Source organism: Sabethes cyaneus, chromosome 2 (genome assembly GCF_943734655.1).
Source record: "Sabethes cyaneus chromosome 2, idSabCyanKW18_F2, whole genome shotgun sequence".
Classification (NCBI taxonomy): domain Eukaryota; kingdom Metazoa; phylum Arthropoda; class Insecta; order Diptera; family Culicidae; genus Sabethes; species Sabethes cyaneus.
This window is the reverse complement of record NC_071354.1, coordinates 92,602,935-92,718,427: the sequence shown is the minus strand read 5'-3', so window position 1 is coordinate 92,718,427 and position 115,493 is coordinate 92,602,935. Positions and strand designations below refer to the sequence as shown.

The following is a 115,493-nucleotide window of genomic DNA, read 5'->3' as shown; positions in this document are numbered from 1 at the left end:
ATTTTCTGTATCAGACGCAGGTTTATAGTTTGAAATATACGTCGAAAGAACCCATTAAAACAAGTTTTAAACAGAAATAATTTGTACAATACTTTTGTACAAAGCTATGCAAAATTGATTTAATTTATAGCATTTTCTCCCTGCTAGAATCTTTAAGGTTAGGGCGTTTAAAACTTTACAGTAAATAATTTATAAGCCAGTGAATAACAGGAAGAAACAATGTTCGATTATAAGATTCAGAATCCACCTTGCGTTACTTATAGAGACACGAGAAAAGTTTTACCAAGTGTTGCAGGTTTTTTGCCTAGTTCTATCCTCTGTAAATACTGCTATGTATCTACAAATGACTAATTATTAGCCTTAGAATACATCAATCAGAGAAATAATTGAAAATCAAGAACAGTAGTACTTGTTGAATGTATTTTTTATCGCAGCGTTTATATTATATAATAAGCAAGCAACAAAATCAATAAGCAAACAGCTCTTTATGATGTTGAAAACAAGGCAAAATGATGAATAAAAGAAAATTTAACATAATGAGAAAGATACTTGTACATAATTAAACGTTCACTAGTGGTATCCACACATACATACAAATTTCAAATGCGGCCATAAGATTTTCAGTTATCTGTTTTAATATATTGCTTAAATCGAAAACAGTTTCTATACAGCAGACAGCAGAGAGGTTCTTACGTTTAAGTTGCTTCGGAACAAATCTATATCCTGGTCTTATATTGAACCATTTCCCTTCTGTTCTAAATCGTAGTTAGACAAAACCTATTTTTCAAGTTATTTCACTATCTTGTAAGAACGCGAATTGCTAGCAAAAGCGATTCAAGAAGGTTAGTAGTTTTACTATTTAAGTTTTTCTAGGCGTAGACTTGAACCACAACGGCTTGTAAAGCTTGCGGTATAAGAAAAAAAACATCTATTTTATTATCATTGAAAGCATCGAATATTGATGTTTGGAACAGTGTGTAAATTCATAGAAGAGCACCGCCGCCAGTCTGAATACTGGGGTAGAAGAAATGTGTACATTTTAATAAAAATGTTTATTGATTTATGTAAAAGTGCAAAAAGTAGATTTGTGGATAATACATATTTTAATATTGAAATTTGCGTAATTTATCTACTAAGTATGTATATACTGTTCAATTGGCGGCCATCAGTTCAAGCATTATACATGCAACTAGCTGAGTCCTGATAGTTTTTTTTACAAACGACGGAGGGAGTGAAACTGTACTAATATCGTCGAGCCTGCGATGCTAGCGCTGTCTCAAGCTGCTATGCATTGTGTACTTGAGCTTCAGCGCTGAACTTTGGAGTTCTTGCAACTAGCATAGCACAGCCAGAGTCTACAATTGACAATTGACGGGCCAGTTGCAACGATCCTATTGACTCTAACACCCTCTTGCAACTAGCAACGTCGATAATAACCATCCCATGCGAATATATTACCAAAACTTGCGAGGAGTTCGAATAAAGCCAGTCGGCATCTACCCGAACGACGCCATACCGATATCATATCATAGAATAATATCATGGAATATCTTCCACCCTTCCTGCCACAGTCGAGCCATTCCTGCCAGCGCTCAACAGCTGTCGCGGCCCTGCGTGTGGTATACCAAGGGAACCTTCTAGAACTACTACCGTTAATTTAGATTCCATCGTTGATTCTTCTCCTATTTCTAGCATATCGCCATCCAACCGGCTACTGAACAACATGAGTGATGTCCAGTATGACAACATCCTCGTGTATTACCAGAATGTAGGTGGAACGAACGCGAGCGTCCAAGACTACCTGCCTGTGTACGATTTACGGTCTTCGACAGCTTCTGCTTCTGACGACGCTTGCTTATTTTGAGCGACTTCAACCTTCCCGGTATTAGCTGGTGCGAGCGCAATAACGGCTATCTGTTCGTCGACTTCAGTTCTCCAACACTTCCCCCGATTAGGACCGACCTGTCCGATTGCTATAGTACTGGTGTTTGATTTTACCAACCGAGAGCCGGGGTGGCTTTTGCCGTATCAAGAATTCCTCTCCACTGTACTCGGTCGTGGACTACTCATCGCCCATTCGTTGCGCATCTCGACACACACAAGTTGGTTTCAACCTGCTCGAGCCATGTAGCACATTTGGCCCCTCTATTCATGGTGCCGGTAGGATTCTCAAAAAGAACGGATTTCACTGCACAGTCGTCCGGCATTCTTGAGACGTGGCCTGCCCACCGTATTCTCCCAACTTTGCCAGATGCACGATGGGAATCTCTCCAAGTAGTGCCTACAACTCATGGTTCACACGCCTACGCCACTCTCCGTTAGTACTCCGCCTTTCGTTCACATAAGGCAAGTTCACGTATGTCTTCCGTAAGCAAAGGTACTATCTTAAATCCGCAGAGGACTACCGGTCTGATCAGCGTTTTGCAAATCGTCGGCTTTGTGTGGTGGCGTATGCTTTTTGATCGAAGCGTCTTGTGGAGGGAGTGGGCTTGACTTCCAAGTTGAATGCGTCGTTGAATCTCATTACTCGTATTATTGTCGGTGGTGACAAGAGATTCCAAATATACGAACTCATCAACCACTTCCAGTTCATCACCATCAATAGTCACTGTCCGTTGGAGGCAAACGTTGCTTTTTCTGGAGCCTCTTCCTTCCATACATTTGGTTTTCGACGCATTGCTTTGTAACCTCCTAGCCTCCGTTTTTAGTCTGGCATAGGAAACCTTCGCCGTCCTAAGGTTTCTAGTAATGATGTCGAGTTCGTCTGCGAAGGCTAGGAGTTGGCTACTCTTACTCGTTGCTCTCGTTTCGATGCCCGCTCGCCGGATCATACCTTGAATAGCGATATTGAATAACATACAGGACAGTCCACCTTGCCGCAGCCCTCTGCGCGATTCGAAAGGACACGAAAGTGCCACAGGTTAGCTTTGATTAGCCGCGTCAGTTTGTCCGGAAACCGTACACGTGCATTCTCTGCGGTAGCTGTTGGCGTTCACCTGTATCGTGTGCTGCACTGAAATCCATGTAAATATGATACGTGGGCACGTAGCATAGGCCCGTATAAAACCCGCCTGATACTGCCCTATGAATTCGCTTGCTATTGGGGATAGACGACGCAACACAATCTGTGAGACCACCTTGGAGGCGGCATTGACCAGCGTAATGCCGCGGTAATTACAGCAATCTAGCTAATAGTCCTCTTTGTAAATAGGACAGACTACACCTTCCATCCACTCCTCCTCCTCCTAAATTCTTGAAATTATCCACTGAAGTGCCGTTTCTAGCGGTATCTAGCGGTAAAAGTATCTACTGCACTAAGCAGCGTCCTCAATCTCGGTGATTCTCTCACTAACCTGACCGTTGCCGATTCTATGGTTAAATTGGCAGCTTTGAAGTTACCGAAGCTATTGCACGTGTTGATTGGCGGTGCCTTGACCGGTTTGCGGATGTTAATGATGCGGTTAGTCATTTCACTGAAATTATGACACGTCTCATCTCTAACTGTGTGCCCACTCGCAATTCACCTCGAAAACCAGCGTGGGGTGACGCTCATCTGCGGTTTTTGAAGCGTCCTCGGTCTTCTGCCCTACGAAAATACACTAGGCTCCGCTGTCCTTTTTCAAAGCAACAATTTAATATAGCGAGCAGTAACTACAGAGCTTACAATCGATCGCTATACAAACGATTTACCTCACGAATTCAAGCCAAGTTGCGTAAAAATCCAAAATTGTTCTGGTCGTTCGTGAATTCTAAGAAAAGCGAGATAGGACTGCCTGTGAACATGTTTTTGGGTACCTGTAGCGCGAACACAGCAGGTGAAAAATGTGAACTCTTTGCTGCCCACTTCAAAAATTCCTTCAACACTTTTGTTGCATCGGAAGCACAAGTAGCCTCTGCTGTCGAAGACACACCACCTGATATAATCAATTTGAACACTTTCCATATAACTGATCAACTCGTTGAAACTGCAATCAAAAAGCTTAATTATTCCCTCGCTGCTGGATCAGACGGAATCCCTTCATGTGTTCTGAAAAAATGTACCACAGCTATTGTTCGTTCGCTAGCAATGTTATTTGACTTTTCGCTGGTGCAGAATGTATTTCCCACATTGTGGAAAAAATCTATTATGTTTCCCGTGCATAGAAAGGGAGATAAGAGAAACATGGAAAATTACCGCGGTATCACGTCACTTTGTGCCTGCTCGAAAGTCTTGGAAATAATTGTACATAACGCACTTCTCAGCAGTAGCTTACATTACATATCTCTCGATCAGCACGGTTTTATCCCCAAAAGATCTGTGGCCACGAATCTTACGCAATTTGTTTCGTTCTGTTTAAATAGCCTAGAGAAAGGCGCGCAAGTAGACGCGATATACACAGATTTAAAAGCTGCATTCGACCGTGTCGACCACGAAATATTACTGAATCGGATGGAGAAACTTGGAATATCTGCTGCATTTACAAAATGGATGAGGTCTTACCTTACCGGCCGTAGTTTATGCGTCAAAATCGGTCAAGAAGAGTCGGAATTGTTTTGCAATCTATCAGGAGTTCCTCAAGGAAGCAATTTAGGCCCATTGCTTTTTACTTTATTCATCAACGAGCTCTATAGTCTTACCAACTGAATGCCGCTTGTTTTATGCTGACGACGTCAAGATATACCTGACAATAAAAACCGTACTTGATTGCTCGAGACTACAACAGATGATCGAGTCATTTGAAGGCTGGTGCACGAAAAATTTGCTGACAATTAGTGGCCTAAAATGCAATGTCATCACGTTCCACCGCAACCACAGCCCGATTATTTTCAATTACTGCATTCTGGGTCATGCACTGCAACGAGTTGACCATGTTCGTGACTTAGGCGTAAAACTCGATTGTGCGCTTACCTTTCGCCTGCATCTTGAGGAGATTGTCTCGAGGGCTAATAGGCAGCTTGGCTTTATATTTAAAATTGCTGATGAGTTCAAGGATCCTTACTGTCTCCGTTCGCTTTACTGCGCCTTAGTACGCTCAATACTCGAGTCCTGCTCAGTTGTCTGGTGCCCGTTTCAAGCTAACTGGATTGCAAGGATTGAGTCGGTACAAAAAAAGTTTATACGTTACGCTCTTCGCATGCTGCCATGGAGTAACCCGTCGGATCTACCCCCATATGATGCACGGTGCCAACTGTTGGGACTCGAAACGCTCGAAAAGACGTGCAATATCGCCCAAGTCGTGTTCGTTGCTAAGCTCTTGAACGGACAAATTGATTGCCCTACTTTATTGGAACAGCTCAATCTCTACGCCCCAGAACGAGCTCTTCGAACGAGGAACTTTCTCCATCTCGAAGCAAGGAGAGTCAACTACGGTCTATTTGGCCCAACAAGGTATATGGCAGCCCAGTTCAACGCAGTCTACGAATTATTTGACTTCGACATCTCCATCGATACTTTTAGAAGACGACTCGCCCAAAGACAATAGTCATGTGTTTCTTCGTGTGTAGAGTAATTGTATTTAAGTTTTGTTCTACTATTGTTATTATTATCATTATTTTTAATATTATTATTAGTATTCATTAAGACCGCATTGTGTCCAATGAATTTTTAAATAAATGACAAATGACAAATTAAACAGCTCAAACTCTTGTGGACCAGACGGCATACCTTCAATCTTTCTGAAGAAATGTATCGTCGCCCTGGTTTCTCCAATCCGACGTCTATTTAGCTCATCGGTTAGCTCCGGTATATTTTCCTCTGCTAGAATCTGCTTACATGTTTCCAGTACATAAAAAGGGAAACAAATGAAACTTAGACAAGGCATTTCTGCATTATCGAAACTCTTTGATCTTTGACCGTAATGATTGTGCCAATGTCCTCGTTCGTCGAACAGTACATCGCCGATGAGCAACACGGATTGATGTTCAAACGCTCTACGTCTACCAATCTACCTTGCCTGGAACTCATTTTCCTTCATGTAGGCAGTTCACACTTTGACTGGTTTAAGCACAATATTTACTTTTGACCCGGCGAATTGAACGGTTCACGATCACCCGGCGAGTCAACTACTTCCGATCTATTAGGCAGGCGGGAGTCGCCACGCGTGCTCCGCCAAACCTAACTGTAGTGTCCGTCTCGGTTGCCTCCGCCCGAACCCTAACACGGAACAACCACGTCCGCTAACGTCTACGTTCGTCCAAAAACTGACGCGCTCGTTTCGGGTACGATAAATATTAATAGACCAAATCAAGGTGACGTCATCTGGCAGATACTGGCGCCCTTGTTTACAAACAGACCGCAGAGTCCAAAAAAGTTTCAGCTGTTTAGTCGGCAAGTTTGTTGTTTAAACCGAGTTTAAACAGCATTAGGACTAAATTTAAAAAGCCATTATGCCTGTAAAATGGTAAAACACACGCTACATTCGCTATAAACGAAAAGGAAAATTTTCCAAAATGTAAACAAGGGCGCCAGTATCTGTCAGTTGACGGTATGATGATTTGGTCTATACTCTCATATCCGAGCGTCTCTTTTCGAGCGATCTTAGATCTCCCTCTTTGTCGTACTATTCATTTCACGAAACTTGTGAGAGTCTCGAGTCACACAATGTATGTTTGTTCTCTCGTTCTTTCGAACTTTCGGTATGCCGTATGTATGTATGAATTTTAGTTGCACTGAAACAAATGATTCAATCGATCTAGACTCATTAACTCGCTAATTTATTTAGCCGGGCATGTTCCCTACACTAACCTCAAATTTCTCTCAATTCTCACCGAATCACTGATTAGACACACTCGTTAACAATTTAGGCGTTGCGAAACTTAAGGACGCTTTTCCTTTTCCTTAATACCGCTCTAATTGACCCAATTTAAATCTTGAAAGTTTCTCCCAAAACCCAATTTTTTCCTGTATCACGCAAAAAAAATGACCCGACTCCGACGACGTCTTTTGCGAATGTAAATAAAATTTCGACAAATTGACCACAGCCACATCTCATTCCGCCAGTCTTGCTCGTATAAAGCTGGTATACAGAGATGGATTTAGCAATTAAGTGCGCTCAGTCTGCATTCCACCTACCAACTGTCACTAATGTCATTCATATGGTGAAAAATTTTCCTTGAAAGCGGTAGCTTTTTGTGCGTTGCTGTAAAAAGTACAGAAACCTGGTAAAAGTGTTAAAAACAGACAAATTTCGAATTTAGATTATGAACGGCGCAGTTGTGATGGTAAGTAGCTATTTTTTGACATATTTAAATATGAGTTAGCAGTGAAAATGCTGCATTGAACAGATTGGTTGAATGTACAGCACCCTTCTGAAATTCATCATGGCGGATGGACTGAGCGCACTGAGCACATCAGTTGCATGTGTGAGTGAATTGATACATGCATTGAAGCATGCTGCTAGTAAACAAAACTTTTTTGAAAAACGTAAAACTTTAAATGAGAATTAATGAAAAATGCCGTCTTATATATTTTTAATTGAATCATTTACCTACTTGTACTTTTCTACTTTGATTTTATTAGAAAGCATTTTTTTATAAAAGAAAATTACTACTTTAACAGGGCGGCAACAACGATTATGCTAGTGGTGGTAGCAATAACAGCAACATGAATGATTCTTCACCCGTGCGTGACGATTACCGAAAGGATGGTTCTGAAGAACCCTCGCCCGTAAAATCTTCATCATCCAAACGAGATAAAGACCGTGACCGTGAGAGTCGGGAAAGCCGTGGAAGAGATCGAGAGAGCCGCGATCGCAGTCGTGACAGAGAGCGTGGTCGTGAGCGTCGTGATCGGGAACGTGACCGTGACCGTGAACGTGGTAAGTACCAATCAATCCTTGCTTTTGAAACATAACGTTGAAATTGGAACAGTCGTGTGCGGGACACTTGCTAGTAGTTTTAATTTTCCGAAATACTTTAACGGATACAGTGTCTCTGCACAATGTTCTACTGGAGATATTTTCTATTGACAGAAAGGCGAGACTGCAATGGAAGTGTAAAATACTGTTTGCTCTCGTTTGTTTTTTAGGTCTCAATCAACCAAATGGGTAATCATGTTAAACTATAAAAACGCTTATTACTATCATCCACAGCGTAGTTGATATAATGCATTTTTGTTATTAATTTTGGACATTCTTATATTTATTTGTTTTTCGACTTTTTCCCACTAATGTTTGGCGGTTTTCTGCTCTTCTGCTTAGATCTTGCAGACTCCGACATAGAACAGATTATTTCCCTGCTACTGCTACCGCAACCACTGCATCCACACTGAGTATAAGTGCAAAGTAATAACAATTGAAAATATGTAGCGATGGCCGAGCGAAACCGTACCATGTGAACGTTTACAACTTTGAAACACTCGAAGACAGAGGTGACTTTCTCTCATCTTCTCTATTTTTCTGTTTCTTTTTACATATTTCTTCGGAAAAAACAGGACTTGTGCAGATAGTGTCGAAAAACGAGTTACCCTGTATTTTGATTTGGTTGAACATTTGGATAACAGTAGTTTCTTACACTCAGTTTCATTGATTTTGTATCCTAAGATCTTGGGCTTTCCTCAAAATTATAACTAATGTGCACCACGCGAAGTTTTCTGCAAAATTATTGTAAATAAACCTGCTGGAATCTGTACGTAAATAAACAACGAAGTAATCTTCGCTGAACAGGCAGAGATAGTTGAAGTAGCCGGGATTGTAGTTACCCGGAAGCTTCCTCCAAAAAACCGCTTAATACGACTTTTCAAGCTATATTGTTAATGAATTGTTTGTTATAGACTAATCTCAAGTTTTTAGTCTTGACCTTGAAATGCGGTCATACGGTCATTTTTGTTGTAAGTTATTAAAAATTGTTCAGTGAGGCGTTATGAACACTCTGCATTTGAAATTTGTGATTCTATTTTATTTTCCCAATATTAGTCACATGTCAACTAAAAGGAAAACATCGTTCGGTTTAAGTTTTTGGTAGCGAACTCGCCAATGTGGAAATAAATTTAATTATTTAAATATTGCATTTAGTATAACCTGTTATTTTAACTGTACCGTCAGATAGAGTAATTTGCAACACTTCAACTTTTTATTTGGTTTAAGTTTAAAAAAAAACAGTTCAAATCCAATTACAATTAGCCAAAATTTATACACTGGTTGGCACTTTTATTTTTAGTGTATCACAACAGGCACAGATCTTCCACATGAATGTAAAGAACGTGCTACTCGAGCCAGACATGCTGATACCTGATCTCAACAACTCACAAATAGCAAGTTGGAGCTTATGTTTTGAGTTTTTAACTTTTACATGTAATAAATAACTTTTCTAGTAGATAGCATGCACAAAACATGATATTGCATCGTTATGGTGTTGCTTTCATATTTGGTATTACTTGAAAATTTGGAAATTGTACAAAATTCTACGTGTCTTCAGAAGGCAATCAAAAAGCAGCTCAGGCTGGTTAACACGTTGCATTTTCACTGACAGTTAAAGTTGGAAGCAAAAACCTTTATCCTTTATCCATTCAACGTTTATCTAAAAGCTTAATCCTTAAAACATCCTTTTACTGTCTGCCCATACGCCCAAGTTATCAAGAAAAACCATTTGAGGTTTGAAATTAAAACTGATGAAAAATAAACACACCCCTATTTTGCGTGCTTTCTACAGTTTCCCTCCACTCTACAATCAAAAAACAACAGTCTGAGCGAAGACTCCAGAACTCAAGACTGGGCATAAAAGGAGGTTCGCATATATACAGCCAAGGATGATACTACTAACGCCATCTCTTATCCCAAAGGTGTTACTGCTGCTTATTAGTGTTAGTGATCGCAACCATCTGAAAGAATGTATGCGTGAGCTGTTGATGTACGATGTCATACAATGATGTCAGTATAGTTGTGATGCTAGAGTGATGGCACATATACAGCCTAAAAGTTACCACCGTCATCCGTAGAGGGCGTACTGACCCTTTTTTTTAACAAGTAGGGAAATCTGCTCAGCTCCTTAGAAGATACGGTGCTATCAGACACCTGGGAAGACAACTCAGGTAGTGTGGGGTTGGCTATCCCGATCCCCCTTAATGGGGCATGAGGATGTCGACCCACTAAAGCCCTACGCGAGTACTGACCCTGTCCGTCGAGATATGACAGAGTGTCAGAGGGAGTCTGAGGTTAAACAACGTCGTCTTAGCCAGAAAAAAGGACATTAACATCTGTAGCACCTATTTTGCATGATAGAACATTCGGAAGCACACCTGGAAACATCCTAATGAAGTGTCTACTCTCAGATCAACTACGTTCTGGTTAACGGAAGGCACTTTTTGAATTTCACGGATGTGCGGTTCTGCCGGGATACAAACAACGGCACGAATCACTGTCTCATAGTAAGCAAGATCCGCCTCAGATTTCGCGTATTTAAATTGAAATCAACGAGGATATGGCTAAACATTCGGCAGTCAGGGTTGATTTGCTCTTTTTACTTCATTTTTGCTCTTTTGACTACAGCGCCTCAACAAAACCGAATTCGAAAAAGTGATTTATACGACAAGTGTAGAGTTAGGTACTTATTATCTACAATATTATTGAAGAAAGTATAGTTTGATCTTTTGTATTTATAGCGTTGCAGAGCTGCAATGCCAATGGTAGGAAAAAGAGTGCTGTTTTGGCTACTAGCGGGGTATCAGCCTCATAGCGCCATAAATATAAAAGATAAAACTATACTTTCTTCAACAATATTGTAGATAATCAACTCTACAATTGGTCTATGCATCACTGTTTCGAATTTTGTTTGACTGGGACGCTGTAGTCAAAAGAGCAAAAATAAAGTAAAATGAGCAAAGCAAGCCTGTCGGCAGTCATCATTGGAAAGAAATTGCCTGCAGAACACTCTCGAAAAGCTGATAAGCGGATCGGCGAGACTTACTTAGAGAGAAACGAACAGTGTAGCATATCCATGATGCAATCAGTACTACAGAGCGTAAAGATTTGAGTACTACTGTAGTAACCACTTCCAGTGAACGACTGACGATAAGGACCAATCCAAAGCTGAAATTTTGGCTGCACAGACCACACATGGAGAGCGATATCGGCATATTATAGCTGCCTAAAAGAATTTAATCGTCGTAAGAAACGCTAACACTGGGATTGCGTTTTTCCGAGGTGGAGAATTGCACAATATAAAAAGCTTCTTTAAACAATTAACGAAATCGGAAACCGGACCGGGTCCTCTCCTGTTATGTGCAACGACAAAGAAGGTAACTGATTACCGAAAGATCGGATATCGCCAGGCTTTGGAAAAACGTTTTGATTCGCTGTTCAATGGTGAGCAAGGTGAAGCCGTCGACAGAAGCAGGATAATGATAGAAGATGATGGACGACCTGCGGAATTTTAGAGAGCTGAGGACCGCCAGAGTGGCTGAAAAGGACTTCCTACGAACTTGTTGGAAGGCATGCCTCATCTACAAAAAGGGTCATCGCCTCGAATGCAGCAATTATCTGGGAATAAATCACCTCTACTGTTCATACAAAAGTCTCTCCCGCATCCTGTTTTATAGATTGATGCTGAAACAATTGCTGATTTTTGTTTTTGATAGGGACGCTCCACGGCGGACCGACATTTTACCACAGATCTTCGATAAATTCTGATGGAAATTTTTAATTTTTTAAAAGTCTTTAAAAATGGAGAATTGCACAGTGGAGATGTGTTCGAGAAAAAAAGGTGAGATAGGTTTGATTTTTAGATGTCAAAAAATTTTTTTTTGAGGATTCCAATGATATCGTGTTTGTTCGTGGCACGTATCTGTTTCTAGCAATTTTAGCCAAAAGAAGGGCATTTTACCCTAGTTTTCGCGATATTGATGAATATAAAAGTCCCTATCTCCGAATTCCGTTGGGATAAATTGATGGTATTTCGTCATAAACCTACTGCTAGCGTACAGGAAAATTGCGAGGTTAGTGCTGCGATCCTATTGACTTTGACCATCTGTCCCAATCGAGATTTAAACATGACGGCTGATTTGTTAAATCAGTGTCATTCCTGGGAATTAACTGGAAAGCCTATGCCGGTTCCCAGTGTTTTTTGTTAATTGAAAACAAAGGGATGAAAGAGCTCTGATAGAGAACAACTCCCAACAGAACAGTGAGTACTTCATACGAAATATATCGCTGTGTTGGACCATTGCAATTATAACTTTATACCAGGTGGTGACGGAAATATCTAACACAAAAAAAACGCCGCCAGAACTGAGGCTGATTATACTCATCAAACTACAACGAGGTGCAGAATGGAAATTCGTAATCCTCGTACGTTTTGATAATATTAGCACATGGGAGAATACATAATATTTGTTTTGTACCACTTGGTTCCGTAGAGTAGAGCTTTAGTCTATCTTCGAACATGATAATTTAATCAAAACACTCCCGATTAAATAATCTGTTGTAGCAAACTATAACAATATTAGCTGTAGGGTAACCAACCTATTTTGGACCCCATAAGAAGCTGTACATAATTTGGACACTTCCATTTAATTTTGCAGTAAGTGTCCAAATTATGTACAGCCGCTGATGGGGTCCAAAATTCGTCGGTTATCCTAATGAGGTTAATTTTTATTTATAAAACGCGCTAGTGACTTCTTTACACTTTACGATCACAACAATGTCTTAAAAAATTTTCAAATATTCAACCAAACCATTAAGCGTTATGTAACTCGTCCGTTTTCGAAACTATGCTGCGTTTTCAATTTTTACAAACAATTTGCCGGTTGGCTCACATCGATGATCTGTATTTCTCTTTTTTCTTTTTCTCTCTTATGTTTGTACTTTCAGATTTTGAACGATAAAAAGGTATGTTCACGACAGAGTCTCAGAGGGGCGTCTTGGTACATTTACTCTGAAACGCTGTTCGATGACTGAATGCCTATGTGGGTTCCCATTCCTTTTCTCACCCGCGAGGAGTCTTCGTATCCTCCTCCCGAATCGCACTGCTGTGTTGGGCAAAGTGCAAGTGCAACGTATTATGCAAATTTTAAAGATTTTTTATTTGTTGAAAACAATTTTGTCTCCTTTTACCAACTTCAACAATCTTGAGTAACTGCATTTATACCTTTCTTTATTGTATTTATTTTTTTCAAAAGGCCCGTTCGAAAATAACATGAAGAAAAGCAATACTTTCAAGCATATCAGCATGTCTACCTGTCGGCAATCTCATAGTTCACAAGTCTGAGCAAACAGAAATCATGGCCGCATCGTATTTAGGCTGCTCGGAGGGCACGGCTCTGTTTCAGGTTAACACGGACCAGGAAAACAACAGTATCGCATTTCCGGAAGCAAATAATTTTCTTTTTTTTTCTCTCTATCTCAAAATACTGAAGACAAACTATGCTAACACAAAGTTAGTGAAGTCTGTGCCCTCCAACGTAGTTGATCGAAATGATCAACTAGCATGCAACGAAAAGCAGTTTTATTAAATTACCCCAGCACACACGAAAGGAAAACCTGTTGATTATTTTACATGGTGTCTATTTTCTTTTGTGTTTTCCATACTTTCAGCCATCTATGTGTTCCCCACTGTTCCAATTTGTCAAGTGTGCACGTGAAGAACAGAGTATTACCGGGAGTACGTACTTCTAACCAAATCAATGTCAATGAATGAAGACTTACTAAAATACCAACTAACAAACGAATATACGTAACTAGAAACATGGATCTCGTGAAATCTGGAAGGGAAAACCAAATCAGCAGCCGGTTTTCAATCAATCGTCGGACTTTTTCTGTATATTTCTATTTCTCTTTCCATCTCTGTGTCTCCTTTTGTTTTTTGTTTCTCTCTTTATAATCGTCATTGCCGCATGCCCATTTCCATCATCAACACTGAAAGCATTTGTCGATGCCTGTTTGTAATCATACCCGTAATCAACAACACCCATGCTAATAGCGGAAATGTCAATCAGTCAACGTAAGAGCGCATCTTTCTGAGTAAATCTTGTATCAGCGAGGCAACCATTTACCACAACAGAAACAACTAAAAATTCAAATGCTAAAACACAATCTCTCGATTAATCCATATAATTTTTCTATTTGTTTTATTTATTTTCAGGATCTCTATTTCTCTCGTATATTTTTTTTCTGTTTTTGTTTTCGTTCTTTTTTATCTCTCGAACATTCTACCCTCGATAAAAAGACACGAAACATTGAATGTGTTCCCCTTCTGCCCCACTACTACTACTACTACTTCGAGATCATTTTCGACTGATAATTAACCTCTACTACACAGCAACCACCACGCTTCCCACGCAGAGGTGTGTGAAGTGCGGCATAAAAAACTCATAATCTGAAAAAAGGGGGATGCACCCGCAGAAAAGGTTAGCTTTGCATTTCTACTAAATCGGTTTTAGTTATTTGTTGGAACAGTCACATCCTACTGATCTGTAGACCCTCGTATTCTATCCGGCGATGTTAGATGAGATATAAGAAGGAGGAAGTTTAGCGATACATGTATGTTATTATACAGTATACTATACAGTATAATTATGTTCTTGTCAGTTTTCTGATTCTGATTCCGGCAAAACGTACAGGGTTTGTCCGAAAAGTCATATCAGTGGTCGTATTGTGGAGCGACAAGCAAAGTGCTCGAACGAGTCAGGTTCCCGAACATCCGGAAAGTAAGAAGAGGATTTGCTGTAAAACTCGTAATTTTCACTGCGGACTTGACCAGTTTTTTCAATAGGAATATTTTGCATCAATGAGCATTACTGCTGTATTACTGCTTGTACGAAAGTAGAAAAGTAATGTTATGTCTGTCCTTATTTTCTGCGAATCACTCGTTCGAAAATTCCCGGATACTTTTTCATTTCGACGTATCTGACAATGAGTGATTCTTTTCGTGTCTCCTCTCTTCCGCTTTTTACGGCGATACAAATGGATTTTAGCGCATCAGCTTTGCACGAATCGGTTGCCGCAGACCTAGTGTGACCTAGTGACCTAGCTAAATGTTTTGAAAATTTTGTTTTCAATGCTTTAGTTTCGCCGTAAAAAGCGGAAGAGAGGAGACACGAAGAGAATCTCTCATTGTCAGATACGTCGAAATGAAAAAGTACCCGAGAATTGACTTTCACCTCTACTGAATCCAACAGCACGCTGCAACATATAGTCGCTTCACAATAAAATCACTAATATTAGTTTTCGACACAATCTTGAATATCCATCAGTGGTACTTTTATCTCAAACACCTCCAATGATTAAATAACGTATCATGATCTATTCATTCAATTTTGTTGTTTAGTTAAAGGTACTTGAACTCAAGGACTTTTCAATGAGAGATTCTCTTGGTCTCTTCGCTCTTCTGGCTATTACGGTGATGTAAATTGAATGCGATACGTGAATCGGTGGCTATCTTCAGTGAGGTCAGCAATCGATTCTTGCAAAGCAGATGCGTTCAAATGCATTTGCTGTGATAAGTGGAAGAGAGCAGAGATGAGAATCCTCTCATCTTCGTAAATACAAAAGATAGTGTAATATTTTATAGATCATAACTAGTTTGAATAGTGTTCCACACAAACCGTTTTTCAAATTTTGGTTGAGGTTTTATACAAGTAAACGAAAAGCAAGGATTTCTCAGCATTTTGTAGAAATGTCCCCGCCCGAGATTGTTAAGGATCTACAGGATCTCCCGACAACTAAAACGTTAGGGATATACGGGTCAAACCGTTTAAGCACAATGATTAAAAATGGCGTACCATGCAATGGTATTTGCGGTAGCGTAAAACACCCGCAACTTTAATGTGCCACTCGATCGTATACAACGAATTGAAACTACAGACTTCAAAAGAATAAGCAAGAATTTATCGATTATCGCTGTATAAAGTTGTCGAAAGTACCCTGAACTCGTCTGCACGGAGTCAATTTGGTGGAAAAAGGTTAACGTTTCAACACGGCATCGTCCAGTCGAACGATTCGTCTCGACTCAGTCAGTGTGTAGATATTGATTGAATCGGGGTTAACAAATTCTCGAAAATATTGAAAAATATCGGCAGAACATTAAGAACCACAGTATTTCAATGCACGTTGAAACAAATAAACCACGGTCCAGCGGTCGACTCATTCGAGTTATTTAATAGAATCCTGTCGTACTCAAGTTTTATGGGCGTTGTTATGGCTCTATCCTGTAAGTCACGTCGAGTGTCACTTTGCTCGACTGATCTACTTTTGGTATTATAAAACTTGCGCTCGCCACGATTCTATCGCGTAACTGAGACGACCGCTCAATGAATGAAAATTACTCGACTTGAATACTGCGATCACTTCATTCGACTCGACAGTAACTGAGTCGAGTTGCATTACTCGACTCGACTTTGATAGAAGGAACTTAATACGACGATTAATTGATATATTAATCGAACAAAGTGACGTTCGATTTGACTTACATAGTAGGCTCCTTAAGGTGTGTTTAGATTGGCAACATGTGGCACGCAACTTTTTTCAAACTGTTGCCCGATGTTTGCAAGCAACATGGCAACGTACATAAATGTTCAGGTGGCAACATCAGAAGCAACATTGAGTAACAACTAGCAGTTTAAATGTACGTTTAGAATGAAGCTGCTGAATCGCTCTTTTAGTAAATTTCTTTCTATTGCTTTGATCAAATCCAAATTCGTAACACTTGCACTAAATCAAGTTGATGTAATTCATTCAGAATCTTCAATCAAATCGAAGAATAGAAACGGAAAATTGGAAAAGGGTATTTTTTTAAATTTATACAGATTGCGCCGATTACGGGTTCCAGAATTTTAATTTGATTATGGAGTCAACGTTCAAGTACTTTTGTGTATGGACATTTTTACGCCGATCAATATTTTGACCTATCGCAATACCGTCTGATTATCACTTATTACCCGTGCTGAAATGTTGTTTTCATTAATATTTCCCTTTATGCTTTTACTACTACTTTTCAAAAAATCTCGCTCACTAGAACCAGGATATACGGAGACTAGTTATAATCTGGTTCAGCTTCATTGCGCACCTCGAGCCAGTACCATACTTGCAACTAGACCCGGCTAGAGGCTTCATATCGTCGGTAAAGCAGATTTCAACACAAAGTGATGGCTTTTTTTCCTTACTACTTTGTATCACCAATCTCGTTCCTATGGCTGGGTGGAACAAGTTATTAACCAGCAGGACATGAGAAGTTGTATAATTTGCCCTGGCAAGCGGTTTCATTGTTGGTAAATGTGAAGAATATTGAGGGGTATGATCAAAACCCATGCTAAAGTCACTTCGAATTGTACTGTGTTTCGAATCCACAACCAACTGCTTGTTAAGGCGGATTCGGCAACCTTGCGGCTACAACTGGGTCCCACCGGTGATGTACTCACGAACTAAAACTATTTTTCAAAAATGTTCCGATGTTCTCGAACATCGCTTATTTAAAAAATACATAAGTTTTTGAGCAAAATAATGAATGACGTTTGGAGAATTAATGGTATCGCTTTGCTGATAACAGGAAAGGACGCTATTATTCCTATTATTCAACCTCATAAGACGTCAGCAGTAGTAAAGTTGGTTTCATCAAAATTTTCTTATTTCATATTACAACTTTAATCAATTGGCAAACAATTTTCAACTTTTTCTCGAGTTTAATATACGCGTATTGTTGAAATGTTTGCGTTTTATGAAAAAAAAAACCGCGACGGCTCAGTAACACGACCAAAATGTTGAAATCTTTTCAGACCTAAACGTTCAGCACACTGACGCGGTTCATGTCGGTGTGATAAAACCGGCTGATAGCCCGAGGCTAGCCGGGATCGATTCCATGATGCTGAGCCGGCCAAGGGCAACATCAACAGCCTTGAAATTAAGTACTGCTGTTAACTCATAGTTTACATTTTACATTAGAAACATTAGCAATGCATTTTTTTCAATAAATGATCGGTATCCGAGGTAAGAACGACAACTGTGGACACCGATCTTTTTTGTTCCTCACAGTGTATATCGTAATTTTTATTACAATCGCTAAAATTAGATAATTTTTTAGTTGTCAAGGCTTATGTAGTACCTGTTGGTTTTTACAATATAATATTGGAATAATGAATAATCGTAAAATTATACGAAAGTATCTTAACCATAGCGTGCAACAGTGTTGATTGTCTGAACATCTTATTACTAATACCAGCTCCGTTCAGTTATCCTAAAGTGATCAACGTAATTACCATCTTGAGTAGCCCTAGGAGGGGACGTGTCAACCGATTTCTTATTATAATCCTAAAGGGAAACGCGAAATCCCTTTTAAAACTCTTACTTGTGATGCTATGCTGTGAAACTTTGTCAAAGTATTTTACTTACAGTTATACCTAGTTTATTTTGTAACTTTGTAATCAAAAGTGCGTTACATTCCGATGCAAGAGACCAAGCAACAACATACTGTAAATGTTGTAATTTTACGAAAAAACGGTTCGAATCGTATCAGGACAGAAAGAAAGCGAACGGAAAACTAAAGATGGGATGAATAAATCAGTAGCCCGGATATCATTTGCTAAAATGCGACACTGCAAGCCTTTGGACCTGCTCTCTTCGTTGTCCTTATGAAATTCAGTTCAGAGGTTCTCTGTAGATCTCTTTTTTTTGTAATAATAATTCTGCAGTTTTTGCGTGTTCCCTGGCGAAAGTCCCACTTTTCACAGGCGTAGAGATATTCGAGCGTCATATGTTCCGAAGACAGCCAAGATTCCCTTGGTCATCTTGTTGCGTACGACTATAGTTAGTCTTTGTACCACCATATGGTATTTTCCGATTACCAAGATATGGATAGGCTTCCTCTTGCTCAACTTGTTACCTCGCTATGGTAAAGTTAGTTGGATTGCCAGTGTTCAGGACTGTACACATAGTCTATGCTGCATTGACTATGACACTAGCTTCCTGGGCACTTTCGGTGAGTTTATTCTACTTCTTTTCTTCTCGGGCAGCTGTCAATGCGGACTTTCGCCTCTCTCCGTTCGTCGATAATCTTCCAAGTTTCATCGGAAATTCACTCACTTCGGTCATTGCATTATTCATTATTCTTCAGTCGGCAAACGTCATTACGACAGTCAATTATTAATGGAGTGCAAACAAGATGTGGATCGAATAGAACATCGGCGCTACGTTTGTTGCGTACACCAAGAAGGCTGGTTTTCTGTTCGGCCATCACGAAAAACCCACGTGATCCTACGTGCTGCGCGATGGAAGAAGAGCGAATCATCAATCAGATACTTGCAAACGGTAAAGTGAGACTTTCCCACGAAAACACTATTGCACACGAAAGCATATGACAGCGAAAGGGAGCGAGCGTTCTTCTCATATTGAAGGTAAAAACCTTCAAAAGAATGACAAAAACGAAGAAGACCCCGTTACCTCTTTTTGATCGTCGCGTTGTTCGCATTTTCACTTCTTTTTTGTGGCAGAACTCTAAACAGCGTTCCGTTTTCGCTCATCTCTCTTAAGGCCCAAACAGAATGCAGCGTTAACGCATCCGTCAGCGTCAATTTGACAGTAAACCCATGGGAAAACTGTCAGAATAACGCTGACGGACGCGTTGACGCAGAATTCTGTTTGGGCCTTTAGGCCGTGGCGTCCGATGACGCATTCATGGCCCGCGTTGATTGAGCCAATATTCTTATGGAGTCGCATAAATCGATTTGGCGGCCGCATGTGTCATTGGTCTTAATAAGTATCCAACTCCTGTATCCCGCGTAGATGCCCCTAACATTCGCTGTTCTAGGATCCTCGTCAACGGCGCTCATCCAACGGGAGCGGAGTCTACCTCGAAGTCGTCGGCCTCCGTCAGGTTCTCTCTGAATATTGTTTTCGCATATCTGTCATCCGGTATCCTTGCTTCGTGACCTGCCCACTGCAGTCTGGTTAATGCCTGAATATCATACTAAGTGATTGATAATATTGTTACTCATAGGTAGCATTAATAAATTGATCAATCATTATGTGATATCAAAACGGAAATTAGCAGCTAAAGCTAAAATGCCCTACAATTGTGTGTGACCCATGATTGTAGACTGTACTACTTGGTATATTTCGCGATTCAGGCGCCTGCACCACACTCCTTCTGATATGCCCCAGAAATGCCAAGAACCCGTCTTTCAACGTCATCGTTTCGTGGCCCTAGAGTACCATCGGAAGAATTAGCATCTTACAGAGCGCGAGTCTCGTACGGAGTTGTAGGCTACACACATTTGAAAAAAAGCACCGAATTCGGTAAAATTTGCCGAAATCTCAACAGCTGAACGTTCGGTTAAATTTTTTATGATACCAAACGTTACTAAAGTTCCGTAAACGTCGACAAGTACCACCGACATTTTTACCGACCGTTCGGCTGTTAAAATTTCGGTGCATTTTACCAAATATTTTAAGTGTGTACGGATCTCAGCAGGCCACGCAATCTGTAGTAGGCCCTGTTGGCAGCCGTTATTGGATTTTTTACTTCACGGGTTACATTGTTGTCACATGTCACTGACATATCAAGGTAAATAGTTTGGTCGACCACTTCAAAAATATCTAAAATCACCACAGTTCCAACATCCGAAGAGCTACCACGCTCTCTGATAGCCGCCATATACTTCGTTTTGGTAAGCCCTCGCAACTTACTCCTTAAGATGCGTGTACGCGTCTTCCACAGTTGTGCGGTTAAAACCGATGACATCGATTGCGCCCGCGAACCCTGCGAGCACGTGACATTTCGTGATGATGGTACCGCTTCTTTGCAACCATGTTCTTCGTATAGCAACTTCCAATGCAATGTTGAACAGAATAGCAATCTCGATTGTCCGTCAATTTGCTTCAAACTATCTAACGTCACAAACGAGTCTCACGCTTGATTTCGAACCATCAGGGGTTGCCCGTATCAGCCTAATCAGCTTTGTTAGAAAACCATGTTCAAGCATAATCCGACACAGCTAATTTTGATTAATTGAATCGTACGCCGCCTTGAAGTCTATAAACAAATTCCAACTTCTACGGAGGTTAACATAAGTTAATGAGTCCCAAATGTGCTTCATATTTAGCAAAAAAGAGATGTTGATATTTGACTACTTTTGCGCATTTATTCACAATGTATTTTTTTTATCCGATAATTCATATAATCAACCAATATTCGTTGCCTTACTTACCGTGCCAACACCATATTTAAGACAGTGTCTAATTCTGGACCGCTGCAGATATTTCTCAAATATTGACAGAATTCTATAATATAAAATCATGAAATGTAATAATTAAATCGTTTAAATAACTAGAATTTTGGTAATATTTTAGAACACGGTCCTGACATGGATTGAAAAATGATTGAATGTTTTTCGGTGCTGCTGAAATGAAGGCGGTTGGTTTATTCACTTGCCAAATAGCATCTGATCAGAAGCTTAATTTACCGTTGCTGTGCCAGTCGGCTCTTCCGTTCTAGCCGTTAAAAGGAAACTTTGGGAAGCGATCAGCTCGACCAAAGCCATTCTGATTTCTATTGTGATTTTCGATCTGCATGGGTTAATCGTGCTATATTCTGATCAGATTTTGTGTTATGAATTCTTATCAAACTGTATGTTTTCACTGGTATTGACTGGAATTCAGAAAGAAATTTGTCATCGTATAAAATATGAAGCGGCAATAGACGGAAAATTTACCACAGAAATTTTCACCGGGGAGGGAAGGGTGTGATTGGGTATTATTAGATAACAACAATTTTCAGAGCGCCTTTTATCAACACGTGCCCAAGAGGTGTTCAGACAGTCAACTTTTTGCGAGGAACTAGGCTTCACAACAGTCGTCGAGAGCTGAGAAATAAATTTTAACTCGCTCGGCCGCTTGCAGATGTACTAATACTAAGTTGTCTCTTCCTAGATTCAAAAATTCCGGCTTATATTGCACAGCCGGTGTACGATTTACGTCAATCGGGAGATGTTGCGTTCGGTCCAGGAACACGCTCGGCTCTTCTTGGTATATTAGGTGGAGCATTGCCACGTTTGACTACCGAACAGCATGAACTGGTTACTCGGGCCAAAAAGTATGCCATGGAGCAAAGCATCAAGATGGTGCTGATGAAGCAAACTCTTGCCCATCAACAGCAGCAGCTGGCCAGCCAACGTACTCAAGTGCAGCGACAGCAAGCACTAGCACTGATGTGCAGGTAAGTTTCACTGCATTTTTATGCGTTCCAGCAGATAATGATGTTAGCTATTGTTTTCTGGGACAAAACCGTTGAGTCCTAGTTGCAAACACTAGATGAATTCCGCTTTTGTATGACCATTGTGCTGATAAGATCTGATATTTCAATCAGAAACAAAAAGAAAAAAATAGTGGTAACAATTTATTGATAATCTTTAATTTACGTCTTGTAGAGTTTACGTTGGTAGTATTTCGTTCGAACTTAAGGAAGATACTATCCGGGCTGCCTTTCTTCCGTTTGGCCCCATCAAATCCATCAACATGTCTTGGGATCCAATCACGCAGAAACATAAGGGATTCGCATTTGTGGAGTACGAAATTCCAGAAGGAGCACAATTGGCCCTGGAACAAATGAATGGAGCTATGCTGGGAGGACGCAACATCAAGGTTGGCCGTCCGAGCAATATGCCTCAAGCGCAACAAGTGATCGATGAAATTCAAGAGGAAGCAAAGAACTATAATCGCATCTACATCGCTTCCATTCATCCGGATTTAACCGAGGAGGACATTAAGAGTGTATTCGAAGCCTTCGGGCCAATTGTAATTTGCAAGATGTCTCAAGGTAGTGCCGCGCATACGCACAAAGGATATGCGTTTATCGAGTATCAGACGAATCAGTCGGCAATAGAAGCTATTGCAAGCATGAATCTCTTTGATCTTGGTGGACAGTTGTTAAGGTGAGTTATTTTTGTTATTATTACGATGATTTCGAATCTCTAGTGGTAGAGGTTGTTAGAGGTAACAGGATCGTAGCACTGGTCCTGTAATTGACTGCGCAGTCTGTCGAACAGAATAACAGAATTCCATTGGAATGTAGTGCCAGGACTTTGCTTCGATTTACGATTAATGGTTATTCAATGAGTTTATACCGTTTTTAGGGTTGGTCGTTCGATTACACCGCCAAACGCACTGATGGGTCCAGCTGCTAACTCGGCGATGCCAACGGCAGCTGCCGTCGCTGCAGCTGCAGCCACAGCTAAAATCCAAGCTATGGACGCCGTTGCAACCAACGCCGTGTTGGGTCTGTCGGCTGCAACGCCGACCCTAAAGGTTGGGCTTGGTGCCCTTCCGATTGCGCAGACGATCACCACGGCTGGCAATGCAAACCTAGTTGCGCAAGCGCAGTTAGCGGCTGCAGGTCAGACGGCTGTAATTGCCCAGCCCGGATTACTTGTTCCACCAGTAACCAATGTGACTACTTTGCAATCATCGCTGCTGGTTAATCCCGTATTGGCTAGTGCAGCTAAACCATTGCAGTCAGTATTGAGTGGAGCTAATCCGGCTGCGGTTGCTGCAGCAACTGCCGCTGCTGCAGTTGCAGCAGCTGCGGCAGCGGCCAATCCAAACGCAACGGCCGAGGAAGTGCTAAAGAAGGCTCAAGAGAAACAGCAGGAAGAATTGCAGAAAAAATTGCTGGAAGAAGGGGAACCGCAAACATTACAACAGCAAGAAACTATGTCGATCAAAGGGCAGAGTGCTCGTCATTTAGTGATGCAGCGTCTGATGCGTCCACGTGAAAGTAAAGTTGTCATTTTGCGAAACATGGTTGGCCCCGAGGACGTAGACGAATCGCTGCAGGAAGAGATTCAGGATGAGTGTGGTAAATATGGAATTGTGGAGCGGGTCATTATCTACAAGGAGCGCCAGTCCGAAGGCGATTATGCCGAGGACGACAACACTGATGTAATTGTCAAGATTTTTGTCGAATTCTCACAGGCCACCGAGGCAGATAAAGCCCGCGAAGCACTTCATGGTCGCTACTTCGCCGGCCGACTGGTCAAGGCGGAATCCTACGACCAAGCGCTCTTTGACCACGGCGATCTTTCTGGTTAAAGACGCAGCATATGACGAAGAGCGTGACCACACTCTGATCCACGATGAATCCCCGAATGTGAAGCGTTTCGTGCTCCCTGTAAGCAGCAACTGAAAGTGTATTTCCACCCCAGCGTCAGTCAGGATTAAGAAAAAAAAGTGTATGACCTATTTTACTATTCAATATTACTCGTAGAGCATGAAAAGAGAAAAAAATGCACACGCAAAATATATATCTACAAAGTACACACACGCGTTGAGTCACATTCAAACAAAGCTAAACGATTGATTTTCGAATCATAATTTAATTCTAGCTTACTAATTTAATTGTACATATAATACATTTACGCTTCTTGCATAAAACACGCAAATAAATAACATTATTATTGAGAAGCTCAAACGTGCTTTTACTATTAATTTATTTCTCCCTTTTGCCTTTCCCGGGCATGACCTCATATTCTTCGTACTCAGGAAATGACCCCATTCCGGTTCTTCCCTTTTCCAACTCTTGCACGTCCTTCGGCTTGCCATATTTCTGGTCCAGTTCTGCTGCGTTACGTTCCTTCATCTTCATAATTGCCAGATTTTGTGCCAACTCTTCCGGTGTCGGTGGTAGCTTTCTGTTTTTAAAAATCAAATTAAGATAAATTTTAGATTTGACCGATCAGTCGCCTTCGCTATTTACCTTCGACCACGTAGCCAAGCTTCCCATTCAGCGGTAATTTCTTGGTCATAAGTTTCCTTTGTGGTCGGCTCGAACCACCGTTGGTTTCTGCGCTGGCCAAGCGAGGCGTTCGCCGGTATTTCGTAGTACTTGTTTCCGAAATAATCCTCGCCCACAAAGTTCCCTTTATATTGACGAGGCTTTAGCGAGTTTATAAAATTGGTAAATATCATTTTAATTACACCTCGCGATGGTGGATTAGACATTGCGTTTCTACAAAATAGCAACTGTTCGGCTTTTCTTTTTTTTTTTTTTGAAGGAAAATCGAACGTGTAATAACAAAAGTTACATAAAATTTTAATAATAAAACTGAATATTTTGATAAACAAACTGTATTGACAGTGACAGTTGGTACTGATGCAGTGAGGTCTGAGTTGTTGTGTGGGTGTGGAATGAAGCGAGAAAGAGTCCGTGATGACGGTGCTGCTCATATTTCTCAGGGGTAAGAAAAACAGGGAAAAAAGTATTTTTGGTTCAACACGTTTTTCACACACACTGAGTCATTTCCTTATTCAAGTATTAGTATTCAAGCGTCATACACTCTAATAGAAAAGAACACAAAATTTAATGTAAAAATTTTTAAAAAAAGAAGTCTCCCTTGACTGTTTATTTAGTCCACGATTTAGTCCAATGTAGCAATTCCATCATATTGAGAAAAACAAGGTTGAGGTTCGTCGCATTAAATTTTAAATTGTCTCAAAATGAGACAATTTCCAAACATTTATTCAACGTGACTAATAAATAATAATGTTCCACATTCAGCTGAAATTATAAAAATTTAATTAAAATTAAACAGTTTTGGTTTACTATAGAAAGTCACTTTAGATTGTTTACCCACTCATGCTGCACTTTAGACCCATATGACACAACATAAATAATTAACCCTCTACCGGGCAAGGCCATCTGTAGAGGCTAGAGGGCACATCGCTGTGAGCTCACCAGTGTGAGCCCAATGTGAGTCCTATCCTACTGACACAATGTGGTTTAAAAAGTGTGGCAGATCCCAGTAAACCATTTGGTTTGTATATCTCGATTGCAACTGAGGTATACAAAATCATATCTGAACGAAAAAGTTATATTTCACGCCATATAAGAATATATATGTACCAAAGTGGAGGCGATATACGTGCGAAAGTTTTGACAACTATTTGTAATTCTATTTTGCGTAGTTTTTATAACACGCAACTAAATACTCCTGAATATATGATTAAGATATAATCAAATATTGCAATTGTCTATCCTGCTTTATAATTCACAGTCATGAATTGTATATGAAGACACGCATGACTGCAAAACAACTTATTGTTCACTTCGATTTGACATACTCTAATCATTATACAATTCCAACGTGAAATTGACATGAAAACGATTTAATGTGAACTTTCTATTACGATTTTGTGTTATCTGGGATGAAGACATTTGATGGTATTAGTAACGAAAAATCAGAAAACGACGTCAAAATAACAAACCGCGTCGGGTTTGTTTTTGGAGTTTGACGTCATGCTTCATCGTGATTGGTCGATTTACGATTCCACCCACACCATGATGAAATTTCTCCATTGCTCTAACACCACTTAACCAACATTGCACCAGCTGTATATATCACATTGCTACTGACAGCCAAAGAGCAAACTTTTAGAGCAACATGTGTAAAGGGTGGGTATACAGTTGGAGAGACAATGACGAAAAACTGACGGTTCAAATTGTTGAATTGCAAAGGTGTATGGGACACGCAGAAAATAATCACGCTATCAGTAATTTTTGCGTGGGAGTCTAAAAAATGGATTCTACAATCAAGTCCGCATATGATATTAAATCCTTGGATGGCCCACCTCACACCCATACACATCTTTTGTAGCGTGGAAGGATTACGAGCAGATATCTTTCGATAATAGTTTGATACAGAGAGATTCCATTTCATCTGACTTTACTTCCGTGTATTCCCATCCATTTCTCTCAATCCAAGGCTCTTTGCGTTACAAATATCTTGCAGATTTGTTTAAATTCTCTTAAACTGCTTGCCTGTTTTGCTGTTTCTGGAAGCTGGTTGAACAAATTGTAACCCTTATAAAATAACGAGTTTTGCGTGCACGATTTTCGGAAATTCAGGAGTCTGAGATCTCCAGCATGTCTTGTTTGGTAGCGGTGCACATCTCTTCCGTACACTATCGTGTTTGTCAGGTACTGAGGTGCCATTCCTTTTGTCACACGATATACAAAAACCAGCGTATTATACTCGACTCGCTGCTTTATCGACATCCACTGCAAACAATCTAACATAAATATCCTTGGCGTCAGTCGATCACAACACAGAATCAAACGCATAACTTTGTTCTGGAGAATCTGCATTCGTTTCATCTGTTGCTTTGATGCAAGAAACAGGACTGTAGCACAATAGTCGAAGTGAGGGGCGATGGTTGATTTATAAATCAGTATCTTTGCATTTGTAGTCAAGAAACGATTGATTCTACACAGTACACTAAACTTTCGAGCAGCCTTACGGATCGTGTAATTAATATGCTCTTTGAAATTTAGTTTTTCGTCAATCATCACTCCAAGATATTTCACAACCTGTACTTGCTGAACCATTTCTCCGTCAATTCGGACTTGTCTATCTCCGCCATTCTGCAGCCGTTTAGTAACTACCATACATTTTGTTTTAGCACGTTCAACTTAAGTTTTTTCCATTTCAACCATTCAGAGAAGTTACTCAATTCATTGTTCATCACATTGAAACACTCATCGTAATTATTAGCAGTTACAAACAGTACTGTATCGTCCGCAAAAAGATTAACTTCTGCCCTCTCCAAAATTCGTTTCACATCATTCATGTATAAAATAAACAACAACGGTCCAAGCACACTACCCTGAGGAACTCCAAGGTTTACTGGAGCTTCTGGCGACACACATCCCTTGTACCTCGTTACTTGTACGCGGTTTTCCAGATAACTTTGAAACCACTTCAGTACAGTTCCGCTAATACCAGAACGTTTCAGAGCTTCCACTAGCTTCGTCCGATCAATTGTTTCGAAGGCACGTTTGAGATCAACAAAAACTGCTAAGACTATCTTGCCTTGTTCTATGCATTGCTTCCACTTCAATAATAATAAATTTAAAGCAGATTCGCACGAATGGTTCTTCCGGAAACCGGACTGTTCTGCCAGCAATGAACCAGTACGCTCTACATACGCGACTAATTGCTCTTTCACAATCGTCTCTAACACCTTCTCGTACAGCGGTAATAAGTTTATCGGTCTGTAATCTTCTGGTTTCGTCGAGTTCGCAATTTTTGGTATCGGAATCACCACCGTTTTCTTCCACGTATCTGGAAATACCCCACACTGGAGAGAACCATTCACAATTCGCAGCATTTGGTTTGCTATAACATCAAACGCATCCACCATCACGCGTTTCGTAACGTTATCTACGCCGGCACAGTCCTTCAAAGAGGCAACTGTTTCTTTAAGTTTTGCTATATTGATCGGTTGAAATTCAACAAAACAGTTATCTGGTAACACATTCTCATTTACTGGTTCGGTAGTTGGTGAGGGAATCTTGTCATGGATTTCTTCAACACTCTTCACAAAGAAAGTATTCAACATTTTAGCTGTTTCAGCATCAGAACGTCATATGTCATCATCATCATCATCACACATCCCTGGCACGAACGTCATTCTCATACATTTTTCTTGAAGCCGTTTGAGCCAGGCTTGCTGGCTCGATTTTTCGTCAAATTTGACAGCAGCTGTAAGAATTACACAATCATACGGTTTTATGCTTCAGAAAATGTGTTGCATTTGGGATGTAGATAATGATACATGTTTGTTTTTTCTGTTATGGGCAACATAAAAAAGGAAAAATTCTGACTTTTGATAGTCTTATTTTTTACCATAAACGAAAGATGGGAAACAACACGCTGCGTTCGTCATATTGCGCAGCATTAAATACATGCGTTGTCTCGTATAAATTTTGTTTCAAAATTTGTTGTCTACCTCTATTACCACCACTATCGGAGGGCGGCTTCAGCTGTCAGCTATCGTGACAGGGATCTGCATCATCATCGTCATATGTCAGAATGTCATATGATATTGCTGACAGCTACCGTACGCACACTATGCCGCGTATACATACACGCGATTTGTTTTTGTTGCTGTTGGATTTTCCATGACGTTTTTCAAACTGAGGGAAAACAAACCACCAACATAACCGCAAATTAGCAAGCTCTATACATATTTTTTTTGTGCACATTGATATCATCAATTTTCCACCCTTTCGTACGCGATGAATTATAACGGTCGCGGGTGAAAGCATCGCCAGAATCGTCGCGGGGGCAAATATCGTTTATTGTTGTTGCAGTTGAAAACCGTAATAATCGACGTGCAACAATCGGTTTTATTCTTGTTCTGCGTGTCGCACGTTATGCGCTGTGTTCGCACATTGATGCGCTATACAGCGCACCACCTGCGACGTAGTTGCGACACACAGAACAAGAATAAAACAGATTGTCGCACGTCGATTATTACGGTTTTCAACTGCAACAGCAATACAGCCTGAATTCGTTAATTGGGCCACGATTGCACTCCAGCTGATTCGCTAATTGGGCCGACTGACAGTTGTTAGAAATTTCTAAACTCGAAAATTCCATACAATTTTGACATTCAAGTTGTCATATAGCCCAATTAACGAACCACCAATTAACGAAACTTTGCTGTATTTTATCAAGTAAATCAATAGCTTACGTGCTAGACAAGCATAATATATATTTATAACTTACATACAGCCAAACAGATTCTTTCTGTGACGATTTTAAGCTATCAAAAAAGTGAGCAGCGTGTTTTGTTACCAAAGAAACGGACAATATTTACACTGATTGAAAGTCAAATCATTGCTCGAATGTAAAAGTATGAAATGGCTTGTATTCATGTGCTGATTTCAACCACACGCTTAAAAAATTTGACCCACTTTCACGAAAAGTGGAACAGCTCAAAACATGCGTATATTTTACACACTATTTTGAGTAACTCTTACTCCTTTTATGAGTTCCACCGTAGAAGCTCATTAATGAGCAATATTTACTCAAAAATGAGTGCCATTTCACCCAAAACTGAGTAGTACTTACATAAACTACGAGTAAATTTAACTCAGTTATGAGGTCGACCTAAACTACTCAGAATTGAGAAATTGCCATTACTCAAATTTTTGGGCTGTTCCACTTTTTGTCATAGTGAGTCGGTTTTTACTCATTTTTGAGTTGAAAGTCACTCATTTCTGAGTTAATCTTATTCATTCGCGGGTTAAATTTTTTAAGCGTGCACTCTTGAAGAAAAAATTGTCAAATTTTACCTTGAAATTTTATAGCTTTTGCTAATAATGGTTCACAGTCGTACAGTAAAATTGGGGATAGCACTGTCAGTCACTTGTCAGCCTTGTCAGGGGAATGCTAATGTCAAACCTTTGGCTCGCACTCACACGCGTAAGCGAAAATGGCGAAAATCGTCAATGTGTGCGTGATGGTAAAAGTAAAAATATGTTCGTCCCTTTTCATCACCCGCAAAGCACAGAAAAACATCAGCAGCACCGTCGGCCGATACTGACAGACACGAATTTCTATTTGCCAGAGTGAGAAGGCGGAACATTTTCCAAAAGAAATCCCAAGCTGAAGCTCACTCATCGAACGAAGCCAGCCATCGAAGAAGGTTTTGTCGTTCGTAGTGGAAGAGACGTAAGTGTTAAGTGATGTTAGATAAAGTTTTTCCAAACGTGGAAAAGTGCTGGTGAAAGTGGAAATTCGCTGCTAAAGAATGTGAGAAAACATTGATTATTCCCGAAGGATGTGTTTTATGCTAGAAAAACTAACAGTGGACAGCAAATTGTGCCATAATTTGCAACACGAAATGAGTTACATTTTCCACTACGTCTTCAATCTTTGCCTGCCTCGGGGCTCGGTTTTACAGTAAAAATTTTAATGGCAGCGAAAAAGTGATGACTGCTTCGTTGGTTGTACAGTGGTGCCAGTGGTTGTCTATATTTGCTCTGGCCGTGATTGCATTGTTTTGTGATTTCAAATTGTTAAAAAAATAGTTATTTTTGCCAGAATCTGACTACGGTGTAATAGTACAAGTCTGACATCGGCATTTGGACCCTGTAAAGCACATTCGTAATGTAAAAAAGCATTTTTCTTTCAATATATTTAATATGTTAGTCGCTTTGATGTAACTATAGTTTACTGTTCTGTAGGTAGTTTAAACCCGGGTGAGTAATCTATTGCTGACCTCAAATAGAATGTAAAAATTTTCACAACTCAATATTGCCTAACGTAAACAGGAAAATGCTGTTCGTTGTACAATTGAGTCATTCGATTTAGTAAAAGTTTTGTCGCACCAACTAATATTATTATTTATTGGAAAACAAGAAAAGGATTGCTTCTGAAATATGTCTATAGTTTTCAGGGACACTTAAAAATAGTTCTAGAAAAATGTTTCGTAATAGCTAAAATTATAGCACAAAACGTAAATACTAAATAGAAGTTAAAGAAAACGCTTATAAGTTTGGTATCAAAAGTCCTAACTATTCCTAAATTTCTTACTTATTTTTTCGTAACTTTTATTTATTGTAAAGCTAATTTACTTGGTTCTGTCTTCGACAGAATAGTGTGTTCAATATCTGCTTTTTACATTGCAATAGGTAGTTACAAATAAAAATAACTGATTCGAAGATTCGTTCATTACAATTTGGGTTCTGTTCTATTTCTCGGAAACCATACTTTAATTTTGGCAGCACTGTTTGATGACCAAAGCAAAGCTCTTACCGCAAATAACTTTAGGTAACGGCGTATGCACTAAAATACGTATATAAAAAGTTTTGGATCTGAATCGGAGTATCGGAATCCGCGAGATACCAATCAATAAACATAAATTTGCAGTTGGTTCATACGCCGTTATCATATTTGTATTATCCTGGGCACACAAATATTACCAGCCATACCAATCATCTATCTATTTTACAGTACCACAAGAACAACTTAGCGCAGGCAGTGCCGTGTCGCGATCCGATGAACAGGCTTGGTAAATGAACTGAAAAGTGTTCGGGCGTATTGGATTTTTCTGTCTGTTATTTCCGCGTTTTGGATTTTGGAGGAAGTGCGCCATGAAATTGTTTTCGGATTAACGATTGATTGATTTTTTCCGGATAGTGCTGGGATTGCCCGGAAGAAGGTTCAAGCTGAACAGATAAAAAAAATTGCATGTTTTCGTGGTTGCATCGTTAGTCTTTGTATTGGACTTATCAATGATGAAAAATGAAAAAAGTTTTACGCAGTTTTAGTTTCTAAAGAGCGGATAATAAGTTGAGTGGAATGTAATCGTACCGAAAGCTGGTAGCTCAATAGGCGAATGAGAAGAAATGAAAAGTGTAAATTTGGTTTGCTGCCGCTAGAAAAGAAGAAAAGTGATTGTCCGATTACTGCAGTGTCAGTGATGTGACCAAACACGAAAAAAGTTAGGTGATCCAGAAAAGCTATTGAAGTGTTTTCAATACTGGATATTACTCAAACGATAGCGACATAAACGTTGTGAAAAATTAAAGTGGTTATATTATACATTAGAAACTGACTTGGCCTACTTGGATTACCCGACAATTCGAGTATTATTTTGCTGTGAAAAATTAGGTTATCTACGGTTTTCAATTTCTAAGGTAAGTCCCGCAAACATTGTATGTATACTGTACATGCAATCGTAGTATCCACCAAATATCTACTCCATGTTGGATTCGCTGAGTGTTGACGTTTCCTCCTTTGCACTGCTTACCAGCTCACACGTATGTCGTGGCACAGCGCACAGGGCAATGGGAATGAAAGAGTCGGAACAAGTGGAATTCTTGTATGTTTTGTTTTATTCGAGACATAGCTGTGCAAAGCAGAGTAATGTGTTGCAGCTACATGTAGATCCCTGTCATAAACGATTGTATTTTTTTATATCGATGTAAACTTTATCTGTATTTCAAATTAGTTCCTGTAATACTTATCCAATGCTGCCAATGCTGAAGCTAAAATGACATTACATAGTCGTACTTCGTGACAAACACATTGCATAATGACCGAATAGTAAGCCCATGGGCATTAGCATGACCTTATTGTACACTATTTAGCGTTTCGAAAAGTCTTATAGCGAATACTGGCACCGGCTATGTCTACATGGTTTCAATTTTAGGAAAATTTCCTGTTAACTATCACGGAAGGTGCTATATGTTGGATGGAAAATAAATCATATTTCTGGAAGGTAGCTGGTATAGGGGGCTATTTCAAATGCGAGCGTCACGAAAAAAATGATAGGTTTTGAGCGCTAATAACTTAGCGGTTTCCCGATAGATTTTCAGTATTTTTGCGCCGATCGATCGGAAAATGTTCGATACCAACAAAGAAATCTGTCGATTTTAAAGTGCACCGTATTGGAAAATTAAAAATAATAAAACATAGTCCAAATGGAAATCCTTGCTTCGTGATTGGTTGGAAAAGATTTCATCAAAGTTTTAACGTGTTTTTAGAGAATCTCTCCGTCCCAACAGGTTGAAGATTCTTTACGACGATTAAACCTAGACAAAGTTCATGCCACTGCTTTGGGAAGTACGCCAGAATAAGTGACAGTCTCCTCGTCCCAACAGGTCGAAGATTTTTTTTCTCGCACGACGATTAAACCTAGACCAATTTGATTTCCGTGTTAGGAAAGTGCTTCAGAAAAAGTAACAACACTCCCTCGTTTCAACAGGTCGAATATTTTTTACGACGATTATACCTAGATCAATTTGAGGTCTCTGCTTGGGAAGTAGGCCAGAAAAAGTGACAAAACCCAACCCGGTGACGTACCAACAGGTCGAAGTTATTTACGTACGATGATTAATCCTAGACCATTTTGATATCTGTGCGCTGCAGCTATAGTGTTCGGTTGTAATATGATTCTAAAGGGTATAACCTTCAGTAAAGTAAATAGGCACAAAAATAGGACGCTTGTGTAAAATTTAGTTTTGAGTGTATTTCGTGTCAAGTTTATCCATCCAGGCACGCACGATATCCGAAGGCATTTCATCCCATATCTTCTCCAAACGTTGCTTAAAAGTGTCCACAGTAAATCCTTTGGTACTCCCCAGTATATCTAGCTTTTAACCCCGTGTAGAGAAGTCGAGAGAATTTAAAATCAGGCGAAGAGGCCGGCCACTCTTTCAAAGAAATATAATCCGGAAAATTGTCCTTACACCAAGCCTGTATAGCTTTCGCCTGGTGAGACGGCGCAGAATCTTGTTGGAAGCAATATGGTTCATTCTTGTAGTGTTTTTAGACGATGGGAAGCAAATCGTTCTTCAAAACATTATCGATGTAACATTTAGTGTTAATTTCAACACCAGGTTCGATGACCAGCAATACAACCTTCAAATTTTGAGAGGAACATCCCCGAACCATTCCCCTGGTAACATTCTGGAACCTTTGAACAGCCATTTAGACCCAAGGAATTTCGAAACGATGTGCTGCATGTATCTGATCATTTTGTTTGTCATGGTGATCCTATCATAATTAGGTAATAAATGGAAATCCACAAGCTAAACCACCTTGTGCCACGAACGCAGATTTGGGACAGAGCAAATCGTGTTTCATCATTTAGGTAAAATATTTAAAGAGTGAATTCGTAGATCGTTGTGAATGTATCGAATTGTAGCACACTTCGATCTAATAATGTTCAAATTTGATATCTGTATATGAAGTTTATAGAAAGCTCCGTAGTATCAAGACAAGGGGAGAGACTGTACCTATAGGTATATACATTCGTCACACCTACACCAAGCCTTTGTCCTGAGTGTTCTGAGACAGTACTTTTTTGATATCAAAGCCATAAACTGTGTTAAATAAATTTGTTCACTGCAACTCCGTTTACTTATTTGATACTTTAGAAATGAGTCTCCTCAGCTCAACAGGTCGAGTACTGTTTATGTTTGCTTCGATTGAATCTGTAGACCAAGTTGATGTTTTGAAAAAACAACAGGTTGTAAACGTGCGTCCATCTAAAGAAAATGCAGAAGGGACTGAAAAGCAAAGACACTTAATCTTAAAACTCTTTCGAAAGTAGTGACTTATCTTCCGAATCCAAAGTTGTCATCGAGAGACCGCGAAAATGGAAGGAGTTTCGCAAACTTATGCCCGGAAAACACCGAAAAAAGTTGGTATGAGAAGTTTCTAGGTTCAAAATCTGTAGGATCGTAACGTGATAAAATTTGAAGGAAAAGAAAAGCCCAAAGAAGCTCTGTCAGGAGTCTAAATACGATTGCGTCGTCCTGGATGGTGAAACGCACTGCAAGGCGGTTTTCGGACGAATTGCTGGCAAGAATTTCATATCGTTGAATCGGCCCAAGACACGGCAAACTGTAAAAGAGGTTGCAGTTTTCGAGAAAGTTCTTTGTTAGGCGAAAGAACTGCAACTGCAGACGTGAAACTAACGTTCTTCTGCGTGTCGATTATCTGGAAGCTGGAAAATCAGGGAAAACCTGGTAATGTCAGGGAAATACGTTTCAACCTTAAAAAGGCGAGAAACGGCAAGGAAATTAATTTCAAGTCAGGTATTTTTGTGCAACTCAATAGAAAAAGGATGCAGTGTGTTTGGGCCTTCCATTCCTTGGAAATGTTCCTGTTTAAACAGGATACTAACAGGCTAATACATAAATTCGAGACTAACGTTAATTTTTCGATTATCAGTCGCCTACCTGTGAAGTATTAAGACATTTATGGCCGATTACGTTTTAAAAAAAGTGTATGATGACGGTTTGTTTGGATTTTTCCGTCATAGTGTACCAAGCATACTTTCAATCTCTATGTTTATTTTTAATGATAGTCTGGATGTTTCACGTAGGTGGTTTTGAATTATACAAACCATATTGTTATTACCTCAGAGTAAATATCGCCAAATTTATTGAAGCTCAACGATACGATGGTTGGCAATGACTTTTGATGTATAATAATAATAAACAGCATACCGAGACGTTCGAAAACACTTAAGGCACCTCTCAAAACTGGATAAAGGAGCGCAATAGTAGGAACGGCGCTTTTACAAATGGTTGCTATCAACGGCAGCTATCGTCTCGCCATGGATGGAATAGCAGAAATCATCAACAGTAAATATGTGGAAGCTCAGTGCATAAAGCGCAGTTTGCTGATGTCATCGTTGACTGCACACATCATGCAGCCGCCATCAGTTAGCGCAATCTTTGCTGTTACAATTACCACTACCAGTGCGCTTATTCCGTCTCCTGGACGTTTTATCTTGACTCATTTGTTCGTTTTTCGCCACCATCGCGACGGCAGTCAAACACCGTTGTTTGGTATATTGTTTTTCACATTTCCACACCCGGCTGCTGCTGCTGATGATGATGATGATGATGATGGAAGCAACTCATTAGGTGTTACCCAGTAGGTGCAAAAATCGTTGGTATTGAGAAAAAAACAGGTGCCAAGCCTAGTAGCGCAAGGGTTGATAGCCTAGATCCGGATGTGCCGGTTTTCCAGAAAGCCCAGCCTCATCATACAGCCATTTTCTTCCTGCGGTTGCAACCGTCAAGGCTTTTATGCAGCATCACGGCATCCCCAACCGGAAGGAAAACGAAACGAAGCATTCGACGGTCGCGAGGAACTTTGTTCGGCTGCTGAATGCTAGTCTTTGTCAAACTTTTTAGTAACGGTTATGAAAGAGCAGCCGGTTGCTTAAACTACTGGAAAACGAATTAATTGTAATTGAATTATAATTTGGATTTGGCTCGCGCTTGTTAAAAAGATCACAATATATTAAGTTGCAATGTTGCTATAACACATTTCAGCTTGAAATAGAACGCAAAATTGTTTGCGCAGCATTGGATATGTTAGTTGATGAAGTGTGCTTTTTAATGGGCTGAATCACCTCGAACAAACATGTGTGGAATACGTGTTCTAAGCGTTTTGTTGTTATCTCGGATATGACAGCACTTAGTCTCAAAGCAGCGAGCAGCTGCCTACGATAAGATAAAACAATTCGGCACCGATGGTATCGCAGACACATATTTTGTTATCGTTATCTTTTCGGTTGTTCAGTAACCTGCATTTTGATTCTTAAGCCCAGAATTGAAAAAAACTTTAGATACTAAAATTAAGGCCATTACAAATATTTTATAAAGTTTTTGTTCTTCCGGTGTTCGGCCACTGAAGGGGGGGCGAAATAAAAACAAAGTGAATTTTTTAATCGAGCAAAAAAACATGGATTTTAAGAATTTTTATTTAAGGTTTAAACGTGAAACCCGAATCTATTCTTGCTTATAATATATGCGTTATTGATTTCTATGCACAAATATACGAAAAAAGACAACAACGAAGGAAAATTTTTTTGGGCGATTTTCGGAAATTCCATTGTTCGAATTTCCATTTCTGTTTCGTGCTAGAAGCGTTAATTCAACTCGGAGACTCATTTTTCGAGTTTTTCAGACTGTAGAGCCCACAGACAATTGATTTTATAAAAAGAAATTTGACTCATATCCTACAAATTATTTTTTTGCCCCCCGATTTTCAAGGTAATTTCCAAAGGGGGGGGGGCGTTTTGCCATGTTTTAATAAAATTTAAATGCTTCCTAAAAAACAAACCATTTTGGGCTGTTTTTAGGAAGTATACGTTTCCACGAAATAAAACCATAATTTTATTGTTAATCAAATTTTTAACACATTTTGTTACAAATCAGATTTACTTGTTTCGTAAGGTGGGCACCGCTAATCAGCTAACCGCTAATCAGCTAACCGCTAACGTTTCAGTCAGGAAATTGAATTAAGTTTCAAATGTGTGTTAGCCTGTTTATTAGCTTCCGACAAACTAAAGTGCTGCTATATAAACTACTAGCCGCTAATTTCGGAAAATAATAACAAAAATAAGCATGTTTTTTTTGCAAATTGATTAAATTAACCGTTGTTGCCCGTGACGCGAGTAAATATAGTTTTCACATGACTAACTGCACTATACCTATATGATATCTATATTTATCGGATGCTAATAAAAGCATTGTTCGCGGTTGTGTAGCGGTTAGCGGTACCATTAACCCTCTCTGTCCCATCGTAGCACAGATGATTAGCCGATTAAATTTTTAAGTTATTTAAATGTCGACCATACTATTTCAGAACGTAGTAAAAACATTGTTGTGTAAGCAGAATAGTTATATTTGACGAATTGCTTATTCATAACTTTAGGTGGTGACCAAAAACTGTCAATAGCTTAAATACCCTTAGGATAGAGAGAGTTAAAATATGTGTCGTATAAAAAATTTGATTAAAAGCATTAAAAAAAAGAATCATAAATTACTCATTTGTTGTACGATGCTTGTACATATTCTTGGTGATATGAATATGAATACATGGTACTACCACCTGTCTTAGCAGAACATCCGTTCATAGTAATGAGCCTATCATGTCAAAAAGAGTTGAACATATTCAATGATTGGTCATGCTTCCCAACTCTTGTATGAAGGGCCAAAAGGGAATTGGTCGATAAGCAACAGCACTTACACGTACCAGGGATTTAGAGAATCTCCTTCCAAGGGCTAAGTCACCTGAGTCAATCGTTGAATAAACCGTCTTAATGCAGGATAACTCCAGCAGGTGGGGAGAAGAGCCCGCTCATTATCCACGATGTGTTGTTAATCGGGCCAAGATTAACCCTAGAAAGTTGACTGTTTCACTCTCCCTAGGCCCACCGCTTTAAGCAAGTGCTCTGATGGTCCCTCCCTCTTTCCGATTCTAGTTTATTTATGAAATGTGGTATATATGGGTAAAAATAGAACAATCTCACCAGCAGTCCTTCGAATGGAATAGAGTTGCGTCCTTTTAGTTTCCATAAGTGCTTCTAATAATTAATTTAATTTTTCTTCTGGTATCCAATATCCATGTGCAGTATTAACACTCGTACTGGCCAAAGTTTTCACTATATGGCAGGAAATGCTTCATAAGCTAAAACGAAAAAAATAATTAAAATAACTTATGTTATGCTTACCTATTATCAAGATCGTGTGGCTCCGCCGTCTGCCCAAAACCTCGATTATGAGATCAGGCAGCCGGAAACCACACAGTATCGCACCTCCTAGCTTGGCTACTCAATAGAGCATTACCGGGTATGGCCACGTGGAGGCGCTAGGTCGGGGCTTGGGATAGCTAGAGCTATATTGGACGCTCCTCATTTGCCTTCCCCATTTCATACCCGATGCTTGTACATATTCTTGGTAAACCATAATTCTTCTATTGTTTCCAATTAACAGCACATGTTAGGTTTAGGTGTGTAGCCCTTTTGCGAGTTTGGTTTGTCCTTACACACGTATTTATCGTATTAACAGATGATCCGCGACTTTTGATACTAAATCAGCAGATAGTAACTTGGCGATAGTGGCGCTCCCTGAAAGCGGATATGCAAGCTTCCGACAGTGTTGTTCTACTTTGTCAGTTTTTTTCGCAGTATTAACGTTGTTCTGAAATATTTATCATGCAGGAGATGAGAAGAAGAATAATTTTGTACAGTCACCTTCAAAATCTTTCAGTATATCAACCCGGGAGTTAGCTAAATTGGTAGATTATTTTAAAAGTACTGCGGCACGAGTGATTAAACGTACAAGGTCTCACGATTGCCCGCAAAGTGCAATCCAAGCGTCGGAGTGAAACCCTTGATCGTAAACTGTGATTGAAAGTCACTCGGAAAGTCAAAGTTGATCCCAATATGTCTGATTATGAATTGGTGAAAATACAGAATACTGTTCTGTGCGGTGAATCTATCCGAGAAGGCTACAAGTGTTACCAAGCATGTAGACAACCGAACCAAAGCTCCTCCCGTTCGCGGCAAGACTCTTAGACGATACGATTTAGGTTTGTTTTCGCGAAAAAATTCACAAAAATTATTCCTGTGGCTAGAAAGTCAGCGTTTTTATGAACATCAATTAAAAAGTACATTAAAAAAGTGTCTCAACTAACGGATTGTATGGCGCAGTTACGTTTTGGCCAGACCAAGTAAGTTGTTATTACAGCAAGAACGTGCTACAATGGTTCGATAACAATTCAGTCCAGGAGATCCAAAGACTCGAATCCACCAAATTCTCCCCAGTTCCGTCAAATATAGAAGTATTAAGTGATAATAAAGCGGAAGCTGAAGATAACGAGAGGAGTCACCAGGGACATTGGTCAGATGAACAACTGGTGGAACTGACTGGCCACGACCGTGACTGAGGATGCAAAAGTTCACTAAAGACGCTTCCAGTTAATATTTGGCTATTTCTTTCTAGCTACTGCAGCGCTTCTAGTTGTCGTGCCAAGAAACTAATGAGAGTACTTTAAACTGGAAGGATTGTTTTCTTAGTTGCTTCTTAGCCAAAAATTTCATTAGGATTGATACACACAAAAGTTATCGACAATGGAACGCGAGAGACGTGAAAAGATTCTGCACACTTACGCTGAAAATTCGACGTGATTAAGAGAAATGATCCCTAAGGCTCTCAAACTTTCAAAATCGACTGTAAATACCGTGCTCAAACGTTACCGGAAAATATTAACGTTTGGTCAGACCGCCCAGTTAGCTTCGAGGTACGATGCTGGTCTAACAAGCTAGTCGTCGTATGTTCGAATCTCGGCTAGGCGGTGCTTGCTAGATAGAGTCAGTAGGATTATTACACTGGCCCCGTAATTTTCCTGTACTCTAACAGCCGGCTACGAAGTCTGTCGATAAAGAAGGGTAATGTCTAATGACGGATTAAGCCCACGGCTTTGCTTTTTTTGGGTCGCGCAATGCACACCAAACGTACAAGTGGAACATATGACTGGAAACTACCAGCGAAGATCATCAGAGCAGTTCGAAATAATCCTGGGATTTCCGGACGCGATTTGGCGAAAAGGTTCTATGCGTTTGCGTAGATATGCGAGAAAGATTTTCGTCATACCATGTCTACGAATGTCCCAACAGGGCGCTGAAAAAAACCCGATTGCCAAAAACCACGCAAGGAAACTGTACGTCTAAGTTCTGACCAAGTACAACGAATATATTTTTTCTGGATGATGTAAAACATATGTAAATATGGACTTTGGACAAATCAAATATTGTCTTGCTATAAACGTACGAGGGATTCTGCAGGTGAGTTCAAAAGTGTCTTCGCTGCTAAATTCGCTCACAAGTTAATGATTTGACAAAGCATCTGCAGATATGGAAAAGTTATGAAAAAGGTGGTTGACAATGTCACTGTGCAGAAAGTGACGGGAGGTAAAAGGTGTCCATCAAACACCAAATAGCATCACGAAAAAAACGCTGTAGAAAATTAGCTGGTTGACCGATCCTTTTCAATCTTTCAGACAATAAAATATAAATCAGATTTAACCTTCTTGGGATGCTTCTGTAGTGCCTGCTTCATAATAGCCTAGTATTTTTCGATAAACCTTCTCCTTAGTTCCGGTGCGTTGGAGGGTTTTTTTTCTTGGGTACGATAGTGACCCCGTTGGTTTTGTACCACTCCAGGACATCCTTTGACTAGGGGCACGAAGCCAGATTCGGCCAGAAGGCGAGGGTTTTGGGCCCTCGCGTTACTTCAACAGAGGCGTCAGACGCTTCTGTAGAGGTAGAGGTAGATTTGCCCGTTTACAGTCCCGGTAGGCAGGAACGGCGCACTCCGTTTGCCATATGAGCAGCTCGCCTACCATATCATTTATTTCTTGGCAAACTTTGAAAGTTTCTGCTTCCTTACTTCCTCCGGAACATCAAACTTGTGCTGGGCGGTGAAGAACAGTAGCCCGGGAAGCTACCGGAAGCCCACCTTCACATACGTCTCATCATCCATGATAAGATAATGCGGCTTCATCAGCATCTGGTTGTACAGTTTCCGGGCCCGTGACTTTACCACCGTATTTTGCCGTCCCTCCCGGTCCTTGGCTCTCTAAACGAAAGACTTGGACAGATTCAACTTGTTGGCCACATCCCTGATCGAAGCATAGGGATTCCGCTTAATCGATTTCACGACACGCGTGTGATCCTGATCACTAACAGAACATCCATTCTGACCGCATTCCTCTTCCGTTCAGCTCGATGCTCAATGTTTCGTAGTACCGTCATCCGGGGCGAGATTGTGCCAAAAAAGTATATATTTTTGTTCTTTAGCTCAGTATACACACAATTTAGGAACTAAGTTGATTTCGAAGCTGTCAATATATACTAAATTGTTCAATTAACAACTACCGTAGAGATGGTCTAGTTACAATGAAACCTAATTTTACTGGAAGTGCATCAACTTTGGCACAATCTCACCCCTTCTAGGGGGTGACATTGTGCCAAAAACATAAAGTTAGGCTAAAAACCTAAACAGTGAACATTAGCATGTTTATAAACAATACACATAAAGATCAGTATAAAGTAGTTCACATTGGGCCGTCCATGAACTAAGTGGACTATTAGGGGCAGGGGGCCGGCCAAAAACAACGCATCATACAAAAAATATGAACGAAAATAACCCGAAGTGGTCTGAAATAACTAAAAACGAGTTCGTAGTCAATGGAGAGCCTTTATATAGCTAGTAGCGTTTCTAGGGTTAACAAGGGGGAGATATATGAAGGGGTGTATCCTAAGGAAGCATACCTATTTGATTATTTAACAAAAGTAACCATTACTTCGTTCAAGAAACCGCGGCCGCAGAACATGTGGCCTATCCTACCCCCCTCCCCCTCCTTAAAACTGGCAGTTTATACACGGTATAATATATTCGTCTTATATTAGAGTGTTTATTCAAAGTATCTGAAATTTCCAGAGAAAAAGTAAAAATTAGTTTCAATTATTTAGCAGACCTATGATGCAGTTTGCTCCAAAATGGATGATGCAATCTAATCTGTCAAAATATTGTGCTCAATAGTAAAGAATGTGAGTGTGCTGGTGTATACTGTCGTATTTTTGTTGTGTATGTGAAATCCACAAATTGGATCGACCCTTATGGCTTGGCACAATCTCACCCCCGTGAAGCTCGAAAAGTACAAAGTTTCGAAAAATATTATTTTCGTAATCAAAACTTATCCAACGCATAATAACCTTTCAAAACATTGTAAATGATTAGTTTATATACCTTCAAGATAGCAAGTTGATGCGATTTCTTGTTTGGGTTGGTTTATGCGGGACATTTTTTACAAACGTTATTTCCGCGTATTTTTGATCGCGAACTTTGAAACCCTGTTTAGGCTAAATAGTTTGCTAATATTATCTATGTTCCATTCTAAGTTATGAATAAATATGTTATGTTCATCATCATTTTGAATTTAAGTCACCAGTTTCTACAGATATAATAAATTTTCACAAATAAACATTTTTGGTTTTTGGCACAATCTCACCCCCGTGGCCCAATGTCACCCCGGATGGCGGTATCGTTTAATCACACGACTCACCGTCATCTGCAAGATTCTGAGTTGTTTTCCGACGTTCCGACGAGAGAATTGATGGTTGTCCATCAATGGCTTGCACAAAATCAATTCGCGACGTTGCTTTTCGGGTGACGCCATTTTTTCCAACTTTCGAAAGATAGACAGCGATAAAAATACAGTGTAAACAATATACTCTAAACTACTTCTACCCAATTTTCAAGTGAAAATACCCAATGGGTAATTTTCTATAGCGTTTTTTCCGTGAGACATTTTGATGTGAGACACCCTTTATTCAGCGAAAAGTTCGAAAGTTTATCAGTTTATCTTTTTCCATGGTTTTGTGCGTTCAAATTCTAAGTGGTACGGAGTTTAACAGAAAAGTGAGAGCATTTCCTCGAAATAACGATTGATGATTTGTTTCAGTGTTTTCATTAAATTCAATGTTATTATCTTTGTTTCATTCTTGGAGAATGTTTCGATTGAAACGAATAGTTAACAAAATGCACGCATTCCAAAGTGTTCCATTTCTAAATGATCTAACTTATGTGTCCATGTCCGCCGGTCCGGCAGAACAAAGGGATGAAATCAGAGATCTCCACTGCTGACGGTTACCCGCCATGGCTTTTACCTGTCGCCAGGACAGGTTCTCGTCTACAGCTCGGATGTCGTTGGCTAAGCTCCGTCCCCTTGAGCCTCTGGGTCTGTCTCTTCTACGCTGTCCTTGTGGATTCCAGTCGAGTGCTGCTCTGCAAACCTCGTTCGCTCCTTTCCTCAAGGTGTGTCCGATCCACTTCCACCTACGTTCACGAATTTCTGTGACTATCGGCCGTTGGTGACACCGACGATGGAATTCCTCATTGGATATCCAATTATCAGGCCACCAGGCACGAATAATGTATCGCAGGCACCGGTTAATGAATACCTGCAGTTTTTGCGTTGTCTCCGCTGAGAAGCACCACGTTTCGCAGGCATACAGCACTACGGATTTAACGTTTGAATTAAAGATTCGGGTTTTCGTACGTAGAGTGATCTGGTTTGAGCGCCAAATGTTTCGCAGACCTGCTAAGACACCCCTGGCCTTCCTGATCCGTGTGGCTATATCAGTCGTGGTACCATCATCGGGCGTTGTTTGGCTACCAAGATATTGAAAGGCGGCTACCTGCTAAACTTGTTGTCCCGCTACTGTGAAATTGGTGGAATTGTCAGTGTTCACTACCATAGACTTAGTTTTCGCTACATTGACTGTGAGACCTGCTGCTTGGGAGCTCTCGGAGAGGTCATCTAACTTGCTCTGCATATCGTTTCGGCGTTGTGCGAGCAAGACAATGTCGTCGGCTAGGTCGAGGTCATTTAGCTGCTCCATCGTTAGAGGATTCCAAGGCAATCCTCGATTTGGTCTACTGTCAATTGCTCCAACTAATATCTCATCCATAACGATGAGAAACAGAAGCGGTGATAAAATGCAGCCCTGTCTCACGCCAGCAGTAACCCTTATGGGGTCGGACAAGACGCCGTCGTGCAAAACCTTGTACGAGAACGCCTCGTACTGAGCCTCGATGAGATGGACTAGCTTATCTGGAACTCTTCTACGCCTAAGTGCGCCCCAGATGTTTTCGTGATTGAGTCGGTCGAACGCCTTTTCGAAGTCAACGAACACCAGCAGAAGAGAGTCCTGGAATTCGTTGATCTGCTCCAATATAATGCGAAGCGTTGTGATATGGTCTACACATGATCGGCCAGCACGGAATCCAGCTTGCTGCCGCCGGAGAGTAGCGTCGATCTTCTGCTGGATCCGGTTGAGAATTACCTTACAGAGTACTTTGAGAGTAATACAGAGCAACGTGATGCCACGCCAGTTACCGCATTCCGTTAGGTCTCCTTTCTTAGGGACTTTGACCAATATGCCCTGCATCCAGTCCACCGGAAAAGTTGCGGTTTCCCAAATATTGCTGAAAAGCTGATGCATCATCTGGGCTGACAAAGATGGGTCAGCTTTGAGCATTTCGGCTGAAATACGATCTATCCCTGGCGCTCTATTGGATTTCATTCTCTTGATGGCTGCTACAATTTCATCCAGCGATGGCGCCTCCGAGTTCACGCGATTTATTCGACGAACTGTAGGTGTCGTACGCTGCTGGTTTTGTTGGTCTCTGACATTTGAAACTCGGAAGAGTTGTTCAAAATGTTTAGTCCATCGCTTAAGCTGTTCTGTACGGTCAGTCAATAGCTGACCAGCTCTGTCCTTTAGCGGCATCTTTGTATTCATCCTGGCACCACCAAGGCAGGCGAGAAATATCGTACAACAAACGGATATCACCATTGGCGGCGGCGGTTTCTCCTTGTTCGGCTAGGGAGTTAGTCCAGGCTCTCTTGTCCCGCCTACAATCACGTTTAACAGCCCTTTCCAGTACGGCGTATCGTTGACGGGCAGCTGTCTTAGCCGATTTGGTCCGCGCTCGCTCAATGCCGGCTTTCGCCTCTCTCCGCTCGTCGATCTTCCTCCAAGTTTCATCCGAAATCCATTCCCTCCGCCCACTGCGCGCTTTGCCGAGGGTTCCATCACTGGTCGTAATGAAGGCGTTCTTGATGCCGGTCCATTGCTCTTCGACGGTTCCACCAGGTGGCAACTCCGAGGCTCGAGATTCAAGTTGTTCAACAAAGGCCCTTTTCACCTCAGGATTCTCCAATCGGCGGACGTCGTAGCGGCACCCAACTTTCTTCTCCCGTCGTTGGACACGTGCGATGCGCAGACGTATCTCAGCGATAACAAGATGATGGTCGGATGCAATTTCAGCGCTGCGTTTGTTGTTGCGTACATCAAGAAGGCTCCTTCTCCATTTCCGGCTGATGCAGATGTGGTCGATTTGGATTTCTGTTCGGCCGTCGCGGGAAACCCACGTGACTTTATGTATTGGTCTATGGGGGAAGAGCGATCCACCAATGACCATGTCGTTATTACCACAGAATTCTGTAAACAGCTCCCCGTTTTCGCTCATCTCTCCTAGGCCATGGCGCGTTCAAGGGTTCAAGGGTTACTGTCCCCCTTCGAGATTTTCTCAACCACGCTGTTCAGCTGGCTGTAAAAGCTTTCTTTCTCATGCAGATCGGCAGCATCTGTTGGCGCATAGCACTGGGTTGCCGTAAGGTTCCTAACCCGTGTTCTGAATCTGGCAACGATTATTCGCTCATTTATTGGTTCCCACTTCATCAGGGCCGCATGTGCCCCTGGGCTCAGTAGGAATCCAACTCCTCTTTCTCGAGTAGCGTTTTCACCTCGTATGCCAGAGTAGAGCAAGACTTGCCCGGATGATGTCCTGTGTTCGCCAGTACCCGGCCAGCGGACCTCGCTCAGCCCCAGAATTTCAAGCTTCAGGCGGCTAGCTTCCCTTGCAAGTTGAGCCAGCTTGCCCTGCTGGGCAAGGGTCAGTATATTCCATGTTCCGATTCGTATCCGTGTTTTGATGCTAAAGGTCGTTGTCAATAATCCGGAGAGATTTCTTCTTTCATTTTCGGTAACTTTTTGTATGTTTTGGTACAGTAGGCTGTTAACCTAAGGTCCTTATCCCGCTGATGGGGCTGCCATCTTAATGAGGGCGGGAGCCACTGTGCCCCCTTTCCTGTTAGCATACGACAACCGAAGTTGCGTACCCCAGCCGGCACCTCGTGGAGGTAGGAATAGGAGTTAATGAACAGAGGTTATGGAATGCACATGTTCACCCTTTGTCAGCCCTAAACGATCTAAGCTTTATGAATATTTCTGTTTCGGGCTCAGACTATTAATCATTGCTCATTAATAACTTTGACAAGATACCAAAAAGTGCCAATAAATAAAACAAACATTTTCTATAATCACCCACTGCATTCAGTTTTTGTATGTCTTGCTATTATTATAGAGATATAGAGATTTTATAGAGATATAATTACATAGATTTTTAGTAATAGGGCATATCAAATTTTAAAACTAATAAATATGGTAAAGTAGAGTACACAAAATCGATCAAGGCCTTCGCATCTGTGAATTTTTTTGACTGTAAGACGGTGGAGGCTAACAGTTCGAGCTGGCGTGAAATCCGCCATTTAATACTGATGATGTTTGAAATCACAACCCATTTATTTTTCATAATCAAGCGAATAGAATGTAGGGTAAGAATGGGCGAACAACTACTTCAGCTAAATGGGTAAGCTATAAACATAAAGTGTTTCAAGAGATGAAGAAACGTAAAATCTGCATAGCCACCGCCAGCTCTACATAGAAGCCAACAATTCATGTGTGCTGTTATACGGTTCACCTCATTTTCACCTTCAGTCAACAATCCCGTTTTCGAAAAACTGGCAGAACTTGTTGAGGAAAATGTGCACAACCGTGCCTTGTGCAGCCGAACAAAACTTGTTACAATTCTGGGTGATTTTCTCTACTGCGTAAACTGCTGATCATGTTTCAACATTTCAGTAAGCTAAGATCGTGTCACCGTTGGCAGCCATTGGCACCGTTGGCGATTACTGCTTCGGTTGAATGAAAGTGGTCTCATGGAACGCGCATAAAAGTAATGTGCCCGTAATAACCAAATTTGACTGACCGAATGACGAGTTTATTTGCTTGTTTTATGGTGCTGAGAAAGCTATTACCCAATTAGGATTGAAAGTTAGTCATTGATCAGATAAACTGTGGTAAAGTTGCTACGAACAGAGCCAGTAGCAGGAATAGGCGTTGAAGATGTAGTAAAGCATTACGCTAGGCATCAGGTATTGCACAACTTGCGACCAGATTCGCCAACGAATTGCAAGCTGCTCGGTAACATCATTAGAGACAAAATTAAATTTGTTAACACTACCTCGGATATGTAAGCCGTGATTGGAATTTCGTCTAAGCGAAAAAACTGCATTGAAGATTTAAACGAGCAACAATCAACATCAACAATAAAAGCAACTCATTTAAAATAAAAATAAACAAATCTGCTCTTACTTTGCTGAGCGTCGGTTTACCGCCTGTCACGTTGGGTGCCTCCTTATGGCTTTTGAAACCGTTTTAAAGTTTGATTTATTTACATATCATACCTGGAAGTTCTCATTTCAAATGTCTCCATGCGTGAAAAGGGTCAAAGACTGATGAAATTCGACTGGTTTCTTTATGTCAAGTACTCTTTTCCAATGAAGTATCTTGCCAAAACGTCCAAAACTTACTGGGTTGCGTATAAACCGCATGCACAGGTCATGCAACAGAAGTTTTCCTACACCTTTGGGGGGTACTGGCCAAATAGACTTTTCCTTCCAGTTTCAACTGCCACCAATCGCACTGTTGCGGTCGATTGCAATCGATTTACGCGGATGTAGAAAGCAATCATCATTAATGGTTCGGTTGGTGGAAGTTGTTGTGAGCAAGACCACCGTCGGCCGACGTCGTGACGACGGCGGTGGTGTGTTGGTGGTGGTAACACTGGTACCGGTAGAATGTGTAGGAAGCTTTATTGCGCCTTGCTCATCATCAACACCACACGCCAGTACGACCGCGGTAGTAGTTTTGGACAAGTAAATGGAAAAGTAAGACATTGAATGAATCAATATGAATGAACGCAAAATGGGAAACATTCGATCACCTTGATATGCTATCTCATTTTCCCACCAGCAAGGCCCAATTGTTGAACTTCTACACACTACTGTTGCTTACCGGTGCTGTTGAATATTGTAACAGGTAGCAGGTTAACAGGGCTAAGCTACATTGAGCGGTAATAACCTACGTACTCTCACGCGATCTAAAAAGCAAATATATTTGCACTACGCCGCAGCAGCATGGCACACCCCTCCCTTCGCCGGTGTATTGTTTGGTTTGGAGGTCACAGTTTTTGAATTTGCTAGATCGTGTGTACTTGCAAATAATTTGTATAGGTTGTTTTTCCGTTCATTGATAGGTTTTGATGCACTAGAAATAAAAAAATTCAATGAGTACAAAACTATTGAACAATAATAAATCTTACTGAAGATTCTATAAGGGTTACGCTAGTCTCAACATAATTGCAAACAAACTATGCAGAATCGCCTTGAAAGTGCTTTGCTGTGAATGGGTACGATCACACCCCATAAACCTCTCTGTTGGTTGTGGTAGACGAACTGACTTGCAGGGCTGCTTCCACCGCGCTAATTACATACCGGTTACGCATTATTGGCACATCGGAATTTAATCGACATTAATTTAGGTTCGACCAGTATGTTAAAGTGGTGCGTGCCAGTTGGACATGTTGGATAAAAAAATAACGAAACCATAGGTACAAAGAAAAACTATTAATTTATGAAATGTTTTTTACATGATTTGAAAATGTGTTCTACAGATCTGTGTAGGATCGCTGTTAGTGGCGGTGCTAGTGGCTATGTAAGTTCTTACTTCCATATCAAGTATATTTGAAAGAATTAACTAGGATTGAATTTGTTTTGGAGTGAGAAAATATGAAATGGAACTGTCAGGGGATAACTTTGAACCCCAAATTGATCAAGCAATCAACGGAATTTGATCAACCGGGTGCTTGGGTACCCATTTAGTAATTTCATGGTAAAAACGCTTCGATTATGTTGAAACTTCGTAAATGGGTTCTTTTTCTAGCGAATTTTAGACCCGCATTTTTTATTTGGTGCTTAGGGTGCCCTCTTGTGAATTAGGGTGACAGCAAATATGATCATCTGTGCTACGAGATTTTTTAAAAGATTCACATCTTTGAAATCACCTTTAAAATCCATTCTGAAAGGTATTTCACCGAGGTTTGAATACAAAAATGAAGACAATACATAGGGGAGTGTCGTCGTGGTTGGGCCACGTTTTGGGATTCGCCCATACCTTTCGTTTCAAAAGGAATTTTGGAAATCTAAATACATCGTTGCAAAGGTCTAAGAATAAGGTATATCTCCGAAAAGTCAAAAAATGTTGTCATAGTCGGGCCATGTTGTATAGGTTGGGCCACCGCAGAAAAGCGCCTTACTGGAGGGGATTTTTCTATAGTTTTCGTGTGCAGCACAACACACTGTATACATTTTCAAAATTTATCTCGATAATTGCATTTCATGAATCATTTCTTGAAGAAAAGTTCATTGCGCTTGGAAAACTTTTTTTGTAAGATTTAGTCACCGAATTTAGCACGGGTGTTTTGAATGAACGATTGAAACTCACAATATCGTGAAAAGTTAGCTATCACAGTAAGAAGTTTTACAGTGGTTGTATCATAGATATCATGAGTTACTAAAACTGTAAAATCGTGATGGCCCGACCATAACAGTGGCCCGCTATTTATGCGAAGAATACGTTCCGAATGAATCCGCTTAACCGCTTAACCAAAAAACCGCTTAAATTTCGAATTCGTACAAGGAACCGTCAGTATAACAGACCACATAGTCGAAATTGACCTTTCCATGTTCCCCCACTCCTCCCTAGGAGGAAATTATTTGAGAAAGTCTTATACGGATAAGTACGCATGAGCGTTACATCGTCCAAACTTGTCTTCTGCAACAATTTGCGACCACAATCGAGTACTAATGGAGCCGTCTACAGACTGTCAATCGGATGTGTATCAGTGACTCTTGCTTCAGGTGCAACTGTACAGGTTTCGTATCGAAAATTGTTTCGAGGGGCAGTAGGAGTAGTAGCAAATGCTCCAGAAATTACCCTTAAACACATCATTTACAAATGGTTTCGCTTTTTCTGAACAGTCACAGTCAGGGCTTGAAAAGGGATCGCAAGTTGAATGTGACTGCCGTGAATGCGAACTTTCCGCATTCAAACTCCGCTTTTTGAACGATCATTTGACTGTTTTTTGAATCCAGTCAATCCGCCGCTTGCGCTGCTGCCGTCTTACAATTCATGCGGCATCTCAGCAAAAGCAAACAGTCGATCTCCCGTTTTGCTTTGCGCTTTGAGAATATAAACTGCAAACTGACTGGAAGCATACGGTGACGTATTTTTTCGTTTTTCTTTTTGTCTCCAAATCGGCTGCCCACAGTAATAGTTTGTCACCCGGACGTCGGTCCGACGTAAGCAAAATATTCGTTTGTATTGGACGGAGTCCGACCGACTTCTTCCATGCACATGTAGTGGTTGTTTTTTTGTGGTATTGAATCATACGATTGTGCGGTTGCTTTTCGTTAACGTGGTGATTGCCAGTCATTTGACTGTTTTGCAGTCATTCGCTGCTCCAAACGGTAAAGGCAACTTGATCGAAACAAAAATGTCAAAAAATTTTAGAGCGCGTTCATTCTGCTGCGTGCGATCGGCGTTTGACTGAGCAAACTGCCAGTTGTGTTATGCATAGCGTTCGTATTCCACCTCTAAACGGACGGTGTGAACTTGAATGCGCGTTGGTGTGACTGCGGTAGAAAAAAAGGATCGGTCGAAGCCCTGGACATAATACTTATTCCCTGAAAACTACCCCTCTGCCGAAAACGCCTAATGAAAAAAAAAAAAAAAAAAAAATGAAATGAAATCAACATTGCCAACCTGAAACCAACGATACGAGTGAATCACATGCGTTTACGTTCGTGTTGTTCTCTACATTCATTCACTCCAGACAACAGTGAATGAAATCAAATGTGAATCATTCATTCATTTTGAACTGCTGACAATGGCAAACAAAACTACTATAAACTTAAACATTGCTTCAAAGTTTTGATTAATTTCCTTCAGCCAGGTTTTGGTTGATTTTAAAAAGCAGGCAGTTTAAAAAATCAACTTTGAAATCAAAAATTTCAACCAAGAGCAAGAAAATTGACTGACAGGTTAGTGGACGATCATTCAGTACTGCAATTCGTGAATGAATTCTATTGAAGGGTAGAAAAGTGAGAAAGATAAACACTGTCGGCAGCCCAATAGTCATGTCCATGGAATGACAGATAAAAAAATACTGCCAGGGGTAAAACTGTATGCGCTGAATGTGTTTTATATTCGCCTTCGTGCAAGGCTGCTAATTTTTTCGAGCACTGTGTCTCACTTTTTTTTCGAGTGCAGTCCTCATGAATCGATTTCCGTCTGACCGTAGCCCTGATTCAAAGTTTACTTGATCAATAGAAACTGATTGGCATACTGCCGTGTTACCATTTTTTTCGCTCTGTTCCTATTTGTTATTAAACTTCGCGCATGCAGTCGAACGGGTTGTTATGTTTCGGCAATTTCGCTGCTGTGACAGTGTGCGAATCCATTAGCGCATTATTTTCCGTATCAGCGTGTAACAGCACCGGCTGTATTCATAATCAACCGGGCGGCATCGATAAAATGAGCACGCCACCACCTGATCGCTTGTCAGCGATAAGGTGTGACATATTGGCTTTCAGCCGAAATCAGGACATTAGTTTGCCAACGTTTGCGTGCGATTTCTACGCAGCAGCAGGTGCAAGTGCATAAATTCTGTCCAAATTCAAATCGACGAATGTATACTGCGGCTGACAGTAATCAATGGGCTTGGAATCGATTTGAACCAAATTCTATCGAATGGTATATGCAAGCAATACGTAAACGCACGAGCCGTGGATTAAGAAAATCCTTCGCTATGTGCCATTCGACACGTGGCGCTAGACTGTGGTTGTACGTAACAGGAAAACAGTCTGCGAGAAGCAGCGTTGGTAGTCGAGTCGAGCGCTTTAGTTAGCGAGGCAATTACCACGAGTGAGCTCTTTCGGGGTTAATTTAATGCTTCAATCTATATCTAGACTATAGCCGATACGAAATTTGAATTGGGTACCGGAGAATAGAAACGAGACGATATGGACAATGATTTTCCCGTTGCGGTGAATGCCAGAAATAGGAAACTTTGCTTACGCTAAGTGGTATTCGAAAATGTGAGATTTAAAGATGAAAGCGAGATTTACGTTCTAGTAACGAAAATGATTATCGTTGCACAATAAATTAGTTGAGGCAATGTTTTAGACGTGACGTCCTATACACTAGAAGAAAACACTGTAAAAGGTCAAAAAAAGATAAACGCAATATCTCCTTTAGAGGACGAAAATAATTTAATTTAATTTGGTTCGATGTTTTTGATATTGTTCTGACTTTTTGCTAACATGTCCTGAAAGTAGTTCATAATTTCTGCGAAAAGAACGAAACAAAAAATCATGGCGATTCATAGTGTAACGGGATTTGCGCAACAATTTATTCACATGCAGTAGTAGGTATTGTCAACGCTATGTCGGTCGTTTAGTTAGAATGACGCTGAAGAGCAAAAGCAATATCACATGAATGCTGTAATTACAAATTCATATCAGCGTAAACATATGTTCAGGCGTAGTCTCAATTTAAGCATGCGGCTGTGCCTTCAGCCATATTTGTAATTTTATTTCTTCATCTTTGTATGGTGATGGTGGCGGTATGTTAGTTCCATGAGCGAACATCGGCAATTTTCCGGCTTTCGCTTGTTTCCAAGGTGAAGACGCAGAAAGAAAACAAGAATATAAGTAATACAGTTTGCATTTAAATCACTAATTGAGGTGAATCTAAATAAAACGGAACGAGATGGTGTTTATAAATATTAAGCTGCCACTTTGTCTTGATGGCTAAAATAGATCCAGGAATAAAACATAAAAGCATCAAATCAACTAGCATTCATCGAAATAGATAATGGCTCGTTGTTCGTCGGTGCTAAAAATTAAAATCTAGATAATCATTCATTGGTTGGTTAATAGATGGTGCGAATTATTTATGACATCTGTTATACCAAAGTCGGGCGGAGGGTCAAAATATCTCTATACTATAACGATAAAAAAGAAGAAAAACAAGTTATTTATATCCTTTAATTCTACTACTGTGTAGTAAAATTAAAGGATATAAATGACTTATTTTTCTTCTTTTTTATCGTTTCAGGTATTCAACTAAGACACTCAAATAAACATTAACTAATTAGTTAATCTATACTATAACTGCCCGTTCTATTTTGGTTTACATTACGATTCCCCTTTAATGTAATTGATCCTTTGACTTTGAATCAGAGTTTATGATGTACCAGATAGAGAAAGTACGGAGTTGTTGTGTTTTTAAGTGATATACGGGGAAGTTCAATAGGCTCGGACATTTCAGGTTTTCGGATAAAACTCAGTAAATACCGGCTCTATTATATCTATTTTTCTTTTAACGGGAAGAAAAACAATATCATGAGCAAAAACATACAAAGCAACAAAATTTGCGCTGCAAGGTTAATTTTCAAAATAGATAGTATTTTGTGTTCAAATTAGTTCAAGTCGAAAATTGTCGCCTATGCTCGGATTTGATCTATTAAAACGAGATTTCATTTTCGGTTTTTTGCTCAGCAGATTTGACTATAGCGCCGCTATGCAAATCCGTCATGACGGTTTTCTTATTGCAGCGACAGTGGTCTACTATTTCGTCGTTGAAACGCGATCCACGTGTTCTAACGCTTTCTGCGCTTCATTCACCAAAAGCGAAAATACCTGTACCTAGATATCCTCGTTGCGTCGTGTAAAGATTCATGAGAAGTAGGGAAAGGAGCGAGGAGGTCACTATACTTTACGTAACCACAGGTAGCACGTACAGCTATGTGCTTTCTGTACGGTGCTGCTCTTAGAGAGAGAGAATTATATAAATTATTCTCAGTTCACTGTTCTGACTGAAGTGCTTCTTTTGGCGACCTACTCACAACACGCTGCTTTTGCTGTATCCGCTGTAAGAGCAACCGCGATCGAATGGAATCTTTCGTTACTACAAATTTGAGCTTTCGTGACCAGAGTATTTGACCTTTCGGCGTTCGTGACGATTGTTGTGATGAACTTGAAGATGGAACTTCCTTGCATTTTCATTGTTACAACGCTCACCTAAGACTGCCGGGTATACAATTATTATATTGGAACGAAATATTTTCTGAGTAAGAAAAAAAAACACACAAGTACGCGTTTGCATTGGTTGAGTACATGGTTTAAAAATAACGTTCACATGACTCTCCTCTTCTCGCTATTGCCACACAGCAGAAAGATCAACATCATTCATAGTCCGAGTGACGATCGCACAGCACTGCTAAGCAGCTCCCCGACCAGATCTGTCATCATCGTTGTGCCTCTTAGCATTAGTCACAACATCGCCAGGTGAAAATCTTTATTCATTGAACAAATATCTAAGGTCTACGCCGACATTGATGCATGATGCTTGAGATGCCATTAGTTTTATTGTTCCATACCTTAACAGTTGCGAAACATTTGTGTTAGTTTGTAATAAAATTATTCAAAGTTTATAAATGATTCATTGAAAGTACCAACGCCGGCGTTGCTTTGTAGTATCAACAGTGGTTTCATGTGTAATACAATCGTTTTTTATGTTGGAAAACTATTGATTCGATGGAGGGTACAGCTTTGAACTTAAAAAAATAAAAAAAAATTAAATGTGTGACTATGGTTCTATTTATCATACTGAATAGCATTTAGAGAAAATAAATTTTGGAATAAAAAAAATGTAAAAAATCATCAATATCGTGCTTGGTAAATAGGACTGGATTGAAGAATTCCCTTTATCAAGCACGTGATCGTAACTGTATACACCAAGATTTCACATATTTTCCTTAGTAAGACTAGAGGACCGGGCGCGCGTTGTTGCGCCGTTCTAAAAAGGGGGTACATGCATAATCCTGAAGATTAATTATAATCTTGCAACCAAGAGCATTCTTTTTGACAACCCAAGGTATTCCTAAATCATGCTGCAAATTTCTAATCTAACGCATCAGCATTTGTGACTCGAGCAGCAAGTCCAACGTAACGAATTGGGTTTCATTACCAACCCTTAAAATGGTAATGTTGACAAAATCGTAATAAAATATCAGTGCAGTTCGATTGAAATCAGTTAAAATTTGATCAGAAACCATAAACTTAGTGTAATCTCAACATTATTTTCTTCATATTTTCATTTCAACCATGTATTTTCTCTTCAATTTTTTAAATTACCTTACTTTCATTTAATTTGACCCATTATCTAGACTTCACCGATTTATTCTTAACAATTTTGTTCCAAATTTATATAGTATGGTCTCGACTTATTGTTTGTAACTTCTTTGGGAAATGGCGTATGTGGTCAAACTAAAATCGTAACAAGTTTTCAGTTACTCTCCGACGTTTCGCTTTTTATTTTTAAAGCTTTTTCAAGGAATCGCTATAATCGTTGATATTTTACATATTTTGAAACAATTTTTAGTATTTATTTGCTACTCACTAACTAGCCTGTCCGTTGTCTGTATGATTTTGTCTGAAAATGTCTAAAATTGTCGCTGTTGTCGTATATTTCCACTTTAGGTTCCTGCATATGATAATTCTTATTGTAGATTTTGTTGTTGTATTCGTCTATTGCTAACCTGTAGTTTGTCATTTGTCGTGGATTTTTAGTATCTTTCGTCACAATTATTTTTTGGATTTCGTTCTGTTTCCGCACTATCGGGCTAAGAGGCACCTAATTTTACAATTATGTTTCTGTGTGTTGATATGTTTGGTTAGGCAGTTGGGGTGTAGGGGTGTTATTGATTTTACTTTGTACAGAGAATAGAATTCCGGCATAAATACTATTTAATCCTTCTACGTCTGTTCTTTTGTTTATTGCATTTGGATTATTGTATATGTGACACATCTCTAGTATGGCTAATGATGATCGTTTGTAGCTTTGGTCTAGTATTAATTTAATAACCTACCAGAGGCGGTTGGTTTGGCGTACCATCGGGTACTAATGGTCTGGTTTTCCTGTCTTATCAGTAGCATATCTAAGTATGGTAGGGTTTTATCCTTCTCCTCTTCGCACGTGAATTGTAGGTAGGGGTGGTATTTGTTGAAATCATCGATTATCTCTTGTATTTGGTTTTGGTGTACTGCTAGAAAGAGGTCGTCCACGTATTTTTTGATTACTGGAACTGTGATTGTTGTTGTTTCAAGCGTTGCTTTTATCAGTGTGTCCATCACTATTTCAGCCAAAATAGGCGAAAGAGGACTTCCCATTGCTGTTCCGTTTATTTGCTGGTAGAATTTGTTGTTGAATTGAAAATAGCTTGAATTTACGCAAAATTCTACTATTTCCAAAAACAAGTCTAAACATATGTTGGTTTTTGTTTTGATTTGTTGCCAGTTGTCGATGATTCCTTTGGTAATTAATTCTTGCGGAATGCTGGGGAACAGCGCAATCACATCGAGGGATATCATTACGTATTCCGGTGGTAATGTTATAGAATTTATGTATTCACAGAAGGCAAAAGAATCTGGGATGCTGTATTGACTGTCCATTGATGACTGCAGAATCCGGGATATGTATTTGGACAGCATATATGACGGTGCAGATATGTTGGGTACTACTGGCCGAAGCGGTATATTGGTTTTGTGCACTTTCGGTTGTCCGTAAATTCTAGGACAAGTGGCGGTGTTAGTTTTCAGTGAGCGGAACGTCTGGTTGTCTATGAGCTTTAAGTCGAACAGTCGTTGAGCAATGTTGTTATTACGGGATTGATATTTTGCTGTTGGATCTCGAGCTATTTCTTTATATGTGTTGGCATCTTGAAGTAGTTCGTTCATTTTCAGCTGATACGTGTCGGTAGGTTATTAAATTATTACTCGTTCCATCCTGTTAATCAAAAAATCAACACTGTGACAAACTTTATCACACGCGTTGACAAGCTTTCCACCGATTATACAACAGAACAAAAATACTCCATAATTGTAAACCATCTCAAAAATAACGACTACCCCAAAAACCTTATCAATAGATGCTGGAACCGATACAAACAAAAAGCAACAGCAATTACCAAAAATATACAACCAAACATAATTTATAAACCGTTCCCACATATAGACAATCTGTCCCCCCGCATTGCACAACTCCTAAAAACAGATTACCCTGAAATTCACTTAGCATATAGTACCAGATACAACGTCGGCATGCTACTCCCGCCGATAAAAGATACAATCCCAAATAAATTAAAACATAATGTTATTTATCAAATAAGCTGCCAGGACTGCACAGCCTCATACATCGGAGTGACAACCACGCATTTGAAAACCAGACTATCAGGACATCAAACAACCATAAACAAGCTGAACAAACTAATAGAAACAGGACACACATACACAGACAAAGAAATACAAGATCTCAGGGAAAAAACAGCCTTAATCGCCCACTGCATAGACGAAAAACATAGATTCGACCTCACATCCACAAAAATACTAGACCAAAGCTACAAACGATCATCATTAGCCATACTAGATATGTGTCACATATACAATAATCCAAATGCAATAAATAAAAGAACAGACTTAGAAGGATTAAATAGTATTTATGCCGGAATTCTATTCTCTGTACAAAGTAAAATCAATAACACCCCTACACCCCAACGGCCTAACCAAACATATCAACACACAGAAACATAATTGTAAAATTAGGTGCCTCTTAGCCCGATAGTGCGGAAACAGAACGAAATCCAAAAAATAATTGTGACGAAAGATACTAAAAATCCACGACAAATGACAAACTACAGGTTAGCAATAGACGAATACAACAACAAAATCTACAATAAGAATTATCATATGCAGGAACCTAAAGTGGAAATATACGACAACAGCGACAATTTTAGACATTTTCAGACAAAATCATACAGACAACGGACAGGCTAGTTAGTGAGTAGCAAATAAATACTAAAAATTGTTTCAAAATATGTAAAATATCAACGATTATTGCGATTCCTTGAAAAAGCTTTAAAAATAAAAAGCGAAACGTCGGAGAGTAACTGAAAACTTGTTACGATTTTGGTTTAACCACATACGCCATTTCCCAAAGAAGTTCCAAATTTATCTTATATTTCAGTATGGACGGCAACACTCGCGAGTTCGATTACTTTTTGAATATTGCAAAAAATTCTGTTTAATTTTTATGAGAGCCCTCCCCCCTTCCAGAGGGGAGAGGAATCTCAATACGTCAGAGAAAAAAATTTTGCCTCCAGTAATCCCCAAATTCATTTGCTTGGTTAATGGTCGAGTTATGGGAAAATTTTTGTTTTATTTGTATGGGAGCCCCCCTCTTAGAAGAAGGAGGTTTCTCAATCTACCATAGAAAAAAAATCTACCTTCAAAAACCTTCACATGTCAAATTTGGTTCCATTTGCTTGATTAGTTCCCGAGTTATGAAGAAATTTGTGTTCCATTTGCATGGGAGCCCTCCCTTCTAGAGGGGGAGGGGTCTCAAACCATGCAACATTCCTCACATCAAACGCATTGTGTATGCCAAGTTTCATCAAAATCCGTCGAGCGGTTTGCGAGTCTATACCGGACACACTAACAGCATTTCATTTTTATATACATATATAGATATTACGGGCATGTGGAGAAATATATGTAGTCTCCGTGTGTCTGTATGTAAGCGTAACATAAACATTACCTTTTTCCATTAGCGTATTTAACATGTTCCTTATTCTACATTTAGCAAGTATTTATCAATAACGTTTAATAAAAATGTCCATGGTTTGCAGCTGTCACCAAAACAATTACCAAGAACAGGATTCTCTGTTCATACAGGTATTATTTTGGGGTACTAGTTGTTCAAATGATTATTTAGCCTTGTCAGTTTGCATGAAGAGTCGTTCAAACAACCGGATGACGACGGTGCTACGAAACTTTCTACTAATGTATGCATTGAAAATGAACTGATCTCGGATTGCGTTGAAAAAAAAACTACAAAAGATAATTCAATGGAACAAATCTTCCTTAAATCCCACGTTTATTCAGCTTTCTATAAAAATGCTTCAACGCCCTGCCATAACTGATGAAAAATGTGTACCGGCATGTTCTTTAGCTCTTTCGTGGTCTTGGTGATAAGCTGCTTTTCCGTTTTAACCACGAAGTTATTGGAATAGTTCCTCAGTTTGAGCTTCAAGCAAAAAGATTCTCGCAGTTAGGGGATGTTGGGAGGGTTGGTTGTCTTCGGTATAAAGTTTATCTTCAGTCGTTTCATCTCCTCCAGTGATCTCTTGACGAGAAAGATCGAGCCCAAGTCCGGCTAAAAGACCACATCCTTCTTCGCGTGATACTTAGCCCCAAGCCGCAAGTCCCGAAGGAAAGAAGAGCCTCGTCAGTGATTGAAATGCAATGAAATGAAAGAAGAGCGGCTGAGACATTCCCTTCTCGTCATACATATGACGTTATCGTATACCTCCGCTTGAGCTGCTCCTTCTGGGTTATCGCTTGTTGCTCAAACACGGCCAGCCTAGACTGACGCTTGTACATAAAAATGTTCATTTTGGCCAGGTACCTCTACACCCTTTGGCCGGGCGGAGCGATGAGACCATCTTCCTCTTGGTGTTTCTGTTTAGCTTCTGCTACACTTTACGGTCGCGCAGCATCATCATTGGGCTATCGGAATAAGGCTTCCGTTCGACACTCTCGCCTTTCTCCAGAGGGGCGAGGATGTTGTAAATGCCGGATCAGTAATATTCGCCGGCCGGCACGAAGTATCTCCCGATATCGAACTTCTTCACTTCCGGGTGGAGCTAGTAGTACGAACAAAGTATCGAGCGTAGTTGCTTGACTGTCTTTGACATAGCTACTGCAAATCAATTGATAACGCCCCTAAATTTTGTCTGTACTCAACAGGGTTGCTACGATTGGCGATGCAAAGATGGATTTATCATCAGGCGCTTTGCTACTGATCCACAGTGGTACCGAATCGCAAAAACACGATAATTAGCTATTGCGTAAAAAATGTATAAATTTTCAAGGGCAGTGCCTTTGGAGAAGCTATTTCATAAAATATATCGCTTCTTTTTACACTATTAGTGTGTTTGTTTGTTTTTCAAACGTGTCCAAATTCTTTTTTTTCAGAAAAGTTGTTCAAAGCTCAGAAAACACACTAAAATGAGCTTGTTGAATATAATAAGTATCTTGTTTGTTGCTGATTGCGTAATTATTGTAGTTTCATTATTGATTATTGATTATGAAAAATTGAGACTGCTTGCTTCAAATCGCTGTATCTCTGGATAGGCAAACAATACCTCGTGGTGAAGAGAGATTTTTTGTGTAAAAAATTTGGGGAACACTATGGTATTTTTTTGAGATTCATTTGTATTCATTGAGAAAAAAAAGCAAACTTATATTTTAAATCGAATTAAAAAATATTTTGTGGCATATTTTTTTCGGATTCCTTGGCCAATTTCCTTTGTAAATATGATAATATTTTTTGTCCTTTTCCCATCAATTTTCCAACACAAACAACCATTAGGAAGACAAATCTCGGACCATCAGTAGTTTTCAGTTTATCATAGCTCGACCCATGGAACAAATTTCATCTTTCATCCCCCTGGCATTAATGCACTGTCCCAAGATAGGTCTACAAAATAAATTGGGCGCAGCAGGACCTGGGCGTTCGCAATAAACTACAGAAACTTTAAATCATAGCGTCGCGCCCGCTTCCCGACCCTTGAAACTAGTGCGCAGTATTTATAACGGAAATCTGTCGCCAAACCCGTAAAACCGACACTAGGAAATATTATTATTGTGAATTAAATGTAATTAATTGACTTAAGTGACTTAATTTTTGCATTTGCTACCTTAGCCACCTATCAATCATTGTAATCATTATGGAATGAACCATTCAAAATTCGGTTCATATCCGAGAAGGTCGATTAGATGGGCCTCGGCCACTTCGCGTGGAATATGATCCATATTTTAATATACTGAACAACTTTGTCGAATATTTGGAACCAATAAAAATCGTGTGCACAGTTATTGAGCGGACTGATTTTAAAAAGGCTCTTTTTAAACATGTTATAATTCGCAACTTGTAACAGATAGATAGCGCAGATATTCAGCTAAGTTGCGCTAAATATGCTAAATATGCGCAATACTTTACTAACAAGCTTGCTCAAGGATTCCAAAAGCTCTCTTAAAAAATTACGCATTTTTTATGCAATAGCTAATGATCGCGTTTTTGCAATTCGGTACAATCGCATAAAAAATCGCTTAAATCAATCCATATTTTTAATGCATACGTTAGGTATCAATAAACAAAACAGTGGTGATCATAAAAATAAATTGCGTCAGAAATCGTTATATTTCAGTGATAAATTTTACCCGATGCAGCTTCAGTTAATACTCTTTCTTTTGCGGTATGGAGGCTGACTGTTATAAAAATAGAGTTTGTCTGATTTGGGGTTACATACTCACTCTGACAAGTATAAGTCTACCATAGCAAGAAAATCTTACCTAATACATGAGGTAACTTCTGACATCAACGAAGGCAGAGCACAAAAGCTTCATTGGTGACATAATTCTATTGATTTGATTTTAATATAACTATACTGTTGAACGTCAGAAACGATGAAACCCAGAAAATTGCTATTTTCATCAATTTCTATATGTGAGGTACTACCCAATCGTTCCTCTTACCACGTTTTCAAGTCATTTACCAAATTTGTATAAATGTGTTCGAATTATTGACCCATATTGCAGTACAAAATGTTATCCACGAGAAATGCACAATAATTGGGGGTCATCCTTTCTGCACGACACGATTGAATTGTTTTAATCATCTGAATGTTCTTCCATAACATTACTTTTACTAAAAGCAAAACCTTGGGTATTAACGTCTTTAAGACTTAAATCTTCTTTATCTACAGATTTCGCAGCTGGTTTTTAGTGTATAGCAGCGGTTCCCAACCTTTTTCGATTCGCGAACCCCCTGGCGGATTTCCCTATACTATTCTGCAGCGAACTAAAGTTTTGGCGAACCCCCATTTGGGAAACGCTGATGTATAGGACAATTATGGGGCTAGTGTAGCGATCCCACTGACCGAGATTTGTGACGATTAGTGGCTTGTTAGATCAGTGGTTGTGTGTGTTTAGTAGCTGAGAGCCGGGGTGGCGCTTGCCGTATCAAGAATTCCTCTCCATTGTACTCGGTCCTGGGCTACTCGTCAATTCGTTACGTGTCTTGACACACGCAAGTCGGTTTTAACCTGATTGAGCAACGTGCTAGCGTTGGCCCCTCTGTTCCTAGTGCTGATGGGCTTCTTGAAGAGAACGCATTTTACTGCCAGTCGTTCGGCATCCTTGCGACGTGGCCGGCCCACCGTAGGCTCCCAACTTTCACCAGGTGTACGATGGGAATCTCTCCAAGTAGTGCCTGTAGCTCGTGATTCATACGTCTCCGCCACTCTCCGCTTTCCGTTTGTACCCCGCCAAAAATAGTCCGCAACACCTTTCGTTCAAATACGGCTAGTGCACGTATGTCTTCCGTAAGCAAAGTTACTGTTTCAAGTCCGTAGAGGACTACCGGTCTGATTAGTGTTTTGTACATCGTCAGCTTTGTGCAGCGGCGTATGTTCCTTGATCGAAGCGTCTTGCGGAGGGAAAAGTAGGCTCGAGCTTAAATGCGTCGTACTCGGCGGTGACCAGAGATCCCAAATATACGAACTCATCAACCACTTCCAGTACATCGCCGTCAATAGTCACTGTCCATGGGAGGCAAACGTTGCTTTCTCTTGAGCCTCGTCCTACCATATATTTGGTTTTCGATGCATTGATTTGCAACTCTATCTCCCTAGATCAGTGGTTACTTTTAGTATTATTATAGGGCCCTATTTTGTAAGTCACATCGAGTCACTTTGCTCAACTGGTCTACTTTTGGTATTATATAAATCACACGCGACAAAATTTGGTCGAATAAATCGACTGAGTCGACCATTAAAAAGCTAGTGACCCAACTATCAGCAAGTGACGCCTAAACTTGCTTTGTTTTGGTCGTACATGCCACATTGAGTCGCTATGCTGTCTTTTTTCCCCGGACTCGACACTCGACAGTGACGGGGTCGATTAGATTTGCTCGACATGAGTTACATAATAGGGTCCATAATCTCAGAATAACCCGAAATCAGCACTGGACTGGCTCAAAGTGAGTGGTGGTGTGTAGAAGTTTTCTTGAAAAATAGGTATGAATGAATGTTTGGATCGGTCATTCAATTACATGCCATAGATACAGGACTTTTGAACAGTCAATTTGACCGATTTATTTATTCGTCTAAAATAAAATAGCTTCCAGTTATTCCAGCTTCCAGTATGTACCTATCTCCCGTTTATGTATGTTTAGACTAAAAGTAGTAATTTTCAATAGTAATTCAACTTTAACACACGAGAATTGCAAAACAAGGCAGTTTCAATTCGCAGAATAATATTTCACAGTGTGAAATTCACACATTCACCGTATAATCCGCTGTTGACACGAATACTAGTGAACCTCCAGGTTATTGCTAAAGTCGACAAACGGAAAATAGATTTCGAAATATGTATGTTTGTCCCACTATTGCTTCCTCTTGTTCGCCGCTGTCTCGACCGACCGAGTTCTCCGTGATTGCCTGTTATATGACACCCATCCACTAATTTGTAAGGTAAACAACGGTTAACGGCGTCATCGGCTGTGAGTGAAACCTGACTTCGGCCGGCGGTACGGTAGCGGCGAACGGCGAGAGATGACAACAGTAATAATCGCTTTAAAGCTCCCCAAAGATGTGTTGGGGTCGGAAAGGTAGTGTCACTGGGACACAAGGCTGTGTTAAAAATAGCGTATTTCTTGCAGTGATAATTGAGGGCTTTGCCACCTTTCTGCAGATATGAGTAAATTATTGATCGGGTTTGCTGGTATGGTGAAGCGGTACACTTTGTAATACATTTTTCGTAATGTTATTTGACACTATACAGATGTGATGGTTAAATTGATTTTAGACGGTCTTGTGAAGGACATTGCGCCGTTCTTGAGTAACTGATAGGAGTGAACAGTCGCGGCAGTATTTAGTGCCTACATGCCTATAAGTTAAAAATGGATGCGTTTTATTTATATGACTTCTAATGAAATCAAAGGATGCACATACAGTTGTTTTGAATGTGATATTTATATTATTTGAAACTTACGGAAATGTTATATGATTCATTTTAATACAAAAGATAATATAAAGATGATTTGTTTACATTTAACTTCTCGGTCTTTCTCAAATGTTGGTCGAGACTGAAAAAAATCATTTCATTTCTATCCCTATCCCTATCAAAACGTCACAAACCTAAGGTGAAATTAGTCGTCATCGATTCTGCAAATTTCAAAAACAGTTTTTTTGTTTGAAACAAAAATTTTGTTCACGAAAATATATTGGCTGTGTTCTGATTGGCAAGAAGAACGCAGTGAATACATTTTTATAAACAGAACCACGCTTTTGGGACAAAAACTGTTTCCGAAATTGGGCTCTCCGACGAAAAGTTAATGACTACTAGTTTCCCGTTAATTATATAGCGTCAAGCAAAACTGCACGAGAGCTTCCTCACTTTACTGGTCTAAACGAACGATAACGTCGGATGAGTAATTGTCAGTTTTTTCCGGTTTTCATTTGTACAAATCTTTATATTTTTAAAAGTGATAAAATCACTTGTATATAAACTGCATCACTGTATGTAAGTCCTGCACAGGCGTACTTCAATTAATACTGTCCAGCTCTATTACGTCGCTCTAACCTTCTAAGCCGGCGTAAATGTAATCAACTTCTACAAGATTAGGCTTTTATGTTATGAAAGCTTCTGTCATCGCAAAACGTTCTGATTGTAACAATTTTTTTGTCTATTGCTACTTAAAAAGTTTCTCACAGTCGATTCAACTTTCTTTTCGTTTTCTGTTTGCTTTCAGGTTATAGCATGCAATTTCGGCACGGCAACCAGCGGTTCACACTTTGTGCTGGCTGGGTTAACGAGTGAAACAGCTAGTTAATGCCAACATATTTCATCGTTGAAAGAAAAACAAACAATTTCCCTCCTGCTCGTTTGCGCTACATCTCTTGCACGCGCTAAAACCGAGCGAAGAGCCGTGACGAATACTTAGCGAGAACGAAGAAGTGCCACATATGTAGCTTCCGGAATCAGACTTTTAGGAACGATCTTCCGGATGCTACTGTTAACCATCCACGGCAGTCGCATCAGAAAATGGCACTTTCCAAACCTTGCAGCGCCTTTATCGACATCGGAGCGAAACGTCAATTGTCGCGGCAGAGATCGGCAGCAGTAGGTAACGGAGCTAGCGAAGTGGATGAAAATTGTCGGAAGCAGGCACGGCGCCTCCCGTTGGCCTTATTGGTGGTAAAATAAACTGTCGGAGAGGAACACACCAGGCAGTAGTTTGCTTTTACAAGTGTTCTAATTGTGTTCACGCTTCTGATTCCTTTTGAGTGATTTTCGTAATTGCTATAGAAATAAAGCCTCAGTTGTAGGTTAATGTAATAGAAAAATAACTATAATAAGTGAAAAAGAATGAAACGAAAAAAATAGCGAAAATTTGTGTACAAGTGAAATTGAGGTAAGCCGCAAAGTGTCAAATAAAAGAAACAAAGTGATATCCGCAAAAGAAAGAAGTTACATAAAAAGAAACAGATTAAAGTTTCATGGAAGCATCTAGCCCGCTAAAAGTTTTCTAAACGAAAAAAGTAATTAGTCAAAAGTTGAGTGAGTGAAACAGAAACCGCAACAAAATGTCTTTTCTCAATAACCTGAAGAAGGTCTTTCACCTTGGCGGTGGAGAGGCGAAGAAGAAGCGAATTTTCAACAACATTCGGATGGATACGGATCCGAATGATTTCTGGGATATGGTCGGCGAGCTGGGGGACGGTGCGTTCGGGAAGGTGTACAAGGCGCTGAATAAGGAAACCAAACAGCTGGCTGCCGCGAAAATGTGCACCCTCGAGGACGAGGAAAACTTGAGTGATCATATGGTGGAGATCGACATCTTGTCCGAGATCAAGCATTCCAACATCGTGGAGCTGTACGAAGCTTTCTCAATCGACGACAAGTTGTGGGTAAGGCTATTCATTGACTATCTATTCGATCTAAAATAATTATAATTCTACAATGGTTACGCCGATTTTTGTTTATTTTCAAATGTTTAACCTACCTAAGAAGCAGAAATATTTGTGCGCAAAATAAAGAAATATTCAAGTTCAAAACAAAGTTTAAAAACTACGATGATGATTCAAGCAGATAAAGGCCGAATACAAATCAAAACAAACATGTTGTTTTATAACGATAGTTTTTACAATTGATAGAGAGGACGGTAGAAAGTAATGAAGCAAAGGTTTTATAGCACCTCAGGAGAGGCAAGACGTTATGGAGAAAGTGTGAAAAATTGGGCAAGGGAGGGTCATTGAAGTAACGCTTAAAAAGTATGTGTACCGTTTCTCCTTACCCAAGCTGGGGGATCCAGCTAGCAGAAGGTAATTTTTAAACTATATTTTGCACTTGAATATTTACTCACTTGAAAACAATCATCTGACAGCTGGGTTTGACATCATCACAATTTCGCAACTATACCTACCAAAAGTATTTATTAATTTAGCGGAAAGTGATAGGTAGCACAAAATGGAGTAGCTCCACTGCAAAAACGAAAACGACATAACTCACTGATGCAATGTTTGTCTACATTATTGGTTTGTTTCGATTTGCATTCTGCTTCGCTTTTTCTGCTTGAATTATTATCACTATTTACTAGCAGTAAGTAGTCTTCAGACTTTATTTCGAAGTCGAACATTTGCATCACCTGAGAAATTCATCGACATTACGTAGCGCACTATTCAAAGCAAGTAATAGCTGGTTTTAGTATGACACACACTATTGCAACTACACTGAAAGCGATCCTGAATTTCTCAGAAAGTGTAGCACAAAAGCTTAGTTCTACTACAAAAACGGTTCAAACGGAGGTAAAAGAAATTAAATTTGAATTTTCCTAAACTACGATGGCAGAAAATTTCGATTGCATTTTCGTTTATGTTAAGAAGTTTTGTCGAAGACAGCATTTTACAGGTTCACTGTCTTTTGAATGCATAAAGTCTTGTCCTAGTGCCCGACAAGTTTATGCCATTTTAACCCATCGAGATATACGACCTAATCAGGAATCAAACTTGGTTTTACTACTATCGTTTGTGAAAGCTTGCCGATAGATCGATAGGCTTTTCTTCACAGTTGTTCGGTAAGGTGCAAATACACTAAACATGTTTTTAACGAGCGTGTGTAATTATAAATTAGGTACGTATAGATGATGCTTGTACATATCATTTCCAATGAATATTGCGTTACAATAAATTGACGTTATCCGTGGTTTCTTTCTAGGTAATCTTTTGAAATACCGTTATAAAATAACGCATTAAGATGTAACTGAGTCTTTGTTGCTTTTTTTTTAATAAAAGACTGAAATTTCACTTTTCTGTCGTTAATTTCTTGAACTAACATTCAGATATTATTCCCTGAATTGATCAAATGGGTACCCAAATATGTATTTTGTATTTCATGTTCCGATTTCGAAGTGTTCCTCGTGAAATTATGTTTAGAAGCTCCATACCCTCGTTATTTCGATGAATTTACGCTAATTCAGTTGTTTATATGGAAACTTATCAGAAAAACATTTTGAGTTTTTTAAGCCTTCTACAAAAATGCTTCAACACCCTTTGCGGCCTTACGGCCGTTGGCCAATACCAAGGCCGATGAAAAGCCTCAAAGGCAAGACAAACGGCTTAGACAACCGCTTCTCACTGATTGTCAATCACAGAAGGACCTTTTTTAGGGTGGGAGATGTAGTAAAATACTCTGCCGGTCGTTGCCGCCCAGCGTTAATTAGACAAAAAGTTTTTTTCCAGCACTTTCAGCCGCGCATTCTGGGTGAAAGCCTGCTGTTCAGGCATGGTTGGCCTCGCTTGATGCTTCCGCAGATAAATGTCCATTTTGACCAGGTATTTCTTCGCCGTTTAGCTGATATGACTACCTTACTTTCGGTCCAGCTTTTGCTGCATTTTACGGTTGCTTAGCACCGTCGGGCGACCGGAAACGGATTTCCATTCGACGCTCTCGCTTTAATCCAGAAAGGAGATGCTGTTGTAAATGTCGTGTCGGTTATATCTGGCGGACACGAGGTGCCTCACCATGTCCAACTTCTTCGCTCCGGAGTAGAGCTGACAGGCCGAACAAAGTATTAAGCGTAGTTGCTTGACTGCTTTCGTCATGCTGCTGCTGCAGATCACCTGATAACGGTGCACTACAAAGTTTTTCTGTACAGTACAGGACTGCTACCATTGGCGATGCGTAGATAGATTTTAGTGGTGGGCAAACTTATACAACATAAACGGACTTTGACGGATAATTTTCCTCTTTTTTTAAATACCTATAATATAGGGAGAAGTCCTCTATGCTCGGACACTTTAGATTTTTAAGATGAAACTGAAAAAATACCGGATTTATTACATCAATTTTCGCTTTAATGTGAAGAAAAACAATATTTTATTTGTTAAAAATACTAGCTGACCCGACAAACTTCGTGTTTTCACAAATTAAACTGTGTTGTACATAAATCATGAATCTCGGATGATCTTTGTCCAAATTTCGGGTTTTGCAAGTTTCTGAGGTGTTCAATCTTAGATGATAAATTTTTGCAATTACGTAACTATGAAAGCATTGGAAAAATTTGGAATTTTTCCTCACAGTAAAGTAGAAAACAACTCCCCCCATTGTTTAGCCAGAAAGCGGATAATAAAGTGGATAGCAATATTCGCCGTGATTGTAAAACATTTCGCCGAATACCATTTCGCGAAAAATCTTGCGCGGAATGTACCATTTTACGGAAAACTTTTTCGTGGAAAGTACCATTTCGCAGGGGAGATCCTCTCCTTACTAGTGATGGGCAAAACGGATCACTAGACTGATCGGATCAGAGCCGGTTCATTTAGTCAAGGACCCGGATCTTCGGAACGGATCATCGGATCTTTAGTTACACTGGAGTTTACCCTACTCTTCAGGCAAAATTTTAGAAAAAGAGTCAATGTTACTCCATAGAGAGAAAGACATAACTCTGAAGAAGATTCTTCGTAGATTATTGCCACGCATGCTTTACGTGCACGCGTTTCTCGTACAAGCTAGTACTTTTAAACGGGTTTTCTCCGTTTTCTCTCATTTTGTTAAAATGCGTTTTGGCTACGGAGACATATCCATTCAAACCCAAATTTGAATTTATTATTAAAGAGCGCGAAGAATAGAGCCATTAGCCCATATGAATAAAACAGTTTGCTTTGCTTTTCCCGTTTAAAACGTATGGCAGCATTTGCTCTAACTCTTTTAGTCATACGGCCTATTGTCTCTGATCTCGTTTTATCCTGCCTTGTCAGTAGTCTGCCTTCATGACAACAACCTGAAATAGAGTGAACAGAACGAAGAACTACTAGATAAGACATGAAATGAAATTATAGGTAGAACTGTCATCAGCGAAATAAAACCTAATGAAGTTCGCTGCAGACTAAAAGTCGCACGGGCAAGATCCGAGTCTTAAAAGAGAAGATTCACGGATCAGTCATTCTTTTTACGGATTCGGATCTTTTACATGGATCAGGAGCGGATTGCCCATCACTACTCCTTACTCGCTGTCGCTCGTTCGGACCCAACTGAAGCAAAGTAATCGAGATAAGTGACCCAGGAAAACAAATAAACCTAGACAGAGGTGATTTTTGCGGTGGGGCTGCCCCCCACCCGGCGCTTACGACTTCTGGTCGCCGGGAACACTTGCGGTCTACGGCCGTCTCGCCCTGGATCATCTAGTGTTACTATAAATAGTTTTCGGTGGTCTTATTAGGCCATTGCAAATTGTTTTTAAAGTTTTTGAAACTGGCTTGAAAAATCGGAGGGCAAAAAGTAATTTGTGGGATGTGGGAAGTCGAATTTTTTTTAATAAAATCAATTGTCTGTAGGCTCTACAGCCTAAAGAACTCGAAAAATGAGTGTACGGAGTGTTAACGCGTCTAACACCAAACAGAAATGGAAATTCAAATAATGGTATTTGCAAAAATCACAGTTTTTCTTTCTTTTCGTAGGTTTTTGCATGGAAAACAATAACATATATATATGAAAAGCAAGAATAGATTTGGTTTTCACGCTCAAACTTTAGGTAAAAATTATTTTTGCTCGATTAAAAAGTTCTCTTTCCTCCAGTTGCCCAATACTGGGAGGACAAAATTTTTATAAAATATTTGTAATAGCCTTAGTGACTAATGTTTTATGGAAGAGTCCAAAAATTTTCGAGTTTGATTAGTTTTTGAGTTACGTAAAAATTTCTGTTTTTTCCCACTGTCACTGTCCTTATTCCACTACCACAGGGGCGAGGGGTCTCAAACCATCATTAAATAAATTCATGCCTCCAAATCCCCCACATCCAAAAATTGGTTCCATTGGCTTGATTAGTTCTCGAGTTATTAGGAAATTTGTATTTAATTTGTATTGGAGCCCCCCTTGGAGTAATTGGGAAAGGTCCTAATTCACTATAGACGAATTTCACGCCAACTCGTCTATGGGGTTGGCCGCACCCTCTCAGATTTCAATGAAACTTTTTGTGTATAAAGAGTTCATGTAAATAAACAACTTTACATACTTAGCTTTTCAAAAATTGGTCTAGACTAACTTTTGGAAAGGGATTATTTTTTTTCTCTTTTTTATTATAAAAACCTGATTTAATCCACCTATTGGTGAAAGGAACCTTTGTTATACGTTCTTACTTGCTATTTGAGATAGAAATCGACACGTCTTCGGAACATAATTCATCTATTAGTTAACGTTGCATTGTGCGTTGGTTTACATAAAAATTTTGGAAATTGAATAAGCTTACAAAATTTGTACAAAATAGTAGCACTTACAAATTTTGATAGTTCTTTTTCTCATGAAATTGCTGAATAAGTTGTTACTAATGTGGGTAAGTGCAAGTAAAAGTAGGTTGTAAGAAGAAATATTATTCTTTAACATATACATTGCGTAGTAAAGGTCTAGTTTATAGGTTTTTGAACTATGCATAACTATGCATCAATAAGGTTTTCTTGTAAAAATTTCATCAATTTTTATTAACCTTCGGTTACTCACGCTGTTGTATTCTGAATAACATGTGTAGGTTTTTGAATGCCATATTTACCAATCGGTGTTTAACTAACGTATATTCTTCAAAAAAATGTTCAGCAAAATGTCTGAATTATTCAATGCAATAATACTTTAAATTGTTAGGAAAATAGATCAGCATAAACCGACAGCACAGAAACGAAGCAAGCAGCATGTGAGGTGTACCCAAGGTTGCCAACAGGTTTTCCCGAAAATCTGGCGAACACGAATAAAAGTGTCTGGCAAAAATCTGGTGGTAAATTAGTCCGATGGGGAGGTGTTTTCCTGAAAAAATCTTGCTCGTTTTGCTCACCGTAGATGCAAAATGTTGTCCAAAATTAGAAGTGATGACCTTTTTGCAAGACGGAGGATCGAAAATCTGGCACATTGCCAAATATCTGGTTGGTCTGGCGCGCAATCAAAAATCTGGCAAAATCCAGATTTATCTGGCATACTGGCAACCGTGGGTGTTGGCTATTGGCCCCAAACTGGAATTTTTTCACGTTACTTCATATGGAAAAATGATGTCTCTATGTAGCAAAACTATCAGCAAATGTAAAATGTTTAAAATGTATCCGTCAGTTGGTAGTCGAGTAATTCGGGGTTAAAATCAAGGTATTTTTATAATCAAAGTTCTACAGTTCCTAAACAAGCAAACATAGAGGTATACTATTTTCAGCAAAGTTGTGTATTTTTACTATTTGTATAACTTTGTAACACATGAAAAAGTCATACAACAATTACAAAAAGAGCTAAAATAGAAAAACTGATTTTACAAATACAGAAACAATAAATAAGATTTCTCTGTCTTCGCTTCTATTTCAGGTTACAGTCTTCAGCAAAATTTCTTGTAATAATAGGCTCTAAAACTTTGCAGAACATATCAATGTGTTATATTGAAACTGAAAAACAAAATTTTTTTTCACTTTTAGGGGGATTAATCCAAATTTAAATTGCACCAGATGATAGAGCATTCAATTTCAAGAAACTCTTCCAAAGGTTCGATAAACTTAAAACCAAGTTTTCCTAGGCAAAACTCTAGTGCGCACGTTTTCTTTGGTTTTGGGCTATTGTGCGCGCGAGTAACTGTGTTATAAAAGTTGGCGCGAGTGTTCGAGGATTAATATCTTTTGACCGGTAAAACCAATTCTTATGAAATTTTGCATATATATTTGCACATATATACCTCTCGTTTGATATTAAAATAATTGAAATTAGGTAAATTATCTTGGTTAAAATCATTATAAATTATTGTTAATTTTGGTATGGTGTATACGATTGCTCATAACTTTCAAATTAAACGTCCAATCCAAAAACCATTCAATAGTGATCTATCCGGCTATATTACCTGCCAAATAAAACTAATAGCGCAGAAATCGGTTTGGCCATCTCTGAGAACAGGATGTCGATTTCCTGGAAAAACCTGGAAAATCAGGGAATATCAGGGAATTCATTTTTGGATCAGGGAAATCAGGGAATATCAGGGAATTTCGACATTTAATCAGGGAAATTTTGTTTACCCGGCAATATTGTAGATCAACTTTGGAATCAAATCAATTTTCGTGTAAAATATACGCAGATTGATCGGTTGAATTAAAACTTGTTACATGTCTAGTGGCGACTCGATTATCTTTCAGTTTGCCGTAAATTTCTTATTTGTTTTGCGCCGTACAATTGTCAGACTTCACTCGCTGTAGTGCTAGAAATCGGCAATGGCAGGCCTCAAGCACTTCACGGTGCAGATATCAAGAGCACAAACCGGGATACAGACTGTTATTTACACGCGATCCACAGCGTTTTCACCAATTGCAGAATTTTACACTCAGAAGCCCCAAGCATTGATCATCTTCCTTCAGTGTCCATGATTCATGTCCGTTAAGGGTTACCGGGAGCATTAACGTTCTGTAGAATTTGCGTTTATGCGAGTTGGCAACCTTTGGGACTGGTTCAGCTGGTTACGTACTACGCAGAAAGCTTACATGTTTCTCTGTTCTGACGTGATCCGAAGTGAGCATGCGACTCTTGGCCTGGTTCTTCTCATCTGTCATTTCCTGGCATTCGACATCAAACAAGCTATTACACTCACCCTTGTTCTGCGAGGCGAGTGACGTAACTAATTTGGAGTCATCGCGAATGAGGTGACAATTGTCACCTAGGCGACTCACTTTGTCACCTAGGTGACTCACTTTGTCACCTAGGTGACTCACTTTGTCACCTAGATGACTCACTTTGTCATCTAGGTGACTCGCTTTGTCACCTAGGTTACACGGTTTATCACTTAGGTGGCACGGGGTTGTTACCTAGGTGACACGGTTGTCACCTAGGTGACAGCACTCAATTCGACTCGCCGAGTCACGGCGAGTGACAATTATTGAGTCACGTGACTCGCAGAATAAGGGTGATTGTCTTCCCCACGTCGTGCCTATCACTTCCCTCGTAGTTGTTGGCGCCATGGCGGATCCTCCACAGCCTACTTACGTCTTATTCCCTTTCGTCATGCTGTTCTGCGATTCGTTGATCAAGCTTTCTGGTGTACTCCACTGCAACGTGGAGTGGATCTGCGTGGATCTTAAGACGAGATAGTGGTCAAAGTCGCTAAGAAAAGACTGTATATTGTGACTTCCAAAAAGTATTGACCGTTAAACAGGATCGATCTGGGAGCTAGAGTCTTGAATTTTCAAGTCGTGCGCAGTCTTGAGCATTAACCGTCACTAGACATTATCCTTCTTTATCGACAGACTTCGCAGCCGGCTGTTAGAGTACAGGAAAATTACGGGGTCAGTGCAACCATCCTACTGATTCTATTTAACAAAAACCGGCTAGCCGAGATTCGAACACAACTGGCTTGTTAGATCAGCATCGTACCTCGAAGCTAACTGGGCGATTCAATTCCTTCCTAGTATCATCGAATTTATGATTGTGACTATACGTTGATTAAGCTGTAGTTGAAGTATTTGCCTTAATTTTCAACACCCATATACGGTCATCGGACCGAACGGCCGGCCACCGAACTACCTTCGAGTCATTGTTGCTCTCAAGCCTCGATAGTTGCAATCCGAAATCATGACACACAGCTTTAGTCTTATAGTCTTAACTTCGCATACTGTCCATCATTGAGGGTTAAAATATTTGCCATTTGGACATTTTTTAACAATATATCTAGCTAAAGTTTTGCCGTACCTCGAAGCCAGCAAAACGCACATTTTTGTACCAAAAATCTTTAAGGAATCATCTCCTTAACCCCATACTTTTTGCAGCAAAGATAACAAGCTGAAACTTCCAGGAAAGTTTTGTTTTAGTTTAACTGAAAACCCGCAGACATGTGTCCACCTTCCAGCGGCAAAGTTACTAGTTTGTGCTGACTGAAAATTAGCAAGATTTGTTATGTTTACACGGCTGTAATTTTGTTGTACGTAACATCTAAGCTTTGTGCAAAAACAGGTAGATTAGATTATTTCTCAATCTTTGTTTCTTTGGATTCAAGTTGATACCTCAAACATAACTGTCCCTAGACTCGATATAAGAGGGCGTTTTCGAAACGCTGGTAAGAAATAGGTTAAGAATCTTTGATATGTGTTCTTAAATCATGAAGAAATCTAGCTTTAGTTTTCAGCAGCTTGCATAAGTCATGCTAAAGGGTTAAAAACTTAAGCCATAAATCGCCCAAATAAGCTTGACATTCGAGTTTTGAGGGTCAGGGAAAAATATTTGAAGCATCAGGGAAAATCAGGGAAAGTCAGGGAATTTTATTTTTGGATTTGAGTCGACACCCTGGAGAAGCAGGCGATCATTTGAACCTTATCAAAAATGGTTTTTTAAGGCTAACTTTTAAACTGCTTGTCCGTTTTCAATAAAACTTGGTAAAAAGTTTAGTAACAGCAAGAGCTTTCGTTTGGTACTAAGATCGTTAAAATTGGTTGCGTAGTTCAGGAGAAACGCGTGTCACGTAGTTTTCACATTTTTGCTTATAACTTTTAAACGAAACGTCGAACCGCAAAGCAATTCAATAGTGATATACTAGATAATAATACCTTTCAAACAAAAGTAAAAGCGATCAAATCGGTTCAGCCATCTTCGAGAAACAGGCGATAGAAAATGAGCTGCACACACACATACACACATACACACACACAGTTGCTCAGTTCGTCGAGCTCTATCGATTGGTATATGTGATTCGGCCCTATGGGCCTCGGATCAATTTCGTGTTTTTCGACCAATTTCTAAACCTTTGTTATATAGTATAACAAAGGTAAAAATATAACGCAAAAATTATAGGACCCACAAAGAAATGCTCTATGGGTGACTTTTAGAAAATCTTTTGAATTTTCATAAAAAATACTGAAAGAATTAAAAATTTATTTCAACACTGAGAAAAAAGTTAAAACTGTAGCCCATATAATTATCTATCTTCAAAAAAAATTATCAATTTCTGAGACGGCCTTTCTTGAAAAATCGAATTTTAGTTTTTAAAATGTTTTTTTAGTGTATAAATGATTTTTGTTTTTTTAGTATTTTTTATGAAATTTTTTCTAAAAGTCACTCATAGATAATTTTTTGTAGGTGCTATAATTTTCGAAAATACACTCAAGTCGCTTTTTACGGGCAGGATACGTCCCGCCTAAATCAAAACCGCGTAAAAAAACCGCGTAAATTCCGAAAACCGCGTAAAAAACCGCGTAAAAAGCGACTTCAGTGTACTTAATCTAATCTAATCTAATCTAATCTCACACTAACGCAGCTATAATTTTCGAAAATACTTAAATACCTTTTTTCCGGAAAGGACTTAAAAAAGTTTTTGTTAGAAAAACTTTCCCTTCAATATGCCCTACGATAAAACTGAACCTTGTCGTGGTGTACGACTTTTTAACTAATCAGTAAATAAACAGCGGTCACGTTTACTTCTGAATGTGGGTATATGTCAAAATACTTTTGTGATTTCAAGTGGGACTCGGGCTAAAAATTTACCAAATTTGATGGTTGCGTTGTTCAGAAAGTGCTTTTATTCCGTTTAAGAATAAGGCCAGTATGGGGATCTCTGATAATTAATATATGAATGTTTCTCAGACTCATCCTTATTTATCACAGCTGTCACAAATATCTCCGAAAAAGTCGGATTGATTGAGTCGGTCAGAGGCTTAGGGTTAGTAAGGGGATGTAAGCAGAATACCAGATACGATTGCATGCCAAAGGACCACTATAATGATTACGGGTAATATTAGAAGTGCTTAGGCAGTAGATGAGAAAATTAGGTCAATTCGTATCGTGTGTTCGAGTCTGGGCTGGGCGATGCTGCTAGATAGAGTCAGTAGGATTTTTGCACTGGCCCCGTGGCTGTCCTGTGCTCTTATAGCCGCGGGGTCTGTAGATGGGGAGGGGTCGGATCTTAGAGAGACGTTTAAGCCACTGCTTTACTGCACTAGCTCTGGTCTCGAGGGTTGGAAGGCGGGTGCGTCTCTGTACTTTAAAGCTTCTGTCGACTACCGCGAACGTCCAGCTTGTGCTGCGCTCAAATAACTTTGTATCTTGGGACTGCTAGGGCGATGAAAGATTGAATTTGCCCTGATAAGTTGTTAACCACTAATGCTCCGAAATTTGTCTTTCCTATTAGATCATTTGTGGTTGCTAGTGTTGGAAAATTGATGGCGGGCGCGCGGTTGAGGACCGGTGTCAGGCGGGGCTTACGAATCCTCCATTTCTTTACTACATCTTACATTTTGCAACTCAAGTAGTAGAAAAAGTCCAAAGCACATTTACAAATTCGATCTATCATTTTTCTTCTCATCATCATCATTATACTTAAAATATGACATTCCGGCCTTTGGCAGAGAGATCTTAGAGTCAGTTCGTGGAGTCCACGCAGGGCCGGAACGCCTCCGCCTGCGGGCATAGGCGTGATGGCTATGCTTGGGGCTCTGCCTGTGTTTTAGTGGGCAACATTGCCTGTCTCGTCAGGTAGAACTGATGTTTGAGGTCTCCCTGATACTTTGTTGACATCACAAAAGGGCCCAGCGCAGAAATTTATACGCTATTAAGCGACCAGTTGGATAACCCGAAAAAAAGGAAAAAAAACTTTCCCTTCAATATGCCCATTTCACAATGTAGAAATCAATTTTAATTTTTTTTAGTATTTTTTATGAAAATTAAAAAATTCCGAAGATTTTCTAAAGGTCATTCATATTTTATTTTTTGTAGGTCTCATAGTTTTCGAGTTATATTTTTTAATTAAAAAAAAGAGAAAAAATAAAGCCTTTCCAAAACTGAGTCTAGATCAATTTGGAAAAACTAAGTATGCAGAGTTGTTTATTTACATGAACTCTACACACACAAAGTTTCATTAAATTCTGAGAGGGTCATGCCAACCTCTGGCATGGCGTGTCTGGAGTTGGCGTAAAATCCGTCTATAGAAAAACTCCTGCCAAATTCACTAATGTTTATTTGAGCGTCTTAGTAGAACACCTGAAACGATAAAAAAGAAGAAAAACAAGTTATTTATATCCTTTAATTCTACTACTATGTTATATTGATAAATACCTATTTCGGTCTCGCCTGCCTCCAAAAACCTCCACATGCCAAATTTGATTCCATTTGCTTAATTAGTTCTCGAGTTATGAGGAAATTTGTTTTTCAGTTATATGGGAGCTCCCCCTCCTAAAGGGGAGGAGTTCTAATTCACCATAGAAAAAAATCTTGCATCCAAAAACCCCCTCGTGCCAAATTTGATTCCATTTGTTAGATTAGTTCTCGAGCTACGCAGAAATTTGTGTTTCATTTGCATGGGAGCCCCCTCTTAGTGGGGGGAGGGGTCTCTAACTATCATAAGAACCTTCACCGGCCCCAAAAACCCCTGCCTGCAAATTTTCACGCCGATCGGTTCAGTAGTTTCCGAGTCTATAAGGAACATACGGACAGACAGACAGACAGAAATTCATTTCTATAAGTATAGAAGCTTGATTTAAATTTTTAAAATAAAAACTATCCAATTTTTGCTTTTTCGTTTTTGGCCGCTTCACTCCGTTTGCCTCCTAGTTTGCTTTGAGGTATGGCACTGACCTAATTGTTTACGTGTTGACTAGGAGCAATTGTAAGAGTCAATATAATCGTAGCATTAGCCCTCCACAATTGTCCTGTACTCTAACAGCTGGTCAAAAAGCTTGTAGAAAAAAATATTCCGAAAACGCAATATAGTATCTAGGCTAGGCTTTCCTCTTTTGACATTTATGTCATAACTATTTTCATCATTCTAACTTGAAATGCTAGTTTCATAAGAAGATAGAATTGCGATCGTGACTTTTAGACAAAACATTCGTTTTATGGAATTTTCCATTGGGATAAATTAGACAATTACAGTTACAGTACTACAATATACTATGATTGTGCCTTTCAAGCGAGATTAATAGCGCCGGTAAGGCTATTTCGGAAAAACAAGCCGGTAAGCTTTTTGTTCATTTAATTCAACTTGCAAGAAAAATGTCGACTTTCACTAATCTTACTCCTTTCCTCAGCCAATTTGTCATAATATGCTCTCTTGACTGTCTACTTAACGTCCGTTTGACTGACCTCACATTAATATTAATGTCGTGCGTTAGTTACAGGCACAAGCAGCAATTGCTACCAAAGTGTAGAGCGAGGAAGAAATCCGTTCAGACTTTATCTGCTACAATCATACGGGGCTCATATGATTGTAGCAGATAAAGTCTGAATCAATATCGTTTTCAGTCAATGCGATCATACTCTTATCTATCATATCATGAACTGAAATTTTTTGAGAATTCGGCATTATAATCCAAAGTCAAAATTTTTTGCTTATATTTGAATTAAGCAGCGTTTTTAACATGAATTACTCTACTGAACTTCGTGTAAATAGATCGCATTACGTTAGCACTGTAAAATTAACGTGACCTTGAAAGGTAATGCGTGCTCAGAATGTTCAACATGTGAAAAAGTTGTTTTGTAAATCAGGTACGACTAGTTAACTCTGCAGTTTGTTTCGTAATTGGGACAGTTTTTTTTGTCGGTAGATCATGCTACTAATCTTCAAAACTGATTTAATTCTTAACCATATTTTTGATGTTTTATAAAAAACATTTCAGTTTACTTTAAGCTGGAACGTGTTTACGTCACAGTTGTTATTAGAAATTGTCTTACCATAGTTTTATTTTGAAGCAATAGTAATTACAAACTTTGCGATTTAACACTTCAAATGTGAATGTTTTTATCAAACAGTAGTGGCAATTCTATATCTCTATTATTTTATTTTTCCCTAGATGCTTATCGAGTATTGTGATGGCGGTGCCTTAGATAGTATTATGGTGGAACTGGAGAAACCTTTGACTGAACCTCAAATTGCCTACGTCTGCAAGCACATGTGTGCCGGCTTGCATCACCTACATAAAAACAAGGTGATACATCGTGATTTGAAAGCCGGTAACGTGCTGCTAACCATGGACGGCGGAGTCAAGTTGGGTAAGTGTCAACGTTAAAGGGCCCCACTTTAACGACATAAAATATAAGGCATGAACTGTTTTTCACACATTTCCGGTTTTTCTGTAGCGGATTTTGGTGTTTCTGCGAAAAACAAGCACACAATGCAGAAACACGATACCTTTATCGGAACGCCGTATTGGATGGCCCCGGAGCTAGTGCTGTGTGAAACGTTTCGTGACAATCCGTACGATTTTAAGGTTGACATTTGGTCACTTGGTATTACGTTAATTGAATTTGCTCAAATGGAACCACCGAATAGCGAAATGTCACCGATGCGTGTGCTGCTCAAAATCCAGAAAAGTGATCCACCAAAACTAGACCAGCCTTCTAAGTGGTCCAAAAGTTTCAACGAATTTTTGGCAAAGGCTCTGGTCAAAGTGAGTACATTTTGTCATGTTGTATGATGTGCATTGTAAGGAGATTGAAAAAATGTTAAACCTTTTAGGATCCTCAACAGCGGCCTGCAACCGACATACTGATGGGTTTAGCGTTTATTTGCGGTGATTTGGATCCGAAACCGATAAAAGACTTGTTGCTGGAGTATAAAGCAGATGTTGTTGAAGAAGAGTTGGTCGATGAAGAAGCTGAGGTAATTGTCGAAATGTATTCTATATTATATTGCTTATCTGATATATATACGCAATCCGTACAATACAAATTGATCTGCTGTCTCTTTTCAAATTACACGCTGCTGCTTACAATATCAAATATAATATTTAGAAAGCAAAGAGACAGGCGAAGCGTAGATCGCTTTATCAGAGGGTTGGTAAGTTTGTCAGACTAGAGTGTTTGAAACCAAGAGACATATATCATTATCGATGGCGGAGGTAACTCAAGCCTGCGCTGTTGATTGTCTTTATTCAAAATTGATTGTTAGCCGCTCGTGAATGTGCTGAAACTAACTATCAACTGATTGGTACTTAACGATGAAACAAAATCTCATAAACTTGGGAAACACGTTGTCCGCCTCTGATGTATTGTAAATATTTCTATCATCCATTTCTTACTATGACTGACAATCATATTCTCACATTGTTTTTGAAATTACTCTGTTACTCAGTTTATTTCCCGTAGAATGAATGTGCATCTAGTGTGTAAACTTCTAGTCTGGCAATTGTTCAATAGTTTATAGATATCCTTGTCATTTGTTTTGAAGTATTATTTGCCATGGCATCACACTCAATAGTTATGTACATTTCATGAGTTGTGTTCGATTTGTTTTATTCAAGTATGTTTATAAAAATGGCTATGATAACTTCAGTAAAGTTGAGCTCTTTTCTCGCCAAACGTTTGACTTTTTATCAATTCTAATTTTAAAGTATGTTAAATAAAAAAAGAGCTCAATTTTGAGACGTTTTCTGTAAGTCATTCTAGTCTATTGGATTTCAAGCGAATTTCACAATACAAGTATTGGTTTTACCTGATAACTGGTTAAACATTTCCTCAGATGTACCGATTTCCCGAATGTATCACTTTATGCCTGGTCGATCCGTAAACACGAACCTTATGAATAATACGTGTATTACCTCATGGAACAAAATGCGACTCGGCGCATCTCAAAATTTTGTGGAATAACTCATTTTATGCTTATCTGGCAGAGTTCTGCGTGTGCATTTTGAGTCCCGCTGCTCCCTAACAACTATTTTGTTTGAGAAGTAGCAGTATTTAACAGTATTCAGTATTACAATATCCAGGAAACAATTGTTTAATAACTAATTATCCTGCAAAAATGTTTGTTGGGTCTCCGCTGTTTACCAACTTCTCGTGTCTTTCTCAAGGCAGCAACATGGGAACTTTTTCTGTTTATGCTATTTTTCAAGATATTACTTCGCTGTTTAGAGTTGGGTGCAAGCTAATTGATGCTACCGGCTTCGGAGGCCGGATGTGGTTGTTGATTGATGCCAAAATAATTGGTTTGTTATCATATCGAAATTTATGGTAATGACTTTTCATCACATCGGCAGTCCAGTCGTTTTAATTGTCAAATGGATGAGGTCGCGCATCCTCACTGCCTGAATGCGTTGTATTGTTCTTTAGTACCTTTACTGATTGAAAATGTCTACTACTTGGTATCCATTCCGAACATCTTTTTTTTTACAAACTCTTGCACCAGAGAAATTTCCGTTTTTATTTTTCTTTGGAAGGCTTAAGGCTGCTTCAGGGAAATATCTTTCAGGCAAATTGTACATTCGGGATAATGTCTTTCTGGGAGGCTGGTTTCTGGTAATTATTTATGAGTAATTGTTATACAATCGATTACAAACGTGTTATGTACCGTGAACAGTTTGGAATCCAGTTTTAGTTGTAATAATTAAAAATATCTAGTATAAGATGATTACATACAACGTGGTAAAACTCATCATCCAATTAAATACTTATTGTGATAAAGTTTTTTATATTTCCTGTTCTAAATTTTTACGCAAAATTTGCTTTTCGCATTCATTTATTTCAAAGTAACGTTAACTTCATTGAAGATCAATTTGAGTATCACCACTTTGTCATCATGCATCAGTTTGCTCCTCAGTTTTAAATATATTTTGTTGTACTAAAATCTAATTATTTTTTAATTTTCCTACTCTATTATCCAAAACAGGAACCCCGCAGTTCTGCGCTCCCGCTCGACTTGGACGATGATTCATCATCGTTGCAAAGTCAAGAAACTTACAAACGTGAGTTTTACAATAGACGTTTGTTGAAAATTAGCCAACTGCAATGTATGTGTGTGTGTTTTTTTTCCTATCAAGTTCCAGATACTCCCACATCCTTATCGAAATCATCCAGGGATTCGAAAGAATCCACACCTGTTCCTGTTGAAGACGATGGCAAAGCAAAGCCGGCCGCATCAGCAGCTACAGCTACGCCTTCTTTGCCAGTGTCCACGCCATCAGCTGCTTCCAGTTCAGCGCCCAGATCGACACCAGCAGCAGCGTCCGTTACAGCGGCTTCTACAGTTGCTACTAATGATAGTAATGTACAAAGTGATGCTAACAAGTCATCGGGTTTGGTTCCTGCTCCAGTGTTACCTAACATCGCACAACGATCTCCCAAAGAGGAGGTAGAGCCGAGTGAAAATACTGCCAATACAAGTGGCCACAGCAGCAGCAGTAGTAGCAACATTGAAGTTGAGAAGAAAGGCATCATCAAAAAGGAAAAAGGGCCGGCCCCACCACCCCCGCAAATTCCGGTGTCATCTAGTAGCAAAACGGCATCATCGAGTGTAACGGCTCAAGCAACTGTCCCGGCTGTTCCAGCGGAGACCTCACATACTCCCGTTACCAGAGGCGTTGATCGCCCTGATGATGCAGCGACTTTCTCAGACCTACCAGCATCCCCAGTTCAAGTCGAACGTTCAGCTAGCAGTGACGAGCTAATCAGGTCACCGAAGAAGGATCATGCTCCTTCTCCACCTAAGCATTCTTCGAAAGAAAGTTCTTCCCCTTCACCACAACCGCTCGAAGACCCGACTGTCTGGGTGAAAAGCCCTGTTAGTAGAAAACTTACACCAGAAGAACTTTCTGGTGATATGCTGGAAGCAAGAACTGAATCGCCTTATTCCAAAGAAGCACAACCCGTTAATACAACTGTTGCCATTCCAAAACCCACACCTTCGTTCGATGATGAATCACAGCATTTCCCTTACCATCAGATTCCACCACCATTGTTGCCCGAGGATGAAATTCGGGTAACATCGACTCCGAACAGCAAACAAATCAGCGCTAACAATACCTCGTTGATAACGATCAACAACGACACCGTACTTGCAGATCCATCCAACAGTCTTGCCACCAACGTCAGCCAAGTCACCGTTGTAACTAGCCACCCGCCGGTGATAATTGATAATTCCGTCGTTCCATCTGGTTCTTCGTCGTCTGCTTCATCGACGAAATCCTTTGGATCTTCTCAGCGAAGATCGCGTGTCATATCGCCAAAGGGCAGTGATGAGGTTGTAATCGTCTCCAATGAGCTGAACAAAACTCACGTTAATGAATCATCTACGGATGACGACTTCCAATCGTTGGACAGTTTGGAAAACCTTTCGCCTAAATACAAAAAGCAGCAACAACTGCTACATCAACAACAACAGCAGCAGCAACAACAACAGTCCACGATTGGCCAAATTGCTCGTAAGCTGGACGAAAGTGAAGTGTTGATCGTCAGTCCAAGCTTCATTGGTGAAGAGCAAAGTGAGCAGCAAGAGCAGGATGATTTCATCAACGATGAACTGTTTGTAGGTGAGTTTATGCGTGGGTTAGAGACCACTGTCTACCAAACTCTAATCAATAACTTTAAACATTTAACCACAGGTAATAATCACAGCAACAGCAAACATCTGGACACTAGTCATGTTTCGGTGGTCACCGTTGGGGAAGAGGAGATTAAAGTCAAGGATTCCTCGCACCATGCGCACCTAATTAACAGTAGCAGTAGCACCAGTCATCATCACTTGCATCAGCAGCAGCAACAGCACCTGTTGAACCATCATCACGATTCCATCAGCGACCTGTCGAATGTCAGCTGTGGTCCCAGTGAATCCAGCGATGACATAAAGGTTGTTGATGTCATTATGAACCAACCTATGGCTGGAACGACCAGTACAAGTAGTGTGAGTACAGGTAGTACAGTCACAGCTGCCGGTGGTTTTACTCAGCGGTCTCCTTCGGGTTCGTCGATTTCATCGCCGCTACGAAGCGGTTCTAGCAGTAAGTTGAACGGAGACTTCAATCATAGTCGGGAGGATGTCAGTATCATAGTGAATAAACGAAAGATTGTTGAGAAGCAAAGGATTTCGCCTGATAGCAGTGTTGGATCGATGGATGGTGGTGGTTCGGTACGATCAGCCAGTACACCATTGCATCATCCTCAGCAGCAGCCAACGCAGCAACACGTTGCTGGCAGCAAACAGTTGGATCGCAGCGATGCTGAAAGTATAGCCACTACAACTAGTCACGATAGCCGCGAGCAATCGGTCGATGAAGAGGTACAGCTTCGTCGGAAACCCCCAGTAGTCGAAATTGAAGAGGACAAGGTCCCACCTATTATTAGCAACACGAGAACAAAACCTAGCCAACAGCGCAACTTCAGCAAGGAAGAAATTCATCTGCAAAACTTGAAGAAGAAAACACGCAAGCGAACGCGAAAGTTTGAAATTGATGGTGTACAAGTAACAACTACCACCAGTAAGGTGATCTACAGTGATGAAGATAGCAACAAATTGTACGACGATCACCTGTTTCGCAAGCAGGAGCTACGTGAACTTAAGATGCTACAGAAGCAAGAGAAAAAGCAGTTCTATGAGCTTCAGCAGAAGGAAGCGGTTGCCAAAGAACAACAGGAGAAGAAATTCGAGCAGGAACGATTGCAGCTGGAGCGAACCTTCGAGGCAGATATGGATGTGCTGGCGCGACAGCACCGGCAAACCGTGGAGAAGTATGAACAGCAACAAGAGACTGAGCTTAGAAATACATCGAAGAAAATCCGTGCTGAGCAAGAACGTGATTTGAAACTGGTTAGTAGCCAAGATAAGCCATCTAAATCCTTTTGCTAATTTTAATTTTTTTTTACTCTAAACAGTTCCGCGATAGTCTCAAGCAGGAAATACGACTGTTGAAACAGGAGGTAGATCTGCTGCCAAAGGAGAAACGAAAAGACGAATTTCGCAAACGGAAAACCGCTATGGAGCTCGAACATGAAGAGCGTGAGAAGAACTTTCTGGCTACTCTGTCGGAAAATCACGAGCTTGCTTTGCGACGAATTAGCGAAATTTATCGCGAAAAGTTGTCTGCCGCCGACAAAGGTTACCTACAGCAGAAACAAACGGTTAGTTTGTAGAATTTTCAAATGCTTTCAACAAAGTGACAATTCTATGTTTTTAAACAGGCAATGAGAACCCGAGAGGCTATGCTCTGGGAGTTGGAGGAAAAACACATTCACGATAAGCATCAACTGGCAAAACGTCACGTCAAAGATCTATGCTTTATGCAGCGGCATCAGATGATTATTCGTCACGAAAAGGAGTTGGATCAGATTAAGAGGTAATATTATTAATAGAATAATCGTCTAATTACATACTAATACACTTTGCAATACAGGATGATATCCCGAAAGGAGGAAGAATTGTTGAAAAGACAAACCATAGAGAGGCGGGCTCTGCCGAAACGAATTCGTGCCGAACGCAAAGCTCGTGATATGATGTTCCGTGAATCGTTGCGGATATCGATGACCACGGATCCAGAACTGGAGCGTGAAAAGTTGAAGAAGGTACATTTCAATTATCGCCAATCGACAAGTCAATGTCCTTATACCTATTCTAATCTGTTTTACAGTTCCAAGAGCAAGAGAAGAAACGCTACACTCAAGAGCAGATTCGGTTTGAAACCAAACATAGTAAGCAGCTAGAAGAACTGCGAGCTACCTCAGATGGTTCTATAAGGTAAAATGCTTGTTAGGTACCTACAAGAAAATGACTTATAATTTTACGACGTTTGTATTTTGCCCAACCAGGGAACTCGAACAACTGCAAAACGAGAAGCGGAAGCAACTGTTGGAGCATGAAACCGCCAAGTTGCGCGAATGTGATGAAGCACTGCAGAAGGAGCTACGCGAGTGGAAGTCACAGTTACTTCCTAGGAAGCAGGTAAATGTCGAAACATTGTCTGCTAGTTTTTCAATAAATTAAAATTGGACAAGCGTGTAGATTTTCGGTATTTGTAATTTTTGGTTACTTGTTTTATTACATTGTGCTTTTTAGTACGCAAGTCGGTAAAAAGAATCAGCCGATACTGTAGTATGACTGAGTTATGGAAGTAGATATCGGATTGTTAGTCTGGCTAAACCATATCATTTTTTTTCTAACCAATGACGTTTTCATTTATAATGATAGCAATCCATCTTTTACGGCAGTAAGAAATTTGGTTTAATTTTTAGTTTCAAATTTATAAACGTTTTTGTTTTTAGTGCATTTTCACAAAAGTTGAAAAATATGCACCATTTCTTTCTACTGTAAAATATGGTTTTAACCACATATTCGATCAGTTTACACGAACCATGATCGCGAGCAAAATGCGGTTGATTTTAAACATAAAAATCGTGCTTATTTTTTTTTATTCATAAACACGTTTGTATTTCTCATACAATTGATCTGACGTTTACTAAAAGAATTTATCTTTCACCTTGGAATTGAGAAACATGTCAATGAAGCAACACAACTTTCGTCTACTAAAAATTAATTTCAAAGACGTAAATTCTTAAAAGGGCGACAGGGGCCTCCATGTTATGAGTGGTCTAAAACGCTCTCAACTAAGTTCATTGGAGGAATCTTGTTCATTAGATTTTGTTTTAGAACGGAAAGACCACGTAAATTCTTAAATTGATATTGGGATTGAAAAGGGACAAAATTTTGAGGAAATCATTTTGGACCTCAGTGTTTGTTTAAAAAACGATTCAAATTCTAAGCAGAATTATTAATCGTATTCGAACAACCCAAACCCAAAATTCTATTTAGATAAAAAATAAGCACGATTTTCGAATTAAATAACCTTTATATAAATGAAAACAAATATACACGTTGACAAAAACATTTCATTTGTAATAAACCGAATAACAAAATCGATATCTAATACCAAAAAAGCATGCGATAAAGAACGAACTAATTGGCTTATATTTTATAGAATAACCAAATATTGTATATATTGTTTACTAACTGCATTTTTTGCCATAACATTTTACTCGTTTCAATGCGTTCTCCTCTGTTGGAAATATATAATCATCGTGGTCGGTATCCCACAACAACAGGTTGTGCAGAAAGAGCTCGAGTGGATGGTAGATGAGTACGAGCAGAAATGGGGTCCGGTAGATCGACGTGATTTCGACGGTGAATTCGTTGTTCCTCCGGAAATTCGGAACCGAACCAATTCGCTTAATACTCGCTCCTTAAGGCTGCACGGTGGTTTGTTAAGCATTTCCCGCTCCCGTACTTTCCTTACTTTACCGGTGCAGGATGGTCGCAATAGTATACACAGTTCAGTACCAGATTTAAGCAGATCCATGCCCAACACTCCCAACTCTGGACACAAACTGTCCTTGGCTTCTTCGTATGATTCGGTTCTTGAAGAGAATGAGCACGAAAATATGGGCCCACGTCGTGCCGGTCCTGCTGAAAACCAATCGGCTATTAAATATATCTTCACTGACGACGGGGTTCATTTGCGTAGGAAATCTGAAGATTTATTGTCAGGCAGGCGTACCAAACTTCCAGTTAAAAATGACTGCATGAAGCAGGATTACTACGGTAATCGTAACCGTCACGCTCCAAGTATGCCCCCTCTTCAAAGCCATTACCGTCAAAGTTCAGAACCAAATAACCGCATTGTTCCCATCCGTGTCAATGCGATCAAAAAACCGAACAGTATTTTTGAAGGAATCACCAATAGGTCAAGTCTAATGAACCAGCCTGTAGGAGGGACTATGCCACGAAATTCTTCGGGTTGGGGTAACAGTCGTCTTGGTGCAACTAACTATCCCTCAGATGTTAGTATTAATAAGCTTACAACATTCACTTCAGCCCGAGGTGGAATCCCATTGCCAACGACCGAACAATATCAAAACGGGGATGGGAAAACCAATACTGACAACAAGTCAAGTTCTAGGTTAAAATTGTCCCCTTCTACACCCGTTCTTTTGTCCCCTTCTAGCGACATAAGAGGAAAAGGCTCATCTGCTTAGAAATGCGATGTATTAACTGTAAACTTAGTTTTAGTGTTAGCTAGTCATGAAAAAGTTCAACTTAATAGTAAAATAATTGTACATTTAATAGTTTTCCCCTCGCAACTGCCCTGGCACTGAACCTGTGTATACGCCCGATGATCTTTCCTTAGTTAAATTATTTTAACGAATCCAAGCACTAAATCAAGTCAATCAAGCACTAGGATATCCGCACATTTTGCATTGGTGTTCTATTGGTGGTACAACTACTAAATAGTATTATGAGGCAATACTAATGCTAGTATTACAGTAACTGTTTTTCCTAATCCTTCATCTAACACTCCGAATTAACAAACCTGCGAGCTCTACTAACCATTGGCAGAAGGATACCCATCGCTTATTATTACTCCGAAAAGCTCTAGTGCACCTGGGATGATAATTACCGAACTTTCATCACCGATAAAGCTTATTGTACGGAAGAACGCGTGTCGATACTAATTCATTGAGGCGAATAAAAACGAAACGAGTTTGACTGAGCGAAGTGAATGCTACTCAGCTCGACCTGTTCGGCGTAGCAGAAACAAGGTTTGTTGATATAATGTATTGTTTCCCTCACTTCGTACGATGTGTTTAATGTGCCGTTAGTGTTGTGATTTAAACTTGTTTTTTTTTTGTCATTTTGTCAAACTGATCGTCACATTTTGTTGTACATACTATAGGATACATCAGCAGTGCGTTGTCACCATATCACTATATTTGTTTCTTGTACTTAATTTTCCTAATCATACATGGCAAAAGGATTATTCATTAGTTTTTGGCATGTGTAGGCTCTTTGAATTGACAAACATTCTCAACGAAATTCAAAATTATTTCGAGTGATTTTTTTTAGAATTTTGATGTGAATGTAGATTATAGAATTTCAGTTTAAAACGTTGAATTTTATATATTAAAGTATGTTGTGCATACGTAAATCACATCCATTAACGATTTAATGAAAAGTATCATCGTAATGTTTTAATTTTTCAAAGTGTTTTAAGTGTAAATTTGTCCGTAGTTTAAACCAGGGTGGTAACATAAATATTCAACATATACCTGCCTGTATTCGAACACATATAAAAGCACAAATCATCAGGGGAGTCGAGTCTAATCCGAACTTTTTAACAGGAAATGAGGTATTGTTGTATTACATTTAACATTTGTTCACCTGTCGCACAAAAAAATGCCATTTCAATTTTCAAAACATTTAGCTAGCTAGTGACTCCGGCAACCGCATTAGTATTGCCGTAAAAAGCGGAAGAGAGGTGTTACGAAGAGAATCTCTCATTGCCACATAGGTCTATTTGAAAAATTATCCGAGATTTGTTGAATAAACTTTAATTTTCATTGTCGATAACAATCCGTTCAACGATAGGCTACTTCTACTGAATTTAGAATATATGGCTTATTTTCAATAACATTTCGCTGTGATATTGTTATCCAATTTCACAGAACGCAATCAGTGGCTTTCGCAAAGTGCGATGGCCACGCTCTTACTCCACACACGCTAGAGAAACTCATATAGGAGAATGGCCAAATAACTCATTTAACCCTAATTAGCCCAGAATTTCAAAATAAGCAGAAAAGACTGCAGAATCAACATCTGAAATATTAAAAAAAAAAATGATTTTCTCACATTTTGGTCGTCTATGTCTCCTTAACCAGTCCGAGGTTTACTGGTTGCTACGCTACGTCTGCTAGCGCGTCGTTCAATTCTTGCTCCTCCTCTATATGCATCTCCTCCCCCTTTATTTTATTACTAGCTGAGTGCCCGATCTTACTCGGGGAGGCTTTGTCCCACAGCCACTTGTACATCGGTTATTGTAACCGAAATGCTTATAATGCAAAAATACAACGCTTGTTTCTCTTTAGGACGTTCCTCCCCATTCGTCAAACCCCCTCTTTTGTCTACCTGGCTACCTGCACACCTGTTTTCTTTACGGAAATCCCTATAAAACCCTATAAAGAAAGAAAAACAAAGCCATTTTTCTAATTTGCACCTTCCGCTTTTAACAATGGTTACCCCACCCATAGGAAATGAATAGTTTTGTTATTGTACTTTTCTAAACACAGCTTTTTATTTATTTACTAGCTGACCCGACAAACTTCGTATTGCCACAAATTAAACTGTGTTGTTCATAAATCGTGAATCTCGGAGGACCTTTGTCACAATCTCGAGTTTTGCAAGTTTCTGAGGAGTTCATGGGTGGTTCAATATACAAATTTTCCTCACAGTAAAGTAGAAAACAACTCCCCCCATTGCTCAGTTTGATAAAATAAAACGGATAGCATTAAAATATTCGCCATGATTATATAACATTTCGCCGCATACCGTTTTGCGGAACACCACTTCTTGGTTGACCATAACGCGGAATATAGAGTTTCGCGGAATACCATTTCGCGAAAAATCTTACGCGGGATGTACCATTTCACGGAAAATGTTTTCATGGAAAGTACCATTTCGCAGGGGTCATTCTCTCCTTACTCGCTGTCGCTCGTTCGAACCCAACTGAAAGAAAGTAATAGAGGTCAGTAGACCTAGGAAAATAAATAAACCTAATTGATAGTTTTTAGTGATCTTGTTTTTGACTAATGTTTTATGGAAGAGTCTCGAGTTCGATTAGTTTTAAAGTTACGCAAAAATTTCGGTTTTATTTGTATGAAAGGCCTTATCACCCTACCACAGGGGGAGGCGACTAAAACCATCATAAAAAAATTCCTGCCTCCAAACCCCCCACATGCCCCACATTTGGTTCCATTTGCTTGATTAGTTCTCTAGTTACAGGTATACCTCGATAGGACGTACACCCGCGCATCGTTTAGCGTACGTACTATCGAAACGTACGTAATATCGAATCACAATTGTTAATGTAAAGTATTATTTTTATTATGCTAAATATTGTCTAAAATTTTCAAATTTTAAGATATAATAAAATAAATAATCATCTTGGGAGCGCGTAGCGCGCTATAGGGTAACCAACCTATTTTGGATCCCTTAAGCAGCTGTACATAATTTGGACACTTGCATTTGATTTTGCTGTAAGTGTCCAAATTATGTACAGCTGCTGAGGGGGTCCAAAATACGTTGGTTACCCTATCTCTACATATTTGCGTTGGTAAGAGGTAATGCTTATCAACTTAGGGACCAATTACTTCAAGAAATGGTTTATTGGTTTCACTGTTCCTGGTTTTTGTTGTCAGGTATTGTGACCAGTTAGCAATGTGTGATTATCTACGTCTTTATGAAAATTGCCAACAATTTAAAATGGTTTCGCAATGGTCAATGTTCCTAACTTAATTCTAATGATTATTGAAGCAAATTTTTATTCTTAGTTTTCGTTAATAGTGCTGAGGTGTTCAAATTCGGAATATTTTATTCCAAGGGATCAGCATCGCTTGCTTTCGTGTCTCGTTCGTTGCAAAATCTTTGACAATAAAATTTTTTCGGAGCCGTGACAATTACCCAGTTTTAAATTCGAGCCAGTAGTTTGGACTTTGGAATAGTAGTTTGCATTGTAATTTACAATAATATTTTACTCAGGTGAAAGGCCGAAGTCGCAGAGCAGCAAATTTTTATATGTAACGGTTTGTAAACGAATTAGAACGTGTGATTTTGATGACCACTTCGATATCTTTATCTTGAATTTGCGAGAAACCTCATCCTCGTCTAACAAGACGGATGCAAATTTATTCGCCCACACAGTGGTTTCGCGCGGGACTGGTTTATGTTTTGCTTGCGGAAATAAATATCCAAGGCATAATATTCATATCATGGAAACGAATTCAGGCCCAAATACGTCGCACACGTTTTCTAGACGACTATTTGTTTACAATGGTGATCGCGAAAAGTTGAGATGAAATGTAATCGCTGACGCGTTGTTTCGTTGGAAGATGAACCCTGATCTGTACCTTACTAACATAAATCCTATCCCGTGATATTTGTGGAGATGCAGTGGTACCTGCGGTCCCTAGCAACAACAAGTATCGGACTAATATTCTTTCCTTTTCCTATGTAGTACAGTCTTTTGGTCGTGGCCAGTGTCGTTATTGGTCAATTTTCAAAGTATTGAATCAGTAAAAATTGCACGAGTATGTCATGCTACTCTCAAGCCTAATCGACTTGCGAAGGTTCGACTAATTACGGAGTGCAACTACGGGCATTCTACGGGTTTTTTGCAAAATTCTCTCTCAAATTGAAAATTTACATATTTTAATCGAACAAATCTAGGTAAAGGTTTGGTACATAGTTGCCAATATAAGCTGAAATGTTCGAGTCTCGGTTAGACGGTGCTGCTAGATAGAGTAGGATTGTTGCACTAACCCCGAAACAGCCGGCTGCGAAGTCTGCCGATAAAGAGAGGTCAAGTCTTAGAAAGATGTTTAAGCCCAAGGCTCTGCTTTATGGGACCAAAATTGGTCATGAAAATCACCAAAAGAGTACAATAAAACTCACATTGTTGCTTGGATTGTTGCAAACGAATATAACATTGCCTGCTGTTCCCCCCATCGCAGTTGGAAAGATTGTGAATCGCAGAAAAGGTTAATTTTCTGAGCAAAAATCTGCAAAATCAGAATGCTAAGACAACTGTTATTTAGAACGTATATTTGATTAATTTACTAGGAATTTGGGAATTGTTTTTAATTTTAAAATAATGGTTTTTACATAACAGAAATAACTGATATTATTCAAAAATTTAGAATTATTGAATACGTTTTTGCTTGTATTGACTCATAAATATTCATAAAAAAATTTCTGCTTTATATAGAAAATAAAAAAAATATCATTGCTGGAAAATGTACGTACTATCGAGGCAAAATGTACGTATTATGGAGGGTACGTATTAACGAGGGTACGTACTAACGAGGGTACGTACTATGGAGGTATACCTGTATTAGGAAATTTGTACATTTGTATGGGGGCGTCCCCTTTTATAGAGGGGAGGGGCCATAATTTACCTCCTGAAGACGGGAGTGGTCTCATTGCACCATGGTTCTAATTGATTGATTAGTTCTCGAATTATGAGGAAATTTGTATGGAAGCCCCCCTCTTAAAGGGGAGAGGAGTCATAATACCCCTTCTAAAGAGGGGAGGGGTCTCAATTTACCATAGAAAAAAATATTGTGATCAAAAACACCCACATTCCAAATTTTGTTCCATTTGCTTGATTAGTTCGCGAATTATGCAGAAATTGGTGTTTCTCTAACCATCATAAGAACCTTCCCTGGCCCTCTACATGCAAATTTTCACGCCGATTGGTTCAGTGGTTTTCGATTCTATAAGGAACATCCCGACAGACAGACAGAAATCCATTTTTATATATAAGGTTAGTTTAGTGTACATGCTATCCTAATAAAAAAAGTAGAAGGTGCAACAGTGTTTCTTCCATGGATACAACAAACCTGTCATTCCTTTCATCTCAATTCGAGACAAAACTTGTAAACAATGTCTTTAGTATCACCACCAGGAGCTAGTATGCACGAATTATTGGCTGAGTTCACTCTGCAGCATGCCACATAAAATTTACCAAGGGAAAAACATGGTGTTCTCAGATGAACTTCACGCTGTTTGAATGATTGCCCCTGGGACTCAAACAGAGTCGGCCAACAACAATTAGCTCTAATGATCGAACACTTTTTATACAGGTCATTTTGATTCGGTGCATAATTACACTTGACAAATCTACAGCTGCGAGCATTGCAGTTTAGTGTTTCGTATTTTGATTTTTTCTGATAAATTGTTACAGTCATGTGGGCGTTACTCCCCCTTTCTCGTCAGCAACCTACGGTCATCAGCTCCTCCTTTTGTCCTGTTCTTATGGGAGAACCGTCTAAACATTTCGTTCCCCCTGTTGTCAACCCCTTCAGTGCTGATTCTCTTATGTCAAGGAACATGTGTGCCAGGTTTGATGAAGAACGGTCAATCCGTTTCGGAGTTATGGCCTCCCCCCTATTAGGGACCCTCCCTCCTATTAGGGACCGTACCCCACCTATTACGGAACCTACCCCCCTTTTTGTTGACCACCCAGTGCTGATTCTCTTATTTCAAGGAACATGTGTGCCAAATTTGATGAAGAACGGTCAAGCCGTTTCTGAGTTATGGCCTCCCCTCCTATTAGGGACCCTCCCCCACCTATTAGGGAACCTCCCCCCCTTTTTGTTGATCCCCCAGTGCTGATTCTCTTATGTCAAGGAGAATGTGTGCCAAGCTTGATGAAAAACGGTCAAGGCGTTTCGGAGTTAAGGGCCCCCCTCCCTGTTTGAACTCTCCTTTTTGTCAACTTCCCAGTGCTGATTGTCTTACATCAAGAAACATGTGTGCCAAGTTTGGTGGAGATCGGTCAAGGCGTTCTGGAGTTATGGTGGAACATACAAACATACAAACATTTTTTTCCATGTGTGGACTCATTACTGCGACCAGTATAGTTGATCTATTGTAATATCGCCCGGTAGTTTGCTGTATGACCTGCGCTGCATTTCTTTTAGCTATTATCGCTATTGAATGAGCGATATGCTTATTAAGTTTTATGCGTGCTTGTGTGTATTGGGGTTTACCCTTCCTTCAAAGCTTGATCTACTTTACCCGAATATTCCTCGTTGCCAGTACTATCCCATAGTATAGCCGTCCCTGGCGAGGACTCAGTCGTACCTCTGACCAGTACACTTAACTATAGGAGGGACATTTGCACTGTCAAGAGGCGTCAGAGGGTAAATATAGAATTCAGCATGAAGGAAGGGTAAATGGAGGGGCCTGAGAATAAACCCATGCTAAAGTCACGACATCGAATGGCTTGATTCTACTAAGATTCGAACCCACGACCACTCGCTTGTCAAAGCAGACTCGATAACTTTGCGGCTACGGAGCCCCCCACACATACAAACATACAAACAAACATACTCACGCTCACTTTTATATATATAAATTTTCCAGCAGAGAAAAGCTGCCGGAGCCCTGTGTTTTGTTTTTATTAAGATTTGCCCTAAATTTCATGAGTAGCGCGAGTCTGAGAGTCCTAACTGCTTTGGTTCACAGTAGTATCAGGTTCGTTCGGACATGTTACTACAGAGATCAGTTATATGCCGGCGGAGTTAGAAAAAATGATCGAGGCAGGTAAAAATTTGACGAAATTCTAACGGCCATAACTTCTACAACATAAGATATTTGAAGATGAAACTAATTGCTTTCAACGGGGAAATTTTAGTTTTTTTTAAATATTTCAAAATTTGCAGTAACCAGTGGACACCGGAGATATTCCAGGTTTTCCGGGAGTACGTCAAAAACTGATTTTTTTTTCATTACTTGTGCCCTTTTCTGTCATGGAAATTTAACAATATTCAAATTTTGTCTCAAAACTAGACTTCTTTTCCAGTCGATTGGTGAAAAGGGGGAGAAACAACCAAGGTACGGCCATTTCAGTGAAATCAGTGCTGGAAATGTTGCCAGTAACATTTTTCTAAAAGGAAAGTAATCAAAATCACAATAAACAGAAGCTGTCGTCCCTACCTGTGAAGCAAACTACTATTACGAAGAGCATGTATGTGGAAATTTGACTTTGAAATTTTTCGTCAATTTTCATTTTTTAGCGAGTGAAAAACAAACAATGAAAACCACACGATTGATACACCTATTATTAATCGATTGGTATGCAAATCATCAAATTCCATTTAGAATTGGCGTAACAATCACCGTTCAAAATGTTGTTAAATGTTGTTGAATCATGTTTTCGTACCGGTATTCAGAATTTAAGTTCAGGAATGGCACCCTGCGGGAAGACGTAACCCTACGCCAAAAACTTTATCTCAAAAGATTGTTCCCCATCCTTGACCTGATCGGAAATCAATGCAACATTTTTAAATTCAAAGTGCAAATTTGATCTTCTTAAATGAACGTTTCCATTAAATAACACCAAAAGACACTAGAATCAACATAAAGCTTCCGAGGTTTGCGACCATGTGTTGTGCTGTATTTTTAGTAAGTAAACAGTTCGATTCAAGTGCTTTACGGTTTCACCTGGTTCAGATATGTTGAGCGAGGGCTTTTGCAAGCTAAAATGCTGCCTCGATCAATGCGCAAAGATAAGTTAACATTTCCGTTTTGTTAGACAATTTCCGCCTTTTTTGTCGCGGCTATCCTTTGGTGCCGTCTTATCTTCTTATCCAGTTCAATGGCCAAAGGCTGTGATTCTAAAAGCAGTCACGTACAAATTTACAATACCGTCAGTGTCGGTACCAGTAGAATACATGTGGTGCCATCAATCTTAATTCTAATTCTTTACTTATAATGATCGTGTGGGCAAGCTTGTAGTATGGAAAATCTTTTATTGTTAGTTATCGATAAGTTTTCAAGCTAGTACACAAGTGCATTTAAATATTTCAAGGTTTGTCCTAGGCCTAGCCACGACATAAACAGCGAAATTTTCCTCTGGTACAACCATGGATGCACTTGCTGCATCGTTTGCCTTTGCGGTATACTGGACGTTCGGCGATGTTTCCTTCGGAATAGTTGCATACAAGATAGTAGTGCATAAAGCTCAAGTTGTTGTTTTGCTTTTGGAAGCGAACGAAGGCACAGCCAATTTCTGTGGTGTCGGCATGTATCATCTGGGTGAAGTGACCAATTTCATATCTGTGAAGAAAAACTAACTGAAACTCTACGCTCACATCCAAGTTTCCTGCACATTCTACCCGTGTGGACCGAAGGTGTATCGGTCCAAGTCCTGCTGCTTGGTCTGCTTGTGTTCCAAAAACCATTTCCGTATAAGATCCTTTATGATGTAGGGTTCTGTGTAATTCATTCCATGGAACCACTTCATACCAATACTTTGCCCTGTTTTACGAAACCTTACAGTGTTGTGGCATTGGTCGTGCGCAAAATGGCAACTTTTAGCATTATATTCTGCCAACATAGCCAGTTCGCTACTCCAGCGCTAAATGAAGAGTGTAACATTTGAAATTAAATTGGTTTTCAATTTTGATTTTATTTTACGATTAGAAATTTTCAGTCTAATTTACCAATTTCTGCATAGCACTGGCTGAAGCATAGCGTCGCATGAGACCACATGCCAGTTGGTTTCTCTTCGCATTATGATAATTCAAAATTAGGCTTATATATTTGGGGGGCATATCTATTAACAAAGGTTTGCTGCAATTGGATCCAAATTTGTTTTCGTTGCAAGCCACATGCCGAATACCTGTTGAACACAATCCAGCTCGACAATAGTTGAACTGGTTATTATGAGATCTTACACCGTTGCCCAAAGTTACTAGTAAAAGTATACCACCAAGACACCACGGCATGTTATAACTGATCGATTGCGTAGACATTGTGGAACTGATTGACGACTAGGCTGCTGCACCACACGCAGCAATACTATCGAGGCGTGTAGCACTAGAACGAAACCTGGTATCAATTAGGATGCAGCTTTTGCGCGTGATGCAGTCTTGTACTGATGGATAGGGTGGTTATTCGCGTACTTATTTATTGCTGTACGGTAGTAGCTATGATTGATGCAGTTTTCTTTTCTTATTTAATATATCATTTAAATGACTTTTTTTTAATTCCAATTTAATGGTTTTGTCTGATTTTTATAACTACAGCCAAAGTATATGTTAGAATGTTCGACTTTATTTTTAATGAACCGCCCTATAATGCTCTTGAAACTATCGATAGATAAGCCACCTTGCTAAACCATTCGTCATCATCTTCAATGTGACGGCTGTATTCTGTTTATCTTTCATACCCGTTGTTCCTACTATGTTACGTATCTGTCAAGAATAAAATATACATAGTAGAACTAAATTGGGTAAGTTTTCGTTTTATTTAATTTCCAGGTTTCGTATTTCAGTACTATGTTTTACTAAAATATAAAATTTGTATTTTTGTTTTAAGATTTCAAGCTTATTTTCGAAACATTTGTTCAGATAAGTAAAGTCACTTTTAACCGTTTATCCAAATTTAGAACAAAAATTCAAAATTAGTTTTGTTGGGAAAAACTTGCGCTTCAAGTAATGAAGACAATCGTATTCTGAAAGAATTAGATAATTTTAATGACACATATGTATTTACAACATAATACTTGTAAAAATACTCAAATATATTTATCCCACGCAAAGCGCGTTCTGGTTAAATTTTGCCTAACCGTAAGTCCAGCTTGCGGCGTGTTTACCGTATTCATTTTGACTAGAGTTGACACCACCGACCGCGGCGCAAAGCTGGTTGCTTGTGTACAGGATGTGCAAATTCAAGTTCATTGATAATTTTAAGCTGATTTGATCAATATTGGCAATCACACACACACGTCGGGTAAGCGTGCGATGAACGGGCAACGCGTGTATCGAGTGCAATTAATGTCACTTAAACGTGAGGCGGTTCGTATCAATCAACCGCTTATCCTAATGAATATGTATTCATTTTACTACCCATGACAAGTGATTCGATATACCATATTATGACCCTAATTATCTAAACTAAGATAATGCTTATAGTGCAGCTTGTATAGGAGATAAGAGAGTATAATAGCCCGAATAATTCAAATAATTTTTTAAACATCTATCCTACATGAAACTGAAGGTTTATTCTTTGCAATTTTACCCGAGAAAGAAATTGAATATGAAATGAAAAAGATTTCGGGCAAAACCTATTAATTTTGGCAACAGTTTGCTGATGCTGATCGCGGTTTGGGAAGTTTTAAATCTTATATGCCTGTAATCCAACTTTTGCCTTGACTTTTTTGTACATAGCTTTGTGAGATGCCGACCTTCAGATCACGCAAGATCACGTGTTGAAATATTTCCCTCCATCTGCTCCTAGTTTGGGATCCAAATCATCCCAGGTCAATCGATTCAACACCCTTGTGATGGTCGAATTACAAATATTCACCTTTTTCCAAAGCACGATGTGATATTTCCGGCTTTTGCATGTGAGCGTACATTTTTTTTCACGTGTCTCCATTTGACTCGCTTCCATCTTGGTCGAAACAAAATGCACAACTTCGAAATTCATAATATGTAAACAATGAAAGAGAAACTGTGTTAAAGGATGTCCAAAGGATATCAAAAGAAGTCAAAAGAATAGTTAATCAATCTCAAAAATTACAAAATTTATTGATGTTGGCACTGATATAATCGAACAAAAACTGAATAATCGGGGGTGGATTTAATTGGAAGCTGATATAATCCAAGCACTAATGAATTGGTGGGTAGTTACAGTACTACTGTAACTGTTCGATAAATCAACAATACTAATGATGACCGACCGATTCGCCAAACGTTGAATGCGTCTTCCCTACTTGCCAAACATATGCTGCATCATCAAGCTCTGCTGGTTACGTGCCAATCACCCCAAACTATTGCAACACCGGCATACCTTCATGTCAAATGGTTCCATGACTACTACAAATCTTCACGTCCTATGTGATAAACAGCTTCGATGACTGGTCGGTAACAAATGCTATTTACACTGATTTCCTCTCAGCTTCCGATAAATTGATCCATAAAATCACCATTACTTAACTGCATAAGCATGGAACTGGAGTCCCATTTTCTCATCTACTCCCTTTTAAGCAAAACTTAGACGCAAAAAAATCTGTTTACCTCGTAACCATGTTAATGAAATAAAAATGTTGGGTACTCAAAATGAAGGTCATCAAAAACAAAGTGCCAATAGCACTTTAAAAAGAAAATAGTGAAAAATTGGTTTTGATAAATCTGATTTGGTTTTGATAAATCTCGAATTTTTTTTCGAATACCACTTGGACACTCTTGTTGGCTAGCCAGAGTGGCCTTTTTGTTCCACCATTTCTTCATCTCTGTCGCGACCACCCTAATGGAATATCTATATCGAGCTGCAATGGGTGACAGCGTGAGGATGTCCCGGGCTCAAAATTTGACAGCAGGCCTAAATCAGACTGCTGGCAGTTTTTTTTCTGTGTGGACTCATCACTGCGACCAGTATAGTTGATCTATTGTGATATCGCCCGCGTGTTTGCTGTATGACCTGCACTGCATTTCATTTCGCTGTAATCGCTATTGAATGAGCGGTATACTTATTATATTTTATGCGTGCTTGTGTGTATTGGGGTTTACCCTTCCTTCAAAGCTTGATATACTTTACCAGTTTATTCCTCGTTGCCAGTACTATCCCATATTATAGCCGTCCCTGGCGAGGACTCAATCGTACCTCTGACCAGTACACTTTAGGAGGGACTTTTGCACTGTCAAGAGGCTTCAGCGGGTAAATATAGAATTCAACATGAAGGAAGGGTAAATGAGGGGCCTGAGAATAAACCCATGCTAAAGTCACTTGACATCGATTGGCTTGATTCTACTAAGATTCGAACTCACAACCACTCGCTTGTTAAAGCAAACTCGGTTACCTTGCGGCTACGGAGCCCCTCCTGTTGGTAGTTGAGTGAAACGCAGTGGTGAAATACTACTCTCATTTTCGCACACACGAGTTGTTGACGGCGAAAACATGGTTGCCTGCCGATAGGGTGGTCGCGGCTCAAGTTACCTTTACACTCTTCTTCGGCTTCTGTTTGACAATTGTACAATGTTTCTAAATTGGGCGGAATTGATGACAGTTAGTTGGATTGGTGTTATTTTCGAAGAAATGCACCCCGTTATCTCGATACCATCATAGTATTTCTCCGCTGTGGCACGAAAAAATATGTATTTTCATGCACTCCTGCTTGTACCTACATTTTGGAATCCACCGTCTTGTTTGTTTTGGATGAAAACATGTTTTTTTTTGTTCTGCAGCTGCAAATACCTAGCCAGATCATAAGCTTTGTTGTTGTTGCCATTTATCAGCAAAAACTAATTTGAACTTGCTAGGGACATCACCTCGACCAGTAGTTTAGAACTTTTGTCCGGGAGCTGCCTATAATTCATCTTCCTAGATACCTAGATACCGCTTCAGTGTCCTGTTTGATTGATTACTGGCCCGAGTATGTCGAAATCCCTCTCTAAGACGCTTTTTTCTGACGGTGCTTTGGCTGGTATTGAATTTCTTGGCGATATCATAATCCGGCAGCCCTAGATTTGTCCTAATCCTTCTCATCATCAATCCTTAGTTCCACTGTGACGCTTGCTATAATCCTACCGATTGATAGTATGTCGTTCAAGGAAATGTTTGAGAATGCTGCACACGGTCGATTTAGGCAATTTCAACGATTTCGCGAAAGCCACTTGAATTTTCATCATTTCTTAAGTGGGTTTAACAAATAATCTAAAACTTCTTGTATTTATTTGACTCAAACACGCCTACCTTCCGATCCGTGTACTTTTATTTCACTAAAAAGCGATTATCATAAGCATTTATTTTTAAATTCGTCGTACCGTTTTTAAAACCGTCCATCAAAAAAAAAAACTTTCCTTCGTCCGAACCAAAAATCACAACAATGCAATGTTTATGAGCTGAGCACACATGTTTTTGTGCCGGACGGCACGATAAATGTCATTCTGCAAAAATTTCTACTAATCATGCAAAGTTTCCTTGTATATTATAAATGGCGGCAATTGAAACGATTTGTCGCCATTTTTTCTTCGTTTAAAAATGGTAAAAAATAGGACTGCTAAAAATTCTTTAATAAAAAAAGTATAATCTCGATGTTGGTTAAATATGCGCGATCAATAAAAGTAAGTTTCTGCTTACTTTTATTAATCGCGCATGATAGCAAACAAACAAAAATATTAGGGAATAAATAATTTTACATAGTGTGTCACAAAACACGTGGATATTTGTAATAATTTGTATAAGATAAAACGGAAATGAGCAATTATGGCGAAGCAGAAGCAGACGCTATAACTTTTTTGGAACAAAATTAATCGTGATTAATTTTCCAGCACCGAAAGAGGAAACATTTCAAAACAAACTGCTATCAAAATATACCAGTCTCGACCATTGACCCGGAAATACTGCTCAGCTAAGCAAACTTGCAACCGGCACATCACGTTTACCCACCCTGTTGGCAGGCAACCATGTTTTGGGTGCCAACATGATAGCGTGAGCAGAAATGAGGTAGCACTTCGTCGCTTCGTTTCACTCGACTGCCTTGACCGTATTTTGGGCCCGCTGTCAAATTTTGAGCCCGTGACATTCAGTCGCTGTCACTTACTGCAGCTCGATATACAGATGTCAGTAGGGTGCATTTACCGCCAACAAACGGTGAAGGGACCATGGTTTCTCATGTCCGTCGGCAAAAACTTCAATAACGCGTGTTGCCTGAAAACTCTTTATTGCACACTGGTTCACACCAGTCTCTAGTACCGCGCTCTAATTTAAAACATTTGTTATCAAAATGCAGTTGTTTATTAACAATATGGTTACTTTTTTTTGTAAAATTGGATCCATTCCATATATTGAGCCATTGATAGTTCTTGAGCTGTAGAAGACGAATTTCTGTAATATTGTTAAGATTTTCCACACGCTTATTTTGCCGCGTATACGCAATATGTTTTGTGAGCGCTTTATTCTCATAGCTTAAGGTTTTTTATTGGGGTAAATATTCTTAATGATATTGAGCATAGCTTAATGATTTTCTAATAAATAACCAACATATACCATAATGAGAATGACGCACAATTACAACTGAGAAACCCTTCTCTTCATGTGTGTATGCTCTTAGCTGAAATAACTAGAGATCTGTCAAAGCTAATTGTGCTGCAGAGCATTTGCCGTCGTTCGTCGTCGGTTTTTCTGTCATAACTCGGGAACAAAAAAAAAAACAACTATCAAGAGGTGGGCACCGCTAATCAGCTAACCGTTAACCTTTCAGTCAGCGAGTAACGCGTTCGCTAGGTTTTAAATCTGTTAGTGCTTTTATTAGCTTCCGATAAGTTAAAGTGTCACTAAATAAACTACTAGCCGCTTTTCTTGATATTGTAGGCGCTTTCGATAACACGTCCTTCGCATCAATTAATACGGCTCTCTATCAAAAGGGAACCGACCACACTAGATTGAGCTGGATTTAAGCAATGCTTTCAGGCAGAAAAATCACAGCGTCTTGGAAGATACGTCAATCACGATTTAGTTGATCAAAGGATGTCCACAAGGACGAGTTCTCGTTCAGCGACTGGTCTGTCTTTCAGTTACCAGTGCCATGCGTAATTAAATGTTTAGGAAAATCGAGTTTTCCGACCCTAACTCTAGAATAACAAAAGATGCTATCGTGAAATTTTTGTCACTAAAAGTTGGTAAATTGGTCAACCAGAGCAAAGTATTAGAAAAAAAAATTAAGAATCAGAACAACTTGTTGTACAACTTTTGTTGCCTTCAGCAATATTGTTTATAATAATAGCTTGCTTATTTTGGTGAATTTTGAGGAGTTCTATTTTTATTGGCGTAGGTCGCGTTGGCATTTATCGTTTTTATTAAGTTAAGAAGTTTCATTTCCTTAGAAAATATCACCGTGATATGGCCCAAACCTGTATGATAATTATAAAAAATTCGCAATTTTCCCCAATCTCCTCTTTATAGATTTTTTACTTCCTTTCCCATAGACGCATTATTTTCCGTTACGCTTTGGATGTGAGAAGATTGGTAGGTCATTTCGTAAATCATAATGATCGATAAGTCAAAATTTCATTTTAAAATGAACACGTTCGTTTTAACCAATTTGAGTTCCGGGTTAATAATGACTCGATAGGACTGGCGTATTGGTCCTGCTATCGTCCACAAGCACTATGATAGTTGGCTGAGAATTCTTTACCTAAAAATGTTTCTGGAATGTATCAAGGTTGTGTCATTTGTTTTGCCTTAAGCAATCGAAGTACGAAGCTATCAATTTGGTTCTGATTCATTCGGATCATTAACTAACTATTCGTTATTTATTTTTCCCTAGTGATGTTCCTGAGGTCTAGTTTTATAGTAAACTAGCTGACCCTACAAACTTCGTATTGCCACAAATTAACCTGTGTTGTACATAAATCTGAATCTCGGATGATCTTTGTCACAATCTCGAGTTTTGCAAGCCCCTCAGTGGGCGGCGCTTCCGACGGCGGGTCACCGGCAACACTCGCGACCGTCTCGTCCTGAATGATTTAGTGTTACTATAGATAGTTTTTGTGGTCTTGTATTGACTAATGTTTTATGGAAGAGTCTCGAATTTCTCGAGTTCGATTAGTTTTTGAGTTTCGCAAAAATTTCTGTTTTATTTATATGAGAGTCCATATCCCCCTACCACAGGGGTGAGAGGTCTCTAACTATCGTAAAATGAATTCAAGACTTTAAAATCTCCCACATGCCAATTTTGGTTCCATTTGCTTGATTAGTTCTCGAGATAAGAGGAAATTTGCATTTCATTTGTATGGAAACCCACCCTCTTAAAGGGGAGATGAGCCATAACTCGCTTTCTAAAGAAAAGAGGGGTCTCAATTCACCATAGAAAAAAATCTTGCGTCCAAAACCACTTACATGTCAAATTTGGTTCCATTTGCTTGAATAGTTCTCGAGTTATGAGGAAATTTGTTTTTAATTTGTATAGGAGCCCCCCCCTCTTAAAGTGGGGAAATCCATAGAAAATATACCATAGAAAATATTCTTGCCTACAAAAACACCCACATGATAAATTTGGTTCCATTTGCTTGATTAGTTCTAGAGTTATGAGGAAATTTGTATTTCGTTTGTATGAGAGCCCCCCCTTTTAAAAAGGTAAGGGGTCCTAATTCATCATAGAAAAAATGGTTGCCTCCAAAAACACCCACATGCCAAATATGGTTCCATTTGCTTGATTAGTTCTCGAATTATGAGGAAATATGAATTTCATTTGTATAGGAGCCCCCCCTCCTAAAGTGAGGAGGGGTCCCAGTTCATCATAGAAAATATGTTTGCCTCCAGGAACCTCCACATGCCAAATTTGGTTCTATTTGCTTGATTAGTTCTCGAGTTATGAGGAAATTTGAATTTCATTTGTATAGGAGCCCCCCCTCCTAAAGTGAGGAGGGGTCCCAGTTCATCATAGAAAAAATTTTTGTCTCCAGAAACACCCACGTGTCAAATTTGGTTCCATTTGCTTGATTAGTTCTCGAGTTATGAGGAAATTTGTATTTCGTTTGTATAGGAGCCCCCCTCTTAAAGTGGGGAGGGGTTCTAATTCACCATAGAAAATCATGCCTAAGAACACTTTCACGTGCCAAATTTGGTTCCATTTGCTCGATTAATTCTCGAGTTATGAGGAAATTTGCATTTCATTTGTATAGGAGCCCCCCTTCCTAAAGTGGGGAGGGGTCCCAATTCATCACATAAAAAAATTTTGTCTCCAAAAACACACACGTGCCAAATTTTGTTCCATTTGCTTGTTTAGTTCTCGAGTTATGAGGAAATTTGTATTTCGTTTGTATAGGAGCCCCCCCTCTTAAATTTGGGAGGGGTCTTAATTCATCATAGAAAATATTCTTGCCCTCGAAAACTTTCACATGCCAAATTTGGTTTCATTTGCTTGATTAGCTCTCGAGTTATGAGGAAATTTGTATTTCATTTGTATAGGAGCCCCCCCTCCTAAAGTGAGGAGGGGTCCCAGTTCATCACAGAAAAAATTTTTGTCTCCAGAAACACCCACGTGTCAAATTTGGTTCCATTTGCTTGATTAGTACTCGAGTTATGAGGAAATTTGTATTTCGTTTGTATAGGAGCCCCCCCTCTTAAAGTTGGGAGGGGTCCTAATTCACCATAGAAAATATTCTTGCCCTCGAAAACTTTCACGTGCCAAATTTGGTTCCATTTGCTTGATTAATTCTCGAGTTATGAGGAAATTTGTATTTCATTTGTATAGGAGCCCCCCTTCCTAAAGTGGGGAGGGGTCCCAATTCATCACATAAAAAAATTTTGTCTCCAAAAACACCCACGTGCCAAATTTTGTTCCATTTGCTTGATTGGTTCTCGAGTTATGAGGAAATTTGTATTTCGTTTGTATGGGAGCCCCCCCTCTTAAAGTTGGGAGGGGTCCTAATTCACCATAGAAAATATTCTTGCCCTCGAAAACTTTCACATGCCAAATTTGGTTTCATTTGCTTGATTAGCTCTCGAGTTATGAGGAAATTTGTATTTCATTTGTATAGGAGCCCCCCCTCCTAAAGTGAGAAGGGGTCGCAGTTTATTATAGAAAAAATTTTTGTCTCCAAAAACACCCACGTGTCAAATTTGGTTCTATTTGCTTGATTAGTTCTCGAGTTATGAGGAAAATTGTGTTTCTTTGGTACAGGAGCCCCCCCTCTTAAAGTGAGGAGGGGTCCTAATTTACTATAGAAAATATTCTTGCCCTCGAAAACCTTGACATGCCAAATTTGGTTCCATTTGCTTGATTAGTTCTCGAGTTATGAGGAAATTTGTATGGAAGCCCCCCCTTTTAAAGAGAGGAGTTATAATTCCCCTTATAAAGAGGAGAGGGGTCTCAATTTACCATAGAATAAATTCTTGTCACCGGAAACACCCACATGCCAAATTTTGTTCTATTTGCTTGATTAGTTGTCGAGTTATGCAGAAATTTGTGTTTCATTTGTATGGGAGCCCCCCCTCTTAGTGGTGGGAGAGGTTTCTAACCATCACTAAAACCTTTACTGGCCCCAAAAAACCTCTACATGCATATTTTCATGCCGATTGGTTCAGTAGTTTTCGATTCTATAAGGAACATACGGACAGACAGACAGACAGACAGACAGACAGACAGAAATCCTTCTTTATAGGTATAGATTTTCTGAGATTTATATTATATTTATATCTAATTTCAATCTAAACCTGGCGAAGAGTGAAATAAAACTGAGACCCATTTTTTTCTGGCCAGGCATCGTTTTTGGGTGTTTGAATCTTTTTCTATTATATTAACCCTTTTGATTGATTTTACGAAAATGTCTATAAATCCTTATATATCCTAGATATTTCTTCTTTTCATGTTAACATATTGTCATACTTGCTCATTATAGTTTAATCTATCTAACTGAATACATAGTTTGATTTATTACGGTAATTTGAAACCGGTATTTCGTGCGAAAGGTTAAATCTTTTATATAAGCAATTAAAACTTTTAGATTTGTTGGTGTTGGCGGTTTTCTAATTTCAATATTTTGATTATGTGTTTCTCATTTTCAAATAATAAATCCTGTAAGAATAAGAACAGTTGGGTGAAGGGCTTACATTGCGTGTTATTAACGCTGTACACTGATTTCCGAATTTCTACTATACCGTACGGCTACACTACGTGCAATAATCTAACAAATTTATTTTCTATCACCTATTTGCCATACCAACAGCGCTTAGAAGAAACGTTCGCCCAGCAGCAGGAGGAGATGGAGCACATGTATGGCAACAGTCTGGTACCGATGCCACCGAATTCACCGCAGGCTCACGATCTGCTGCAGATCGGTTCGACCCGTAGCAGTATTTCATCGTACTCGGATGGCTTGGGTGCATGACAAAAGGGGACCGGCTGTGGCGGCACTAGTAGCGGCAGCAGCAGCAGGATCCGAAGATGAGCTCAGCACGTGAGTGGGCGGGTAGCAGTCAAAGCCGGAGCATTCAATCAGCAGAACAGTGTGTAAAGCCAACAGTACTGTATATATATGCAAAACACGAAATTTCAATGTAAATCGAAAGAAACACAATGTGTCAAAGTTAATCAAGTGCAGCTACGAAAACGAGGTTGTTATTTGGTTACTTCTTAGATTCGTTTACTTAGCATTACTTCCAACTAGAGTTACTGATATGTTAAGATCTACTTAACCAAAAGCTAATTTATACGCAACCCAAATCAAGCAGTAAATCGATTTTAGCGAATTACTAGGCTAAAATGGTCTATTTCCGGTAGAATCAATATAATCATTGGTAGCATTTTCCCAGTTGGTTTGTATTTATTACCCGACAACTACTTCTCGGAAGCTGAAACAATACCTACAATTTCAAAGCATAACAAACACGCAGCATTTATCTGATCATTGATTCTATGTTTGGTCTTATAAATATCCAAAATATTGTATGTGTATATAATAGTTTTCGGCCTACTTTTTAAATTATCTTTTACAGAGTTTTTTTTTATTAATTTGTAATAGTTCGGTTTTAATTAGATTCGCTGCATTGCTTTTAACGTAAAACTAGTGAGCTGAAAAAATTTCGTAGGTTTGTCTGCTTTGTAAATATTGTTTTTCAAAAAGAAAAAAAAGCTATTATTTTTCATGAAACTTATTTGCCATCTAATCACACAACTCTTTGGTTAAAATGATAAGGTCTTCCGTAAAGCAGCTCGAAAGGCAAATTATAAGTCTGTCCATCTTCCAACTTTATCCATATCGTTTATATACTAATTCAACCTGCCAGTTGTTTGCGCACTAGTTAACTGTATATACTATTTGCTGGGTCGTGTCGTTTCCGGCTTTACCAGCGGGAAAGGTAGGAACTATCACGGGAATCAACGAAAGCGAAAAAGTAAATGACAAGGCTGGCAGACGAGAGAAGTTGATGATAACGAGAGATAGACTCAATGATAGAACGAGGCAGTATGCAGTTGATGATCAAACTGATAAAGTATATTAGAACGGACAATTGAAAAGGAGAAAATGCATATTAACAGTATATATACATAGATAATGTAACAAAAATATTTTTATTCAGTAAAAAAAAGTTGTGTATTCTTTCATCCGAAATCTTCCAAAAATTTCTCAGTATACAGTGGACCCCCTTCATTTGAACGATTCCTCATGCAAACTAATGGGGTTGGTTTTTAATTTGAACAACTGGCAACTCTACATATGCTGGAACTTGTGTGATCTGGTCGCCCTGCTCTTTGTTATTGTTTTAGTGGTTTGATTCAGTTGGCAGTTGCAAGCAGCGAATATTCCATTCTCCGATCGGATTTGTATCATAATCGTTAAGAAAACACAATGTGAAACAGATTAAACACGCTAATTCAGTACAAACAAATCGTGTTTATGTGCATTGTCTGCATAAGCAAATGTTGTCATGTTGAGAATGACATTTGAACCACTTTTAAATTTGCGCGTCGAGCAAACCAACGGGGTTCAAATTAAAAAGTGTTCAGATTAAAAGCGGTCAAACGAACGGGGGTCCACGGTACAACCCCAAAAGATGCCTACCGGTTGATTGGGCTTTTTAAATTGGTTATTTTCGTGTCCTATCTTGTTTGTTTGATTGTATGCTATTCTCCCAAAAAACATTTACAGAAAACTATTTCCTGTAGCATGCACCATTCCGCTAAGAGGCATTAGGGCGAAAGTACCATTTCACAGAAAGTTACTTCCAGAACCTACCTTATTTACTTAACTTATGTGTACATGTCCGCCGGACCGGCAGAACAAAGGGATGAAATCAGAGATCTCCACTGCTGACGGTTACCCGCCATGGCTTTTACCTGTCGCCAGGACAGGTTCTCGTCTACAGCCCGGATGTCGTTGGCTAAGCTGCGTCGCCATGAGCCTCTGGGTCTGCCACTTCTACGCTGTACTGGTGGATTCCAGTCGAGTGCTTCTCTGCAGATTTCGTTCGCGCCTTTCCTCAAGGTGTGCCCGATCCACTTCCACCTACATTCTGTGGCTATCACCTGTTGATGACACCGACGATGGAATTCCTCATTAGATATGTAGTTGTTAGGCCACCAGGCACAAATGATGGGCCCTATTCTCATAGTCACATCACCCAAATTTTTTGGGTGAGAGCACAATTTGCGATTCTCACAGTCATTTAGGTGACTCAGTTCACCTGGGTGACTGTACAAATCTGGGGCCGGTAAGGTGAGGTAAGGGTGACTGTGAGAATAGGGCGCGTGAGAGAAGTGAGGTGAGGTGAGATTAGAGCCCGATGTATCGCAGGTTAATAAATACCTGCAGTTTCGCAAGCATACAGCAGTACGGGTTTAAAGTTTGAAATGAAAAAACGGGGTTTCGTTTGCAGAGTGATCTGGTTTGAGCGCCAAATGTTTCGCAGACCTGCAAAAGCACCCTTGGCTTCTCTGATCCGTGTGGCTATATCAGTCTTGGCGCCACCATCGGGTGTTGTCTGGCTACCGAGATATTCACCCTTTTTCTGCGAGTCACGTGACTCAATACGACAATTGTCACTCGCCGTGACTCGTCACGCATATCGTTTCAGTGTTGTGCGAGCAAGAAAATGTCGGCTAGGACGAGGTTATTTAGCTGCTCCATCGTCAGAGCATTCTAAGGCAATCCTCGCTTTTGGTCTACTGTCAATTGCTCCAACTAATATCTCATCCATAACGATATGAAATAGAAGCGGTGATAAAAGCCCTGTCTCACGCTAGCAGTAACCTTATAGGGTCGGACAAGACGGCGAGAACGCCTCGTACTGAGCCTCGATGAGATGGACTGGTTTATTTGGAACTCCTCTACGCCTAAGTGCGCCCCAGTTGTTTTTGTGGTTGAGACGGTCGAACGTCTTTTAGAAGTCAACGAACACCAGCAGAAGAGAATCCTGGAATTCGTGGATCTGCTGCAATATAATGCGGAGCGTTGTGATATGGTCTACACATGATCGGTCAGCAGTCACGGAATCCAGTTTGCTGCCGCCGGAGAGTAACGTCAATCTTCTCCTGGATCCGGTTGAGGATTACCTTACAGTGTACTGTAAGAGAAATACAGAGCAACGTGTTGCCACGCCAGTTACCGCATTCAGTTAGATCTCCTTTTTTAGGGACTTTGACGAATATGCCCTCCATCCAGTCCAACGGAAAAGTTGCGGTTTACCATATATTGCTGAAAAGCTAATAATCTGGACTGACAAAGATGAGGGGGCCTATTCTCACAGTCACTTCACCTCACCTTACTTCTCTCACGCGTCCTATTCTCACAGTCACCTCACCTCAACTAACGGCTCCCCGTTTGAATTGTACAGTCACCCAGGTGAGTGGGGTCACCTAGGTGACTGTGAGAATCGCAAATTGCCACCTCCCCCCAAAAATTTAGGTGAGGTGACTGTGAGAATAGGGCCCGGGATAGCTTTGAGCATCTGGGCTGAAATAGTCTATTCCTGGCGTTCTATTGAATTTTATATGGCTGTTTCAATTTCATCCGGCGATGGCGAGTTGACCCGATTAATTCGGCGAACTGTTGGCATCATATGCTGCTGGTTTTGTTGGTCTCTGAAATTTGAAACTCGGAAAAGTTGTTCAAAATGTTCAGTCCATCGCTTAAGCTATTCTGTACGGTCAGTCAGTAGCTGATCAGTCTTTTGCGATATCTTTGTATTCATCCTAACATCACTAAGGGTACCGCCAGAGTGCAAGCGACATTTCTTTCTGTAGTTTACGCGCAGCCCTTTTTCGCCCGAAGCAGGACTGTGCATTTAGCAACATGAGAGCGAAGTCGTGTCGCGTTTACTCTGTACGGGGCCTAAGACGGCGAGAAATATCGTACAACAAACGGATATCACCGTTGGCGGCGGCGGTTTTCCCTTGTTTGGCTAGGGGGTTAATCCAGGGTGTCTTGTCCCGCCTACAAGCTCGTTTAACAGCCCTCTCCAGTTCGGCGTATCGTTAACTGGCAGCTGTCTCAGCCGATCTGGTTCGCACTCGCTCAATGTCGGCTTTCGCCTGACTCCACTCGTCGATCTTCCTCCAAGTTTCATACGATATTCACTGCCTCCGCTCGCTGCGCGGTTTCCGGTTCCACCAGGTGACAACTCCGTGGCTCAGGATGTAAGTTGTTCGACAAAGGCCCTTTTGACGTAGGACTACGTCTTACGGCAAGTTTTGAGATAGGGTGTCATTCCAAAAAATCGAAAAATGCGAGCGTCACGAAAAATGAAAGGTTTTGAGCGCTAATAGCTCAGCGGTTTTCCGATCGATTTTCAATATTCTGACACCAATCGATCGGAAAATCTTCTAAGAATTGACCCAAAAGAAGAAAAGTATGGATTCTTGATGTTGAACTATTGAAAAATTGAAAATAATGAACGTATGTTTTACCAGAATTCGCGCTTCGTGATTGGTTGGAAGATTCTTTACGATGATCTAAACCTATACCAATTTGATATCTGTGCTTGGGAAGTAAGCCAAAACAAGTGACCAAGTTTCCTCATTTCAACCAGATTTCTTAACACCGCGGTTCAACCTAGACCATTTTGATGTCCTTGCTTGGGAAGTACGCCAGAAAGAGTAACAAAGCCCTCTCGTGCCAACAGATTTCTTACGAACGCGATTAAACCTAGTCCAATTTGATGTCTGTGTTAGGGAAGTGTGCCAGAAAAAATGACAAGTTCGTTGTTCCAACAAACCGCAAATTCTTTACTGCGAGACGATTAAACCTCGGCGAACTTGATATCTGTGTTGGAAAAATGTGCTACACCTGTACTGTTCGGTTATAATACGACTCTGTATGAATACGCATGCTTGCCGTTTCATTAGGAGTGTAGTGGAAAGATGTGCTGTTGATAAAATAGGATTGAATTGGTAAAATCCCTTCAACGTGGGAAACCATGGATAATAAAAACAATCTTTAATTTCAGTAAGGTAGCAGGAAAGCAATAGTTTGTGTTCTTGATTTTGTTAAATTGTTTTCAAATGCACAATCTTTTGAGAATTGAACGTATGCAGTGTTACTACTTTGATACAACGCATGTAGCATGTATATATGTTGCATATAGCATGTAGGGATGGGAATCGAAAGCCAAAATATCGATATCTGGTATCGCAATATATCGGACCGATCCGATACTGAGTAATGAGTATATCGCAACCAAAATATCGATACTTCGATATTCACCGATATCGAAACCCGAAATATTCAGAAAGTTTTCAGATACGGTCCGTCACGGCACGGGCTTGCGATGCGACCACCTGCCTCGTTTATGTCGCCGGCATCTCCGCACTTCCAAAATACCGTGTGCGTTCCACTCGACAATCTTCGCAGCAGATTCATTGGTCAGGCGGACGCTTTTTAACTAGAAGCACCAGGACTAGAACTGATCAGTTTCAAACAATTTTTCAATAGATTGGTCCAAAATGCAACGAAATATCCTGGCAAGATTTTGTTTTAAAAAACCCAGTGATTTGCTGCATAGTTTGTTATATTTCAACAGAAGCAGCATAAATGGTTACATTAACACCTATTCGCTATGACGGCGCCTACCTACATTAGTTTCGAGTTTGCGTGAAGCAGAATAGCGATTTGTTAAAGAGTGCAAAAGACAGGTATATGTCGGAAATAATTATCACGCATTCAGCTACGGGTAGTTCTGTAAGTGGAAAAGACGTCGCGCCGTGCCGTCATAGCGAATAATCAGAAAACTGTTAGATGTAATTTAGATTCACATAAGATTACCTTCTCACATTGCGTTTTTCAAGGGGGGGTCCATGTTAAAGAAAATCCACATCTCAAGAAATAAAATAAAATTCAAAATTAGAATCAGACATTGGCAAAACACCGAACGTAGCTTATACGGTCGTTACCATTTCCTAAAACGACGCAACCAAATTCATCTCTTTTTCATACATGCAAACAAACACGACGTGTGGCTAGCAATTTATCAGTGGTGTAGAATTTGTAATACTTTTAGCACCACTTTTCAATGCACCCGGTTACCACATTTCCGAGTAACTGATACCGGCCACCGCGCTGGCAAGACTGTCATCTGCATACAATTTGAGTGAAGTCGAAATGTTTGGTCCTGGAGTCCAAGTTGACAGCTCTCCTCTTTCAGCTAATTTTGCTAAAGCCCTATTTATCCGGAAACATCTACTAAACTGATGTTAAGTAATAAAACAGTTTTTCGATTTTCTGAAATATTTTGAGTGGCACAAGGCATGGCTGGGTTATGAGATACGCATTTTTAGGCAGAGAATAAATAATTGATCAGGAGCAGGATCGGTTTAAAGCAAGCTATCATACGTAGTTCACAGTATAAATAATTCTTGCAAATCAATGTGCGCTTGCAGCGATACAATGTTCGGTGAAAAACAATTAGCCTAACAGTCCATTGATATCGGCATCCACAGTAGAAGAGTATTCTCAAGTTTGCAAAAACGCACATGGAGGCGCTTCATATTTATTTCAGTTAGCCATGTGATTAAATGAAATAGATAAGGGAATACGAAAACCTAACGCTAGCAAAAAGATACACATCCAGCATATATCCGAGGAACTTTTACGAAGCTAGCACACGCAATCCCAAGTGTTACCGAAGTGTTAAAAACTGGCGTCTGAAAGACAACATCGAAACGGGTTGCGGTGGCTTTTTTGAGCGTGTAGTTCATTTAGTTAGTTCATTCATTTGTAGTTTCATTTCACGGCAGTAGCGTACCTACTCAAATAAACTTTGTAGCAT

The 115,493-nt window shown here is 39.7% G+C and overlaps 4 protein-coding genes across 11 annotated transcripts; 2 read left to right on the top strand and 2 right to left on the bottom strand.

Moving 5' to 3' along the window:
- Positions 1–7,088: 7,088 nt before the first annotated feature.
- Positions 7,089–24,352, top strand: LOC128738557 (poly(U)-binding-splicing factor half pint). Its single transcript, XM_053833782.1, has 5 exons — positions 7,089–7,200; positions 7,538–7,796; positions 21,828–22,113; positions 22,325–22,828; positions 23,030–24,352. The coding sequence occupies exons 1-5, from the start codon at positions 7,180–7,182 to the stop codon at positions 23,982–23,984; spliced, it is 2,025 nt and encodes a 674-aa protein (XP_053689757.1). The 5' UTR covers positions 7,089–7,179; the 3' UTR covers positions 23,985–24,352.
- On the bottom strand, positions 24,255–25,001 carry LOC128738558 (NADH dehydrogenase [ubiquinone] 1 alpha subcomplex assembly factor 2). The gene is made up of 2 exons (XM_053833783.1): positions 24,649–25,001; positions 24,255–24,583 (listed from the first exon to the last, which is right to left on the bottom strand). The coding sequence occupies exons 1-2, from the start codon at positions 24,891–24,893 to the stop codon at positions 24,382–24,384; spliced, it is 447 nt and encodes a 148-aa protein (XP_053689758.1). The 5' UTR covers positions 24,894–25,001; the 3' UTR covers positions 24,255–24,381.
- A 5,375-nt stretch (positions 25,002–30,376) lies between these two features.
- Positions 30,377–109,805, top strand: LOC128737961 (serine/threonine-protein kinase 10). Of its 8 annotated transcripts, none has more exons than XR_008412060.1 (16): positions 30,377–30,684; positions 31,694–32,379; positions 65,742–66,900; positions 80,260–80,458; positions 80,546–80,856; positions 80,925–81,068; positions 83,073–83,148; positions 83,224–84,711; positions 84,784–85,985; positions 86,051–86,296; positions 86,357–86,511; positions 86,569–86,737; positions 86,803–86,909; positions 86,981–87,113; positions 88,271–89,764; positions 108,458–108,557. XR_008412060.1 is itself a non-coding variant. In XM_053832750.1 (16 exons), exons 3-16 carry the CDS (start codon positions 66,577–66,579, stop codon positions 108,580–108,582), a joined length of 4,758 nt encoding a protein of 1,585 aa, XP_053688725.1. In that variant the 5' UTR covers positions 30,381–30,490; positions 31,694–32,379; positions 65,742–66,576; the 3' UTR covers positions 108,583–109,805. The 8 variants fall into 8 exon arrangements, 1 of the variants encoding a protein (XP_053688725.1); XR_008412059.1 differs by having other exon boundaries at positions 30,377–30,701; XR_008412058.1 differs by having other exon boundaries at positions 30,377–30,704.
- LOC128737963 (antigen 5 like allergen Cul n 1-like) lies at positions 97,527–98,570 on the bottom strand. The gene is made up of 3 exons (XM_053832751.1): positions 98,225–98,570; positions 97,898–98,139; positions 97,527–97,838 (listed from the first exon to the last, which is right to left on the bottom strand). The coding sequence occupies exons 1-3, from the start codon at positions 98,534–98,536 to the stop codon at positions 97,604–97,606; spliced, it is 789 nt and encodes a 262-aa protein (XP_053688726.1). The 5' UTR covers positions 98,537–98,570; the 3' UTR covers positions 97,527–97,603.
- Positions 109,806–115,493: the final 5,688 nt, after the last annotated feature.

What these genes read in the sequence shown, in the direction of transcription:
- LOC128738557 (XM_053833782.1), top strand. Translation starts at nt 7,180, where the DNA reads ATGAACGGCGCAGTTGTGATG. An exon ending in TGAACGGCGCAGTTGTGATG is followed by an intron (nt 7,201 to 7,537) that starts GTAAGTAGCTAT and finishes CTACTTTAACAG; the next exon opens with GGCGGCAACAACGATTATGC. An exon ending in TGACCGTGACCGTGAACGTG is followed by an intron (nt 7,797 to 21,827) that starts GTAAGTACCAAT and finishes GTCTCTTCCTAG; the next exon opens with ATTCAAAAATTCCGGCTTAT.
- LOC128738558 (XM_053833783.1), bottom strand. Translation starts at nt 24,893, where the DNA reads ATGTCTAATCCACCATCGCGAGGTGTAATTAAAATGATATTTACCAAT. An exon ending in GCTTGGCTACGTGGTCGAAG is followed by an intron (nt 24,584 to 24,648) that starts GTAAATAGCGAA and finishes TTTTAAAAACAG; the next exon opens with AAAGCTACCACCGACACCGG.
- LOC128737961 (XM_053832750.1), top strand. Translation starts at nt 66,577, where the DNA reads ATGTCTTTTCTCAATAACCTGAAGAAGGTCTTTCACCTTGGCGGTGGA. An exon ending in GGACGGCGGAGTCAAGTTGG is followed by an intron (nt 80,459 to 80,545) that starts GTAAGTGTCAAC and finishes GTTTTTCTGTAG; the next exon opens with CGGATTTTGGTGTTTCTGCG. An exon ending in AGTTACTTCCTAGGAAGCAG is followed by an intron (nt 87,114 to 88,270) that starts GTAAATGTCGAA and finishes CCACAACAACAG; the next exon opens with GTTGTGCAGAAAGAGCTCGA.
- LOC128737963 (XM_053832751.1), bottom strand. Translation starts at nt 98,536, where the DNA reads ATGTCTACGCAATCGATCAGTTATAACATGCCGTGGTGTCTTGGTGGT. An exon ending in CCAGTGCTATGCAGAAATTG is followed by an intron (nt 98,140 to 98,224) that starts GTAAATTAGACT and finishes CTCTTCATTTAG; the next exon opens with CGCTGGAGTAGCGAACTGGC. An exon ending in TACACCTTCGGTCCACACGG is followed by an intron (nt 97,839 to 97,897) that starts GTAGAATGTGCA and finishes TTTTCTTCACAG; the next exon opens with ATATGAAATTGGTCACTTCA.